Below are 144,179 nucleotides of genomic sequence, written 5' to 3'. Positions count from 1 at the left end.
GTGCTGGCTGTTTGTGCGATCCCTGTGGACTGTAACCCTGGGAATGCCTGATGAGCTTGTGAAAGCTGAGAGTGAGGAGAGTGGGCTGTGCGGATGAGATTGTTCATCCTTTTTCTGCATTGGATGGCGGAACTCTTGTGGCCAGCATTGGCACTGGCCGCGCTGGCCGCCCCCTCCCAAGCCGGAGTGGTGAGGCTGGTGAGGGCCACTGGCAGCCTCTCCCATCACTGGGGTAAAGGATGTCCCAATGTACCTCCACCGCATCCAGAAGTCGCGTCGGCGCAATGTCACTGAACCAGGGGGCACTTGGCCTCCTGCTTTTGGGGGACATCCCTTTTTAACTGGGCTGCAGACAGTGAAGGATGTGTGCAGTCATGGTTTAAATACGGCGTCTGGAAAGATGATCCGAAGAGGTGACAGTAGTGCGAATGAATCCAAGCCTGCCCTGCCATGAGATCCAATGTGCTACCTGTCCGTGCATATTCAATGAGCTGAAAAGCGGATGATCTGCTGTGAAAACCTGCCATTCCGGCTAGTTGGAAACGCACTGCTTTTAGTCTCTCGAGTGGAAAATCCCACCCAATGATTTTACATCATAATACAATGTATTTTACTTAACCTTGCTCAACTTGTAGAATGTGGCCAAATTAGGCAGTTTCCATGTGATGATGAGGCTTCAAGGCTTGTACTGCAGGTATTGACTTAAAAACAACTTCTATTGATATTAGGACATTGCCCAACAGGTGAAAAGTCCAGCTAGTCAAAGGAATATATGCAATACTTTATTCATTTCCACAACTCTGAGCTATTAATGGTAAGAACCATGCAAATAACAGTAAGGAAAGCATCATGTGATTTTAAGGTTCGTATTTAATCTAACAATATTAATGAATTTTAATTCATATAAAATAAAACAAAACAATTAAGAGATTTCATGGAAGGCTCAGCAATTTAACTGAGTGATGGAGGCCAGCAATTAAGGCTGCAGGTTCATTTGCAGCCTGTGCTGAGGAGCTGGTCTCAGCTGGGGGTAGTGGCAGGGGCACAACAATTGGCTTTAGTGAGTGAGGATGATGAAAGTCATGCAGGGTTTCCTGTTAGAAAATGCATGTGGGCGGATGCCAGGTGAGGACAGGCTCAAACATGGTGCCCTCTGTGGCAAATAACCTACTAGATCTCGCTGCAGACCAGCAATAATCATTTGGAATTGCAGGAGGAATACAGGAAGCGATTTTAATCTGATAGCAGCCAGTTCCTCATGCCCACCTTGACTACCCCATTGACATCCAAGGTCTGTCTTGGAAACGCGAGCCTGTAAGTAGGTGACCAACACGCTTGCCCCTTTCAGATGGGGCGCTGCTTAAATGTGCAAATCAGGATCCTACAAGTGTAATTGAACGGAACTTGAGGCACTCATGCTAATGCACACTTGTATGATTTGATAGGCCGAACTAGTGGTTCTTAAAGGACGTCATTGAAGAAAATGCCCCAAACTTTCATTTTGCTTATTTAGATGGGGGCTAGAAGTGCAAGGTCTAAGATCATACTCAAATTCCTGTACAGGTAGGTGATTCCTCATCAATATGACTAACTCTAAATTGCCCTCTGAACTGACGGACTACAGCAGTTCAAGAAGAAGGCCTTTCACCATCTGCTGAGGAAGTACAGGAAACAAGAAACAGCAAAACCCACACACTGAGAATTTTTACAAAAATATATAGTGAGTATTTTCTACAGGGACATCACAGCCCTACCTTGTCCTCACATCTATATACATGCACCTTCCAGCACACATCTCACTGATCCTTTGCCCCTGTTTATACACTTGACTTCAAGAACAACTACGTAAAAAGTGCAGGTCCCCCTAAGGCCCCAGCTGAGGTCAAGCAGCTCAGTACAGAATGGTGATCACTCATTCCTGGTTTGTGTGGTTCAATATCATATCAGATGGTGCATTTACCAACTGAGCCATTGCAGGCTCAATCAGTTAGTATCTTTGAGTGTTAACATTAACAAACAAAATTAAAACACAAATGTACTAGGAAAATCACCACCTACTGTAAACAGAACTACACTGATATCCAAGGAGAAGCCGTTGAAGAGCACATCAGGGGTCACGACCCTGAGTTCTGCAAGGCACTTTAGAGATTTATTATTGAAGTTCAAAAATTCAATTTAAATATTTTATCACTACACTATCACAATGATAGTGACGCATTACTGAACCCTGCTAATTTAGTTGCTTCTCTGACACACCCAGGAGGTAGCCCCAGAAATACATGTATCGCAAAATCTGCAGTTGTTATGTTCAAGCTGAGTAAGAGAATGTGGAGCAACTACAGCCTGACTAAGAACACCAAACTGTGAGTCTACTAAGCCTGCATCCTTAGTACACTCCTCTACAGTGGCGAGAGGTGGGCAACACATGCTAGGTAGGAGAAAAGTTTGCTGCAGTCTGAGACATATCCTTGGCATCTCTTGGCAGGTCAAGGTCACCAACTCCGAGGTCAGGGAGCATGCTAAATCCGTTAACGTGCAATCATTGTTAAGTCAACACCATTTGCGTTGGCTCGGCCACATTCATCATCGGATTGATGATGACCACATACTCAAAGACACTTCTTACAGTGAACTGGCCACTGTGTCACGGCTCCTAGGCGTCCACCACAAAAACGCTTGCAAACAAGGTATGGGGACGGCGGATGTTGACACTGACTACAGGGAGACAGTCGCTGATGGCCGTGACCTCTGGTGGCTGACTATTTGAAAGGGCATTGGAAGAGGTGAGCAGAAACGAAAAGCTCAGCAGGCCCAAAAGAGGGTCCAGAGAAAACAGAAGCCAATGAGTCGTGGAGCTTCTCAGCACAGTCTTCCTCTGCAGCAAAATGTGGCAGAGACAGCCATGCCAGGAGGGGGCTCCTGAGCCACACTAGGTGATGCTTCACACAGAGTTGACCACCACAGCGCAAAAACATCGTCTTACAAGAAGGAAGGCTGCCAACCATCACCAAAGCAATATATTTTGTTTTCTGTACGAATGATGCAAAAAGAGAGAAAACAAGTCCTGTCAAATTTATATTGACAAACTTGAAAAGGTTGGAAGGATAGAGCTGGCAGAACTTATAATTATTGAAACTCTTTGTTTTTTAGATATTCAAATATTTTTAGTAAGAAAATTAAAAGCAACCCTTTCTCACTTTTGCTCCTTGTACGTACATCTATTCAACAGAAAAGATAATGGTACAGCTCGAATCCCAGACGAGGTCTTAATTTAAAGAAGTACAAATTATATCTTCATATGATTTCTGATCCTTTTCACTCTGTCATACTGCCTTTGGAAGCTAATGGAGGCATTCCAAAGGAGGTTTTAATGAAGTCAAAAGGAATTGGCTGTGAACAATTTTTATGGCTTCCTTTAATCCAGCCTTAAGCCTGTTCAATAACGGTACGTGGAGCTCTAGAGGAAGCAGGTGATTTGTTAACGATAGGACATGGGCCAGGATATTTCAGACGGCAGGGTTTCCCATTCTGCCATTCTAAGAATATTCCCCGCTAACTCTGCCTGCCCCTCACCCATTTCACACTTGAATGAGCATCAATTGTCTGCAGGTGCGACTTCCGCCCCTCACTCGGAAGGAAGTCCCGCCTTAGAGAACTGCCGACCAATCTGATAGGCTGGCAGCTATCTGCAGTGACAGAAGCTGCAGTGGACAGAAGAGAAACTTTCTGAAGACGTCGGAGCCAAAGTCCCAGGACTGGACAGAAATGTGAGTTTTTCGGGGTCTTAGGTCAGGGAGGGCAGGGAAGGCGGATAGTGGGCGATTGGGGTGTCAGAGGAGAGGCCGAAGGGGGAAGGCAGCCCAATGGCTACAAGACCTTAAGGTGGGGGTGGGACACCCAAAATTGGAAGGGGACTTCTGATGGAGGCACCACCACCCCCTATCCCCCACCTCACTTCCCACCCGAGACCTAAGCCCGACCATTTTCAGACTTCCCCTACAACCGGGAAATCCTCCAGCCAGCCTAAAAATTGAAGCTGGGCGTGAAGCGGCCCTTAAGTGGCCAGCAAGTGGCCAGTAATAAAATATCACCACAATTTAATGGCAAGTTCTGTCTGCCACAGCCTCATCATAACTTCCATAACCCTCTTGACTGGAAAATATTATCTTTCAGGGATCATGCCAGATTTTCCAAATATTCAATAATTGGCCACTTAAGGGCCTCAATTGGGGCAAGGGCAGACTGCCCATCTGAGGCCTCGCCTGCCCCAGGGGTGTCGGGGCAGCTGGGAAACCTGCGGGAAGCCCATTTGTTCTATTTCATACTCTCCCCCGCCAGCCCCCCCCCCCCAACCTAAAAACCCCCCAGCGGGGGAGTGTGAAATTCAGGCCATGCAGGTCTATAGAAAACTAACAAGAAGAGAGGTGGTCTCTTCGCCTTTAAGTATCTTTGGCTGTAACCATTGGCACGTCTGACGTCTATTTCCATCATAAACAGCAACACTGTCCAAACAGAATATTTGGAAAATCTGACATGATCCATGAAAGATAATATTTTTCAGTTAAAAGGGTTATGGAAATTGTGATGAGCCTGTGGCAAAGAGAACTTGCCATTAAATTGTGGTAATATTTTATTTTGACTTGCACTGTCTTATTTAGCCAGTTTGATCTATGGCGATTTTTTTTTTAAAGTCATGTTAACAACACAACAAGCTTCATAGCATCTCTTTGCTAATGGCTCCTTGATTGACAGTTATGGTCTCAGGGCTTCATGTGAAATCTTACCCTGTAATGACCTGCTGTGTCAGTATCCCCTCAATTCTTGAGCTTCCCATTGGGAGTCCTGAAACAAGGACATCCCACAACTCCGGCTACATAAAAGCTTCATTCAGAGTGAGTTCTATGTAATGTTTATTGGTGAATTATTTCTCTGTGGTATAGTAACCACTGCTTGTAATTGGATCCCTACATTTCATTTTTCCTTTAAGTTAAAACATCCACCTTATTGCAGTCAGTTTTCAAATTTAAATTGGTCTTCTTGCGTTAAGTAATTGACCGAAACTGTGACAGGTCACAGTGCCTAAAAAAAGCAAAAGTATTTTTCTAAATGGTGCATAACTAGGAACTGTGGAGGAGAAAAGTGATTTGGGCTTCAATGTTTGTGAAAATGGCAGAAGGGGCCCGAATCCAGAGGTCCTGTCCCTGAATGCGATACCTACCATTTTCATGGGGTCGGGAATGGGCCTGGGTCAGAATTCACGCGCACACATTTCACGGAGGCAACTGCCCGTAGAAATCAGCAGCTGCCCCACTCATGTTATTTTGTTGTGAGAGGTGTCTGAAACCCGACGTACGCAGGCTAAACCTGGTAGGAGTGGGTCTGAGCTTTGTGGATTTATTTGGTTGATAGGGTACCCTTTTGGAGAGGCAAGGATTCAGAACTGACAAGAGAACTTGCCAAAAACAACTGCCAAAAGTGTCAAGATGAGCTGTCAAAGTGAGATGTCAAGGCATTTAAAAATCCTGCCCTTTAATTCTTTAAAAAACTGGAGTGCTTAAAAAAAAGTGATTGCTTGCTATTTCACTCTGTTGACATAAACCTTAGGACTACTGGATTAGTGCTGAATGACTGATTTCACAACTGCCACGATCACAATAGGGTGCCTGCCGTTTCACAGTTTGGTTGACAGCATCAAGTGTTTTTAGACTCTTTGAAGTGGGAATTCCAATGCTTACTTTTATATGGATTATGCAATTGAATGAAATGTTTGCTGTTATAAGGGACAATGTATTTGAAGGAATATAATGTAATAAATGAGTTTTTATGAATGAGAGGGTTTTAAAAAAATTGTGCAATAGACAATTATTTTATTCAAACTCTGCATGGTTCCTGAGGTCTGCCCATGGTGGATACTGGGTGAGTTGGCACGGTAGGTGTAGTAAGGGCAAAAGGTGGTGATGGTCATGAGTTAGCACTATGTTGGCACAGGGGTTATAAAGGGCCTTGGGGTTGGTCAGGTGCACAGGTTTGCATGGAGGGTATGAGGAGCCATGGGGGTAGGTAGGTATGAGGTGGCATAGGTTGACATGGATGGGGAATGGGAAGAGTTTGGGGGCGAGGGGGTATGAGAGGTAAGGCTGGAGGGCTGTTTTATGTTTTTCTGTGTTTTTTTAAAAACTTCAATACAGTGCCAGTGTGCCAAGGCAGGCCTCCCGCCCAGTCTGCCTCTGTACCTGGCATTGCCTGCACATGTTCTGGGTACTGCCTGGCCCAACTCTCAGGAGACCCTTCCACCCCAGAATGAAAATCCGTCTTTCTGGGCCACTTTCTCTTGGGCTGGATTTGCGGAGCCAAGAAATGCACTGACCCTGCGCTCCCAAATTGGGAGTGAAAGTCCAGGCCTTGCTGTACATGAGCACAAAACACTGAAAGCCCGTGGACAGATACAAAAGGCAATCCAAAAGACTAAGGGAACGTTGGCCTCGGGAAGTGGTGCTTTGGTATTTACAGCCCTCATCTGTAATCCCCTCCCACCATCAGCAGGATTTACGGCAGGCAGGGGCGGAAGATATGACGGAATGCAAAAACTCGGGGCGGAATTTTCCCATCCAGTGCCGGGTTTTGTGGCAGGCAGGAGCGCAAAAATTCAGAGAGAGGCCAAAAATCAGATTCCCATTGGCGGAAAAACAAGCTGGAATTTTCCCCTCACCACTTTCATGGCGGGTGGGCTTTCCTGCTGATCCATTTGTATTATTAGGTCATGAATGCTCATCAAAACGCAACTCACCTGAATCACATTCCCCCTCCCGATTACATGCTACGCAAGCGGGAAGTTAGACCTGTCTAAATCATGACTGGATATAAGTGGCGTGCAACTGTCCACCCTCACTTCACTCGTGACTTCGAGGTGAGTGCAACATTCAAAGCCCCATCTGCAGCAGCGTTGCTCGGGGTCATCAGCGACGCCAGTGTTTGGCCAGACTGGTGGGGCTGTCTGGCTGGGCTGCTCACCTTGGCTGCCTCAGGTGTTGAGCTGGGCTGCTCACGATGGCTTCCACGCTACTCTGGCAGGACAGGAGGGGCAAGGCCTGTGGGCTAAGGCACAGCAAGTCTCAGGCAGGGCTGCACTCTAAAGCAGAGACCAGCACGGTGACCAGGGGGTTGGGAGGCGGAGAAGATGACAGCGACATGAGGATGAAGGGGTTTTGATAGGCTTGGAGGGGGGAAGATGGTAAGGACATGAGGTGAAGGGGGTTTGGTAGGCTTGTTGTGGGGGGAGGGGGGGCGGGGAATAATGGCAGGCAGAGGGAAGATTGGGGGGGTGGTGGGGAAGCTGGAGACCAACATGGAACAGTAGAATGCAGACTCAGAAGAGGGTGGATCGGATTCACTTTGCCTGAAGAAGGGGGGGATGCATGCAGACTCTACAGTACAAAACGGGTGGGGAGGGCTAGTGTGGCACAAGCAGGAAGGGTTGCACCGAGGCTCACAATTGGTGATGGGTGGGGGGAAGGCTTCCAGCCTGGCACAAAAGGAATGGCTTGCACAGAATCTCATGGAGGAGTGGGAGGGAAATGGTCTCATGGTCATTCATTAAGGAGCTAGAAAGTTGAGTTAAAGACAGTCAGAGTCCCTGAAGTGGGACCAAGAGGATACGGTGAGAGATTAAAGGCAGTCCTGGGGCTCTGTGTGCCATGCTACAGGGTTATGCTTGCCACGCACATCGTGTTCCTGCTCCAGGAGGGCTCAATTGGGATCAGGCACAGCATGGCCATAGCCTCATACTCAGTGGTGATGGGCGTGTCTGGTTCGGTACTGGGCTGCAGATGGGATCGACATGGCCAGGGGAGGCATCTGCAGCCTCTAAATGGGGAAAATGTAATAAAGGGAGGGGTACGCGAGGGTCTCCTGGGGGCAGGGAGTCACCTCTGTATGTGACTGTGCACACAGTCTCAAATTGGGAGGGGGTGAGGTCCACATGTGGCATGGGACATCAACAGTGATGGGTTCAGTGGGCAAGGCAGGAATGTCCACCACAATGACAATGGGATCCAAAGTTACTGGGGGAGGTTAGAGAATCACCGGAGGGAGGTCTACCTGCACGTTGTGAGGCTCCAGGAAGATCAGAGGGACCCAAACCCTGAAAGGGGGAGGGCCAAAGCTGCTCTCGAAGTAGAAATGCAGCACCAACATGAGAGGAGCCCACGGCTGGACACAGGGGCCCTAACAGGGGGTAGTCTCACACTGCTTAAAGTAACAACATGGAATTGGAGTCTGAGTTGATAGAATTCAGGAAGAGTTTATTGAGAAGGTGCAATTGGAGCCATTGACATTTCGAGCGCTTTAATGTGAGACTGCGGGAGTCATTGGATTCGCAATGAAGTCGATCAATTTGAGCATTAACAGCGAGAAATGTGAGAATGGAAGATGCAGCCAACCATGAAGGGAGCACAGCTGCTGGATTTCTGCAAGATTGTCAATGAAAGCCTCTAAGGTGCTTTCTGCAATTGGCATGGCCAATGGACTGAAGGGCATCCCGTCATTCCAAAAGTGCAGGTCAGGCATAATCAGTATACCAGATCAGGCATAGTAGAGTGCCTTCGCTAAGTTTGAACATATCCTGTGTCAACACATGAACGTATCAAGGAGGTGACAGATGTCCTCTACAGTAAGCCCCATCATCCAGGATCTGTGAGGTAGCGCCTCAGCTAGAACACTGGATCAGGGAAAGGCGATTAATGCAGACACAGCTCTAGGTTATGACAGTGACTTTCTGGTAGTGATTGGGAGATCTAATATAGTTGCCAATTACTCATTAATCTGTCAGAACTATCTGTCCACTGGGAGAAGGGGGAATGAATAATGGAGCCTGCGCTCAATGCTGCCTTCTTGATTGCATTGATGCGATTGAGGAGGAGAAGAAATGCTCCCGAGAGGAGGCCCGGCCTGAGGACCATGATCCAAGAGAGTCCCAGAAAGACTTGGAAGACGAAGAGCTGAGACCCATCCCATGGAAGCGTCTCCCATGACAAAGGGTCTACCGAAAATGCTTTTCCTATCAGGAGATGAGCGAAAGACAATGCCGCGCACGTCTGCACTTGTCAAGAGATGTGATGGCTCATGTCTGCCACATTCCGTAGGAGGATCTAACATGGTGTGGACTGGGAGGACATCCCCTGCCAGCGCCCCTGAAGGTCACCGCCGGACTCTATTTTTTTGTGTGGGTTATTCCAGGGATCCACAGGGGACCTATGCAGCATCTCACAGTCCTCAACACGTAAATGTATCAAAGAGGTACAGTAAGGCTCATCGTTATGTGAAGTTCACACTCGATAAAGCTAGCAAGGCTGTTAGATTTCTGGGGATTGCAGCTATCTCAGGCTTCTCGAGAGTACAGGGTACACACGTGTGGCTTTGAGATCTCCATGGCAGCAACCGCTGGTGTTCAAAAACCGGAAAGGGTTCCACTTTCTGAACTTTCAACTGGTCTGCAATGATCAGAAGCACATCATTCATGTTTGTGCCAAGTACCTTGGGAGTTCCCATGACTCATACATCGTGAGGCACTCCCAGGTGTCTCTGATATTCAAAGGGCCGCAGTGCTTACAAGACTGGTTGCTTGGTGATAAGGGGTACCCATGGAAATGATGGCTCATGACATCTGTGCGTCATCCTCAAAGTGCCTTGGAGGAAAGATACAATGCGGCACATAGCTCGACACGATCCATCATAAAGCAAACCATTGGCATCTTGAAGGTGCGCTTCTGGTGTTTAGACCACTGAAGTGGGTTTCTGAAGCACACACCAGAGAGGGTGTCCTGCATCATCATGGTGTGTTGAGCCCTGCACAACCTGGCACTTCAAAGGGAAGATCCCTTGCCAGAAGGAGGCTGAGAACTCCTTGGAAGATGAAGAACTGGAAGAGCAGGAGCCTGAAGAGGACAATGATGGGGAGCTTCCACATGTGGATGCAACTGAAGCCGCAAGACATGGAAGACGTGCCCTTGACACACACAAAGCCAAAGGTTCCAGCAGGGCTAAAGTGCAGGGAAGGGTACTCAAGCACATTTCTCCTGTCCCTTAGTGACATGCCAGTAATCTGAAAGGCCTTTACAACCTCTAACATCAAGAGCAAGGTCAGCATCAGGCCTTGAACCTCCAACCCTCATGTTTCAGCAGGCCCTAATCTATAGAAAGGTCAGCAGCCAGATCTGTATGTAGCCGCTCTGGGAAGTAAAATGCAGCACACCAGCCCAAAATCTGCAGCAAGTGGACTTGATGCAGTTGTGGCCTCCTGAATGAGACACTTCTTGCTGCCTCAGAGATGCGCACATGGCTGGAGAGACCATAAGATAAAAGCAAAATAGTGCGGATGTTGGAAATCTGAAACAAAAACAGAAAATGCTGGAAAAACTCAGCAGATCTAATGGCATCTGTGGAGAGAAAGATAGAGTTAACGTTTCGAGTCTGTATGACTCTTCTTCGTATCTGAAGTTTACAATATGGGTTGACCGTTGATTATGGAAGGATGAGCACATAATAATCTGGGGGACCGGCATGCAAATTGACATTAACCTCTGTCTTTCTTTCCACAGATGCTGTCAGACTTGTTGAGCTTTTCCAGCATTTCCTATTTTTGCTGCTTGAGAGACCATCATGGCTGCAGGTCTTGTGCTTTGGCACAAACAATAAAGACAGCTCTTTAATGAAGAGACAACATGAGTGGTAATGCTGCAATGCAACTGAGCATGCATCACTCCATGGTGTATTTTAATGAAGATCACTTCCTGATGCAATTTGCAGTCACTTTCAATGAAGAGATTGACACATCTCTGACATTAGACAAGTGGCAAGTAACTAACATGAGTCAGCTAGACATCACATGAATGTGAGGCTCACAAAGTGAGGCAATCACGGGAGCTTTGTTCACCCTCGCCATAAGAGGTCACATAGATGCATATGCACAACGCATTCAAATGATGAGACCATTCTCATGAACAACAAATATACTTACAAAGGTGCATGATATATATAATGAGTGAACACCCATGGCCCAAAAGTGATGTCAAGGCTTCTTAATCTTTTGAACCCCACCACTACATCTGGGTGTATCCATGAGATCCACAGCAGAATGGAGGAAGCCTGTTGACTGCTACGCCCTGTTGTCTTTGATGACTTTGCTGAACCTTGGCGCTGCTTTCTCTTTGCTTGGAGCCATCTCAGCCTTGGTCATCCGCACAGGTGGACTGCAGAGACTAGTTTGTGTGCTCAGCTGGCATTTATAAATGACGCCAGGACCTTTGACCCCATTATGTTATGGCGGGGCGGATGAATCATTGGCCACCTCACCATGTGATTCGGAAGGCCCATAGATGCATAATTAATCAGCTTCCAAGTATTAAACCGGGCACAATTTCCCTACCCGCTGATCAGCAGCAAACTTGCCGCTAATCCCACCCACCACCGCAATTAGTCTCCGGAGCGGAAAATTCAGCCCTCGGTTTCCTGACGTTCGGAAATCAGGTGGGGTCTTCCCCTCCTGACGTTCATGGTGGATTGACGGTGGGTCAGGTTACCTTCTAAAGCTCGGTGGGAACACATCTTCCATCAGATCCATGCTCATTAAAGCCCCAGCAGAGGGGAATCATGTGCCCTCGTCAAATCTTCCGCCCCACCAGCGGGAATTTGTGCCCGCACATACATGGTGCGTACCCAGCGAGCGGGTGTTTTAGAGCACTTACCTTACAGTCAAAGCTGGCTGCACCACTGGAGCTGTCCACAGGTATGGTGCACGCGAAGACATGAAGTGTGGGAGGTCCGGAGGAGACAAAGGGAGGGGTAGGTGTAAGACGTGAAGTGGGGGCATCCCGAAAATAAGGAGGTGGGGAGGAGGCCAGATGAGAAGAAGAGGTGGGCGTGCTGATGAGAATAAGCAGGGGAGGAAGATGAGAAGAGGGGGGGAACGTGGATGAGAGGAAATGGAGGGTCAGGATGAGAAGGGGGGGCCTGTGGGTGGAGTAAAGGGAGAAAGAAGGCATGAAGAGGAAGGGGGAGGGAAGAGGATATGAGGAAGAAGGGGGAAGGGAGTGTGGGGATGAGCGGGTCGGTGGGGCCAGAGTGTTTCAGAGGGAGGGATCAGTCGAGTCAATGTTGGAAACCAGTGGGGTGAACTGGGGGTGCTGGTGATAGCGGGGGACAGTAACCGTGAGAGGGGGGAAGTGGGATGCAGTAGGGTGGTAGGGTCAGGGTCTGGGTATGGTGGGTATAGTTTTCATCTGGGGGGGTCATTGAGGGGAGAATGAAGATGACACTGGGGGGGTTGACACTGATTGGGGGAAGTGGGTGAGTGACAAGGGGAGGGTAAAAAGTGGTAGAGACAGTCTGATATGAGACGTGCACCATCCTGCGACAGAGCTGGCTCCAGACCAAGGCAACACCATCAATGTCCAACTGCAAAACATCAAGTTGGAGCAAGGATCTTCTCAGGTGGGTGGAGCTGAGGATCAGCACAACTGGACAACTAAAGGGAAACCTTAATAATCATGAGGAGACTATTTGAGAGCTTTGTGCTTTGCTAATCCTCACTGCCTGGTGAAGGCCACACTGCAGCAGGTCTGACACAGAGTGTTCTCACTACAACAAGATCCCAGTAAGATCTAGAGCTGCCATTCACTCTGAGCCATTTGCCATCAGGTCCAGTCAGAGTTAGGGAGGGAGGGAGGGGGATGCCTACAAGGGGCATGTGGGTGAATGGCAGCCAACTCTTGGCCGCAAGCCTCCATCCTCCCAGGGGAATGGACCTGCCTGACAGGGCTCATGTGACTAGTCTTTCCATTGTGCCAAGGTGCCTCCATAGAGTCTCGAGGGCAGTGGAGGCAAGCGGAATAGTGTGAGTGGGAGGCCTGCCGCACATGGCAGTCATCACACTTGCCAAAGAGCAATGCCTCCATGAGCAGCCAGGTATTTGGAGGAGGAAGACCCATCCTTGGTCTCCCCCTGGAAGGGCTGGAGTACAAGTGACCATTAAAAAAACTAGCAGCAAGAGTGAATCCAGGAGACTTCAGATCAGTGCAAGAGAACATACATTAAAAAATGCAAAAGCTAAATACAATGCCAAAAATGCTGGAAAATCTCAGCAAGTCTGACAGTACCTGCGGAGAGAAAGACAGAGTTAACATTTCGAGTCTGTATGCCTGAAGAAGAGTCATTCGGACTCGAAACATTAACTCTGTCTTTCTCTCCACAGATGCTGTCAGACCTGCTGAGTTTTTCCAGCATTTTTTGTTTTTGTTTCAGATTTCCAGTATCCGCAGTATTTTGCCTTTAGCTATATACAATGATTGTACAAGGGTGCCACCAGTGTTAACTCAAAGCTTCTTAATTTCCTAACTCTACCGCTACGTCTAGGTGCATCCCCGAAATCCACAGTAGAAATGGAAGCAGCCTGCATGCTACTACGCCCTGTTCCCTGTGATGCCTTCAGCAGGGGCTGTCTGGAGGTCCAAGGCTTGGTGGGCTACGGCCTCGTTTGAGTCTCCTCTTCAGGGGCAGATACACCCCTCTCGACCTGAGCAGCTGGAGCTGATGGGATCACAGGCAGAGGGAATTGGGAACGCCTGGACACACTTGGAGTGTCCTGGGTGGAAGCACTGGGGAATGTCTGCCTGATGCCCTTTGGGTGCCCGAGGGCCCCTCCCTGACTCCTTGCGGAGAAGGGGCGCCTGGAGGGAGGTCAAGGTGCCCTGTCCCCATCTTGGGCAGCCACTGCAGAAGCTCACTCATGGTTGGAGCGATGGAGTGCAGGTCCAAGCGCATCTCCGGCAAAAACTGGGCATTCTGCTGGAACAGGTCTCCATGGTGTCTGCCATCCTCCCCATGGAGACTTTGATATGCTTGCATGTCAGAGCCACAACATCAAAGAGCATGCCGACACGCTCCTCCATCACTCGTGCTACTCTTTTGAGGGCCTCTGCTACCACTGCCTGATGTTCCCTTGCGTCTCTTTGATACCCCAGCATCTTCTCCATGGCCACTTCCAGAGGCTCATCATCTGACTCAGATTTAATGGGGGCCTCTTCTCCAGCAGTCCTCCAAGTGCCTGACACTTTGGATGTCACTGCCTCCTCCTGCTGTGGACACGTGTCTGTGAGGTGACCACCAGAAGGTGAGCCTGAGCCTAAGCTAGATATAAATATATTTTATTCATTCAAGAGCTGTGGGCTTTGCTGGCTAGGCCAGCATTTATTGACCACCGAGGCGTGTATCTCTGGGACGATGGAGGGTACAGGTGAATGCTGTGACAGCTCTACAGGTGTGAAGTCATCCTCATCCTCCTCTGAGGTCTCCTGCGGACATCAGGCATGGGGTCTGGCCACATCTTCTTCCTGCTGGCACCTAGGGTGGAGAGAGGAGAGAATGAGTGACTGCCTAGGCAGGCTCAAGCATGGCACTCATCAATCGCCTTGATTTTCCAAGGTTATCTGGATTACACATGCTTCCTCACTCGATGTTAGGGGGAGGCCAACATCACTGTCGGCAAAGGCACGGTCATGATCCTCCCCTCCCAGCTCGGCAGCCTGTTGCTCGAATGCAGTGAGGGGCCTGAGCTCAGGCACCCCCTCCCCTCTTCTCTCTCTCCCTCCTGTTGTGGGCTGCCTTCTCCTGCACAAAGCCATATAGCTGGATTGTGAGCAGGCATGATGAAAGTGCAGGTCACAGGCTGCTAAGTCAGTAGTTAATAACTTACCTCGTGATCCCCCAAACCCAACCACCATGTTCATGACACAGGTGAGGAGTGGGATGGAATACTCTCCACTTGCCTGGATGAGTGCAGCTCCCACAACACTCAGGAAGCTGGACCACATCCAGGACAAAGCATCTGCTTGTTTGACACTCCATCCAGCACAACAGGAGCATCCACTCCCTCCACCACCAGGCAGAGTGGCAGCGGTGTGTACCAGGTACAAGATGCACTGCAGCAAGTCACCAAGGCTCCTTCAACAGCATCTTCTAACCCCAGGAGCTCTTCCAGATACAAGGACAAGGGCAGCAGAAGCATGGGAATAGCAGCACCTGCAAGTTGCCCTGCACTCCACCCCAAGGCTGTGCCTTCACTGTGGCTGGATGAATACCCTGCAGTTGCCTCACTAACAGCACAGCACATGGATTGCAGGGGTTCAATAAGGCAGCAGCCTACCACCTTCTCAAGGGCATTTAGAGATGAGCAACAGAAATGCTGGCCTTGCCAGCGATGCCCGTGTCCCATGACAGAAACACAAACGAATGGTGATGTGGGTAGGGGCAGTAGAAGGTTCACTTACCCTAGCGGCACGGATTAGACCATTGACCTGTTTCAGGTCAATGCAGGTCGCAATGCGGTCCACCTCTGCACCCCATGGGTGCTGAACACCTTGGCGATCCCCTCCCAGGCCAGAGCGGTCAGTCGGATGGGCTTCCTGTGACCATCCCTGGGGAAGAAGATGTCCCGCTTTTCCTGTGCTGCCTCAAAGAGGTGCTCTAGGGATGCATCGCTGAAGCAGGAAACCGCAGCTTGTTGCCTTCCCCTGCTTACCCTTCTTCCAGGGTCCCGGCACCGTTAGTGAAGGTCTGCCCGGGTGCCTTTTAAATATAGTGCCTGGACATGATGACGGGGCGCCCGATTTTTTGCCCGCCCCACCATGAGGCTCGATGCGAACCGCGGGCTGCATAACTAATGAGGCAGTTGTGGACAATTGTGTATAAAAGCCCGCACCACGGAAGAAATCACTCCCACTTTCTGATCCCGCCACGGAACTTCGGGCGGGAGGGGAAGATTCCGCCCATTGTGTTCAGTTTCCGACACTGCATTGATCTTAGAAAGGGGTGCAGGGCCGGCTCACCAGATACCGCAGGTCAAATGAGGACAGGTTGCAAAAAGGTGGCTTGTGTTCTTTAGAGTGTTGAAGGTTGACAGATGATCCAATTAATTTAACAAACTACAAAGTTTCAATAAAAAGCTAAAAGCTACTGCGGATGCTGGAAATCCAAAACAAAAACAGAATTACCTGGAAAAACTCAGCAGGTCTGGCAGCATCGGTGGAGAAGAAAACAGTTGACGTTTCGAGTCCTCACGACCCTTCGGCAGAACTCAGGTCTGGCAGCATTGGTGGAGAAGAAAACAGTTGACGTTTCGAGTCCTCACGACCCTTCGGCAGAACTCAGGTCTGGCAGCATTGGTGGAGAAGAAAACAGTTGACGTTTCGAGTCCTCACGACCCTTCGGCAGAAGCCGTTCTGCCGTATCTCGAACCAAAGGGTACAATCTTAAAAATAGAACTCACACATTTGGAAGTGAAATCAGGAAGCACTTTCATACTTCCGCAAAAGGTTGCAGTGGATGCAGGGTCGACTGAAATTTTTGAGACTGAAATCAATGGATTTTTGCTAGGTAAGAATATTAAGGGTTACAGAACAAACAGGGGTAAATGGGGTTGACATGCAGCCACGATCGAACTGAATGGCAGAACAGGCCTACTCTTGCTCCTATGCTCCCCAGCCAAAGCTAGCTGGCTAGTCCTGTACACCTTCTGGTGCAGCTTCTGTCATTTGCTAAGGGTGGGGGTTGCTGGATAAGGAATCTAGGTCAAAGGCAGGTAAATGGAATTAAGGTACGGATCAACCATTCCTATGTTCTTTGATGTGAGCAGAAATTATTCCCTTGAAAGAGATTTGTTTCGACCCTGGACCAAGGCATTTCAGCTATGCTAATGTTTCTTGAATGATGCTGGATTAAAGCTATGTGGATATATTGTTGCCCTATGAACTAAAATTGTACAATGTGCTTTATCAAAGCAGACACACATTCTGACACTTGAACCACTTTTGTCACATGTTACAAAGTAATAGTTCAATAAGAAATGGGGGCCATCTCCCAATCTAAATAATCTTCATGGGTCTACTTTATTAAACCATTCCCCTCAACATTTCACAAGATTGGATCACAACCTTCCAATTTAGAAACAAATCTAGTTCTGTGCTTAACTTCCAATTAGTCAGGGTATTCTGTCTAAGAAGGAATCTAAAAAAAAATCAAGGGAAATAGAATTAGAGGATATTGGTGTAAACCCAAATATGCATAAACACAGAAACTTCTTCCCTGCAAGTTATGGAACAGCAAAAGTTGTCAAATAGTCGATTTACAGATTACTCCAACTTTCTCAGAGCAGTTTTAACATGAGTTGCTATCAAACAAAAATTTAAACAGAAATTGAAATTTAAAGTTAAAACATTGCCACAGTGTAAAACATGTAAAACAGGCGAGTCAGTTTTGTCAAAATTTTAACCTATAATTTTGCTTCAAAGTACCTGTAATTAACTACATCTGAAGAAATTAAGAAGTTTTGCCATCTAAACATTTATTATTATTTGAACGCAAGCTTTGAAATAGACCAACAAAGTACACAATTCTATTGGCTTTTATCCATCCTCAGTAGATGGGCTTACTATTTCAAAAATACCATTTAAATGATTCATATCTTCCCAAAAGACTGTAGGTAAACTGGCTCAACTATTTTGCCATTTTGTATTACTTAGTAATTTAATGCATAAAATCACAAATCATTGGTGATTGAGGTGCTTTTCAGTGGTCTGGATTTTGCTGTCGGCAGTGAAAAAGCAGTGCTCGCTGTTGACCTTGCTGACAGCTGCTGAATAAAATTTTTCATAGTCTTGAGAGCACAGACTAGCTCTAATCCAGTATCTGATCCAACCTGGTACCCCTAGACCAGGACAATAACAGTGAAGCTCACCAGCCAGATGAAGGTCAGCTGTGGCTCAGTTGGTAGCAGTCTTGCCTCCAGCCCATGAGGTTCTGGGCTCATATCCCACTCCATTGCTTGAATAGAAAAATGTATGTTGACACTCCAGTATTCACAGAGTGCTGCACTGTTGGCGATTGACGTCAAACTAAGGGACCCATCTGTCTGCTTGGGTGGATGTAAAAGATCCCATGGCATTATTTTGAAGAAGAGCAAAGGAGTTATCCTTGGTGTCCTGACAGAATCACAAAATTCAGCCCATCGTGTCCGCACCAACTCTCTGAATGAGCATTATGACTCAGTGCCATTCTCCTGCCTTTTCCCCATAATCCTGAATATTGTTTCTATTCAAATAATCATCTAATGCCCCCTTGAATGGTTCGATTGAACCTGGCTCCACCACACTTCCGGACAGTGCATTCCACACCTAAACCACTCACTGTGTGGAAAAAGTTTTTTCACACATCACATTTGCTTCTAAATCTGTGCCCTCTCGTTCTCAATCCTTTTGTGAGCGGGAACATTTTCTCCCTATCGACTCTGTCCGCCCCCTCATGATTTTGAATACCTCTATCAAATCTCTTCTTAGCTTTCCCCTCTCCAAGCAGAACAGTCCCAACCTCTCCAACGTACCTTCATAACTGAAGTTTCTCATTCCTGGAACCAATTTTCTAAACCTCTTCTGGTCCAATCCTTCCCAGAGCTGTACACAATACTCCAGCTGAGGTCTAACTAGTGTGCTATACAATGTCAGGAAGATATAATAATGTTCATAATGTTATTGGAATTTATTGTAAAGTAGGGTAATAGAGGGGTCTGTGTCAATGGGTTTGTGTATGCGTGTGTGGGACTTAATTGAATTAAAGCCAGCTGGTCTGAAGGCTTTGATGTAACAGAAGATAAGCTAAGTTTGAAATGTTAAGTAGGTAAACATAGGTGTAAAGGGAACATTTGCATTTTTAAATAAACCAGGATAACTTAAATTCAAAGGAGGGGGTGAAATGTTTCACCTAGCCAGGAGAAGTTAAGAAACAGTATGTTTATTTTTTCCAAAGATTACTGGTAAAATTAGTACTAAGATAGATTTTATTATTAGAGAGGTAAAAGTCCAAAGACATAGTGAAACAATGGGAATTTGCATTCAAAGGGGAAAATATGTATAAAGGAGAGAAGGCTATGTGTAAAGACAGGTATTCCAAGATCTAACAAGTGTGAAAAGCCTCGAGCATCTAAACCTCAAGTTGCTGTCTACAAAGAACTGAAGTTAAGAAAACTCACTTTGAATTTGACTGTTTCAGGGTTCTGTGTGTTACTTTGCCTGGGTTTTAAAAAACCTATGTGTCTTACTCTCGCCTTAATGAAAGTATAACCGGGAGTTAGATTAAGGGGTTTAGAAGTTATCAAAGTAGTAATTTGTAGATCTATGTATGTACTTAAAATCATTTCTTCTATTAATAAAGGTTTAATTTAGTTTTGTAAGAAAACTATAAGACTCGGTGGCCTTATTACTACTGAATTCAAAGCACACATCTCGAAATTTATACAAATTGCAAAACAGTTGTAGCAGTTATTTCAAGTTTCCCTTTGGGATTTAAGCAGCTCAGCATTTACCATCAGCTGTGCCATAACAACAAGTTCAACTTGACCTCCTTGGTCTTGTACTCTATGCCCCTTTTAATAAAGCCTAGGCTACTGTATGCTTTATTAACTGCTCTCTCCACCTGTCCTGCCACCTTTAATGACTTATGCACATATTCTCCCAGGTCCCTTTGCTCCTGCACACCCTTTAAAGTTGTACCCCTTACTTTATTTTGTCTGTCCATGTTCTTCCTACTAAAGTGAATCACCTCATACCTCTCTGCATTGAACTTCATCTGTCAGCTATCTGCCTATTCCACAAACTGTTGATGTTCTTTTGAAGTTCTACACTGTCCCCCCTCACAGACTACAATGCTTCCAAGTTTTGTATCATCTGCAAACTTTGAAATTGTCCCCTGCACACCAAGATCTGGCTCATTAATATATATCAAGAACAACAAGGGTACCAATACAGGCCCCTAGGGAACTCTACTACAAACTTTTCTCTAGCCTGAAAAATATCCATTAACCATTATTTGCTGTTTCCTGTTACTGAGCCAATTTTGTGTCCACAAAATTGCTTTTATTCCATGAGCTATAACTTTTCTCACAAGGCTGTTGTGCGGCACTGTACCAAATGCCTTTTGGAAGTCCATGTACAACATATCAACCACATTACCCACATCAACCCTCTCTGTTACTTCTTCAAGAAACTCCAGCAAGTTAGCTAAACATGGAGCAGAATTTTACATCTCATGACAGGAGCACGCCCGACCCGATCAGGTGTAAAATTGTGTGAGATGACGTTTAGGAGATAGTTTGCTGCTAGCTGCTTTTTGGAACTTGACAACTTCATTTCAGTCCTGAGGCTCATTCTTAGCATTTCCAGGCTTCATTTCTGGACTCATTAATGTCTCCAAGGGGTGCAGGGCCAGCAGGAAGTCTAGGGTGGAAGAGGCCGCAGAAGACGGCACTGTCCTGCTGCCAGGGTATACAGGCAGTAATGCAGCTACCTCAACAAAAATAAAAACACCTGGAAAAACTCAGCAGGTCTGGCAGCATCTGCAGAGAGGAACACAGTTAACGTTTCGAGTCCGTATGACAGAACCTCAATATGTCCGAGGTGCAATGCCGAAGGAGGCTCCGTCTCTCAAGGGAGACAGTGACCTCCATTTGTCAGGTGATCGGCCCTGAGATCACCTCCAACTGTGTGGGTGGACACCCCATGCCAGTGGCTCTGAAGGTCACAGTGGCCCTCAACTTCAATGCCTCCTGCTCTTTCCAGGGATCAGTGGGGGATCTGTGTGTAGTGCCCCAATCAGCTGTCCATCGTTGTGTCAAGCTGGTGACAGTTGTGTAATAACATTTATTCATTTCCGAATAGATGAGGCCAGCCAGGCTGAGAGAGCCAGAGGGTTTGCAGTGGATGCTGGGTTCCCCTGCATCCAGGGTGCAGTCGATTGCACACATGTGGCCATCAAGGTGCCAGTGGGTCAGTCGGGCGCCTTCGTCAACAGGAAGGGATTCCACTTGATGAACATCCAAAGAGTTTGTGACTACAGGCCGCAGATTCTGCAAGTCTGTGCAAGGTACCCAGGCAGCTCCCACAATGCCTACATTCTCAGACACTCCCAGGTGCTGAGGCTCTTCAGTACTCCAGCCCGACTGGATGGATGGCTGCTGGTTGACAAGGGCTATCGGTTGAAAAGGTGGTTTATGAAGCCTCTCCGCCACCCAAGAACAGAGGCAGAGAAGTGTTATAATAGGAGTCATTCCTCCACAAGGGCAGTTGTAGAGAGGACCATAGGTCTTCAGAAGATGCGTTTCCGATGCCTGGACAGTTAAGGAGGTGCATTACAATACCCGCCAGAGCGGGTGTCACTGATAGTGGTTGCATGCTGCACTCTCCACAATCTGGCACTGGCAAAAGGGGACCCACTGGAGGAAGAGGGTCTTGAGGCAGCTCCACAGGTCAAGGGGATGAATCCAGTAGTGAATCAGAAGAGGAGCATGATGAGAATGCTGAGGGCATGGAGGAAGACCCCTGTACCCTTCAGGGAGGTAGGGGCACCAGGGATGATTTGATTCAACACTCCTTCAGCTAAACTGCCAAAAATCTGCTTCCATCTCATGCCAGGGCTGCTGCCTCCATCCCGGATGTCTGAGATGACCCTTTCATGTGAACCCAAAATCCACTCAGTGCCTGTGCAATAAAGTTTAGAGCCATTCACATCCAGCATTACATACTGGCATACACTGCACCAAAAAAAAAGGTGAAACATACTCAGGCCATTACGACAAAAACAAGAATTATGTAATTTTCACAATCAAAACAAATTAACATTACCATCTCTGGTGTCCATTTCCACACCAGTATACATAACAAAACATTACAGAACTGAGAGTCACCCATGCCCAGTCCCTCTTGTACTCATGGTGTCTTAAACTTACGTTTACACGTGCTACATCTTTGTGCCCTCCCATCGCTGGCAGCGGCATTGGAGACAGCCTGCTCACTCTGCTGTCCTGTTGGCCTTGATGACCTTGACAGTCGTCCTCTGGCTAGTGGAGCCTGTGCTGGCCCTGCCTTGGAGGGAGCGGCCAGTGCCATGGCTGGCATCTCCCCAGTCATCGCAGCCTCTTCAAATGCCACAGGCAGACGGATGGAGGAGCTGCTTCTGTCATCCAAAGCACCGTGAGAGGAGCCTGTAGAGACGACAAGCAGCTCGTGCGTCAACCTGAGGACGCTTTGGACCTCCCTGCTCGCCATTGATGGACAGGCACTTAGCTACGATACTGGATGCCTCACATCCATGTCCCACAGTGGCACTGACCACCTGAGGTCATTGCCTGTGCGAGGGCTTGCAGGTCCGAGTGCAACCCCAGGAACCCCTGATTCTGTCCCTGGAACTGCCTTTCCATGATAGTCACCACTCTCTCAATGGAGGAGGCAGCGGGTTCGGCCATGGGGGTCACCGCAATGCTTATGTTCCCCATGGACTCCTCCACAACAGAGACCATGGCAAGCACACTCTCATGGATCTCTGCCAGATCCTCCCGCACATCCCACTGGACTTCCAGCATCTACTGCCAAATGGACAACTCTAGAGGCTCATCATCCACCTTCGAATCAGCATCGTCCTGGTCTCCTACAGTCCTCCAGCTGCCGGCGCCCTGGGCACTCTCTGCCTCTGCCTGCACCTCAAGCGATTGTGAAGTGCCCTCACTGCTGTCACCGACATTCTAGCTGAAGATCAAAGCCCACCGAGGTGCTGGTATCTGCACTGGTGTCTCGTTCAGAGAGCAGGTGTGACACAGGTCCATGTGAAGCCTGGTGGTTCTCTGGCGTCAAGGGTGGCTCTTCGGGGTCCTGCGTTTGACTGCGTGCTGATGAATCTAAGGGAGAACAATGACATGTCATTAGTTAAAGCCATCACACTGTCGCTGTGCATGACAGACACCCTGGTGAAACAATGGTGATCTACATCATGGTGCCATCATCTTTCAATGACCGATGGGGACTCCAGTTTTGAGGCTCCCATCAATGATGAGACGGCACAAGAATGTTTGCAACATCCGAAACTCTCACCTCCGTGCGCTGCACCCTTAACTTCATCTGACACCCCAGTCTCTCCACGGCTGGCTGACCAAGAAGCGTGGTGCCTCTCCAGCTCCAAGGCATCCTGCTCAAATCTCCTCAGGATTAGGAGGTTTGGTGGGCCTCTGACTGCACGTGACCTCTCAATGTTTTTATGGGTTGTCTTCTCCTGAAAGGACAGAGGAGCATTGATTAGTCCACTCTCTACCTGCAGCGCCATTGCAGCCTGGCCACCCCCTCCTGAGGAACACCTTGCAGGGCACATCCAAGACGTGACCCTCGAGCTGCAAGGCACTCAGTCCAAGTAGCCAGGATTCACCCTCTTGGCCAGCTCGGGTGTCATTGACAGTTGGCATTGAGACTCCAACACCCCTCAGCTCCACGGGGGGGATGGCCAGACCTTAACACTTCTCCACACTGATCCATGCCAACACGGTACTCACCCTTCCCGAGCACAGCAGGTCATTGATCTTTTTGCAGCACTGCCCCCATGTGCGCCGCACAATGTCGTGGCTGCTGACCTGGGCTGCCACCTCCTCCCAAGCTCTTTTTGTCAGGTGTGGTAGCCTCCTCCTTCCATCTCTGGGGACAAGGGTGTCCTTCCTGGCAGCCACCTCCTCCAATAGCACCATGAAGCACTAATCCGAATACTGGGTGGCCGAGTGCCCACCTGATCCGCCCTCCTGCCTGGCATCTGTGGCAGCTGTTGAGGCCATAGCTTCAGTTTCCAAGGTGCATAAGATATGTTCTTCCCTGGCAGCCTTCAAGGAGCTGCTCGTGCCGGACCCGGTGCCAACAGGCCCCCATTGGGAAGCCGCGTTTCACGCTGGGCAGGCCGTTATTGGCCAGCCAGCGTGAAATCACAGTCATGGGCTGATTGCGGGCGGGGGCCTGTTTCCCGACCAGTCCCAGACCCACCGACCACGCGCGCTCACCAATGGTAAAATTCAGGCCCATAATTCCACATGGAAACTGCGCCTGTAACTCACCAATCTTATTTACTATACTCCATGCATTCACATACATGCAGTATAACCCTATTTCAGACTTCGTTACTTTCTCCCTTACTCCAACTCCACCTATGAGCTTACTGTTCTGCATTCTAGTGCTATCTGTCTCTCTCAGCATTATGTGCACCTTGGTATTACCCTCTAATATTCTCTCCTGATTCCCATACCCCTGCCAAGTTAGTTTAAAATCCTTCCGAACAGCACCAGCAAAACGCCCCGCACGGAAATTTGTCCTGGCTCTGTTCAGGTGCAGCCTGGCCGGCTTGTACAGGTGCCATCTCCCCCAGAGGCAGTCCCAGTGTCCCAGGAATCTAAAGCCCTCCCTCCTGCACCATATTTCCAGCCTTGCCTTCATCTGCCTTATCCTCTTCCTCTTTCTGTACTCACTTGCATGTGATTACTAGGGGATTACTACTTTTGAGGTCCCGCTTGCTAGTTTTCTGCCTAGCTCCCTAAATTCTGTCTGCAGGACCATATCCCCCTTCCTAGCTAAGTCATTGGTACCAGTGTGGACCATGACTTCTGGCTGTTCATCCTCTCCAGAAAAAGGCCCTGCAGTCGCTTGGTGACATCCTTGACCCTGGCACCAGGGAGGCAACATACCATTCTGGAGTCACGTATAAGACTGCAGAAACACCTGCCTGTTCCCCTAACTAATGAATCCCCTAGCATTATTGCTCTTCCTTTCTTCTTCCTCCCCTCCCGTACAGCTGAACTTCTTGTGGTCCCACAAAATTGGCTCTGACCGCACTCCTCTGAGGAACCAATGCCCTCACCAGTATCCAAAATGGAAAACCAATTGATGAGCAGGACTCCAGGAGACTCCTGCACTACCTGCCTGGTTATCTTGGACTCCCTGGTGGTCACCCATTTTCCTTTATGCCTTCATGTTCCTAACCTGAAATGTGAGCACCTCTCTGAATGTGATACCCATGTGGCTCACAGCCTCATGGATGCACTATAGTGATTCCAGCCACCGCTAGAGCTCAGGTTTCTGCAGCTGGCAGCACTTCCTCCATATGTCTTTATCTTGGTTACCAGTAGTATCCACAGCTTCCCACATATTACAGAACACGCATTCCACAGGACTAAGCTACTCTGCTATGTCTTAACTTTACTTCTCTTACATTAACTTTATTTTACTTTGGTTTACTTATATTACTTTACATTACTGATCCTGACTTATCCTTATTCCTTGTGTTTCTCACTCAAATCCAACTAGCAGCTTCTTTAAAAATTATACGCCTTTCTAATTTACAGCTATTTAATGACACTCCCTAACAGCAGTTTCCTACCAACCAATGAATTTACGGTTTTCCTGTGATGTCACTTTGTTTTTTTTCAAACTCAGCTCCGAAGGTGAGGTTTACACCCAGGTCCGTTTCTGCTTGGCTGCTCTTGTTCCCAACTTAGAATAATTCCTATGTATACCACACCTCTTTCCCCTGTGCACCGATTTCCCACGTGAGCCTAATTCGCTACTCACTCGGTCTCCGTCTCACTCCGGCATAGTCGCCTGCCTCCTCACGCGCCCTTTATTGACTCTCCTCACCAATATTTATCCCTCAATCGACACCATGAGAAATGATTATCTGGTCATTGTCACATTGCTGTTTGTGGGAGATTGCTAAATGCATAGTGGCTGCTATGTTTCCAACATTACAATGGTGACTACACTTCAAAAGTATTTCATTGACTGTGAAGTTCTTTGAGATGTCCGGCAGTTGTTAAAAGTGCTATATAAATTTAAATAATCACTTTTTTCCTTCAATTAGACTGGAGCATCCTGAATGAAGCATACATTCAAACCAGGAAACATGAAACAGGAAGCATAACTTAACCATAAATGATATGCAGAAAGCAAAATAAATTGGGAAATACAGATGGAATTAAAGGAGAGTGATAAAAGACATAGTTAGAAAAGGTAAGGAAAAACTTAATTTCTAAACAAATAAATCTCCAACACTAATTTTCTTCTGAGGGAATGAAAGTCTGTGTTTATAAAATTGGTTTTTCTGGCCAGAGAGATTGTTCATCAGTACTTATCAAGTATCACACCATTAAAAACTCATTTATACCTGAATGTGCCAGCTCTACTTTCTCAGCCATTTTTAGTACAGAGCAAATGGATAAACAAAGCAAGTTCATGCTACTGCAGTCAATTCAATGCCAAGTCTATCGGTGAGGAATGCAACAGCGGGCCCAACACGCCGACACGTAAAATGACACAAGATGACATCGGGCGTGCGTCCTGACATCATCGCGCGTTCATTTCAACATTGCGCTCGGTGGGCGCGCGCCGGAGGCAGGTGGACGCCCGGCGAACTGTCAACAGCCTATTAAAGCCATTAAAAAGCAATTTATCTCATTAGCAACGCTGCCCGCCCAGCCTTACGGTTGGGGGTCAGGCGAAGAGCACGAGCAGCCTTCGCGTTTTCCAGGAAACCTCATCCACGGGCGGGATGAGGTTTTCTGAAGGTTTTATAAAATTAATAAATAAACTTTGTAAACTTCACAAACATGTCGCAGCTTGTGTGACACTGTCACATGAGGGGACATGTTTAAATAATTTTTTACTTTATTATGTAAAAAATTTTATTACCTACTTAATCTCCCTGAGGCAGCTCTGTGCCTCAGGGGGATTGCTGCGCTCTTTCGCAGGCGGCGATCGGCTCCACGCTTGCCCCCGCCTGCCCCCACCCGCTCCTGCCCAGCCCGCCCAACAAAGGTAAGATTCTATCCAACCTACCCTGTTGAGGAGCCAGGCATTCCGAATAGCAATTTCTGTCGCCCCCGCTCCCTAAAATTCAGCCCAGAGAGTTTCTTGATGCAAGACCCCAGGATTAAAGGACAATAGAACCTGGAGAGTTCTGACACAAAGTGACTACTCTTAAGACGCTATAGACACCTTGAACTGGGAGTCTACAACCGTGGGATGGTTGGAGGAGATTTGAAAGGACAACCTTGCCAGAAGTAATCAGAAGGCCTGAGAAATCTCAGCCCTAATACGAATCTTTGAAACAGCAACTCAGACTAAGTGGTTAACCTTCCAATTTCTGATAAGTATTTGACTTGAGTCTTTGGGGGTGTCAGTCAAATGGGCGTCAAATAAAATTTGAGATAAGAAGCTTGGTTTAGAGAATAAGCAACATCTTTAATAGGTAATATCTTTAAGTTACGGACTATGTTAGATATTAGTATTCACGTTCTTTGATGTGTAGTAAAATTCTTAGGTTCAAACAGTGAAACTTGTGGCTTTGTTCTTTTAGTAAAGACCTGGGTTTTCAGATTTAAAAAAAAATCTAAAAAAATTTACTGGTTTCTAGTGAGACCATAAGATAGGTTACAACTGTATTGAGGAACATGAAGGCACAAGCCTATTCAAGAATGAACCATTGGCTTTCTCTAGACATTACATTAACTCACTTAGTCCTAAATGGTTCATTCAATTCCTTAATATATGACTAGAATCATTCTACCAAAATGCTTCTTGTGAGATCTTTTTTGCTGCATTCCTCTTTTCATCAGCCACTCTGGATTTAACTTGGTGAAGGTTACAAAATTTGAAAGTTAAGATGGGCCCGAGTAGAAATAAGTTCAGGATCTTTCAAAGGCAAACATATCTGAAAAATATCTTTTGGGTTCGAGATGAATATATCTGATCGTGATGCCGAGCTGCTTTATGGAGATAGGACAGCGTATGTCCAGTGGGGTAGTTTGTGATTTGCTGTAATAATGACAATGAATTTGGCCATAAAATGTTCATGTTTTGCATGATTTTATATCAAAAACATATTCGTTCATTGAACTTGTTGCTCTGTATTCCAGTATATCACTGGTAACCTTAAGTCAATCCTAATGCCTCGGTTGCTCCCTCAAGTCCTTGGGTGGATATGGCCTCCTACTGAGAGCCTTTTTACCTCTCTTCCTCCCTCTGTAGGCAGCTTGCGCTCCTCTACGTCATCTTTATTTATTCTCCCTGTCATGCAACAGGCCAATGGAAACTCCAGCATCCATGACTGGGAGCCAATAGCCTGAACTGAACCCCTGTAGTGAGGATCAATTGCTTCCCCCTATGCCCCTTCTATCCCTGCAGACTTCACCAACTGTCAGCCGTAGTGCAAACCTCCCAGAACTTATACTAACTTTACAACTGCCAATAGAAATTAATCAGCAACTAATCTGAAAGTGGTTGATGATTCCTTTAAGGTGGGTGTGAGGTAGCCTTTCCTGGTGCTGAATGTGCGTTCTTTTGTGTGATGCTAAAGGAGGGTGTTAGTTGAAGCATTGAGGTTGAAAATGACACTGCAAGAGTCAAATCAGTCTTACACATTGATTAATGTCGCAAACTGCCTACTCTACATAGTTCCACACCTACTCCCAGTATCCAGGCTAACAGCCTACTCAAAAAGGCATCCAGGGCAGCCTGCACCGGAAACGTTATTTGGGCCTAAAATGGCCATGTAACCAGATTTTGATGCCCTTGTTTTCTAGTGTCCCCACATCTCTCTTTTTGCAATCCTTTTACTCACACGCGGGCAGGAATCAAAGTCTTTTCACACAATGAATGTGAGTTGTTTCCAATAACCTGGGTAAGCTAATGAATTGCTTGCTGTTTAGTCTCTGGAGAAAACAGCCTCCATTTAGCGTATTAACCACCTTGCTAAACTTGTGAGCTTACACTTTTTTTTTAAATGAACATCGTTAAAAGTAATTTTTCTTCCAAATCCTTTCTGTGGAAAACTGGTCAAGAAGCCTTGAGGTATGAAAGAACGTACAATGGAAGAAGAATGACTTCAGTCAGCATGTGTAGCAACATTGCAGATATATTCAGAAAGAACAATTTTATGATTTCTCATGGCAACTAAATCAATTCAAACTCCATGATTGAGACCATTGATAATCACTGTAGTCATTTCCCTATTAATTACTTTCAGGCAGTTCTTAATAAGCCCGTGACATACTCACAATAGCACCTTCTGATATTTATTTCTTTTCCACCTCTGCACTCTGCCACAATTCTCATCAGATATTATAAATTATGTATATAAATGTGTTCTTGGCTGTGATGTGAGCATTCAACCAGAATGTGTGTTAATTCAGTGGTTCAGTGGTCACGCCTTCAAACTATTTTCCACGTAAACTGTCGGCTCCTTGAGCTGTTGGGAATATACATTAGAGTCTTCAAGGAAATGCATGAGCAAATAAGTAACTCTGTGACGACCAGAGTTTAGTTGAGGATTGAATGGTGGCTCATGTAGGCCCGATATTAAAATTTGTTTAAAGAAGTAACAGACCTACTTCTCTAATATCTATAATGGAGAAAATGTCTTTCCGGCCTCCCCTGAAGACCCTCATAAGACCATAAGAAATAGGAGCTGGCTGAAGCCATACGGTCCCTCGAGCCTGTTCACATTCAATACGATCATATATTTTTGGTCTCAACTCCACTTTCCCACCTGTTCCCCTTATCCCTCGATTCCCTGCAGAGACCAAAATGAACTACCTCATACTTCCCTACGGCCAGGATTTTTGGGTTGCTGGGCAGGCGCAGTGGGCGGCCCCGGGGAGCGGCAGGGGAGCAGGCCGCCGCCCGCGATTTCACACCGGCTGGCCAATTAGCAGTCAGCCAGTGTGAAAGGCTCAGCTCTGCCGGGGTGAGGGGCGGGAAGAGGGCGAGTGCTGAAGTCAGTGGGTGTGCAGTGGAGTGCGGAATGAAAGCTCCCTGAAGGCAGAGAGCTGCCTTAGCAAGCTGAAGAATTACAGAGCCAAAAATAAACATTGTGAAATTCTGAAAAAAATGTCCACATGTAAGAATCACTCACCCAAACATATTGATGATAAAAATTCTGCCCAAACAGTTTTTTAAAAAATTAATATCGGATACCTCATCCCACCCTTGGATGAGGTTCCCTCAAACGTCCAATTCGCCCGCCCACCAACCGTAACGTTGAGTAGTGAAAAATCCAGGTCAGTTACTACATTAATGGCCTTAATAGGCCTCTTAATTGTTGGCGGCTGTGCTACCAACTCTCGCACACACCCACTAACAGATATATCATGCGAGTGCGCAATGACGTTGGGACGCTTGCCCGATGTCATTGCACGCTATTTCATGCTCAAGCGTGTCAGGCACACACCTGCACACCGAGCAAAAAATCCTGCCCTACATTATACTCCATCTGCCACCTTGTGGCCACTCGTTAAACTGTCTATCTCTTTGCAGCCTCTTTGTGTCCTCCTCACAGCCTATTTCCTCACCTAGTTTTGTATCTTCATCTCATTCATGACTATATATTGTAAATAGCTGAGATCCCAGGACTGATCCTTGTGGTATTCCACTAGCCACAGCCAGCCAAATTGCAAATGCCCCATTATCCTGATTCTTTGCATCCTGTCCATTAACCCAATCCTTTATCCATGCTGATATATCAGCCCCAACTCCATGAGCCCTTATCTTGCATATTAACCTTTAGAGTGGCACCTTATCAAATGCCTTTTGGAAATCCAAGTATTTCACATCTCTGGTTCCCTTTTATCTACCCTACTAGTTACATCCTCAAAAAACTCTAATAAATTTGTCATACATGATTTCCATTTTGTAAAGTCATACTATGATTTTCTCATTACCAAGACTTCCTTAATATTAAATTAAAGCATTTTCCCAATGACTGATGTGAGGCTAACTGGCTTGTTGTACCCTATTTTTTCTCTCCCTCCTTTCTTAAGTAGCAGTGTTACTAACTCCCAATTTGCTGGGATCACTCTAGAATCTAGGGAATTTTGGAAAATCATAGTCTTTGCACCTACAATCTGTTTATAGAGTTGACCTTCCAGGCAAATTTTCTTGGTGGACACATTGAACTTTATTTACAAGACAACAGCAGTTACATGTGTGCATCAAACTCTATAACTAAAGAAGAACTCTCTCCTAGAGGTTCCCTGCATTGCTAACTCATTGGTTTACACAGATCTTGCAACACAGGATTATTCTTAAAGCTACAGTCCTACATTTATCAAAAATATAATTACTACATTCCTCCCCCTTTAACTTTTCTGTACATTTTGTATTTTCAAGGGTATTTATCTCATGGCTTCACTGTCGGTCAGACTTCTCTCAGACGCAGTCTCAACTTATCTTAGTTTAGTAGACGAGCTACCCGTGACTTCATTATCTACTCGCATCTTGGAAAGTTCTATGATTTTTGCTTTCAAAGTCTCTTTAGCTTCATTTAGCTGATTTTTCAGCTCTTCTGTCTCCTTCTTATATCTTTTGGCTTCCTCCTGGAAACGAGAATATTGCTGCACCTTCACTAACAACTTGTTCTTCAGTTTGTTCAGAGAGATGTTAAATTCTTCCTGTTTCTCTTCATAATTTTTTAGAGGTACAGACTTTGACCTGAGTGATCCTTGTAATGTGTGAAGGTCTTTCAACAGGTTTTCCTTTTCTTTGTGAAACTCACTCACTTCATCTATTCTATAATTCTATAATTCAGCAGATTCTCCTAGAGCTTCTTCTGCTGTTCTTCCATGTCATTGTTCAAGACAGTCTTCATTTCTTCAGGTTGCTGAATGCCTAAACACTCCTTTTTCATCCTTTCTCGGTCCTCGGACTCTCCAGGTTCTTTCTGAAGTATCCTGCCTTGTTCCTTTTCCAAAACAGGAACTCTTCCAGCTTCCTTTTGAAATCTCATTGGCTTATCAAGATTAATTTCCCTCAACCAATTTCAACCTAGAAGGTTTGCTCCTCTACCTTCTAATACCATCACATGTAGCTGTGCTGATTGGTGTCCATTTTGAACAGTTACTCTGGTGATACCTTTTGTCTGGATTTCTTCGCTTGTGTATGGTTTTCAGCTTAGCAGATGTTTGTTTCAAATTTAACTGTTGATCACCTTTATTTAACCATCTGAAAGTGTGTTTCCTATTATAGTGGTAGAAGTACCCATGTCTACTTCCATTTTTAAGGGTTTACCATTCACTTGCACTGTGACAGTAATTGGCTCTGTCTTCCCAACTTTCATGTTGAATAGTGAATAAATGTCAGCATTGGTTGTTTCTGGCTCTTCTACACTATAGACTTGACTTGACTTCAATTATTGTCTGGAAACCTGTTTAAATCTCGCTTTGCAATGTTTCAATATGTGTCCACTTCTGTGACAAAAATAACACTCTACTTTTTTAATTGCCAATCATTAGGAGTACGATTGTTTCCATGTTGATAAAAATTAGTTTTTGACTTTGTTGCTAAGCTGTTTCCTCTAAATTTTCGGTTAACGGGGGCTGTTTCCCACTTCGCAGCGAAGTACGGGCTTTTTGTGCCACTTTCGGCTAACCGTTCCTGCTCAACTAGGAAAACGGCGCCATTTTGTGCCCCTTGAATCGCTTGTGAATCCCTTACAGCGTTTTCCATCACAAGCACCATTTCTAACGCTTTCTTAAAATCAAGATCCTCTTCAGCCAGCAACCTTCACTGAATAGCATCCTCCCGCATGCCACAGACCAAACGATCCCTGAGCAAGTCATTCAGGGTTTCACTGAAGTCACAATTTTCTGTTAGTTACTTTAATTTTGCCGCGTAGGTAGCAATGGTCTCTCCTGGTTCTTTATTCCGTGAATTGAAGCTGGACCTCTGCATTGTGACTGAAGGTTTGGGTTGAAAATGTCCCTTAATGAGGTCTACTAATTCACTGAAAGTCTTCAAATCTGGAGCACTGGGGGCCATCAAGCCCCAAATTAAACTGTAGGCCTTGCTCCCACAAATACTCAGGAGAATTGCTCTCCTCTTTTCCTCCACCGTGATTTCATTGGCTTGAAAGTAGAACATAAGACTTTCTATATATTCAGACTAGTCTTCTGTGGTTGGGTCAAAGGGATCAATTCTGCCAAACTGTGGCATCTCGGATGAGGATATCTTCCTTTCTTCTTAATTATCTTAGATACTCACAATCACTGGGCAAGGTATAGCACTGGATCTGATTTATCTTCGTTGCTAGTTTATTATAGCATTGATCTTCCAGGCAGCTTATCTTGGTGGACACATTTAACTTTATTTACAAGACAGCAGCAGCAACTACATGTGTGCATCAAACTCTATAACTAAAGAAGAGCTGTCTTCTAGAGGTTCCCCACCCTGCTAACTCATTAGTTTACATAAATCATTGATCTTACAACACAGGATTATTCTTAAAGCTACAGTCCTACATTTATCTAAACTATAATTACTGCCCCATCTCTGCCGTTACACCTTGTAGAACCTTAGGATGTAGACCATCGAGTCCTGAGGATTTGTCGGCTTTTGTTCCCTTATGTTTCTCTACTAATTTTTCTCTGTTGATATTAATTACTTTCAGCTCCTCACACTTGGCTACTCTCTATTTCTGCTCTGCAATTTGCGTCTCCCCACTGTGAAGTCAGATAAATAAATATTTGTCCTGACTCTGCGTTTCCTCATTCTCCATGATAATTTTCCCTGTCTGCTTTGCAGGGAACCAATGTTTATTTTAGCCATTCTCTTCCTTTTTATGATACTCAGAAAATTTCTTAAAATCTAATTTTATATTCCTGGCTTGGTTACTTTCCTGTTCTATTTTTTTTCTTTTTTATCAACTTTTTGGTGGCTCTTTCCTGTTTCTAAAACAATTCCAATCCTCAGGCTTAGTATTATTCTTAGCAGCAGCATAACCCTTTTCTTTTAATCTAATACTATCTTTAACTTCCTTAGTAAGTGACAGATGGATCGTTCTTGCTGAGATTTTGGGCCTGAAGTTCCTTGGTGTGGCAATCAGGGTTGGATTGCCACTGCATTCCTATTTTTACCTTGGAATTTTTCTGATCCTTTCTCACCCGACCTTCCGACTCAGGCTGGGCAAGAACCGTGCGGGGCAACATGTTCAAAGGGCCTTCTATTGAATGAGAGGGCTTTAGAGTCGGACGCAAAGAGAATACGCACCCTATTTTGCAGCACTGCCGTTGGGCAGTCGAGGGTGGGGCGGTGGTCAGGCATCAGGGTGGGGTCAGGGTCAGCCAGTTGGGAAGGGGTCGGGCAGTTGAGGTAAGTGGGAGGGGCCACACACTCAGGCGATGGGGGTGGACAGTTGGAAGAGAGGGGTCAGCCAGTGGCGGGAGTTTGGGGCAGTCAGCAGTTCGGGGTCGGGCTGCAGTGGGGGGGGGCGGGGTGGTGGTTGGGGTCGAGCAGCAGGTGCAGGGGGTAGTGTCGGGCATTTGGGGGTGGAGAGTCAGGGTTGGGCAGCCGGGGGGGTGGGTGTGGGGGTTTGGCATCAGGGTCAGCGTTGGGCAGTCATGGGGGGGTTAGGCAATTGGTGGTGGTGGGGGTGTCAGGCCGTCGGTGGGGGGGAAGGGGCTGACAATTGGGGGAGGGGGGCAGCAGTCAGCTGGGTAGAAGGGGGTCAAATAGTCAGGGGGTGGAGCGCCGGGCAGTTGGCATGGGGAGAGGTTGGATTAGGTTGGGGCTAGGACGTTAGCTCGGTGGGAATTCCCGGGGGGGAGGGCAGACCAGTGGTGGGGTTGGTCAGGGAGAGGGGGAGTCCCCTGGTGGTTTGTGGGTTGAGGGTGTTCCATGGTGGGGTGTAGTTGGGGAGGGGTAAGAGCTTCTGGATACCGGTGTGATCCAGGGCAAAGACATCTGCAATAGTTGTTTGCGGCTGCAGAAACAATGGCTGTGTTATAGAGCTGGAGGCTGAGCTGCAAACACTGCGGCATATCAGGGAGGGGAAAAGTTACCTGGACACCTTATTCCAGGAGGCAGTCACACCCCTTAGCATAGAGTCTTCCGATTTGGTCAGCAGTCAGGGACAGGAGGGTGTGATTGCAAGTGAGGCAGGTAAGGGGACCCAAAGGGTAGTAGTGTGGGAGCCTGCACCCTTTCAATTGTCCAACAGGTTTAAGAATTTTTCAGCTTGTTTTGATGAGAGTGGGAGCTGCAGGGTGGATGAACTAACTGGACATGGCACAGTGGTACAGGAAGCCATTCAAGTTTTGGGGGGGTGGGGGGGGGGGTTCCAAGGAAAATAGTGGTAGTAGGGGACAGTATATTCAGAGGGATTGATTCTGTTCTCTGCAGAGTGTCAGTCCAGACAGCTGTGTTGCCTGCCTGCTGCCAGGGTTCAGGGTTGGAGAGGAACTTGCAGTGGGAAGGGGTGGACCCAGTCATTGTGGTCCATGTTGGTACCAACGACATATGCAGGACAAAGAAGGAGGTTCTGCATAGTCAGAATGAGGAGCTTGGCACCAAATTAAGAAGCAGAACCTCAAACGTAATAATCTCTGGATTATTACCTGAACCACATGCAATTTAGCATAGGACAAATCAGATTAGGGAGATGAATGCATGGGTCAAAGCTTGGTGTGAAAGAAGTGAGTTCCTGTTCGTGGGGCACTCGCACCAATACTGGGGAAAGTGGGGCTTGTACCATTGGGAGTGTCTACAGCTGAACCATGCTGGGACCGATATTCTTGTGGGCCGCATAACTGGGGAAGCAGAGAGAGTTTTAAACTAAGTGGTGAGAGCAAGAATACAAATTTGGGAAGATGTGGTAAATCAAAGAGTAAAGACAAGGCAAAAGAGAAAAGTGTTATTACAGGAAATGAAAAACAGAATGTGATAGAGAGTACAAATCTAACAGTAAATCAACAGAATAGACTAGAGGTTATAAAAGAATAAAAGGATCAAACCAACGGCTCTGTATCTGAATGCATGAAGCATTCAAAACAAAACAGATGAACTGAGGGCACACATAGAAATAAATATGTTCGATTTGTTAGTCATTACGGAGACATGGCTGCAGGAGGACATGGATTGGGACCTGAATATTAAACAATATAGGACATTTAGAAAGGAGAGGAAGTGAGGAAAAGGTGGAGGGGTGGCTCTGCTAGTTAATGATGGTATGAGCACAACAGAGATGGACGATCCAGTTCAGGAAACCGGGATGTGGAAACGGTTTTGGTAGAGATGGGAAATGGTAAAGGCAAAAAGTCATTGTGGGAGTCATGTACCCTAATAGTAACCACATGGTAGGATGGAGCATAAAGGAAGAAATAATGGAACGGTGATAATCATAGGAGATTTTAATCAACATTTAGGCTGGAAAAGTCAGATGGGCAAAGGTAGCCTAGATGAAAAGCTGAAACAAAAACAAAAAATGCTGGAAAAACTAACAGATCTGACAGCATCTGTGGAAAGACAGAGTTAACGTTTTGAGTCCATATGACTCTTCCTCAGAGCTAAAGGGCAGTGGAAATGTGGTGAAATATATACTGTTTAAGGAGGGGGGTGGAACAGGTGAAGCTGGATAGAAGGCCAGTGATAGGTGGAGGCAAAGGAGAGGTTGCGAAAGATGTCATAAACAAAAGGTCAAAGGGTTGTTAATCATGGTGGTACTGGCTAAAGGAGGTGCTAATGGTGACATTAAGAGTGGAAAGCAGAGTGTGATAATGGCAGGACCAGGGTGAGCACTCTGGAAAATGACAGCTGGCCCTTGTGGGGGTGGGGTGGGGGGAGGGGACGGTGGTGGGAAAAAAATCGAAAAGGCTAAAAGCTGGGGATAAAACAATGAATAAAAATGGAATAATGAAAAACTGGAGGAACAGCACCTCATCTTCCGATTAGGCACTTTACAGCCTTCCGGACTTAACATTAAGTTCAACAGCTTCAGATCATGAACTCTCTCCTCCATCCTCACTCCTTTTTGAAACCCCCTTTTCTCGTATTCATTTTTATTTTAAAACTTTTATTTATTTATTTTCCCCCCACCTGTTTTCGTTATTATTATTTTTAAAATTTATTTCCATTGCTATTCATTGTTTTATTTAGCCTTTGTTTAGCCTTTTCGATTTTTTTCTGTCGAGCGACAGTGCCGACATCACCGCGCACCATCGCGATTTTTAGGTGGGCGGGTGCCCGATGTTCTCCGATGCGTGCCCGCCATTAATTAATCATGTAGTTAAGGCCCTTGAGCCAGCAATTGGCGACAAGTTTTCGGGGCCCGTGCGATCTTCAGGACGTTGCACGGGCGCAACGGGCAAGCAGGTAGGAGACATTTGTATAAACCTCACCCACGGGCGGGATAAGAGGGGTGAGTGGGGTCGCGAATATTATCTGTCAGATATTTAATTGTGAAAGTTACTTATACTTGCCTGTGTGAGCAGGAATACTTCAAAACTCATACCAGCTACCTTGACAAGAGTAAAAGCCTTCAGGTCAGGACTCTACAGTAAAGATCATTTTTGGGGCCTGCAGCTTTCAAGAAGCCTTCCCTTAACCTGGGAATGGGAGTTGTGCTCTTCACTGGAGACACCTCCTCTGAGGAGGAAGGGAGGGCCAGAAGTGGGAGGAGGCCAGGAGTCCACATTCAGCCTCCAAGGGAGCCAACTTTGGGAAGAGAGACGCAGGCACAAGGGGCGCAGGACCAACAGAAAGTCCAAGGTGGAAGGGGCCGCAGAAGGCGCCAATATCCTGCTGCCAGGGTTTACAGGCGGCGAAGCAGCTACCTCAATATGCCTGAGGTGCAATGCCGAAGGAGGCCCTGTCTCTCAAGGGAGACAGTCACATCCATCTGTCAGATGATAGGCCCTAAGATCTGCATAAACTGTGTGCGTGGGTACCCCATGCCAGTGGCGTTGAAGGTCATGGCTGCCCTGAACTTCTATGCCTCCGGCTCTTTCCAAGGGTCAGTGGGTGATCTTTGCAGAGTCTCCCAATCAGTTGTCCACACTTGTGTCAAGCAGGTGACAGACGCTCTGTTCAGGTGTGCATTGACTTTCATCCACTACTGTTGGGACGAAGCCAGCCAGGCAGAGCGAGCCAGAGGCTTCGCAGCCATTGCTGGCTTCCCCCGTGTCCAGGGTGCAATAGGCTGCACACGTGGCCATCAAGGCGCCAGCAGGTGAGCCCGGTGCCTTTGTCAACAGGAAGGGCTTCCACTCCATGAACGTGCAGATAGTTTGTGATCACAGGATGCAGATTCTGCAAGTCTGTGCAAGGTATCCAGGCAGCTCCCACGACACCTACATCCTCAGACACTCCCAGGTACCGAGGCTCTTCAGTGCTCCAGCCCGGTTGGATGGATGGTTGCTGGGTGACAAGGGATATCCCCTCAGAAGGTGGCTCATGACGCCTCTCCGCCATCCAAGAACAGAGGCTGAGCAGCCATGCTCAGGAGCCATGACTCCACAAGGGCTGTGGCAGAGAGAACCATCGGTCTTCTCAAGATGCACTTCTGATGCCTGGACCATTCAGAGGGCGCACTCCAACATCCCGCAAATCGTGTGTCGCTGACAGTGGTTGCATGTTGCACTCTCCACAATCTGGCACTGGAAACAGGCGACGCAGTGGATGAGGAAGAAGCAGTTGCTCCGGATGCACACTATGAGTTGAGCAGTGAGTCTCAGGATGAGCATGCACAAGAGAACGCTGAGGGGGTTGATGCTGACTCGAGCACACTCTAGGGAGGCAGGGACACCCGGGAGGCTTTAATCCAAAGAACCTTCAGCTAGCACACCACAGATGGAAATTCAGCACACGCCAGGGCTGCAGGCTCCATACTTGATACCTGAGTGCTAAATCTGCCTGGATAGTAACATTAACTAAGGCCCTTGTCAATAAAGCTCAATGTCAAACAATTCACTCATAACATCATGGGTTCCTGTCCACCTGCAGAAGTAAGGAATCACCCTGAGGCATGGCAACATGTCAAAATTTATTGAGATTACAAATGTAACTTCAGAAAACAAAAAAAAGGTGTTGCACATCATACCAAGTCTTCAATAAACTACTATGGGGCAACATAAAAGCACCAGTGAGAAACCCGTGGTGTGCCTAAGGTACCTTAAATTTATGCTTACAGGTGCTACCTCTAGGTGCTGTCCCCTCGCTGGCACTGGTATCTGAGACAGCCTGCTCACTGTGCTGTCCTGTTGGCCTCAATGACCTTAGTGGCCGTCCTCTGGCCCGTGGAGCCTGGGAGGGAGCGGCCAGTTCCACAGCTGGCATCTCCCCAGTCGCCGCAGCCTCATCAGGTGCCATGATCACTGGCAGAGGGTTGGAGGACCTGCTGCCTCATCCGGAGGGCCCTGAGAGGAGCCCGCAGAGACAACAGACAGCTGCTGCACTGACGTGAGGTTGCTTCGGACCTCCCTGCTCCGAGCTGGGAAACTTGGTGCCAAAACCATCTCCCACATGGGCACTGACCAGCTGAGTCAATGCCACTGTGAGGGCTTGCAGGTCCGAGCACAACCCCAGGAAGCCCTGATTGTTCTCCTGGAGGAGCCTCTCCACAAGAGTCGCCACTCTCTCCATGGAGGAAGCATAGCACTCGGCCATGAGGCTCATTGTATCGGTGATGTTCCACGTGGACTCCTCCAGCATGGGCACCATGCCACGCATAGCCTCATGTGTATCTGCCAGATTCTCCCGCATACCCTGCTGCACTTCCAGCATTTGCTGCCTCATGGACGACTCCAGAGGCACATCATCAGCCACCGACTGAGCATGTTCCTGGTTCAAAGCAGTCCCCTGACTGCCGGCGTCCTGGGCACTCTCTGTCTCTGCCCACACCTCAAGCGAGTCTGGAGTGCCCTCACTGCTGTGCCCCGGGACACTAGCCGAATATCTAATTCCCACCGAGGTGCTAGTGTCTGCGCTGGTGCCTGCCTGGCAGAGATGGTGTGATGCTGGTGTGTTGATTTCCTCTGGGCCCTCAGGGGTGAGAGGTGGGCCCTCTGCCTCCTCCTCCCGGCCCTGCTCCAGTGATGCTGAAAGGAAGAACAAGGACATTTCATTAGTTACAGTGCAGACAATGTCAACTTGCATACCTGTCCCCCGGATCATCCTCCCATAATCAATGGTCAACCCATGTTGTTAACTTCAATCACTGAGCATTCAGCAATGCCATGGCTGCTGGGACACACATGGTGACCTCAGTGCTCGGCCAACATACCTCCCCGTGGCACCCCAGCCTCACCACCATCGCTGGACCTGGGGGCATGGCACCTCTCCAGATACATGGCCTGCTGTTCAAAAGGAGTCAAGTTGGCCAACTGGGCCTGGCCTCTGCCAGTCCGCATTCGCTTTGTGGAATGAATAGGAGAGAAGAGCATTGGTTAGTCCAGCCTGTACCTTGATTCCCATCGCATCCCTGCCAACCCAGCCAGAGCGGGACATTGCAGGGCTCCAGTTCTTCATCACCCCACAGCCGCCATACACTCACCCAAACAAGCCAGGGCTGACCCTCCACATTGCCCAAATGCTGCCTCCTTCACATGTGGCACCACAAGGTGTAACTTTGCTAAGCAAGGAGGCACAAGCACGTGGAACGCAAAGACCAGCAGATGGATTGGTGCCCCGCCAACTGGAAGCTCCCCTCCCAGCATGTTAGCACCCTGACTTTGACATGCTTCCCACTTCCAGCACTTGGCCTAGGTGCAGGTCCAAGAGCTTCAGCCTTGTTCTGTACTCTGGGTGTCAGTGTCACACATGCTGCGGATGCAGAACACATCCTAGCTCAACCCTCTCAGGGTAGACATGGGCAATATCTGCTGGCCCACCCAGTGAGGGATATATGCCGTGAAGGATTCACTGCCGTTACTGCACTCAGAGTTGCGGATGGGGGGTGGGGGTTAGGGGGAGAGGGTGACGGCTGCATTAAGTGACCTGAGGCAACATGGTACTCACCCTTCCCAAGCACAGGAGGTCATTCATTCTTTTATGGCCCTGGACCCATGTGCTTGGTACCACATCATTGGAGCTCACACTCTCGGCCACCTCCTCCCACGTACGTTTGGTCAGGTGGGGAGGCCTCCGCCTCCCGTCCCTCGAAAAAGAACCTCCCGCCGTGCTGCCACCTCCTCCAGGAGGGCAACTAGTCACTCATCTGAGAAACAAGGGACACACTGCCCCGCTGCCCTACCCTCCGGCCTGGCCTGCCCCGCTGGCCTACCCTCCGGCCTGGCCTGCCCCGCTGCCCTACCCTCCGGCCTGGCCTGCCCCGCTGCCCTACCCTCCGGCCTGGCCTGCCCCGCTGGCCTACCCTCCGGCCTGGCCTGCCCCGCTGCCCTACCCTCCGGCCTGGCCTGCCCCGCTGCCCTACCCTCCGGCCTGGCCTGCCCCGCTGCCCTACCCTCTGGCCTGGCCTGCCCTGCTGGCCTACCCTCCGGCCTGGCCTGCCCCGCTGCCCTACCCTCCGGCCTGGCCTGCCCCGTTGGCCTACCCTCCGGCCTGGCCTGCCCCGTTGGCCTACCCTCCGGCCTGGCCTGCCCCGCTGCCCTACCCTCCGGCCTGGCCTGCCCCACTGCCCTACCCTCCGGCCTGGCCTGCCCCGCTGCCCTACCCTCCGGCCAGGCCTGCCCCGCTGCCCTACCCTCCGTCCTGGCCTGCCCCGCTGGCCTACCCTCCGGCCTGGCCTGCCCCGCTGCCCTACCCTCCGGCCTGGCCTGCCCCGTTGGCCTACCCTCCGGCCTGGCCTGCCCCGTTGGCCTACCCTCCGGCCTGGCCTGCCCCGCTGCCCTACCCTCCGGCCTGGCCTGCCCCGCTGGCCTACCCTCCGGTCTGGCCTGCCCCGATGGCCTACCCTCCGGCCTGGCCTGCCCCGCTGGCCTACCCTCTGGACTTGTGTGATGCACAGTAGTCCTCTGCTGAGCTCTTTTGCCGACCATTGTGAGCAGCCTTGCAAAGGCTGCCAGGCCTTCATTTAAACAGGCTGCCTGATTGCCAATGGACCCGGCGGTCTGTGCACACCCGCCCACTCCCACTATCCTCGGGAGTTGAGAAATATGCTGGGCGGGCCTTAATTGGCTCGCCCGCGTAAAATAACGGTGCGGACCCAATCGCTGTGCGTCTGCCTGCGCCCGCTCCCGCTCGGCCCTCCCGACATGGGGAAAATCCTCTCCCTCATCCCACCAGTGGATGAGGTTTCCTAAAAAGTGCAAAGGCCGCTTGGTCTTTTCAACTGCCCGCCAATTGTAAGGTTGGACGGCAGCGAAAAATTTGTTTCAAGTACCTTGTTAATGGCCTTAACAGGCCTTTTAATTGTCGGCGGGCACACTGCCAATTCCTATGCATGCCTGCCATCCAAAATATCGCAAGACTGTGCGTTGATGTCGCGACGCTCGCCCGCCGAGGTAAAAATTCTGCCCATATTGAAGGCGCCCCTAGGTAGCAGCGACCATAATGTGATTGAATTTTACATTCAGTTTGAGGGAGAGTGGAGTGGGTCTGAGACCATGTTTTTAAACTTAAATAAGGACAATTATTAGGGCTTGGAAGCAGAGCTGGCTGAAGTGGATTGGCAAACTAGATTAAAAGTTAGGTCAATAGAGACAAACATTTAAGGGGATATTACAGAATACACAGAATAGATACATTCCAACGAGTAAGAAAAAGTCCAAGGGGTGTCCACACCATCCATAGTTAACTAGAAAGGTTAAAGATAGTATCAAACTTAAAGAAGTATATAATTGTGCAAAGATAGGTGGAAGGCCAGAAGATTGGACAGAATATAAGAAACAGCAAGGGATGACTAAAAGGTTAATAAGGAGGGGAAAATTAGAGTATGAGAGAAAGCTAGCTAGAAATATAAAAACAGATAGTAAGAGTTTCTATAAATTTTTAAAAAGAATCAAGTTAACAAAGTGAGCATATCGAAAGTGAGTCTGGAGAATTGATAATGGAAAACAAGGGAATGGCAGATGAATTGAACAGGTATTTTGCATCAGTCTTCACTATAGAGGATACGAGTAACATCCCAGAAGTAGCTTTAAATCAGAAGTGGAAGGAAGGGAGGAACTCAGGAAAATTCCAATTAGCAGAGAAGTGGTACTCAGTAAATTGTTGGAGCTGTGGGCTGACAAGTGCCCAGGTTATGATAGACTTCATCCTAGGGCCTTAAAAGAAGTGGCCAGTGAAATAGTTGATACATTGGTTTTAATTTCCTGGAACTCCCTAGGTTCGAGGAAGATCCCATTAGATTGGAAGATAGCTAATGTAACTCCTTTATTCAAAAAGGGATGGAGACAGAAAGCGGAAAATTAAAGGTCAGTTATCTCAGCATCTGTTATAGGGTAAATGTTGGAAGCTATTATTAAAGAAGATTTCACAGGCCACTTGGATAAGTTCAAGGTTATCAGGCAGAGTCAACATGGTTTTGTGGAAGGGAAATCATGTTTAACCAACTTACTGGAGTTCTTTGAGGAAGTAGCATGTGCTGTGGATAAAGGGGAACCGGTGGATGTACTGTACTTAGATTTCCAGAAGGCATTTGATAAAGTGCCACATCAAAGGTTATTGCAGAAAATGAAAGCTCATGGTGTAGCGGGTAACATATTGGCATGGATAGAAGATTGGCTGGCTAACAGGAAGCAGAGAGGAAGCATAAATGGGTTTTTTTCAAGTTGGCAAGTTGTAACGAGCGGTGAGCCACAGGGATCAGTGCTGGGACCTCAACTGTTTACAACTTATATATATGACTTGGATGGATGGGATGGTTTCCAAACTTGCTGATGATACAAAGATAGGTGGGAAAGTAAGTTGTGGCTACAAAAAGATATAGATAGCTTAAGTGAGTGGGCAAGGACCTAGCAAATGGAGTATACTGTGGGGGGGGGTGTCATGACAGGGTGGATGTGGAGAGGATGTTTCCTCTTCTGGGAGAACCTTGAACTAGGGGCCACTGTTTAAAAATAAGGGATCGCCCATTTAAAACGGAGATGAGGTGAAATTAATTCTCTCAGAGGGTCATGAGTCTTTGGAACTCTCTTCCTGAAAAGGTGGCAGAAGCAGAGTCTTTGGCCTGGATTTTACAGTTGTCGGGAGCGCGCGATCAGCTGGCCTGTGAGCAGACATGATAGGCCCCCGAACGCGATTTCACACTCGCTGGCCAATTAATGCGTGAGCGCTTCGAGTGAGCTCTCTGAAGGCAGACACCTGCCCCAAGGAGCTGCAGAACATGACAAAAATGCTGCTAAACATGTCCATGTTATATATAATACAATATAGCACCTGAAAGGATACCTCATGAAAAACCAGTACCTAGATATCTTTTTTTATTTTATTTCCCCACAGAGATTTCATCCCGCCCTGGATTGAGGTTTGAGCAAAAATGCGAATGCCGCCTGGGAGAATGGCCGGTCCGCCAACCGTAAATGTGGACGGGCCACGTGAAATCGCTGTTGATTGCATCGCTAATGGGTTTAATTGCCCACGTAATTGTTGGCGGACGCGCTTCCCACTGCCACGTGCTCCTGCAGAGTGAAATATTGCGCGATGATGTCGGGACACTCGCCCAACGTCATCTCGCGCTATTTCATGCCCGTTCGGGTCGGGCATGCCTGCCTGCGGGATGTAAAATTTTGGCCCTTGAATATTTTTAAAGGCAGAGCTGGGTAGGCAGGATTCAGATTTGAGGTTACTATCAGCTCAGCCGTGATTTTATTAAATGGTGGAGCAGGCTCGAGGGGGCGAATAGCCTACTCCTGCTCCTTGTTCGTATGTTCGCATTAGTCCCCTGGGGTTTCAAGGGGGATGTCCCGAGGGGAGGGAGTCCTATGGGGAGTGTGGAACCTCATGGAGGGCGGTAGTCATGGAGCGGGGAATCCTGTGCGGGTGCACGAAGTGCATGGTGGGGGGTGGCGGTGGGGGGGCAGTTCGAGGTTTGGGGGAGTCCTCTGGAGGTTCGGGGATGTGGGAGGTGTCCTGTGGGGGTGTCACTGTGGGTCTGTACAATAGTTACCCAGGAGTTAGAAGGTTTTAATTCTTCTAACTTTCTCTGGGTAACTACTGATGTAACACAGTCAGAACCATCTGAAGTTTACGATTTAAATCACATTTTAGGATGATTCCTAGTGCAGGGCAATTGCCCATTGGAAGTTTGCACTTCCCGAGTAATTGCCATGCAAACCTTAGCTGGGAAGTTCCAGGGGGTGGGGTAGGTGTTCCCCAGCACATCTTTGGGGTACCCCACCATTATACTGCCCTGGAGCTCGGAAGTTACGACCCTTCACTATTCTGCCCTATATGTTTGCCACAATAAAGCCTATAGTCAGGTCCTCACCTGTCCACATTTGCAGGCTTGGCAACAGGGATCACTGAGTAGTGATCAGGAATGGGAATCTGGTTGGACATGGAGAGTGAGAAAAAAATCAATCAGCATTCTTGTACTGCTTCTGTGCAGTGACCCCTGCTGGGTAGTTGCATGAACAGAATGGTCATGGCGTACTTCATGGTCAAATAACCTTCTGCCCAGTCTCAGGTAAAAAAAAAGCTCCTTGAGTGAGTGACCAAGGCCTCAAACCCCATTGGAAAGCAACACCTTTTAGGAAAAAACAGAAAACATGACAGAAAAACGAGCTACTGAGCTTTTTGTTAATTCATTCATGGGATGTGGGTGTCGCTGGCTAGGTCAGAATTTATTGCCTCTCCCTAACTGCCCTTGAGAAGGTGGTGGTGAGCTGCCTTCTTGAACTGCTGCAGTCCATGTGGTGTAGGTACACCCACAGTGCTGTTAGGAAGGGGGTTCCAGGGTTTTGACCTAGCGACAGTGAAGGAATGGCGATATATTTCCAAGTCAGGACAGTGGGTGACTTGGAGGGGAAGTTCCAGGTGGTGGTGTTCCCATATATCTGCTGCCCTTGTCCTTCTGGATGGTAGCAGTCGCAGCTTTGGAGGATGCCATCTATGGAGCCTTGGTGAGTTGCTACAGTGCATCTTGTAGATGGTACACACTGCTGCCACTGTGTGTCAGTAGTGGAGGGAGCGAATGTTTTGTGGATGGGGTGCCACGTGGATGGTATCGAGCCTCTTGAGTGTTGTGGGAGCTGCACTCAACCAGGCAAGTGGTGAGTATTCCATCACACTCCTGACTTGTGCCTTGTAGGTAGTGAACAGACAGGCCTTGGGGAGTCAGGAGATGAGTTATTCACCGCAGGACTCCTATGACCTGCTCTGGTAGCAATAGTATTTAGCTAGTCCTGTTCAGTTTCTGAACAATGGTAACCCCCCAGGATGTTGATAGTGATAAAGGCTGGACAGCATTATTTCAGCAGACAAAATGCACTGATGTTGGAAGATCGCAGCAAGTCATATTATGATCCTGCTTTAGATGTGTTAACACTTCTCTTTTCGCATTACAGATGTTGTCCATTTCCAACATTTATGCTTGATATTTTATTGTTGGAACAATGGTGGTATACTTTCTGAAACTGCAGGTATTCTGTGAGAAATTAACCAAAGGAGAGATTCTCCACTCTAGCACACATATCAGGAAACTGCACCACCGCCACCCCCCCACCCCCATCCTATGATTTTCCAGCCGCTTATTTTAACGGCATTGGCTATGAAATGGATATGGCACAATGGATTTTTGAAAGGCATTTGACAGAATTTTCATTTGAGGCCTCAGAGGAATATAAATGCATTTTGGAATAAATGACAAATTGACTGGAAAACTGACTTGACTTGAGAAAACAGGAAGGGGGTGATAAATGAACTGGGCTCTGTTGGGCAGTAACTATTAGAGTTCTGTGGTGATCGGTGCTGGATACCTCGACGCTTATGACATTTATAAATGATAGGGGGATGGATACTTCTGGCAATAAAGGCGGAAGGTTTCCTCTGTTCTTTTCTGTAACAAGATTATAAACACAAGAATGCAGAATTTTTTTTTAAAGTTTCATTACAAATTGCAAACTAAGGAAAACTCCCCCTCCCGCAGAATAACTGGAAGCATCCTCCACCATAGCATTTTTAAATACAATGGGCAGCATAGGATTCATTTTGTGTTTGCTAATGACATCAAAGTGGCCAGTTGATCAAGTGCAAAGATTGATAGTTTACAACAGAACCTCTGAGGAAGTAAAGTGGATGAGCTAAGAAATAGAAGGTGGATTTTAATAGGGAAGAATAAATAAAATCTGGCACACCCAGAGCAGTCTGGCTTCCATTGACAAAGGTGAAAAGGAAAACAATTTTATTGTAATTATTAACCATTCAATGAAAGCATTCAGTTAATCCAGGACTGCACAAACCCAGGATTGGTGTGCATACAAAGGCATGCAAGTAGAATTGAAAATATATGTTATACTAACTGCATTTCTTTTATAAAGTACATTTGAAATATTATGTGCAATTTTGGACATCTTGCCATTGAAAGAACATTTGATAAGCTGAAAGGGATGAAAAGAAAAATTGTAAATATAAAAAGTGCAGGCCCATCAGCATCTGAAAAGAAACAGAAGACAGGTTAATGGATCAGGCTGTGATTACAACCAAAAAAAAAGATTTATGTGACTGGAGGGGGAACAACCATCAAAGGTCATGAGTCAAAAAATGTAAATCACCTACTTTTTGCTACCAATTAGCACATTTGACAATGACTTTTAACTACTGTTCTCCCACTCCCTCTTTGGTTTGGTCAATGCCTAAACAGAACTGATCTGTATTCCTTATTCATGAATATTGGATGTTTGAATGAAAAATTCTACCTGAAATATTAAACGATAAATTGAAAGAGTAAAGAAAAGATTGACAAGAATGATTCTGAGACTAAGAACATTTGGTTCTGGGGATAGAATTAAAAGCTGTTTGGGGCTGCAGTGTTACATTTTACATTGGACAATGTGAAGTAAAAAGTTTATTTAATTACATTTTAGCGCAAAAGAAAATGAGTATAAAAAGCAAATATCAAATGACCAGAAGGCTTTTTTTATCTCCCATCTAGTAGAGTTAGGGCTGCCAAACATCCAGGAATTAAAGAATAATTTTCAGCACCTTGTTGTAGGCAACTCTGGAAAAACATCACTGGGGCATCAAAAATATCTGCCTTTTCTTCATTTTCTTTGAAAAGTTTTGCTTCTTCATGATAACAGTATTGAAAATGAGAGGAAAAGTATATTTTGACCAGTCAGAGTAGTTGGAGGCAGGAGGTCATGTGATGAAACCTGAAATTTGTCCAACTAGAGTTGGCAAAAGTAAGAAGTGTGGATAAGTGGATACTTGGAATATGCTTCTATCAATAATGCTTAACAGTTTGTTCATTGATTTCTCTAACAGATGACACTGTATGCTTCAAAAGTGATTGAAAGCTGCTGGGCACATGTAGCAGATAGTTTACAGAACATTATGGAGTTAATTTCTGCAGGCATTTTCCTGCTTATCCACTGTTAGTGTAGTGGAGGAGCTGTGGGAACTCTGGAAAAATTTCACAGAATTACAGAATCTTAATGGCACAGAAGGAGCCCATTCGGCCCATCATGTCTGCACTGGCTCTCCAAATGAACATTATGTGTGAATACTGCATTGCTCTGTCAAAGAAAGGCAATCAGATGAACCCTGAAAATTTAGCTTCCTTATGTATCGAGTCTTGGTATAATTCTATGCTATGTGATGATAGATTGGTACCCTAGAGTTCATGCTTCATCACTTTTGGAGGATCAAGGGGAAAGGTTCACAATTTTTAATCTTCTTAAAAGTTAACCCACCATTTGTCAGTTCTCTTGAGAAATTGAGTTCCTGATTTGACATGGGTTAGTTGATAGCACTCTTGGGTCAGAGATTTGAACACATAATTTAGATCGCTGTTACATAATGCTGCAATGTTTGAGGTGCTCTCCAGTGAATGAGGCATGAATGTTTAGCCTACTCCAGTAGATGTAAAAGATCCCATGGCATTACTTGAAGAACAGCGGAGAGTTCTCCAAGTGTCCTGCTCAATATTCATTCCACTAAACAGAAAGACTGTCATTTATTTCATTACTGTGTACAGGACCCTGTTAAATGTAAATGGCCTGTTGTGTTTGTCTACAAATCAGAAGTAATTACACTATTAAAAAATAATTATTAGTTTGAGATGGCCTGAGGATGAACAAGGCACTGTATGCATTATTTATCTCAACATGCGGGCCTGATTTGCCATATGCCCATTTACTATTCCACAATTTTGTATGTTCTAATCTAGGTTTCTTTGAAAAAGGTGGTGCTTTCGTGAATTAAAGAAGTTTTGGTTGATAATGAAATGGAATCTATTATTGTTGCCTGTGATTGATCTCCTTGCTTTGGAATACCAAATTTGAATTATTGTTGCATTATAGATAAGAATTGAAATATATGTTTAGGGAATCATGTAACTTTTCTTCTCCATTTAGATAATATTTGAATGGTAACTTTGTTATATGTTTATTGTGGTGCAAATTGACACCAAGGCCTGAACCTTCCATTTTTGGCAGGTGTCTTGCGTGCTGCCTGAAGAACCTGTGAGACACTCACACTGACTCTTCAGAAGAAGAAGCCCTTGCATAGCTTCTGTCCATCAGGCAGTTAAATGGGCAGCTGTGGGCCTTCCTCCAGACTGAGGACCCCAGGATATGGCGTCCTGCCTGCCAAGAGCTGCTGGCCAGTCAGAGGCCCAGTAGCTCTTCCACTCAGCAACATCACAGAGGAGGCCATGGCTGCTGCTGGAACAACATCCTCCCCATCCCCCCATCTGAGTCCCAGTGTTATGGAGCGACCCAGGAAGAAAGTAAGTAGAGGGGACCTTAGGTTTGGCAGCAAGGGCAGGGGTTAGCTGTCAGCGGTTATCCCCCTGCCCCATGTCCATGCACTCAATCTCGCTCATGCACAGGTTAGTGCAGATCAGGACCACCCCACCCCCCCTCCACTGACATATAGCCCGCACAGTTTTATCAGTCATGCAGGCTACAGGTTGGTAGGCCTGCCTGAAGCTGGAAAGATTGCAGTGGAGGTGGGAAGAGGCCCTTAAAGTAGTTAACTCGCTACTTAAGAAACTCAAGTGGAGGCGGGGAGGGAAGGTTGACCATGGGCCTTCCCGTCCAGCGCTTACTTGCAGTGGAGGCAAGAAGGTGTTGGGTATTGGTCCCAACACCAACCCACCTAATTTTTTGGCTTTCCTGCCTTCCTCCTCACCTCCTGTGGGGGCATAAGACTCCAGCCCAAGATACTCACAGCAATGTTTAGTATAATTTGACAGAATATCATTTTTGTATGGCATTGATTTTCCTCACTAGCTGCATTAGCAGAGCTTTAATGATATTTTTCAAGAGAAACATCTCACCAGAAAGCTGTTTATGCTGCTCGTGCACCTCAGCAAAGACTCCTCTATGTTCCTTTGTGCTTCTGGAGCCATTTTGCAGTCTGTCTCTGAGTTACCACAGGCCTCATTTACCTGTGCCTGTTTGCCAGCCAGTGTCATGTAGATGAATGTTCCCTGCATTCATCCCACTATTCTATTCAGGGTAAGTTACAATTCAAGTGGCTGCGAGGATCAGCTAATGTTACTGGAAGGGAAGAATTCCTGACAGCAGAAAGTTCACAGGTCCTTTGTTGATGACTTCTGATGGTAGTAAAATGCTTATTTCAAAGTTTACTGTTCATTCTGGATTCAAAAAATGGTGCTTGCCTCTGACTGCTTCTCAGAGGGTCAGACCAGCAGTAATTTTTCAGGCCTAACCCTCCCCCCACTTCCTCACCCCCTACCTACAGACAAGACTTCTCACAAGTCCCTATATGAATACTCTTGTATGCCATTATCATGGACTAACAGAGGCACCATAGTGTGCAACAAAGGAGGCCCTGGCAGTAGCTGCAAGAGACATAACAACACACCTCATCAGTGAAGTCTTCTCTTTCATTGAACAAAGCCTACCTTTAACACTACAGCCTTATCTAAATCTCTGCCCATCCTTGCAACTGAAGTGATATTTCTTAAAACCATTAACTATTCTACCACTTAGCAATATGACAACCCTCTTTGCCCTACATGACAGCGCCAATCATCATCACATTAGTGAAGGCACCAGCATCTGCCTCCATCAGGAGCAAATTGTTATGTAAGTGTGCATTCTACTTTCCTTTAGTAAATTCCACCCAATCAACCTTCCCCTAAGTGCCTACACATTTTTCTTGTGCTTTTATTTGATGCCATTTGAGGAGTAGGATGGTTAGAGGCGTTTGGCAGCTCATGTCCTTCAAGAGGCTCATGGGGCTGAAATGAACCAATCTCAAGGCACTTGCTCCGCTCCTGATAGTTTGACATCACCTCCAATGAGGAGGAGGGATGGGAGGGGGATATGTGCTGCTATCCTGAGAGATGGTGATCATGCAGCTGCAAACTTTAAATGGCTTTGTCCTCATCATCCTCGTCAACATTGTCTCTCTCCACCAGCGCCACTTGTTGATGTGATGGATTCACAGGGATAAGGGTTCCTGCTGTCATCTATGTCTTGAACAGGCAGAAAGTTTTTACTTCTGAGCTATCAGAGTCCTTCATTAAATATACAAATAAGAATCTGACAGTGTCATCAGATCACAACTATTGTGACATTACCACAAGGTGAAGATAGCAGGAAGAGGATTAAGGACACTGGAGACACAGTAGGTAAATTTTTTCTATAAACTTTCATTGAAGTGCCAGGAGTAGGGATGTCAACAGTACTTAGAGTCCTGGCCAGAGGCTTCCTGCCCATCCTCACTCCGTGCCCCAAGGTCGCACTTCCACTTGCTGGCCAGCTGCCACTTCATGCCCATTTTGGCAGGGAAGCTGAGCAGGGTCATGAAATTGAGGTCCAAGTCAAATCATCCATGCTTCACATTGCTGATGTCAGGGGATGTAGAGCTCACCCTGGACCCCATCCATCTGATTCCCGTAACCATGCACTTACTCAATGAACCATGAGGTAGAGGATCTGTGAATGACAATGCTGGTCAATTGGAAACTATTTTTCAGTGTCTGAGTCTTAGATTGGTCAGCACCATAACCACAGAATAAGGCAAAGGGAAGTGCAAACAGTAACTCATATTTTTATCATGTTATTAAAAATCAGACAAAGGACACCATCTAATAACAGCAATGAAGGAAGCTACTGTCCAATGCCTGTTTTGTTTTGTATTAAAATATTGCACTGACAATCTTTCCCATCTACACCTTTTTGCTGAATACTTCCCAAACTTTCTTTACTCCAGTAGCACTTTGTCAGAAGCAATCCCTATAACAGTGCAATTCAGAATCATCATTATTGCATAGCCTGCAAGGGATATCACTTGTCTAGTTTGTGACTAAAAGGTCCACATTTTGATTGGTCTGTCATGATGTTTCAAAAATATAGACCAGACACCAATTAGAATTCCAAGATTCCCACTTACCCCCAAGCCCAATGATATGATGGCATTTGTTATCATAATGCTATTCAGATTTTCAATGAATTCTCATCACTAGCAAATCAAACATCACAACTCAAGCCATGACACCACTCCACTGCTTCCTGTCTTTGAACTTGAAGTAAGTTTTACCTGCATTTGTTATTGGTATTGTGCATTGTGCTGTAGATCAGACGCTGACCGAGTTCATTCACAACAGAGGGCCATTATTAAGATTTTGCTCATACATCACTGGAACATTGTGCGCTGAGCATTAACTTAGCCATGACCAATCATCCAATTAGGTAACTTGCCATGAAATAGGGAAGTAGTCGAACATCCCTTGCACCGCAATTCGGGATGGTGTGGAAAGTACCACTAGGTGGTGCTATGCAGGTATGAGAAGCCGAGTCACAGCTCTTCAGATGTTACATATACATCAATTTATCATCACTTTTGCCATCTATCTTCGGGCCCAGATTGAGGGCAAGAGGCTGTCATCCAAGACCATCATTTACCTTCATGGAAAGAATGTCAGCTCTCATCTTAAGAAATGTTTCATGTGGGTGAGTAATAAGCATGCCAGACAGCGCAGTTTAAAGAGGTCTGATAAACCCACTAAAAGCTGCTCCGTGCACCCTTCTCAGAGCAGCCCAGGTCAGTGGGTGTTGGCAGGGAAGCCTGTTTCCTAAAGGCTGTTTGGACTTGCCCGGTGGAGATTATAACTTCAATGAGTAGTACGATGATTACATTTGTTTTTTCAGGCTGGTTCCATAATATCACAGCACACTGCTTGATGGATTGGGGTTACATTTCTATATCGGGAAACAAGCTACTTAAATCATATGCATTTCATCCTGATTTATCTCTCTCCCTCCTTCTCTCCAAACATAAAATAATAAATTTAATTATTTCCTTATTTCTGAGAAATTCAGAAGACATTATAGTGATCTATATTACCAGGATGCTGTCACCTCAGTAGAGTGGTTTTTCAGGAAAGGAGTGATTCTGAAAAGCTTAGAATGGATGATATCCAGCAACATAAACTTAAACTTTGTGATTGAAAGAAAATCCCTGTCACTGACAGAAATCAGATAAAGACAGTGCAGCAGAATTTCCATGGATTGCTCCTTCTTTCTGCCCTCTCCACAGACTTGTAAATTCAGAAGTGTTGTAAATAACTTACATTTTTATAGCTCCTATATCATCCCAAGGCGCCTCCAAGGGAGCACTAGCAAACAAAATTTGACACTGGGCCACATAAAGATATTAGCTGAAGGGGTGACCAGTGAAGATTTTACGGAGCATCTTGAAGGAAGAGAGGGAGGTGGAGAGGCAGAAATGTTCTTATGCCATTTCTGCAGGGCTTGTGCCCATCTTCCACCAAGGTGAGGTCAGGAGAGGAGGCGAACCAAACCCTGAATTTTCACAGGGGTTCGCCTCATTCCCCCATCACAATGTCAGCAACAGATTGGCAGAAGCCTGAAATTCATGGCCAGGTCATATATATATTTTATAACTTCATTCTTTTGCTGAAAGCGCCACTGACTCTTGCTGGAGCAGCAGTTTCACAGGTGCTGCTATTAACAAATGGGCTGTCTAAAGGTGTGAGCCGACAGTAAGTGTCAGCAGGCTATCTGAATATCGAGAGTGTCAAATTGATCCTGTTCTCACTTGTCATCCACATATACACTCTCTCACACCCACACAGGCTTTACAGCAGGCACTATCAGACAATGGGCAGGTGTAGGAAAACTAGTTGCTTTTTTTCCCGTTCTAGTCCAGGGTCATTAAGGCCAAGATGGCTGGTTGAGATAGGCTAACCCGACTTTGAGGGATGAATCATAGGACCTTCCTCACCTGGATAACTCATCTAATTATTGTAATAAATCAACCTTTATATTTTTCTAATTGTTTCTGTTGACTTTTTTATTGTCCATGCAGTGAGTCTATAGCTTCCTAAAACTCTGATGTGTAAGTATATATCCAGAGTTGTACTCATCCACCAGAAAGGCATTATGCTGAGTTAGCTGATCTCAGCCTATTTGTCAATGCTCCTCATCTAGGTAAGAGAAAAATTAGGCCAGATATCCATTTTTGACTGCTTCAGGTTACCAATGCTGGAAAATGTGTGTGCGTGTGTGTGCATACGTACATGTGTTTTAGACTGGAGTTGCATATTAGTAATCCAGTTAGAGTGGTTTTGTGCATCATAATTTGTGAAATGGAATAGTAGTGATTGTGAACAAAAACTGGGGTTAATCCCACTTTTATTGCTTTTTTATATATTTCACATAACGATGCATAGCCTATTTATAGCATGAGTCGTTCAGTTTTACTTTTCTTATCAATAACTAAGTGTTCTGAGATTATATGGAGAAGGTGAAAGGGTGAGATATTGCAATGATATAGATCATGAAGGTGCATGGTATCAAGGGATTGGTACAATAGTGTTCTATAGTTCTTTATATAGAGTCCATTAAGCAATATATAGAGGATATTGTAGCAGATTATTTTTGACGTAAAACTAACCAATCAGGAGACCATGTTATATTTTATTATACATATGTTATTGTATAAATGTATAAAAAGGTGAAAGAAAGCCATTTCTTTTCATTTAAATGTATACTTTTTTCACAAAACAAGGACTGTGCATTCACAAATATACAGCACAAGGATGCAAATTGAACGATGGTACCTTCATGCCAAAAGTGATCGGAATTTGTGCTCTTCTCCCATGTCACAAACGAAGAAGGGTTTTTTTAATATAATGACTACGTTTCCTTAAATTGAATTGAGCTAATTTCATAAAGTGCTGACATTTGCTCTTCAGCCATTTGTGTCCTGTCATCATTTGTCATTTTGAATTTCTGTCATGTACTGAGACTTGCTTCATTTCTGCTCTGCCATGGGTGATTTTGTGTTTTAATTGCTTGAGTTTGCCTTATTGCGCTGTCGTATAGTTTGGAGATGAGGAAACCTCGTTTGACATAGCTCAGGGACTCTCATAATGTTACAAAGCACTTTTAGAAACAATAGTGAACCATATGGAAATCAATGTATGGTAGAAACAGATATTGGCTGATATTTTCAGCCAATTTTAGTACAATTAAGGTGATTCATTTTGGTAGGAAGAACAGGGAGAGGTAATACAAAATAAAGGGTACAATTCTAAAGGAGATTCAGGAGTAGAGGGACCTGAGGGCAAATGTGCACATATTGTTGAAAGTGGCAGGGCAGATTGACAGGGCAGTTAATAAAGCATCTGGAATCCTGGGCCTTATAAATTGAGGCATAAAAGGCAAGGAATTTGTGATAAACAACTAGAACAACTTACATTTATATAGCAACTTTAATATAATGAAACACCCCAAGGTGCTTCACAGCAGCATTGTAAAACAAAGTGTGACACTAAGCCACATAAGGAGGTATTAGGGCAGATAACCAAAAGCTTGGTCAAAGAGGTAGCTTTTAACAAGTGCCTTAAAGGAAGGAAGCGAGGTAGAGAGGCAGAGAGGTGTAGGAAAAGAATTCCAGAGGTTAGGGCCTAGTCAACTGAAGGCATGGCCACCAATGGTGGAGGAATTATAATTGGGAACGCACATGAACCTGTATATTTAAAAATGGTTCAGCCTCAACAGGAGCATCGCATCCAGTTCTGGACACCACAGTTTAAGTAGGATGTGAAGGCATTAGAAAGGGTGCAGAAAAATATCACGAGAATGGTTCCAGGGATGAGGAACTTCAGTTACATAGGTAGAATGGAGAAGCTGCGGGGTGCTCTCCTTGGAGAAGAGAAAGTCGAGAGTAAATTTGGTAGGTGTGTTCAAAATGGTGATGGATCTAGACAGAGTAGATAGAAAGTGTTCCCATTGGTGGAAGGATTGAAAACCAGAGGGTACCGATTTAAGGTGATTTGCAAATGGAGCAACGGCGACATAAGGAAAGTCTTTTTCATGCAGCGAGTGGTTAAGATCTGGAATGCACTGCCTTAGAGTGTAGTGGAAGAAGATGCAATTCAGGCTTTCAAAAGAGAATTGGATCATTATCTGAAAAGGAAAACATTGTAGGGATGAGAGGAAAAGATGGGAAGTGGCACTTCTCTTGCAGAGGGATGGCACAGATAAAACAGCTGAATGGCCTCCTTCTGAGCTATGAGCATTCTATACTTTTATAATTCAATTCACTGCAGGATAGCATCACAAATAGCAATTGGAACAGCAATGGGGTGAATAAGAAAGTATTTAACTAAATTCTGAAATAACAAGGAACTTTCAAAAATATATTGAGCGTCACGTTAAAAACACAATAATAAAACCAATGGCTCTCAATTCAGGCCCCAGTAGTCCTGTTATTATTAGGTTTGGCCTCTTAACAAATACACATTTTTAGTCCAGCTTATCCTGGGCAGAATGGATTGGAAAAAACTGTTTCTTCCAATACAGATATGACAAACCTTATAACAATGCATAGTTGACTCAGTTGCATATAATAATTGTTCACCTGTCTATTTATTTATTTTTATTAAGAACAAGACAAAATTAAACAAATAAAAAAATAATTTTCTTTCAAGTTTGTTGATTCCTTTTGAATTATCAAAAAATATTAAACATTGGGTCATATATATTGGGTCCACCATTATTACTACATGCAACCATAAATATTGGGGTGCTTAACTTATTTTATTATTTCACCTTATAACTTAATTTATTCCTCAATAATTTTCTTGAAAACACTCGCCCTCCAATGTTGTAGGGTGTTGGATACAGTTCGGTAGGTGTGAAGAAATCTTCATACACCCAGGTTAACTGTAAGGCTTTATTGATTCTTAGAACTATTTAAAAATATACAATAAAGGGTATAAGTTAGGAGCTGTCTCCACGCTTGCTGGTATAGATGGCTCTGTCCAATACTCGACTGTTCCTGGGTGATGTGATCCCTTACATCACTATGTGGGCGGTACTGTACTCAGTCCCACATTAACCTTATATGAGCCAGACCCTTACACTACATCCAGTTCCTCCTTTCAGTTTTTCTTTCTCATTTTCCCCTTCCCTCCTGAAGGTTGCCTCCCTGGCAGGCAATTCCACAGCAACCCCGCAGAACCACATCTAGGTGTAATATTCTAACTATTAGCCTAACTGAGAATGATTCATTCAGAAGGTTTCAAATCCAACCAGGATCTCCAGCCTGAATGACTTTAATGATTCATCGATTTACCCCCTTATAAAGTGAGGGAATTTTCCCTCTAATCTTTTCTTCTTCCTCTTCCCCTTTGGGGAACAGTGATTTGTACTGAGGCATCCCACATATAATCATCTACAATCTCATCCAAGTGGCCGTGTGTGAATCTGGTCAGTGTTGTAAATTTTCATCCCTGTGCCATCCTGAAAGCTTTGCCCATGTGTACACTTCAACGAATAGAAAATATGTAAGTGGCACATGCCCAAATTCCTGATGTGCACTCCTAAGGTGCAAATCTCTGTGCCAGGAATACCGCCGATGAAAACTCACTGTGACATTGTGTGACTATGTAGGGATCATAGCTAAACCTAATCTTACACTCACCTGATTTCATATTCCCCAATTTTGCAAGACCAGCAGAATGCATGCTGGGAATGGCTGCCCACATTAGCCCACAGTGCAGTGAGGTGACCATACCCAATGTGGAATGTTCAGCTCATTTGAGTAATAAAGCTAATCTTCTAGCCCAACTTTACCCTCGTTCCAGTAGCTATCCTACTGGGAGATGCACAAACCTTAGCCAGTAACTGAAATATAAGGGATAATTACTTAGGGGCAAATATTGTTTCTGTATGTATGATGCCTCAAAATATTTATCAGCTTTTGCCAACAGCAGGAGAAGGGGCCTGTAAAGTAGAGACCTTATAACAAATGAAACCTTGAGCTTGAAATTTTGCTTTTGATTGTTCATTTTGTAACATGACTTGAGTGTTTGGGATGATAGAATTTCTTTTATTTGTTTATGTCTGTGTGCATCAAAACAGCAATTTATCATGGAAGGGTCTAATGAAAGGAAGGAACTTAAAGTAGTTAATATTAATAGAGATAAAGAATTGCAGAAATTAAAGGGACTAAAAGCCAACAAACCCTTGGATTTAATCGCCTGCACGCTAGGGTTTTAAAAGAGGTTTTGAGCTTCCAGAGATCCCTAGATTCTAGCACATGGAGTTCAATTCCAGACTCTGCGGTCCTGCAGGAGCTGGACAGCGAGACCACCATAGTAGAGCTCAACAAGGCCACTGGCCGTCTTGCCAGTGGTAAAGCTCCAGGAAACAATGGCATTCCACCTGAAATCATGGAAAATGGAAAACCAGCACTGCTGCAGCATCTCCAGAAACTTTTGTGCCTCTGCTGGAAGGAAGGATTTACGCCTCAAGATATGCGTGATGCAAACATAGTCATCTTGTACAAAAACAAAGGGAGATCGCACTGAGTGGAACAATTACTGAGGCATCTCCTTGCTGAGTATTGTGGGAAGTCTTTGCTCACGTTGCTCGGACCAGGTTGCCGACCCTGGCATCATGAATCTGCCCTGAGACTCAGTGCCGTCTCAGAGCTGGCAGATTGACAGTAGACAGCGGAAGTGCCACAAACAACGCAGACCACCATACGTTGCCTTTGTAGACCTCACCAAGGCCTTCGACCTTGTCAGTAGAGACAGATTCATTAAACCACTGAAAAGAATAGGCTGCCTGCCTGGACTCCTGGACGTCATTTCTTCTTTCCATGACAACATGCGGCTTCATCAGTTACAAAGGAGCATCATTGGAGGCTTTCAAGATCAGCAGTGGGGTAAAGCAGGGCCGTGTCCTGGTGCTAACTCTCTCTAGCATACTTTTCTTGATGCTGCTATTGTATGCTTTTGGTGACGCAACTGAGGGTGTCTAACTGCATGCCAGAGCTGATGGCAAGCTGTTCAGCTTGGCGAGACTGCACACCAAGACCAATTGCGCATTGTCCTAGTCCACGAGTTGCTGTTTGCTGATGACACTGCACTGACATCCCAGTTTGTAGATGGGTTTCCCAGGCCTGCAAGGAGTTTAGACTGACAATCAGCGACAGGGAGAATAAAGTTACGAGCTAGGACGTAGAAACTTCACCTTCCATCAAGATCGACAACCTCACTCTGGAGGTCATTGACAGTTTCACATACCTCGGATCAACAATTAGCGGCAACCTGTCCCTCGATGTCAAAATCAGGATTGCTAGGGCTGCAGTTGTCATGTCAAAGTTGAGAAGCCAAGTGTGGACCAATAGCAAACTAACTGAAAATACACAGCTCCGTGTGCACCAGGCTTGTGTTCTCAACACCCTCTTTCACAGCAGCGAAGCATGGACAACTTATCCAAACCAAGAAAAGCGGCTGCACAGCTTCCACCTCCGCCACCTTAGACAAATATTGGGCATCTCCTGGTAGGACAGAGTGCCGAATATGGAAGTACACCACTGTGTAGGAATCATCAGCTTGTTTACCCCGTTGAGTCAGTGGTAGCTCCATTGGCTGGGTCATGTGAACTGAATGGATGACGGCTGCATCCCCAAAGACATGCTCTATGACGAGCTTGCTATCGGCACAAGACCAACAGGTTTCCCACGTCTGTGATACCAGGATGTCTGCAGGTGAGACCTTCAAGTTGACCGGGACCCGGAGTCGATGCATGGGAAGTCCTCGCTGCTGACCGCAGTGCCTGGAGACGAGCTGTCAGGAGGGGCTTGGAAAAAGCAGACAACAAAAGAGAGGATCAGTTGGTGGAAAACAGAGCTCACCGGAAGGAAAAATCATCAGTCGGCCTCGGACCAGTGCTATTCATCTGGTCCAGATGTTGCAAGGACTGTCACTCATGAATTGGCCTCTACAGTCACAAAAGAAAATGTTCAGTCCAGATGTACCCCAGGCGCATTCCATCTTCTCCCGAGATGACCAGATACTAATAATATGTTACTGGACTTGTGAGACAAAGGATGGAAATGTAGGTCATGCATGAGGGACACTGGCACCTGCCCTTTCTGCAATAACTGCTCTTCTCGAAATCTAGGGCTGCCAGTAGAATCTTCAAAGAAATTATTCATCTCACCAAGGCTCCTTCGACAGCAACTTTCAAACCTGCAACCTCTACCACCTAGAAGGACAAAGGTAACAGATGCATGGGAACACCACCACCTGCAAGTTCCCCTACAAGACACACACCATCCTGACTTGGAAATATATCACCGTTCCTTCACTGTCACTGGGTCAAAATCCTGGAACTTCCCTTCCTAACAGCACTGTGGGTGCACCTACACCACATGGACTGCAGCGGTTCAAGAAGGGAGCTCACCACCACCCCCTCAAGGGTAACTAGGAATGGGCAATAAATAGCCAGCAATGCCACATCCAGTGAAAGAATAAAAAGAAGTCTTGGTCTTTCTGATTAATGTAAATTTGGCACCATGCAGAAGCATGATGGTGTGAAAATAAATTATTGCATTAAAAACCTTGCAAATAGTCATGCCTTAAACAGCAACAAAAATTAATGCACCAGTAAAATGCAAGTAAAACCAAAAAATAATCAAAACACTATTTGTCAAGTAAAAATGATCTACACTGTTTAGAAATTCTGCAGGCACACTGCTGTGCCTGTTTCAAATGGATGTGCACTGCTACCAATAGGAAAGTGAGACGAAGGTTGCAAGATGCAGCATCAGACCTGTAGACATAGTTTCAAGCCTTGTGACAAAGCTTGCACTGGGCATCAGCTCAGTCTCCAGTGGACCCACATTTTGCCTCTGTAATATGAACCCACTGTGTATTCGGAAGACTGGGCTGGAAGCCCAATTTCACAGCTTGCGTTCATAACAAGTGAGATTCCAAGCTGTCAGTGAAGACTCAGAAAATTGGATCTCGTGTGCACACTTGCCAGCAGGACTCTTTAGATAGCAATTGTAAGTGGGAACTCTTGCTGTGATTCCACACCTCCCCCCTTCCACCTCTCCCTCCACATAGTGCTGTTGTTGAAGCCATTGTCAGGCTCCCTTTGGTTTCCCATTAATGATATGCTTGTCAAAGTATATAATTGCAGATAGGCCATTGATATATATTGCAGTCAATGGAAAAATAAATGGAAGACATTTCAAGTTTAGAAAATTTCAAGAGAATAAGGTAGCAAAGTGACATTCAAACTACTTCAACTGTAGTGAATAAATGCACAAGTATCAGATAACTACTAGCATTTACAATAATGAGAAAGAGGTGTAAAATGGAGATCTATAAGAATTACATTTATCAATGCATACTGGACAAAATTGCTTTGCAAGAAAAACACAAGCAACCTTTTAAATCTAATTTTAAAAAAAATTAATATGTTCTGTGTATATGTTTTTAATTTTGTAGTCTGTTGACAGAATAATAAGTATACTGTAGCACCTGCCTCACTGTACTCTTTTCCTTCAGGCCAACATCATTATAAATGACTATAAGCTCCTACGACGTAAGTCAAATGTTATTGTGTATTATATGTGATGTATCTCTGTAGGAATGCTGTCTTCTGCCTTTCTGTGCACAAGTCATAGTTTCTATCTACATAATTATTGTTTATAGGGGTGGATGGGTGTGTGCGTGTGTGTATGCATGCTATGCGTATGCCTCACTGGCGCAAATGGCCAGGGACACGTGTATGCTGTGCGCACGCAAGCATGCCCCTATAAACAATTATAGTGTATGACCTGAGGATAATAATATTATGAAGCAGGTGCTACAATTCAAATATAAGCAGAAAATTCTGGAATTACTCAGCAGGTCTGGTGGCATTTGTGGATTTCATCAGTGCAATCTCAGTTCTGATGAAAGGCTATTGAACTGAAATGTTAACTCTATTTCTCTTTCCACAGACACTGCCAGAATATTTCCAGCATTTTCTGTTTTTATATGCAGACTTCCAGCATTTGCAATATTTTGATTTTGGGCTACGGCATAAATATTATTTTTCCAGCTTTCCTTGAACTAAAGCCAAAGCGCTGAGTTTGTTTAAATTGACCTTGGTATAATGATAAAACATCTTTTGAGACGCTATACATCATTTAAAAATTGGAGACTTGCACCACACTGAAGAGCCATGGGAAAATGTGACTTGAACCTAAATGTGTGATATCTACTTTAACCGTTGTGGTAAAGTGAGGTACCCTGTCCCTTTAAGAGAATGCACGTGTACTGATCATGTGACAGCATTGACGAATCACTGTACAGCGCGGGCAACTGGGAACTGTAAGTCTAGTCCTAGAGGTTTCTGAGTGAGCACGTATGATCTGGTGCTCTGCCCTAAGTCTCAATAAACCATCACTGTTTATTCTAACATCAGCCTCTCCCCATTATTGATTGGAAGCAGCAATTGAGGAGAACATAGGAAAGCGTACAGTCAGAGTTCAGTTGGCCAACGAACTCATTTACCCAAGACATAAAATCCACATTAAAGATTAAATTACACAACAATGTGTCCACACCTCTGCGTAATAAACATGTTAGCAAGGGATGGGCTGGGGGTTAGAATGTTTGGACACCTCCAAGTTTGTTGCTGCATTTCTACGGAATGTTTCACTTGGAAAGTTATGATTTGTTTGGACTTCTACAGGTTATTTTTGAAAGAGATCAATTCAGTTTGAGGAAATTCAAGCGTTATACAATCAGATAAACCCCAGCTCCAGTCCGAGGCCTGTTTGATTCCATCCTCGTAATGACAGTGTTTTGGCAATGACATCTTAAAAGCTTCGTGAATGAAACCTGGTGCAATCACACTTGCTAAAAGTTGAACTTTATTAAAGTGTCAGTTTAATGTTTGCTGGCAATACAGTGAAGAAACATCATCGGCCGTAACTTCCGATGGAGTGGCAATTGAGTCGGATTGCCACTCCGCTCGAAAGTTCTTGCCTTGAAATCCAAGTGATCCAATCTCGCCTGACCTTCCAGTTCAGGCCGGGCAAAACCTGTGCAGTGCAGCGCATCCCCGGGGCATGGCGTCGAGGGCTGTACAGTCACAGGTGATGAAGCCATGCCTCCTTTTTTACGGCACCAGCTGATATAAACCAGGTAAGTTTAAAGGTCCAGCCAGGTTTATAAGATAAGTGGTGGGGGGAGGGGGGGTGCGGGTGGATTTTGGGTCGGGTCTTGTTGGTGGTGGAGGGGTGGTCAGGCCATGGGTGGTCAGGCCTTGTGAGGGTATGTCGGGTTGGGTCTAGGGTGGTGGTGGGTCACATCGGGCCTTAGTGTTGGGGGTATCAGGCCTTTGGGAGGTGTCGGTCAGGTCTTGGGAGGGGTGTTGGGTCGGGTCAGGCCTTGGGGGAGGGTGAGTGTCAGGTAGGGTCGAGTTGGGCCTTGAGGGGGGGCGCTTGTTGGGTCATGTTGGGCCTTGTGGGTGGAGGTATCGGGTTGGGTCGGATCAGGTCCGGCCATGACGGGGGGAGGGCATGGGGGGGGGGTGCGGTGGGGGAGTTGTCAGGTCGGGTCAGGCCTTGGAGGGGATGGGGGGTAGGGTTGGGGTGAGAGTTGGGGCAGGTCAGGCCAGGCAGGGGGGGTCCTGTTGGGGGAAGTAATCGGGGGGTAGGGGGAATCCCTTGGGGGGTCAGTGTGGCTCTGCACAGCAGTTACCCTGAAGCTAGAATTGGTTTTAATTCTTCTAACTTTTCCTGGTTTACTATTGATGTGAAACAGTCGGAACCATCCAAAGTTTGCAATTTAAATCGCATTTTCAGATGGTTCCCTGTTGCAAGGCAAATTTCCATGGGTAGTTTGAACTTCCGGGCAATTGCCGTGCATACTTACCTGGGAATTCCCGGGTTGGGTTCCCCAGCGCATCTTTGGGGAACCCTCAAGTGAGATACCCTGGAGCTGGGACGTTATGGCCCACCATCTCACTGTCCCTTCATCTGCTTTTCACTCAGTTATATTCATCATTGAACCTGTGATCAATACTTCCACTTCGCTTTTGTAGAAAGGCCTTTTCTACAATCTCAATATTTAAGAAAGGATTGCAAGGAGCATGCAATGCTTTGAAGATAGAGCAGATAGCCAGATGATATAGGCCTGCTACCTGTCATTTGGTGACTTTCCAAAGTCATTAGAGCTGTCAGATTGAGGCACCAATTAGAAGAAGCAAATCGATGTGACACCATTCTCCATCTCCCTGTGGGTGGTGAAAGAGCAGAGCGGGCAGAAGCCTGGCAGCAGGACATCTGTCTGCCCTGTCAGTCAACAAATGGCACGTGGCACCACAAAGAATGAGACCCATAGAGAATATGTTTTTTCTTTTAAAATGTCAGGTTAACACATCATTACAGCTACATTTGTAACTCAGTATGATTCCCTTTAACTTGATGTTTTAAGAATCAGTGATTTAAGAACATGTTATTTTATTAAGATGCCCATAAACTTTCTCCATATTATACTGTTCCCTTTGATGCTTTTCACCATTGCAATCAACTTCAAGTAGAACTTAGAACTTTGACTTTTGGTTTAAATTCTGTACTCCAAAATGGACGGCAAGGATAATGCTAAGGTTTAACGATGGATATGAGAACTCGTCTGGTGGTACAGCATTGGTGTAGTGATAAATATACCTACTCTCTGTAAATAAAATTATTCATGACGTTTATGAAGCTAAAGTCAATCTTGTTACATTTTTGAATGTTTTTCTATTCTTCCTGCACCCACATTTTCAGTTTCCTAATTTTAGATCACTCTCATTGATGAGGCCAACTCTCTGTGGGTAATTGTTTACTTGACTAATTGGCATTAATAGGGCAGGAGGAGCATGCCGATGGGGTTGATAGCTTTACTGCTAATTAACATATGCTAATTACGCAACCAGAATGCTTTTCCAGTTTAACTGTGTTTGCATGGGTTTCCCACACTTCCTTGAACTTGCCTTTGAAAGCAAGGTAAGTACTCAATGGCAGTAGAGGGAGCTGAAACAATATCAGGGAAATATACCAATGCTCAGTACTCACAACTGCTTTCTTACCTGCTTGTGTGAAAGCATTTGTTCCAGTACTTGTGCTGAGAGGTAACTTTACACACTTCACTGGACTGATCTCCAATTTGGACCTCTGGAATACCAGATCAACAGGGGGTAACATAGGAGAACATTACAGTGCTGGAGAAAGATAATGCCCACAAGGAGTCAAAAAGAGAACCTATTTGGCTAAGAAACAATAGAGGTATCATCACATCACACAGTGTATTCTACTGGCCACCAACTATTGGGAAAGATATAGAGGAGCAAATTTGCTGCAAAATTGCAGACAAGTGCAAAAACGATAGAGCAGTAATAATGTGGTTTATTCAGTACTTTGGAGTACTTCAGTACTCCAATCTGGAGTTTGGAGGTCTGACCGATCAGACCACGATGGGTGCTGCTTCTGCTGCCCTAGGTTGGATCTCAGATGCGAAGCAAGTTGACCATCACAATACCAGCAACAGTAGTAGCAGCAGGGACAGCCACAGCCTGGTGATCACAAACCTGTGGCTCCACAGGAGAGAGGGGTGTAAGAGCAAGGTGCAGCTTGCAAAGAGCAAGACCTAGCACTCAAGAATCTACAGGCAGTGGATAATCTTCATCGATGTGCCTGAGCACCAATGTCTCAGGAGGCTCAGGATGTCGTGTCAGGTCATGGCAGACATTTGCAGCCTGCTGGAACAAGACCTGCTGCCAACTGCCAAAGTGACCACCAGCCTTACCTCCAACATAGGGCGCTGGTGAGAAGTAAATGAAGCATTCTGGGAGAAGTCATCACAGCCATGGCGACTCAGGAGGGAATCGAGGAGAAGGACTCTTGCATTCAACAGGAGGAAGGGCATCCAACAGAGGGCGCTGATGAGAAGTGACTGAAGAATTCTGGGAGAAGTCATTGCAGCCACCGCGACTCAGGAGGGAATCGAGGAGGACCCACTGTCAAAGAACAGAATAGCCCCAAACATTACATTGCTGCAGTGTTTCCATCCCTCCCTCCTCCTCAAACCTAAAAAAAAAGGAGAGAGAGGAAGAGGCAGTGCCTTCAGGAGTGCACCAGACCTACAAGGGTCACTCTTCTGAAAGTGGATTTTAAAGAAAAAGCAGCTGATTGGTGAGTAAATCCTGGGAGCAGACTCGGAGGGAGGAGCACCGGAGCGGTGTGTATAAATCTAGCTTACCTCGGGGATTCGCAGCCTTGTCTCTAGGGAGCAGACTTGGAGGGAGGAGCACCGGAGCGGTAACCTCGGGGCACAGAGTAACTGAAGCCAAAACTGAAAAAGTGATGTCACAGGAAAGCTGTGACCTGATTGGTTGGTAGGAAATCTGCACGAAATTTGAAAAAAAAACACTGCAAAGCTAATTAATAAATTAATTATCTAAGTCGAGATGGCTGGGCAGGTGATGTGCTGTAGCTGTATGATGTGGGAGCTGGCAGATCCCATTGCAAGCTGCAGTGACCACATCTGCAGCAAGTGTTGGTTGCTGGAGGAACTCTAGCTCAGAATTGATGAGCTGGAGTCTGAGCTCCGGACGCTGCGGCACATCCAGGAAGGGGAGAGTTACCTGGATGCTTTGTATCAGGAGGCGATCACACCCGGTAGATTAAGTACCTCAAGTTGGGTCAGTGGTCAGGGTCAGCAGGGTGTGACTGCAAGTGAGGCAGGTAGAGGGATCCTGTGTTCAAGAACAGAGGAGCCTCAGCTCTTGACCTTGTCCAACAAGTACGAGGTACTTTCTCCCTGTGTGGATGAGGAACAGGGCTGTAGGGAGGATGAGCCAGCTGACCATGGCACCGTGGCACAGGAGGCCATTCAAGAGGGGGGGGCAAAAAGACAAGTGGTAGTTGTAGGGGATTCTATAATTAGGGGAACTGAAAGCTTCCTTTGTAAGCAGGATCGAGAGTGCCGCATGGTATGTTGCCTGCCCGGTGCCAGGGTGAGGGACATCTCTGACCGGCTTGAAAGGATATTGGAGAGGGAGGGGGAGGATCCAGTTGTTGTGGTCCACGTTGGGATAAATAACATTGGTAAGACTAGGAAAGAGGACCTGTTTGGGGATTATCAGGAACTAGGAACTAAATTAAAGAACAGATCCTCAAGGGTTATAATCTCCGGATTACTACCCGAGCCACGTGCAAATTGGCATAGGAACGCGAGAATAAGGGAAGTAAACATGTGGCTAAAGGAGTGGTGCGGGAAAGAGGGGTTCCATTTCGTGGGGCACTGGCATCAGTGTTGGAACAGGAGGGATCTGTACCGTTGGGACGGTCTCCACCTGAACCGATCTGGGACCAATGTTCCAGCGAAAAGGGTAAATAGGGTGGTCAACAGGACTTTAAACTAGAAAGTGGGGCGGAAGGGAAGGGTAAAACTCCAAGAAGTATGACTAATGGGAAACAAAGCAGCAGGTTAGCGTGTGGGGGGGTGGATTCAACTTCATGGAAAATTATGAAAAAACTGAAAAGAAAAGAGTGCCCAGGAGAGGCTATTAAAGTCTCCAGAACACAAAATAGGACAGAGTGTTTGGAAAGGGCTAGGAATCTAACTTCAAGCACATCAGATAAAGGGACAACAATGAGAAGGGGATGGGAAATACAGGACTGAGGGTGTTGTATCTGAATGCACGCAGTATACGAAATAAGGCAAATGAGCTTGTGGCGCAGATTGAAATTGGCAGGTATGATGTGGTGGGCAACACGGAGACATGGCTGCAAGGGGATCAGGACTGGGAGCTAAATATCCAAGGGTATACATCCTATCGTAAAGATAAGCAGGTTGGCAGAGGGGGTGGGGTTGCTTTGTTAGTAAGAAATGAAATTAAATCAATAGCAAGAAATGATGTAGGGTTAGATGATGTAGAATCTGTGTGGGTAGAGTTGAGGAACCGCAAAGGTTAAAAAACCATAATGGGAGTTATGTACAGGCCTCCGAACAGTAGTCAGGATGTGGGGCACAAGATACACCAGGAGATAGAAAAGGTGTGTAAGAAAGGCAAGGTTACAGTGATCATGGGGGATTTCAATATGCAGGCAGACTGGGAAAATCAGGTTGGTAGTGGATCCCAAGAAAAGGAATTTGTGGAATGTCTACGAGATGGCTTTTTGGAGCAGCTTGTGGTGGATCCCACTAGGGAACAGGCAATTCTAGATTTAGTGATGTGTAATGAGGCAGATTTGATAAGGGAGCTTAAGGTGAAGGAACCCTTAGGAAGAAGTGACCATAATATGATAGAATTTACCCTGCAATTTGAGAGGAAAAAGCTGGAATCAGATGTAACGGTATTACAGTTGAATAAAAGCAACTACAGAGGTATGTGGGAGGAACTGGCCAGAATTGACTGGGAGATGAGCCTAGCAGGAAAGACAGTGGAACAGCAATGGCAGGAGTTTCTGGGAGTAATTTGGGAGACGCAGCAAAAATTCATCCTTGGGAAGAAGAAGCATACTAAAGGGAGGACGAGGCAACCATGGCTGACAAGGGAAGTCAGTGACAGCATAAAAGCTAAAGAGAAAGCATACAATGCGGCAAAGAGCAGTGGGAAACCAGGGGATTGGGAAGCCTACAAAGATCAACAGAGGACAACTAAAAAAGAAATAAGGAGGGAGATGATTAAATATGAGGGTAAACTAGCCAGTAATATAAAAGAAGATTGCAAGAGTTTTTTAGATATATAAAGGGTAAGAGAGAGGCAAAAGTAGACATTGGGCCACTGGAAAATGACGCTGGTGAAGTAGTAGTGGGGAACAAAGAAATGGCGGAGGAACTGAATAGGTACTTTGTGTCAGTCTTCACAGTGGAAGACACGAGTGACATCCCCAAAGTTCAAGAGAGTCGGGGGGCAGAGGTCAGTATGGTGGCCATTACCAAGGAGAAGGTGCTAGGCAAACTGAAAGGCCTGAAGGTGGATAAATCACCTGGACCAGATGGATTACACCCCAGAGTTCTGAAGGAGATAGCTGAAGAGATAGTAGAGGCATTAGTGGTGATCTTTCAGGAATCACTGGAGTCAGGGAGGGTCCCAGAGGACTGGAAAATCACTAATGTAACCCCCCTGTTTAAGAAGGGAGTGAGGCAAAAGACGGGAAATTACAGGCCGATTAGCCTGACCTCGGTCGTTGGTAAGATTTTAGAGTCCATTATTAAGGATGAGATTTCAGAATACTTGGAAGTGCATGGTAAAATCGGGCAAAGTCAGCATGGTTTCATCAAGGGGAGGTCATGCCTGACAAATCTGTTAGAATTCTTTGAGGAGGAAAAGAGTAGGTTAGACAAAGGAGAGCCAATGGATGTTATCTACTTGGACTTCCAGAAGGCCCTTGACAAGGTGCCGCACAGGAGGCTGCTCAGTAAGATAAGAGCCCATGGTGTTAGAGGCAAGGTACTAGCATGGATAGAAGATTGGCTGTCTGGCAGGAGGCAGAGAGTGGGGATAAGGGGTCCTTCTCAGGATGGTGGCCGGTGACTAGTGGAGTTCCGCAGGGGTCAGTGTTGGGACCACAACTTTTCACTTTATACGTTAATGATCTAGATGAAGGAACTGAGGGCATCCTGGCTAAGTTTGCAGATGATACAAAGATAGGTGGAGGGACAGGTATTATTGAGGAGGCGGGGAGGCTGCAGAAGGATTTGGACAGGTTAGGAGAATGGGCAAAGAAATGGCAGATGGAATACAATGTGGGGAAGTGTGAGGTCATGCACTTTGGTAGGAAGAATAGAGACATAGACTATTTTCTAAATGGGGAGAGAATTCAGAAATCTGGACTTGGGAGTCCTGGTCCAGGATTCTCTTAAGGTTAACTTGCAGGTTGAGTCGGTAGTTAGAAAGGCAAATGCAATGTTGGCATTTATTTCGAGAGGACTAGAATATAAAAGCAGGGATGTGCTGCTTAGGCTTTATAAGGCTCTGGTCAGACCACATTTAGAATATTGTGAGCAATTTTGGGCCCCGTATCTCAGGAAGGATGTGCTGGCCCTGGAGAGGGTCCAGAGGAGATTCACGAGAACGATCCCAGGAATGAAAGGCGTAACATATGAGGAACGTTTGAGGACTCTGGGTCTATACTCGATGGAGCTTAGCAGGATGAGGGGGGATCTGATTGAAACTTACAGAATACTGAAAGGCCTGGATAGAGTGGACGTGGGGAAGATGTTTCCATTAGTAGGAGAGACTAGGACCCGAGGGCACAGCCTCAGAGTAAAGGGAAGACTTTTTAGAACAGAGGTGAGGAGAAACTTCTTTAGCCAGGGAGTGGTGAATCTATGGAATTCATTGCCACAGAAGGCTGTGGAGGAATGTCATTGAGTGTATTTAAGACTGAGATAGATAGGTTCTTGATTGGTAAGGGGATCAAAGGTTACGGGGAGAAGGCGGGAGAATGGGGTTGAGAAACTTATCAGCCATGACTGAATGGCGGAGCAGACTTGATGGGCCGAATGGCCTAATTTCTGCTCCTGTGTCCTATGGTCTTTTTTGTCCTGGATCCTTCTGAGGCTCTGCCAGAGACACTCGCAGGATCTCACAGTCAGTGGCTCACAAGTGCATAAGCCAGGTGACTCTTTTAGAGAGAGGTGTTCAAATCATGTGGGATCTGGATAGAGTAATTAGGGAGAAACTGCTCCCATTGCTGGAGGGGTCAAGAACCAAAGGACATTGATGTGATTGGCAAAAGAACCAAAGGCAACATGAAGTAAAATGTTTTTAAGCAGCGAGAGGTTGTGATCTGGAATGCACTGACTAAGAATGTGGTGGAGGCAGATTCAATTGTGGTTTTTAAAAGGGAATTGGATAAGCGTCTGAAGATAAGAAATTTGTAGGGTTTTGGGGAAGGACAGTAGAGTGGGACTAGCTGAATTGCTCTTGGAGTGAACTGGCGTGAACTTATCTGGCAAGTGGCCTCCTTTGTGCTGTAACTATTCTATAAATCTATCCTATGAAGACTATTAGCACTAAAATACATGTAAGACAGCCATGTGCATACCATTTGGCAGCTACAAGTTTTAACTCTAACTTTTTCTGGTGCCTCTACATGGCACAATCCCTGTGACTTCAGCAGACCTAGAGGCAGGCTGCTCAGATCCCTACTCTGACTGTTGAAACCCTCTTAGCCAATGTCCTCTGGGTTTTGGAACCAATGGGAGTTCCACCTGCTTTACTGGGTTCCCTCGTGGACCTGCACCTGCACAGAGTAGACTTGGCCTTCTGGGCATGAGGTAGCATTTCACATAGGTAAAAATGCAAACATTAACAAAAGGTTTAAAATGTACAAAATGCCCAACTACCTACTAATACACAAATAACATATGCATATCCACAAGCATGCTAAAAGGAAATAAAACTCTGTGGAGTGTCAGATGTTAAAACTTGGCCAATTAAAAAGTAAAGTCAGAATAAAATTATTTCATGGGTTGTCCAGATGTTTGTTTACAGCTGAAGGATCACTTTCCACAGTACCTGCTGGTACTTGGGTTTCTCACTGGAGCAGTTGGTCTGCAGTCATGGTTGGTCTTTTCAATTGGAGAATGGTGTTAATTTGGAATCCTCCTCTAAGAACTCATGGTTTACAGCAATAAGCATATCGGGTACTGAGGGTTGTGGGGGGCAGCAGCGCCTGTGCAAAGTGGAAGTGTATTTAACAGAGTTTCCACTTCTGCATCTCCTACGCCATCATCTCTCTCATTGCCAAGCCACACTTCACTCCTAGCACTGTGCTGGAGAACACTTTGCTGCAGATTAGTGCAGCAAGTGTGATGGTCATGTCATGCTCATAAAGATAATTGGGCAGTCGACACTGTACTTTTGAAAAGAAAGCAACATGGAATAATGGACACTGTGCCCTTACAAAATGGATTCCGGAAAGTTAGGTGACTTCTGCTTGTGGCTTCATATGTCTGGGAAGTTAAAAATGCAAATGGGTTTCCTGGGTGCAAATTGACTACCCCTCCCTATTTCAATGAAGGAGCTTTAAAGGACAATGGCTACTAGACCTGTTGGCCCCTTGAAGGTGGGAATTCAAATAAAGCCATGCAGTCGATGGTTATAACTGGAATGTTAATGGAATATCAATCATCCCTATTGTGTTTCAATTACATTTTCTCCAACCATGTTTGGATAATTGAATACTTAGATACTGCCACTTGCTGGAGAGAGAGTTAACATCTTATTAATCCACAAGGGAACCCAGCAAGGCAGTCTGGGACTAGCAGCACAGCGGGAACACACCCAGCTAGAAGTAAAAAACCCTGCCTAAAACAGTCAACCTGGGCAGTGAAAAGTGGTTAATTTGTTTTGCCTGCAAGATTACATTTTTCTACACAGGGAATCAGCCACAATTTCATCTGAGAAAGCCAGAAACTTCCAACCTCCATTTGTCTTCAAATGGCAAAGAGGGAATTCTTAAGGCTTGCAATGATTTTCAACCTCCACCTTAAAGGACTGGTTAAAAATAAGTGACTTGTTACTTTGTTAGTAATCTAAGTGCATGTTACATCTTTAGAACTCATCCTTTCTTGTGTGCATGTGTGTCTACATGTTTGGAGAATGGGTGTTTGGTTGCATCCATTTTGGATGTTGTGATAATGAATGTTTATCCTTTCTTTTGATTCATGTCTGTTCTCTAATGTCAAAGCACTAAAAGAGGTTAAGACATTCCTTCTAAAAAAATAAATCTTATTGCGGTCAGCTGAGAGATGGGGAGAAAAAAAGGGGAAAACTTATCCCACTACTTCCCGCTGTCTGTAACACAAGGCAAAGTCTCAGGCATTGTTCACCCTATTTAAGGTGGAATCCAGAGTCTGCACCATAGTGGTCAAGGTCTTCATGGACTCCTTTGATTGTCCCATTTATGTTCCATGTAGTTGGTCTCTTTATCCATGAAAGAAGACATCTTCCCAATGACCAGCATCCTACTCATGTTTGAGGTGGGCTCCTCAATCTCTCTACAATTGTGGGCAGTTGGTCTGTCAGTACATTGTATAATCACTGTTGCTGGTCAATGATAATCATTTTCATCAATGGCGCCTGGGGCATAGCAGCTGTATCCAGCTAAACAGAGCTGGGACCATCCAGCAGGCAAACAATGTTCACTGTTATTTATGTGCAGTTCACACGGCGATTCTGGGATGGGGCAGTTGCGCAGTTAAACACAAAAAATCCAAAGGTTGCTGTCTGAGATGCAGCTCTCCACCGCTAGATTTGTAAAAATGACATCTCACTGCTGCCTCACCATTCAAATGCACTGAACAACATAGAGTTCCTGTGCTGACCCCGTAGATATGGGGTATAGCCACCAGAGAAAGTCAAGTCTTATCCACTTCAGTTTAATTGTGGAGTCTCAGTCTTCCAACTTTTAATCGTAGATTTTATTTTTAATAGTTACGTTTTGTTTTGCTTTTTCTTTCTATCATTTTTTTCTCTCTCTTTGGATCCAATCTTTCAATCCCTCTCTTTATTTTACTTTCTGAAGCTGATTTGAATTAACTATTCTCACTCACACTGTGCCAGATTTGCTTATGTTCATGTCACAATCATTCAATCTGCTTCATGAGATACACAGGTCCCAGATGCTTTGTAAAGGGTGTTGCACCATTTCAATCTCACACATCCAGCAACTTGCCATGCAAAAACCCCTGGAAATTAAACAAGCAAGGACAAGTCTAATGAATGGCAGGGTCCATTTGTTCATTGGCTATAGTAAATTCTGGCTCATATTTAAGATCAACTCAAATTAACCTACAAATCCTCTTAGGCTTGTCAATTTTTCCTCCGCCCATTTACCTCTGAAGGTATTAACTCCTTACTGAGTTACCTATCCATCCTTTGATGCTGTAATGAGTTTATTGTACTGGACAGGTTTCTTACTCGAAGCAGTTAACTTTATTTACAGAGCTCATTTGGAAGCTACATGATTGAACCAGATCCACAACTAGAAAGCTCCGCCCTTAAGATTATCCGCACTTAGGACTCATTCGGCAATACAATCACGTGACCCCCTAAAGGAAGTAGTAAAGGTTTTAACACACAATCACTACATTCCTCCCCCTTTCATTTTTTTTACATTTCTTATTTACAAGAATATCTTAATCCACAACATATTCATATATACACAGGTCATATAATTAAAGATTAAGTCTCTAAAGTGGTTTTCTAATTCATCTCTCATTCACCCGTCACACCTTTTGGATGCTGTGGAGGCTGGCTTTGATGTCCTCTACCCCCACTCTGGCCGCAGGATGGGCAGCAGTGTGACCAACCTGACTTGAGAGGCAATGGCAGCTGTAGTCACTGCCAATGTGCTTCAAAAGGGGACAACAACCCAATGCCGCAAGAGGATGATTGATCTCTTCTATTCCACCAGGGTAAGTCAATCTTTTCACACTCTCAACTCACCCACTCACAAACCCGTCACGCATCCACAGGGCCCTCACTCACTGCCGGTTCAAGGGACATCACCATTCACTCTCTCACACACACCTTCATTGTCCTCATCCTGTCCATGGGACCACTCACCACCCTCACAGGCCAGGCATACTTATCACCTGGCCTGGCAGGCATCCTGCGTACACTCTCTCCTTCTCTATTCATGTAGGACAAGCTGGCACACAACAAGAGGGAGAGGTCACAGACCGGTGGAGAGATCAAGGTCCTCACAGACATTGAAAACAAAGCCATCCAGCTGGCCGGTGACGATCTGGACCGGTACTGTGCTGATGGTGAGGTCGGCGCTGCTCTACCAAGTGATGGTCCAGCAGTGCAACATCCATCAGACAATCATGCCGTGAGTGATGTGTCCTGTTTCACATGCCACTACCATGCATCAAATATTACCCTTTGCTTCCACTGGCACACCTGGGAAACAGCTGACAGAGCCCATGAATCAGGGTCTACAAGCAAGCCCTGAAGAAACCTCTGATGAGGAATCTGGAGGCACTCTCCTTAAAGTCCCATCACAGCGCTCACCCACACCCTCCACCAGTGAGAGACACACACCTCTGTGGGACCTAGTTTTAGAATAGCCTCGGGATCACAATCTGGTGAGCACATCACACTGTCTGATCCACAGCAGGTGGAGGCAGGGACTTCCCATGTCCCGGCCCTCGGGGGACTACTGGAGTCTAGATATTTGCTGAGACCGAGTCAGATGATGAACCGCTGGACTCTGTCATGTCACAGTTGCTGGAGCTGCAAAGGCAAGCTCAGGAACTTCAGGAAGGGATGTCCGCTGCACTCCTCAGGTTGCAAGGCATGATGGAGGAGTCCATCTGCCTTTAGGCTGAGGTGATAGTGCCAGCATGCCAATGCACCAAGGTCAACACTGGTAGGATGGCAGCCTTAGACCAGGACGTCGCTCCTGCACTGCTGCGTGGGCTCAACTCCATCGCCGATGCCATAGTTGGCCTCCAACGGTGTGTACGTGAGGGGGTTGCTGGGAAGCTCAATCTCACTCCAGCTAACCCTTGTCCTCAAGGAGTCAACCAGGGGCCCTTGGGCACCCATAGGGAGGAGGATCAGCAGGTGTCGCCCTGCCCAGGGCCATCCACCCGGTGACTCGGAGGAGACGTGCAGCCCCTCCATCTCATTCTCAGCCAGCTCATCTCCCTGTTGCAGCGCCAGGTTGTAAAGGGCGCAGCAGACGACGACGATGCATGACACCCTCTGTGGACTATATTGCAGGGCTCCACCAGACCGGTCCAGGCACTGGAACCTCATTTTCAGCATCCCGATGGTTTGCTCCACCAAGTTGCGAGTTGCAGCATGAGCCTCATTATACCTTCACTCTGCGTGCATTAGTTTTGAAGCTAACAGTTTCATATCAGGGGGTCCATGGTGAAAAATGTTGGGGTAGAAAAACCTATCAAGTCGACATCAGACTGCAGGACTCACAGCCTTATTCACGCTCTGCGTGAAACTACGTGCAGACCTGCAGGATGCATTTGTGGTGGTCGCACACCAGCTGCACATTCAACGAATTGCGGTTTGATTTGGTTAACTATGTGTTGTGATGGAGATCTGAGTGCCATGTGAGTGCAGTTGATGACATCATGCAACTATGAGAAACCCAAGACCTTGACAAATCCAATCACTCTTGCATCCTGACTCTCCTGGTCCCAAGCGAAATGCACAAAGTTGTGTACCCTCGTGAAGATGACACCTGTGACCTCATAGATGCAGTTGTGGGTGTCGGATTGTGAAATCCCACAGAGGTTACCTGTGGAGCCCTGAAAGGAGCCACTGGTGTAGAAATTGAGTGCCACGGTCACTTTCACAGCCACCGGCAGTGGATGCCCTCCATGTCCCCATGATGCCAAATCCTGCAGCAGGTGGCAGATGTGACCGACCAGTTCCCTAGATATGCACAGTCTTTGGAGACGCTGGCTCCTGGTCATCTGCAGGAATAAAATACATTCTCTATAGACCCTGAGTGTTGCTAAGCGACGACCAGCGATGGCTCACTGTGGCTCTTAGTAATCGAATGCAGAAGCCCCAGTCATCTCTTCTTCCTGAGGTTGCTGCTCCTCCCTCTGCACAGCCAGGAGCCTCTGTCACCTTCTCCTTCATTGTGTTTACTCTCTGTACACCACGAGGCAAACAGCTAGTTCACCAGGCTCCGTGATCCTGGATGTACCCCTCCTGCATGATGAAAGGGAGAGACACGTGGGTTAGCATGAATGTATTAAGAATCTGTGCTGGTTAAATGCAAAGGCCCCTTAACATATCACAGAGAGTGCTGGCCACCACTTGGATGGCCAGAAATTAGTGCACTGCATCGCTGCCCGAAACCCCACTCCGTCCCACTCCACCTGTCCGATGGCCAGCAGCTTTGCCCATTGGACTGCAGGCTGTGCTCTCAGCTCAGGCACAGGCATTCTCCTAAGGCTGCACTCTTAGCTTGAACCATGGGGGAGACTGGTCCAAACCAGGATGATGATGTTGCAAGAGGCTGTGAACACCTCCACCAGTGACTGCTCCATGGCCAGGTTTAGCAAGGAGATTGTACAACTTGCCCAGTCGTCCAACTGTTCTGCAGTCCACTAAAATGCTCATTAGTTTGCAGTCTGTGCCCGAGGGGTGAAAAGCTCTGGAGCACTTGGTGGCACTTTCATGCCTCTGCGTTGCTTGAGTGGGCAGAGAAGCTAGAGGCCTGACTCCAATCATATCAATGTGGCCGTGCATGAACTGTCTCGTTGCAGGGGAATTGTCACTTGATATCAGGTGTCCCTAATACATGGCTGCTTCCCTCACCCACCCTACCCCCCACCCTGAATGCTTGTGTGCTACATTCAACTGCAGGGCAACCCTAGCCACCCCCCAAAGTCACCTCAACCACAGGGCTGCCCTTGTTCCTCCCATCAACAACGCGCCTCAAGCTCGACATCCAACAGGTGACCCGGGCGAGCACTGCACAACGTTAGTTTATACTCACCTCCCAGTTCCCCTCAAAGTGCAGCCCGCCAAGTGCACGCCTTTTATATGCTGTTGTGAAACACGTCAGCAGTTGGGCAGATGATCCAGCAGGGGGTGGGGGGTGGGTGTGGGTGGTGGGGGGGGACGATGCCGGCGGGCTCGCCTAATAGCAAAATGCAGATATATTACAACAGACATCCGATGGCGGGATACGTGGCCCTCCATCGGCAGGCTGAGTGGACAGTTGCAAACTGATTTCACGCTGTTGTGAAACTGATCGCGCCATATTGTCTGCTCACGCCACCGAACACACCCAAAGCTGGCGAGCACGGTAAATCCCGGCCCTCGTTTAATGTCCATGCAAGGGCATTTCCAACAAAGGTCACTGGATAATGACCGGGACTGGGAACCTTTCCCTCTGCAGCCCAGAGACACTTGTAACCCTCCCCTGCCATTGCCTGCCCCACCCCCACCTTCCAACGCCACCACCACCAGCTATGAGGAAAGATTGGATAGGCTGGGGTTGTTTTCCTTGGAGCTGAGGAGGCTGAGGGGTGACCTGATTGAGTTGTACAAGATTATGAGAGGCCTAGACAGAGTAGACAGGGATGTCCTTTTTCCCCTAGCAGAGAGGTCAATTACCAGGGGGCACCAATTTAAGGTGATTGGTAGAAGGATTAGAGGGGACATGAGGAAAAACTTCTTCACCCAGAGGTTCACTGCCTGATTTGGTGGTAGAAAACCAAAGGCAGAAACCCTCAACTCATTTAAAAGGCACCTGGATCTGCACCTAAAATTCTGAAACCTGTTAGGCTATGGACCAGGTGCTGGAAGGAGGGATTTAAATGGGCAACTAATTTTTAAATATTTTTTCTTTTTCGGCTTGCTTGCACGGATACGGTGGGCTGAATGGCCTCTTTCTGTGCTGTAACTTTTCTATAATTCTATGGTTCTATCACCAGAGTGCTTTATGTTGTAGAATGTACTAAGCTAGGATTCTAGCAAGGAAGTGCTGTAGGCATATCAGGGTATTTACATTAAAAACTAGTTTATTTACGCTATTTATGGTATTTACATAATGAGTTACAGGGAAGGTACATCTCCCCTCAGGGCTACCTGTCTGCTGCCTACAGTACCTAGCACATAACTGCCTGATGTCAGTGTGACATCATCATGCGCCCCATAGATTTGTAAATACATTCTGTTAACCCTTTATACTGCACTTTATCGTTCAGTTATCTTATGAGTTTTTCTTCATTGTTTATGAGTTTTAATTTTTTGAGTCTCTCTAGCTCATATACCACTCCTTGGTTAAAAGCATGGCAAGTGGTTTGTTCTGAAGCCTGTGCCAAAGCTGCTCTGTAATCTGTCATTAAAAAGTTGTACACGAACTTGTGCAAGAGGCTGGAGCCATACTCTTCCCCATGGGCTTCACCAGAAGGATAATGCCCACACAAGATTAGGAACACACTTTGTAGAGAATTGTAGATGTGAGCACAGATCCTGACAATTTTGAGTTATCATTGGAAACACATATACTTGATTCTTTCACTGTACCACCACCGCAACCATTATGTAGTAGCTGCACCTTTAAATCAGATGCAATGTACGTGACACCAGTACCTTCAAACTTATTTTGTTATGTGTTTTTGTAAATTTGTTATTATAGTCTCCCTGGCAGGAGGCCTGAGAGGTAGTCTATTATATGATTTTCAAATATATGCAGACTTCACGACTGGCTCAGGTTTGAATATGACCACCTGTTTTTTTTTAATGCGGCTGGTGGTCAGCAATTTAGGATAAACGTTGGCCACAGGTCAAAAGTAATGAAAGGAGCAGATGGACAACAGTGCTGTGAATATAGCTGGATTGAGCACAGTCCTTTGAGAGGGGCCAGTAGATTTCAGCAAGCTGTCACAGTTCTTAAGGAGGCAAGTGGTACCGTGTATATAACAGTTAATCATAGTAATACAGGTTAGGATTAAAATTGCTACCTTTTGGTAGATAGGTGGTAGAAGTTCTTCTCCAAGTATATAAAAATGCAAACATGCCATATATAGGCATGATTAGTTGCATTGTGCTATTGGATGAAGAATTGTTACGGCAATTAGCTTTAATCCACGAATGACCATGGGCATGTCTCTCTGTTAGAGAGAGAGAGAGAGAGAGACACATGCTTGGTTAAAAAGCTTGAGGGGCTCCACTCCGCAGCAAGCATGGGGCAAGGCAGCCAGTACAGGGATTGAACTCATCATTCATCACACACTAGTCATCTAGCCAACCAATCTAACTGGCCCCCACAAGGATTGCAGTAGGGGCTTAACATCAAGTGGTTGCATTGGTCAGCTTTGTCACTAAATATGTGTGTTTGTGTCTGTGTGTGTTACAAGCTTAAAGGTTACGAGCTCAAAAGTACAGCGCTTCTAGTACAATGGCCTGACTTTTTCGGACGGCGGGGTCTCACTTCCCGCCATCCAAACAGTCGATCCCTGCCAACTCCCAGTGCCCCACAGCCATTGCACGCTCGAATGAGCGTTAAGTGGCTGCAGACGGGACTTCTGCCTCTCACTCAGGATGAAGTCCCGCCTTAGAGAGCTGCCAGCCAATCGGATTGTCCGGCAGCCCTCCAGTCCCTGCAGTAATGGCGTTGCAGTGGACAGAAGAAGAAATGGAGAAGGACGTCGAAGCCTAAATCCGGGCATCAGAGATCCAGGTAAGTTCAAGGGATCCCAGGGCAGGGAGGGTAGGGAAGGTCTGGGGTGGGGGGTAGGGGAAGCGCGAAGGGGGCGATTTGGGTCTGTGGGGAAAGGCCTGTGGGGAGGAGAGGTCTGGAGGCCACCATAACTTTATGGGGGGGCACCGCCAGTCAGAAGGCGCTTCTGATGGAGGTGCCACCCGGCGCCCCCCCACTTCCCGATTGGAATCTAACTCTGTTCTATTTTGGGCTTCTGTCACAGATGTTCAATCCTCCCGCCAGCTTAAAAATTGAGGCTGGGCAGGAAATGGCACTTAAGCGACCAATAATTGGCCACTTAAGGGCCTCAACTGGGGTAAGGGTAGGCTTCCCATCCAAGACCTTACCCGCCCCAGCGTAAAATCGCTATGTGGTCGGGGCTGGCGGGAACCCGGTGGGAATCCCGACCCTTCAATCTTATGCTCCCCAATCTGCCTAAAACCTCGCCAGTGGGAGAGTGTAAAATTCTGGCCAATGCCTTTATTGAACTGAATGCAAGATGACTCTGCCCAGCTCTGTGCCTCATGGCAGTGGTCACATGACTACAGTAAGCCAGAGAGGACCTTTCTTACATGATTGCATTTTAAAACCCAAACACCCCCTTTTTCAGAACGAACAAAAGACAAATTTGCATTCACTATCATGTGCGACAGTAAGTTACCAAGGTATTCACTATACCGCAACTATTCTCATGCATCAACAAGCTGTTCGTTATTCTAGTCAGTCTCTGTGCATGCATTGCATACATAGTCCTTAAATCATGCAGATCACTTAATGATATGCAGCACGTTGTCATTGGCTGTTTTTCTGGGTGATGCTCTCTCTCCAGACAATGTCATTCGCGTGGCGCATGTTGTTACCATGGTAACCTGTTGTTGTTCCATTCCCGTTGTTGGGGGCTGGTGGGCCTCTGGGAGTGATTGTCATTCTGTGCTCTGTGCAGCTAGTGAGACCCCATCTTTCTGATCGGCCGCCTGCAGTGAAGGAACAACTTCTCTAGTTGTGCATATATGCCTGCGGTTGTGTGGTATATTTAGTCGTTCACTTCCACCGTGTACAATCGAGATGACAACTGGTCTATGCATGACCCAGGTTGCCACATGGTCTGACTCCTGTTGAGAGCGTTAAAGTTTTGTACCCTGACTGGCTCTCCAATGCTCAACTCTGACAATGGTTTCGCCATCTTGTCAAAATAGAATTTGGCTTTCTGCCATTTCAGCTTGATTTTTTTTTCACTCACGCCTGTTATTAATTCTGGCTTCAGGAGCTTTTTTACTATTGGCAAAGTAGTTTGGGTGCGGTGTGACATTAGCCTTTGGATTGGACTACTTTCCATGCCTTTAATAGATGTATTTCTCCTCTCAAAAGAGATCGGTTTGTATACATCTGTGCTAGATTTGTTTGATTTCTTGATAATTCCGTTGGCGTTTTTCACTGCCCCCTCAGCCTTTCCATTCGACTGAGGATAGTGGGGGCATGGTGTATAGTGTTGAATTTCCCAATTCTTTGTGAAGCAGCTGAATTCTTCACTCATGAACTGAGGGCCATTGCCACTCATCACAATGTCTGGAATGCCGTAACGAATGAATTGTGCTCTCAGGCATTCTACAATCTCACCGGTAGTCATTGAAGTCAGCTGGTCTAACTCCCAGTAGTCAGAATAGTAGTTTACAGTGACAAGATAATTAGTACCTACTTTAGTGATGAGGTCTACTCCCAGCTTCATCTATGGTCAGTCTGGGATGTCATGCGTTATCAATGGTTCCCTAGCTTGTTTAGTTTGGTACTTGTTACAAGCTCCGCACTAGCCAATGTGGTCTTTAATTTCATTGCTCATGTTTGGCCAGTAGGGCATTTCTCTTGCCTTCCTCAAATATGATTCAATTCCTTGAAGGCTTGCATGGATGCTCTTCAGCATCTCTCCTCTCATCTCCTTAGGGTTGATGATTCTATTTCCTGTGTACAAGATGCCATGTCGGGCTGTCAATTCATCTTGGTATGCCCAGTATGCTCTTGTGACCACAGCTGTGTCCTTTATGCTCTCAGGCCACCCTTTCATCATTACTTCTCGCAGCACTTGGAGAGCTGCTTCTTGTTGGGTAGTTCGCTTGATTTGAGCAAGGTGCTTATCTGTCAGATTCAATAAATGTCTCTGCAGGGTTAACAACTTCCAGAGCATGTCGAGCTGCTGCTTCTCATTGAGTATGGAAGATTTCACATTCTGTTGTAGCATCCTCAAATATCTTCATTGGGAGTGCTGCTCTCAACAGCATGTCAGCGATGTATATCAGCTTCCCTTGCTCGTGTGCCACGTCCAGATGATATCTTTGTAAACAAAGTAAGCCTGTTTGCAGTCGTTTTGTAACAGATAGTAATGGTTTGAGAAGGATGCTTTGAAGTGACTACTGGTCGGACTCCCCTGTTGCTTTGTCTCTCCCAAGCAGGTATTGATGAAAATACTCGCAAGCAAAAACAATAGCCAAGCACTCTTTCCTGATCTGAGTGTAGCATTGTTCAGTTTGTGTTAATACCCTGAAGACAAATGCGGTTGGTTGTCCTTGCTGCATTAGGGTTGCTCCAACACCTGTCTCATTGGCGTCACACTGCAAGGTGACTTCACCGTTGATTTCAGAGTACTTCAGCACTGGTGCTGTGGTCACTAGTTCTGTACCCCAATACCAATACCACTGCATATCCATAGTTGTGAACTTGCGTAATGGTTTACATTCCAACGACAAATTAAACAAAAGTTTTGCTAGGTCATTCACAAATTCAACAAATTGTTGCACAGCTTTCACATCTATTGGCCACTACATCGCTGCTACAGCTCTCACCTTGTCAGGATCCGGGAAAAGACCTTTTGCTGTTAGCACGTGACCTATGTACTTGACTTCAGGCATTTTCAGTTGCAATTTTTTCTTGTTCATCTTCAGGTTTATCTGGCAAGTTCCCTCTAGCAGTCGCACTAGAGTCTGATCATGATCAGCTATGGCTTCTTCCATTGTGCCTCCACATCCATAGACCAGCAGATCATCTACAATGGCTTCCACTCTGGGAGCATCAGCGACTATCTCATGCTGCTCATGCTGTCTGCTTTGATACTTTTCTGGAGCCGTGGAAATGCCAAATGGCATGCACAACCATCTGTATCTCCTGAACGATGTCCAGAATGTAGTTAGAGAGCTCCTGCTTTCATCCAGCTTCACTTGCCTTTAACCATCCTTCGCAAGATGATTAGTTGCCCAACTTTACAGGGTTCTGTGAGCTGTGTTACTGCAGTCACATACTGATCAATGGACTCTTTTTCATCTTGAGCCTTAGTGTTGAATACATTAACTTACGTTTGTAAATTACGTTCACTTGGGGCAGAATTTTGCCCTTGGCAGGGGTGCTCGGCAGGGGCAGGCGGGGGTGGTCAGGCCGCCAGCTGCCGCCCATGATCGTCTTCGCTCCGCGATTTCACACGGTCGGGCCAATTAAGGCCCACCCTGCGTGGATCAAAAGCAGCAGTGCTGAGCGCTGCCTGTGGGGCTGGGGGAGGAGGGAGAGCTGGGCCTAGCGCGCAGTTTGTGCATGTGGGCGAAAGAGCACTTCAATCTTCCTGAGACACGGAGCTGCCTCAGGGAGATTGAAGCACTTCTATAAAAAATTAAGAAAGACAGTAAAAATGTCCCTCATGGGATGTGTTTTTAATTCCGAAATAAAATTTTTATTTAATGTTTATTTGCTTTAGGAAACCTCATCCTGCTCGTGGATGAGGATTCCTAAAAAATGCAAACGCCGCTTGGCCTTTTCAGCTGTCCGCCAACTGTAAGGTTGGACGTGCAGCGTAAATTTGAACTTAATTAGCTTGTTAATGGCCTTAATAGGCCTTTTAATTATCGGCGGCCATGCAGCTGACTCTGGCACATGCCCGCCAAACGAAATATCACACAAGTGTGCGATGATGTCGGGCATGCGTCATTTTACACTCAGGCGTGTCGAGCGTGCGCCCCCACACTGAGCGTAAAACTCTGCCCTTGGGGTTGAAAGCGTGCCTTAAAGGCTTCCAAAATCTCTGCCGTCTGTTTTTCCTGTTCTTCAGAGAGATTTAGGGTGGAATACAATTCATAGGAGTCCCTCATTAGCAGTGTTAAAAGTGTTGCTACTCGTATTGGCTCTGGCTTGTTAATTAAATCTATTGCAATCTCAGTTTTACCATTGCAAGTGGAAAAAGTGTCAGTTCTGCTGCACATTACCCTTCATTTCGGCAGGAGCTGGGAGAGGAAAAATTACAGCCATTTTTGACTTGCCCAATGATTTTCCAGCAGACTTCAGCTTGTCTTTGCTTTTCCTTGTCAGTGGCTTTTTTCATCAGCTTTTTGTAGCTCTGAAATTTCTATGATCCTCTTTCAGTGGCTGTGGCTTCTTCATAGATTTTCAAAACTCAATCTCAGCTCCACTTCTGACACCATTTTATGAGTTCAAAGAAGTGCAGTGCTTTTAGTACAAAGTCTTTATTGAACTGAATGTATGACGGCCTCCCCAGCCCTGTGTGTCATGGCAAAGGTCACATGACTACAGCAAGCCAGCTAGGGCTTTCCTTACAGGATTGCATTTCAAAACCCAAGCAGTGTGTGTGTTTGTGCATATTCATTACTTATTTCATAAATTTGATATTTTAGAACTGATATGATGTTCTATTATTTAGCAAGAACTAGACCTGTTCTGACTATAGGATAATTCTGGTAAATTAACAAAATAATTGGCAAACCAGAATTGTCCCAGCTACTTGACCAACTGTGTAGTAAAGCATTGACAACTAGTACTGAACTAAGAGAGTAAGTTATATAGGAGAGCAAAGATGTCTAGGGTCAAAAAGACAGAAAATTCTCAGGTTTTGGTCAATTATAAGTTCCAGACAATACTATGCACGATGAGCTCAACAGTGTTATGTCACAGATATAAGAAGCAGAAAGGATGAAGTCAGATTTGAAATTAGCTCAGTGACAGGGAATCTTGAAAGCAGCTTAGTAACATATTAGTAATAGGGTATTGAGATCAAGAGACTGAACCTTCCTGGAAGTAGTTGTGTGCAGACATCAGGTGTAAAGAGGATTGGAATTCAATTTTTTTTATTATTCATTGACGGCATGTGGGCTTTGCTGGCTAGGCCAGCATTTATTGCCCATCCCTAGTTGCCCTTGAGAAGGTGGTGGTGAGCTGCGCAAGCGGTAGGGAAAGTATTGGAGAAATTTCTGAAGGAGAGAATCTATCTCCATTTGGAGGGGCAAGGTTTGAGCAGGGATAGTCTGCATGGCTTTGTCAGAGGGAGGTCATGCCGAACAAATTTGATTGAATTTTTTGAGGAGGTGACCAGGTATGTAGATGAGGGTAGTGCAGTTGATGTAGTTTATATGGATTTCAGCAAAGCCGTTGACAAGTTCCCACATGGGAGACTTATAAAGAAGGCAAATACACATGGGATACAGCGTAATTTGATGAGGTGGATTCAAATTTGGCTTAGTTGTAGGAGACAGAGGGTGATGACAGAAGGATGCTTTAGTGACTGGAAGCCAGTGTCCAGTGGCGTACCACAGGGATCTGTGCTGGGTCCCATATTATTTGTCATTTATATAAACAACATAGATGACTATGTGGGGGATGGGATTAGTAAGTTTGCAGATGACACAAAGATTGGCTGGGTGGTTAACAGTGAGGTTGAGTGTCTTGGGATGCAGGAAGAAATAGGCGGGATGGTCAGATGGGCAGATAAGTGGCAGATGGAATTTAACCCTGAAAAGTGTGAGGTGGTACACTTTGGAAGGAGTAATTTGAAAAGGAAGTATTCAATGAATGACATGACACTAGGGAGTTCTGAGGAACAAAGGGACCTTGGCGTGTGTGTGTCCATAGATCTCTGAAGGCGGAGGGGCATGTTAGTGGGGTTGTGAAAAAGGCATATGGGACACTTGCCTTTATTAATCGAGGCATAGATTACAAAAGTAGGGAGGTCATGTTGGAGTTGTATAGAACCATGGTGAGGCCACAGCTGGAGTACTGTGTGCAGTTCTGGTCACCACATTATAGAAAGGATGTGATTGCACTGGAGGGGGTGCAGAGGAGATCCACCAGGATGTTGCCTGGGATGAAACATTTAAGTTATGAATAGAGGTTGGATAGACTTGGGTTGTTTTCGTTAGAGCAGAGAAGACTGAGGGGCGACCTGATCAAGGTGTACAAGATTATAAGGGACATGGACAGAGTGGATAGGGAGCAGCTGTTCCCCTTAGTTGAAGGGTCAATCACGAGGGGACATAAGTTCAAGGTGAGGGGCAGGAGGTTTAGGGGGGATGAGGAAAAACTTTTTTACCCAGAGGGTGGTGACGGTCTGGAATGCACTGCCTGGGAGGGTGGTGGAGGCGGGTTGCCTCACATCCTTTAAAAAGTACCTGGATGCGCACTTGGCACGTCATAACATTCAAGGCTATGGGCCAAGTGCTGGTAAATGGGATTAGGTAGGTAGGTCAGGTGTTTCTCACGTGTCGGTGCAGACTCAATGGGCCGAAGGACCTCTTCTGCACTGTGTGATTCTGTGATTCTTGAACCTCTGCAGCCCATGTGGTGTAGGTACACCCACAGTGCTGTTAGGGAGGGAATTCCAGGATGTTGACCGTGCGACAGTGAAGAAAAGGCGATATCAGGATGCTGAGTGACTTGGAAAGGGACTTCCAGGTGGTGGTGTCCTTCTAGATGATAGTGGCCGTGGATTTGGAAAGTGCTGTTGAAGGAGCTTTGGTGAATTCCTGCAGTGCATCTTGTAGATGGTACATATTGCTGCTACTGTGCATTGGTGGCGGAGGGAGTGAATGTTTGTGGATGTGGTGCCAAGCAAGCGGGCTGCTTTGTCCTGGATGGTGTCAAGCCTCTTGACTGTTGTGGGAGCTGCACTCATCCAGGCAAGTGGGGAGTTTTCCATCACACTCCTGACTTGTGCCTTGTAGATGGTGGGTGGGCTTTGGGGAGTCAGGAGGTGAGTTATTCGTCGCAAGATTCCTAGCCTCTGACCTGCTCTTGTAGCCATAGTATTTACATGGCGAATCTGGTTCTGTTTCTGGTCAATGGTAACATCCAGGATGTTGATAGTGTGGGACTCAGTGATGGTAATGCCATTGAACATCAAGGGGAGATGGTCAGATTCTCTCTTGTTGGATATGGTCATTGCCTGACACTTGTGTGGCATGAATGTTACTTGCCGCTTGTCAGCCCATGCCTGGATATTGTCCAGGTCTTGCTGCATTTGGACATGGACTGCTTCTGTATCTGAGGTGTTGCGAATAGTGCTGAACATTATGCAATCATCAGTGAACATCCCCACTTCTGACCTTATGATGGAAGGGAGGTCATTGATGAAGGAGCTGAAGATAGTTGGGCTAAGAATACTACCCTGAGGAACTCCTGCAGTGATGTCCTGGAGCTAAGATGACTGACCTCCAACAACCACAACTATCTTCCTTTGTGTGAGGTATGATTGCAACCAACGGAGAGTTTTCCCCCCGATTCCCATTGACTCCAGGGCTAAGACTCTTTGATGCCACACTCAGTCAAATGCTGCTTTGATGTCAAAGGTAGTCACTCTCACCTCACCTCGGGAGTTCAGCTCCTTTGTCCATGTTTGAACCAAGGCTGTAATGAGGTCAGGAGCTAAGTGGCCCTGGAGGAACCCTAACTGGGCATCAGTCAGCAGGTTATTGCTAAGCAAGTGCCACTTGATAGCACTATTGATGACTCCTTCCATTACTTTACTGATGATGGAGATTAGACTGATGGGGCGGTTCTCACACTTCCCCACGTTGTATTCCATTTGCCACTTCTTTGCCCATTCTCCTAACCTGTCTAAATCCTTCTGCAGCCTCCCCGCCTCCTCAATACTACCCGTCCCTCCACCCATCTTTGTATCATCTGCAAACTTAGCCAGAATGCCCTCAGTTCCTTCATCTAGATCATTAATGTATAAAGTGAAAAGTTGTGGTCCCAACACTGACGCTTGCGAAACTCCTTGCAGGTTGAGTCTGTAGTTAGGAAGGCAAATGCAATGTTGGCATTTATTTCGAGAGGACTAGAATATAAAAGCAGGGATGTGCTGCTGAGGCTTTATAAGGCTCTGGTCAGACCACATTTAGAATATTGTGAGCAATTTTGGGCCCCGTATCTCAGGAAGGATGTGCTGGCCCTGGAGAGAGTCCAGAGGAGGTTCACGAGAATGATCCCAGGAATGAAAGGCTTAACATTGAGGACTCTGGGTCTATACTCGATGGAGTTTAGAAGGATGAGGGGGGATCTGATTGAAACTTACAGGATACTGAAAGGCCTGGATAGAGTGGACGTGGGGAAGATGTTTCCATTAGTAGGAGAGACTAGGACCCGAGGGCACAGCCTCAGAGTAAAAGGAAGACCTTTTAGAACAGAGATGAGGAGAAACTTCTTTAGCTAGAGAGTGGTGAATCTATGGAATTCATTGCCACAGAAGGCTGTGGAGGCCAGGTCATTGAGCATATTTAAGACCGAGATAGATAGGTTCTTGATTGGTAAGGGGATCAAAGGTTACGGGGAGAAGGCGGGAGAATGGGGTTGAGAAACTTATCAGCCATGATTGAATGGCGGAGCAGACTCGATGGCCTAATTTCTACTCCTATGTCTTGCGGTCTTATGGTAATTGGCTAGGTTGGATTTGTCCCGCTTTTTGTATACAAGGCACACCTGGGCAATTTTCCACATAGCCGGGTAGATGCCAGTGTTGAAGCTATATTGGAGCAGCTTAGCTAGGAGTGCGGCAAGTTCTGGATCATATGTCTTCAGTACTCTTACTGGAATATTGTCAGGGCCCATAGCCTTTACAGTATCCAGTGCCTTCAGCTGTTTCTTAATATCACGTGGAGTGAATTGAATTGGCTGAAGACTGGCACCTGTGATGCTGGGGACCTCCGGAGAAGGCTGACTTGGATCATCCACTCGGCACTTCTGGCTGAAGATTGTAGCAAATGCTTCAGCCTTATCTTTTGAACTGTTGTGCTGGGCTCCCCATCATTGAAGGTGGGGATATTTGTGGAGCCTCCTCTTCCAGTGAGTTGTTTAATTGTCCACCACCATTCACAACTTGATGTGGCAGGACTGCAGAGCTTAGATCTGATCCATCAGTTGTAGGATCGCCTAGCCCTGTCTGTCACTTGCTACTTATGCTGTTTGGCATGCAAGTAGTCCTGTGTTATAGCTTCACCAGCTTGACACTTCATTTTAGGTATACCTGGTGCTGCTCCTGGCATGTCCTCCTGAACTCTTCATTGAACCAGGGTTGATCCTCTGGCTTTATGGTAATGGTAGAGTGGGGGATATGCCGGGCCATGAGGTTACAGATTGTGTTTGAGTACAATCCTGCTGCTGCTGATGGCCCACAGCACCACATGGATGACCAGTCTTGAGTTTCTAGATCTGTTTGAAATCTAACCCATTTAGCATGGTGGTAGTGCCACACAATACAATGGAGGGTATCCTCAATGTGAAGGCAGCATTCATCTCCACAGCGACCTGGCAAGGTGGTCACTCTTGACGATACTGTCATGGACAGATGCATCTGAGGCAGGCAGGTTGGTGAAGATGAGGTCAAGCATGTTTTTCCCTCTTGTTGGTTCCCTCACCACCTGCCACAGACCCAGTCTAGCAGCTATGTCGTTTAAGTCTCGGCCAGTAGTGGTGCTACTGAGCCACACTTGGTGATGGACATTGAAGTCCCCAACCCAGGGTACATTCTGCATCCTTAACACCCTCAGTGCTTCCTCCAAGTGATGTTCAACATGGAGGAGCACTGATTCATCAGCTGAGGGAGAGCTGTACGTGGTAATCAGCAGGAGGTTTCCTTGCCCATGTTTGACCTGATGCCATGAGACTTCATGGGGCCTGGCATCCGGGAGCATGTAGGACTCCCAGGGCAACTCCTTCCTGACTGTATACCACTGTGCCAGCACCTCTGCTGGGCCTGTCCTGCCAGTGGAACAGGACATACCCAGGGATGGTGATGACGGTGTCTGGGACATTATCTGTAAGGTACGATTCCATGAGGATGACTATGTCAGACTGTTGCTTGACTAGTCTGTGAGACAGCTGTTCCAATTTTGGCACTAGCCCCCAGATGTTAATAAGGAGGACTTTGCAGGGTCGACAGGGCTGAGTTTGCCGTTGTCGTTTCCGGTGCTTAGGTTGATGTCGGGTGGTCCGTCCGGTTTCATTCCTTTTTTGTGATTTGTTGCGGTTTGATACTTCTGAGTGACTTGCTCGGCCATTTCAGAGGGCACTTAAGAGTCAACCAGGCTGTGGGCCTGGAGTCACTTGTAGGCCAAACCAGGTAAGGACAACAGATTTCCTTCCCGAAAGGGGCATTAGTGAACCAGATGGGTTTTTACAACAATCAACAATGGTTCCATGGTCATCATTAGACTTTTAATTCCAGGTTTTTATTGAATTCAATTGGCGGGTTTTGAACCCGAGCCCTCAGAGCTTTACCTTGGGTCTTTGGATTACTAGTCCAGCGGCAACACCACTACACCATTGCCTCCCCTTAATGTGATGCAATCCATAATCACTTGGGCAAGGTATTGATGAGCTGGCAACAGATATACCGTAAGATGCCAGTATTTAACTCCAATAATGGGCATCCAGAGACTTCTGGAACGCTGCTCCTCACCTTGAAGAGGATCTACCATCTCACAGGTACTTGGCCTTCTCCTTATCGTGCTCCTCCTTGTTACGTACATCTTCTATTCATACTCCCATTGAATAATGGCTGCTTCAACCACATAGCAAACAATGGAGTGAATGTTACAACTTGAACCCCCGGCTCAGAGCTTCAGCCGCAGGGTCAGGATATTGGAAAATTAGACAACAGTTTCCCCAGGTTCCCAATGACTTCTGTGCTCCAGTTCTGAAGGCACTCCCAGAGGACCAAGCTTCATAGAAGTTTAACTCAACACTTTTGCCTCTGAGTCAAAAGGTTGTGGGTTTAAATCCCACTCCAAAGGTTTGACAATAATGGTAGAGTAGCATTTCAACTCAGTACTGAAGGAGTGCTGCACTGCTAACGGTGCCATCTTTTGGCTGAGGTATTAAACCAAGGCCCTGTCTGCCCTCTCAGGTGGACATAAACAATCCCATGGCACCACTACAAAAAAAGAGCATAAGAGGTCAACACAGTGCCCTGGCCAATCTTTATCCCTCAACAGGTACGTGGGCGGAATCTTGTTCTGCTCCCAGGAAGCAAGGTGGGCTAGGAAACTTAATTGAGCAGGAGGTCAAAAATCAGCTTCCCAACAGCGGAATGAACCTTTACAATTAAGCTCAGGGAAGTTTGAAGGCGCACTGACCTTCCCGAAGGCAAGTGTCGGGAAGCGCATTTACATGAACCTGCATGTCATGCATGCACATTAAAAAGTCAGCTCACCAGAGTTAAGTTCTCCTTCACAATTAAGTTATCCGTGAGTGAGCAATGCGTGTTTCAGATTTCCATTTGCATATAAGTGGTGCGCAGCAAATGAGGTAATCAATTTGCTGTGGTTGGAGTGAGTAGCCACTGTTTTTTTCTTGTTTGGGTTGTTCAATGAGGTGATGATTGGCTGACCGAAGTCTAAGGGGCATGGGGCAGGGAGGTTGGCTGAGAGAAGGAGGGAATCCAGGGCAGGGAGGGAGCCAGGGAGGGGGAGGCGTGGGCGCAATGACATGGGAGAGAGGGAAGGGCTTTCATGTTGGGTGTGGGGGTTCTGTGAATGGGTGGGTGGGGGGCGGTGGTGCATTCCGGGCAGGGATGTTGTGGGAGAGATGGTCGTAAAGGTTGGGGTCGGTGCTGTCTACAGTGGGGTCCTAGGAGTTGAACAAAAGTACCAAGGGGAGCAGAGAGAATAGTAACAGTGAAGAGGTCGTGGGATAGAGTAGGGTGGCAGGTCAAAGGTCATGGTTGAGTAGCAGATGGTCTCCTGATTGGGGGGGGGGCGGGGGTGGCGCTTACAGAAATGGACACAACATGTGGGTGCAAATAAAAGAAGGGGTCATGGTCATGGTGGATAGGGGGAGGGTAATTACTGTAAGCTCAGAGGGGAGAGAAGGCATGTGGAGGGTGATGGTTAGAGGCTCAAGGGTAATGGGGAGAGTTCAAGGGTAACAGAGGGGAGAGGAATGACTATGTAGGGTGGCTCAAGGGTGATATGAAAGTTGGTGGGTACAAGGTGGTGGAGTGAGTCTGGAAATTTACACGCACCATTTTCTCAAGGGTCTTCTTCACAAGACAGTTGCTCTGTAGGTGTGAATCCTCAAAGTGGGAAGAGTCTTATCGGGTGGGTGGAATTAGAGATGGGTACAGTTGGAGGACTAAAGAGACACCCCAATTAGCATAAGTCAACTGCATGAGAGCCATGCTCAGGTGTGTTCTCCTCTCTATGGTGAAGCACACGGCAGCGGGATTGCTCCCTTACTCATGGGTCTCATTACACCGAGATCCCAGCAAGGTCAGGAGTGCAGTAAATTCTGCCTTGAAGGGCAACTCAAGTTGACCATGGTGGGGGTTGGGGGTTGGAGGAAATGGAGGGAGGGAGGGAGGCAGGGGTTAGCCCCCCAGGGCCTGGGGACAATGGGGAGGCCGATAACAATGTGCTGGATTAGAAGCATGAGGATCTTGGGTAGATGGCCATGGTTGATAAGGGGGTGTCTTGTATGTCTATGATGGCAAGACAAGGGTCTCTCAAATGTGTATTGAGGGTGATGGAAGGAAGCCAAATATTTTTTGAGGGAGAGTATGTCGGTCATGGATTTCATTACCCCAGACAATGCAGCAGTCTATGTGCACATGGATGTATGAACAAGAGGAGAACTCATCTATGGTCCTCCATGATGGGTTTCACCAAGGTGAGGCAGGGAGAGGCCGGGGTAGACCAAGGCTAGCCACAGAACTTCCCATTGGCTGAAATACTCAGGGCCAGAGGGACAGCTTCAAATAATTCGCTGACTAGACGGATCACTGCAATTTGTTCACAGATCACCTCAGGCATACATATTGCTGGCTCCAGGCAACCCTGCACACCTATATCTATGTTCCAGCTGAGCAGGGAGCAGCAGGGGCTGCTGACATTCTGCCGGTCCCCGTGCAAGACTCGCCATTCTCCTCATGCATGCATAACTAATGAGCTGACCAGCGTGAGATTGCGTGTAGCCAGCTACCCCTCCCCGAAGTGGAAATCACTCCCACCTTCTGCTCCCACCTCCCCAATTTATACTCCAGACCGGAAGGTTCTGCCCATAGAGACAGATTATCTGATCATTTAGCTCATTGCTGGTTGTGGGACCTTGCTGTGCATAAATTGCCGACTACATTACAATAGTGGATAGATTGTGAAACACGGGGAAAAGGGTGAACACAAAGCGAAGCTTAGCTGCAGAGGACATGAGAAATGACAGTTCTTTGTCATTGAACATTAGTGGTTTACTGCAGTGAAGGAGGCAATTCGGCCTATTATTTTTGTGCTAGCCCTTACTAGAGCAATCCAAACCTAATCCCATTGGTCCAATCTCTACCTATATGTTCCCCTTCTTCAACTATGCAATCATTTTCCCTGAAAAAATTCAATGCCCCACCAATTTCAACCACTCCCTGTAGCGAAACATTTCATGCTCCAAAATTCTTCTGTGCAAAAGATCTCTGGTAACTTCTCTCCTCACGACATAATAATTTTCATTGCTGATGTCTTGTCACTGACGCCTGAACCGGAGGAAATAACCTTTCCCTATTAAATCTACCAAGCCCCTTAAAATATTAAAATCCTTGATCAGTTTGCCTCAGATTCTCCCCATTGCAGTGGGAATGACCTTAGTATCTCGTGACTGGGAGTCAAAAGTTCTGATACAGAAAAAGAACTAGAGACTGAGAGAGAAAATGCTAAGACTCACAAAGGAAAGGAGGACAGATATGTAGAGAGGCAGAGAGAATTGTCCAGGCACTGGAAGATAGGAGCATAGAGACAGAAGGCGACGGAGACGTAGGGCAGAATTTTCCGTTCGTCGGGCGGGCAGGCCTGACCCAATCGCTGGCGGGTGTGGAGCCAAACGCCGCCGGTAAAAGAGGCCTCACCACCATTTTGCGCAGGCAGGCCAATCAAGGCCCGCCAAGCGCGTTTCACACTCCCATGGAGAGCGGGATTTTCAAATTTGCAGCGGGCGTGCACAGACCGGTTCCAATGGCGACCCGGCAGTCTGTATAAAGAAAGGCCAGGCAGCCTCCCTTAGGCTGATCACCATGGCCAGCGACAGGTGCAGGGGGTCTGCACAGCAGGCTCCGGAGGAGAGCAGGCCAGAGGGGATGGCGGGCCGGAGGAGGAGGGCAGGCCAGAGGAGGAGGGCAGGCCAGAGGAGGAGGGCGGGCCGGAGGAGGAGAGCGGGCCGGAGGAGGAGGGCAGGCCGCAGGGTAGGCCTGCGGGGAGGCCAATGTGCCCCTTGCTTCTCTGATGCCTGCCTTGCTGCCCTTCTCAAGAAGGTGGCAGAACGTCGAGAGGTCCTGTCTCCCGAGGATGGGAGGAGGAGGGTCCCCCATGTCACGAAGTGGGCCTGGCAGGAGGTGGCGGAGGTGGTCAGCTGCCAAGATGCTGTCCGGCGCACAGGGACCCAGTGCCGCAAGCGCTTCAATGATTTGTTGCGCTCTGGAAGGGTGAGTACCATGTCGGCCTTGGCCATTTGACCCAGCAGGTAGCCTTAGCCTGAGGTCCCCCCCCAAGCCACGTCTTAGTGTTATTACTGCATTGGGCATTTGCACACGCTGGGTGGGCAAACAGATAGTGACCATGCTTACATCAGCCTTAGTGGTTGATGAGAAGATGAGTTCTCCCCGCAGCATATGTTGGTGTTTGTCACATATGAGTAGTCTGGGGGCAGCCTGCAAGAGAGGCAGCTAGACACATACTCAGAACTCCAACACATGTCTTATTGAAGGTGATGAGATGGTGGAAGGGGAGCCTCAAGGTGTCGTGGCCAAGAGCCATCTGCTGGCCTCGGCGCCGCACTTAGTTGCGCCTCCTTGCCATGGGCGCGAAGACTCGTGTGTTATTGAAAGTGATGGATGTCGAATGTGTCCATAGTGTCGGTTGGGGGAGGGGGTTGGGACCAGCCGTACTATCTTCTGGGGACTGATCACCAGTAGTGTGGACAAGAGCCGCTGGAGGCCTCAGATGGGCCACTGTGGTTGGGGTGTGACGTGCGTGTGCAGAGTACATGAGCGATCAGCCCCAATAAATGGTCTTCTCTGTTCTGCAGGCAAAACTGCGCACAACAGCCATGAGCGTTTGCGGACTGGTGGTGGCCAGGCCATGCTGCACACACTGACCCGATTCGAAGAACAGGCCATGGAGCTGGAAAGGAGCCAAGAGGCCAGCTCGGCAGGTGTTGGTGAGGCTGGGGTGCAGCGGCCAGGTATTTGAGGTCCACAGTCCCATCCACTCTGTCTTCCCACTATCCAAAGCACTGATGGTTGCTGCAATCGTTAATGCAGCAACACTGCTCATTCACAGACTGATACAGTCAGACGTGTGGGTCATACGCAAAGGTCCCTCGGCCCCTTGAGGATGTGCATCTCTAGCACCTTCCAAAGTCGCCTTATCGCATTTGTGACCACTATCCCCATGGCCTAACATGCCATGGCATCGCTGCTGCACATCCAGATACTTATTGCATCTTAGGAGGGTTTGTACCTCCACCACCCTTTCGGCCAGTGCGTCCCACATTACTCTGTCCAAAAGGTCCTCAGCACCTCACCTGTCAACCTCATGGCACTCAACTTAAATAAATGCCACCACCTTAGTCATCCCTGTGTCAAGGGGAAATGTTGCCTTCTGTCCACCCGGTCTATGCCCCTCATAATGTTATGAAGGTCAATAATGTGACCTGTCAATCTCCTGTGCTCCACGGAAAATGTCACAGGTGTTTGCAATGTTTCCTCATAACTCCAACCCTCCAGGCCAGCATGCATCCAGGTCAGGAACCTCTGCACTCTCCCCACTCCAATGCCATCCCTCCCATGAAGCGCAGGTCACAACTGAACGCAGAAGTGTAGCTGTGGCCTCGACTGCGTTTTCTGCACTTGCAACATGACCTCCCTTTTCCTACATTCTATTCCTCGGCTAATAAAGGCAAGTCTGGCTTCGACCTTGTTAAACGCCTTATGTTCCTGTTCTGCTACCTTAACGGGTCTGCCCAGCAAGGTCCCTGTAATCGTCCTTACTTTCCACGGTCCTACCATTTCTCCGGTATTCCCGTACCATATTTGTCTTGCCCAAGTGCTTAACCGCACACTTATCCACATAACACTCCATATGGCATTCCTTAGGCCATCTGAACAGCCTGTCTGTATGCGCGTGTAATGTTTGGGCCTCCTCTTGACTATTTACCACCCCACCAATGTTCGTCTTCTTAGGTTCTTGAAGGTTGAGCACATTATGAGCCTGGGGGGGAAAGGGATGAATTGTGTTACTGACTGAACGCTAGCTGAAGCACTGTCCTTGTTGTTAATTTCAGCATCACCACCGCATGGTCACCAGGAGGATGTCCAGAGCCCTCCCTCCACACCTGAGGGGCGTCAATTGGCACGAGTGTCACATCATTTCAGTGAGCCAGGCACCAGCGCAGCGACTACCACATCGGTGGGGATTATAATGTCGGCTAGTGTCCTGGGGCACAGTGGAGAGGGCACTTCACAATCGCTGGAGGAGATGGCATGGACAAAGAGTGCCGATGGCACCAGCAGCTGGAGGACTGCAGGGGACCAGGCACATGCTGAGTCAGGCAGTGATGATGTGCCTCTGGAGATGTCAGCCATGCAGCAGCTGCAGGACAAGCGGCCGGGTGCGCGGGAGCATCTGGCAGGGTTGCATGAGGGTGTGCTTCACTTGGTCTCTGTGGTAGAGGAATCCAGGCAGAGTGTCAGTAATGGCATGAACCTCAGGACAGAGCATCAGGCTTCCTCCATTGAGAGATTGGCGACTCTCATGGAGAGGGGCTTCCAACAGATTGAGAATCTTCTGATGGGGTTACGCTCTGACCTGCAAGCCCTCACAGCGCTAATGGCCACAGGTGGTCATTCCCAATGTGGGAGATGTTCTGGGCACCAAGTGTCCCAGCTCAGTGCCCATCCATCTGCGGTGAGCAGGGAGGTCCAATGTGACCTCACGTTGGCGCAGCAGCTGCCTGTCGTCGCTGTGAGCTCCTCTCAGGGTGCTCCAGATGAGGGCAGCAGCTTCTCCGCCCCTCTGCCAGTGACCGTTGCATCTGTTGAGGCTGCGACAGCTGGGGAGGTGCCAGTTCTGGAACTGGCCACTCCCTCCCAGGTGGGGCCAGCACAGGCTCCACGGGCCAGAGGACGGCCGCCAAGGTCATCGAGGCCAACAGGACAGCAGAGAGTCAGCAGGCTGTCTCACAAGCCACTCCGAACGATGGGGCGGCACCAAGACGTAGCACCCGTAAACGCAAGCATAAGGCACATTAGGCACTCCACGGGTTTGTCACTGGTGCTTTTCTGTTGCCCCCAGATTAGGGAATTTATTTTTGTGAACGTCAGAGCAACGTTTTGTTATGTTTTTGGTGGCTCCATCTGATGGATGGGAATAAAGTCCACATTTGTGACCATGGCTGAGGGTGTCTCCTTTGTGCTGCATTTGTCTGTTTCACAGACATCTCATGAGTGTTTGAGTGGATATTGATGTTTATTTACTAAGCCCTTAGTTGCAGCTGATGAATGAAAGATGTAGCACTTAATGCCACGTGTGGATGCGCCAGGCAATGCTGGTCCTGCAGATCCATGTGTGTGGAGCTAGCTGAAAGTTCATTGGATTAAAGTGTCCCGGGTGTCCCTACCTCCTTGGTGTAGTAGCGGGTCGGCGTGCTGCCCCTCATCATTGCCCTGTGCTTCCTCATCCTCTGAGCCACTGCTGGATTCATCATGTGCAGCCTCATCCACTGCGTCAAGGTCTTCATCATCAACTGCATCCCCCCTTTCCAGCGCAAGATTGTGCAGAGCGCAGCATGCTACCACTATCACAGAGACGCGATCTGGGGGGGTACTGGAGTGCGCCCCCTGAGCGGTCCAGGCAACGGAAGTGCAGCTTGAGAAACCGATGGCTCTCTGCACCACAGCCCTTGTGGAGCCGTGGCTCCTATTGTAGTGTTCCTCAGCTTCTGTTCTTGGATGGCGGAGAGGTGTCATGAGCCACCTTCTGAGGGGATAGCCCTTGTCACCCACCAGTCAAACATCCAGCCGAGCCGGAGCACTGAAGAGCCCCGGCACCTGGGAGTGTCTGAGGGTGCAGACGTCGTGGGAACTGCCTGGGTACCTTGCACAGACTTGCAGAATCTGCATCCTGTGATCACACACTATCTGCACGTTCATGGAGTGGAAGTCCTTCCTGTTGACAAAGGCACCGGGCTCACCTGCTGGCGCCTTGATGGCCACATGTGTGCAGTCTATTGCACCCTGGACATGGGGGAGAATCCAGCAATGGCCGCAAAGCCTCTGGCTGGCTGTGCCTGACTTGCCTGGTTGCAGCGGAAGTGGATGAAGATCAATGCATGTCTGAACAGAGCGTCTGTAACCTGCATGATACAAGTGTGGACAGCTGACTGGGAGACACCACAAAGATCACCCATCGAGCCCTGGAAGGAGCCAGATGCATAGAAGTGGAGGGTAACTGTGACCTTCAGAGCTGCTGGCATGGGGTGTCCACCCACACAGTTAGAAGATATCCCAGGCCCAATCATCTGACAGATGTAGTTGACTGTTTCCCTTAACAGTCGGAGCCTCCTTCGACACTGCGCCTCAGTCATATTGGCTTCGCCGCCTGTATAACCTGACAGCAGGATAGTCATGTCTCTGCAGCCCCTTCCACCTTGGACAACCTCTTGGCCCTGCGCCCCTTGTGCCTGCGCCTGGCCTCCTGAAGGTGGCTCCCCTGGAGGCTGATTGTCCACTCCTGGCCTCCTCCTTATTCTAGCCCTCCCTTCCTCCTCAGAGGAGCTGCCTCCAGTGGAGATGTCAGAACATCTAAATGGAGACCTCCGGAAAGCTGCAGGCCCGATAAAGATTACTGACTGCAGAGTGCTGAGCTGAAGTTTCAAAGTACAGAGAAAGCTGCTGGAAATCGATCTGAACTGCTACCGATCATACAGGCAAGTATAAAACACTTGCTGCAATAAATACTTCACATGAAACATTAACAACCCCATTGAGCCCACATAACCCACCCGTGGATGAGTTTTGTTAAAAAGTCACTTACCCGCCTGCCCGTTGCGCCCGTGCGCCGAGCCAAAGATCACACGGGCGCCTCAAAATCAGCGTAGATTGCCGAGTTAAGGGCCTTAACATGCCCTTTAATTAATGGCGGCAGCGCGTCACACTTCATCGCGCGCCCGCCCAGCTAAATATCGTGATGGCGCGCGGTGATGTCGGGATGCTTGCCCAATGTCAGCGCGTGCCATTTTTAACCGCCACATGCACGTCATCCAGAAAATTCAGCACACAGAGAGAGAACATCACACATAAGGACAGAGAGAGACAGGATGGGAGACAGGATGACAAGGAAGCACACAGGGAGAGGGTGAAAAAGTGGTGAAGAGAGATTTGAGAGACTTCCCGCCATAGGCATAAATGCAGAACACAGGCACACAGGTATAGAGAGGAAGAATAGAACACATCCTGGGTTAGAGAGAAGAGAACCACAGATGCTCAGAGGGTTATAGAAAGGCAAAGAGAACCATAGCCACACACAAAGATACAAGGAATTGGCTTTGGTCATTTAGCACAATGGAGGAACCTGTTGCACGAGTAGAGCTGCCCATGAGGATGAGCTTATTAAACATGGAAATACAATGGCTCTAACAGAATAAGAAAAATCATAAATAGGGCACTAATAATGAGCTGTAGAGTAAGTCTACAGAGCCCGTGCCAAAGGACAGAAGGCACATTGCCACAATACACAATTAGACATCAAAATATCCTTATTTATCAAATTATTTGCATTACTGTTACTCAAATAGATGTTTTAATAATGATGCAAAATAATTAGTTGCTACAGTTGTCAGCATAACCATCCTATACAACTCGATTTTTTTTTATTCAAGAAAAAAATAATTTATAGTAATATTACAGCCACGGGAGGAGAGAGAAACTGAAAACCCCCAATTCCCTTCCCTTACTGTCCGTAATTAGCGTGGTTTTGGAAAGGAAGATTTGTGTGGTTCTTAGTCCCTTGGGTGTGAGGTCAATTTAGAAAATAACAGCAACATGCTTCATAGTTCACATGTTGGGTTGGTAGTAGAAGAACAGTCACTGCGGGCCCAATGAAGAAAGGAGTCTTTTTCCATTCTTGAATTGTAGTTCAGATGGGTTCAAATAGCTGAAGTCAGATATCCAGATTGTTGCAGGATTTCTACAAAGAGATGAATGTTCAGCAGGTCACCAAGTTGGGCACTTGTGGTTTTCATATCAGGAGGTCAAATTTCTTCACCGATGGACTTTGCAATCAGGCTGGGAGGCTCTTTTAAGATGTATTGCCTCCAGGTCCTCCAAGGCAAAGATGACACAGCTTTTTGCTGTAGCGTCTGTCTCTTTCAGTGTTTTCTGCAGACTGCTCAGGTCTTTTTGGGTCTTCAGATAAAAACTTGTTATTTTCTGCCAGTTTTGGTCTCCGCCCAGATGGCTTAGCTGAAAGCCATTGCTATACAATTGAGATAATAGATGAGTTCTTCATGCTCAGGATGAATTGGTTTCTGCCCAGCTCTCATTGTTCAGGTTCCAATTCAGAGACATGAGGCAGAATTTTACGTCCCTGGAGGCAGGCGCACACCCGACCCGATTGGGCGTAAAATAGCGCGCGATGACGTCGGGTGAGCGTTCTGATGTCATCGCACACTCGCGTGATATTTGATCGGCAGGCCCACGCGAGAGTCGGCAATATGCCCGCTGACAACTAAGAGCCCTATTAAGGCCATTGAAGTATTAATTAACAGGGATTTTTCGCTGCCTGCCCAACCTTACGGCTGGCGGATGGGCAAATCGGCCAGGCGGCCTTTGCATTTTTACAGGAAACCTCATCCACGGGCGGGATGAGACTTCCGGAATTAAATAAAAGAAAATAAAAATCTATGCGCAAAATTTTTATAACGTCCACGCGCAGGTGACTCATTCTGACGTGTGGACATTTTTTCCAGATTTTAAATTCTACCTTTATCGATTTTAAATTTGTCAGCTGCCTGAGGCAGCCCTCTGCCTTTGGGGAGCTTTCCTTCTCGCTCCGCCACGCCTGTGCTGACTTCAGCGCTCGCCCCTTCCCACCCCCGCCCCGGCAGCGCCGAGCTTCTCGGCGCGCCTTTCACACCGGCTGGATGTTAACTGGCCAGCCAGCGTGAAATCGTGGTCTGGGCCCGGTCACGGGCGGCGGCCTGTTCCCCGGCCACTTCCGTGCCCGCCCATCATGGCCGCCCGCCAACCTGAAAATTCTACCCATGGAGTCTGAACTTGCGTTTTGGGTAAATCCCCAAACAATAGCAAGTATGAATTCCACAGATCGTATACAACTTGATCCGTCGATTCCAGGAGGAGGCCCCTACCCAGGGTGATGCGATTAGGAATTTTCCGGAAGCTTTATATAGTCTGTGCTGACGTTGCAAAGGTCGCCTGACCTTTGGCAGCCATCTTAACAGTTCATCAGTGTCCATTTTAAATAAAAGACAGTTCCAGAAACTTCTATATCAGCACAGAGTTCATATTTATAGTCATGAATATGACATGCCTTTACTGGGCATAACAATGACATGACTTTCTGGACCTCAGGGAGTCCCAAAGTACCTTGGAATTGTAATGTCGAAATCACTGTAGCTGAACCGGGTTTTCTTTAACTCTTTCATGAGACGTGGATGCTGCTGCCAAGGGCAGGATTGGTTGCCAATCCCTGAACTGAGTGGCTTGCTAGGCCATTTCAGATGGCAGTTAAGAATCAACCACATTGGGCTGTGGTTAGGGCCAGAGGTATATAAGAAGGCGTTGAGATAATAATTTTAAATGGCAGCGAAAGTGTTGATTAATATATTACAAATCTCAGGCAACACAAACCACTTCAGACTGAGAAAGGACTGACATGGAATGGGAAGAAGATTATTTCCATTCTCTCCCCCTCCATCCCCCACCCTTCCTGTGTCAAGAATGGAATAAATAAAGGTGCATATTCACAAATTAGCACAGGACACAGGAACATTTCTAAAAAAAAGGGATGGTCTACGCATGGATAAAATCTCTGCGTATTTCACCCTTCTGAACTTTGATCAGTGAGTAAGTAATAATGTGTTTTTTTTAAATTTCATTTATCGTTGTTTCCTATATAAGGCCCTATAACGATAGAGTCAAATCGATAGTGGGATCATGTTATCATTAATTCAATCAATTTGCAAATCATTTATCTGCTCTCTTACAGTTTTAAGTGGCTCTTTTAAGATTTTCAGATTGATAGATTCCCTGTGTTGGGCATTTCTGAGAAGTGACTGGAGCCCTGTTTGCCAGGATGAAAGAGACAAATTTGCTGATTGTGAAGCACTCTACAGGACTAGATTTGGGCAGTAAGGAGCTATTTAGTTCAACTAGATTTTGCTCAAAATCCTCTCCTGCAGTCTCTGTGTTACTGTTAGGAACTTCCTGTGAGTCAGATTTACAGTCTATTAGGTAGAGATGAGCTTTTGAATAAGCGTTTGGATTCAGAGGTGGCAAATTTGGATGCACTGAATTGGAATTTGATATTTTAATTTTGAAAAGCTCGGCTGCCCAGCAGAGAAGCATGAACGAAATTTCTAGGGATTCATGATACACATTATTGTTGAGCTGTTTGAATCTCATGCATAAATATCAGTAGACTTGTTGGGATCAGACACATATTTCCCTTTCCTACCTAAAGGAAAGAACTTGCCTTTACCTCTCAGAACATCAGGGCATCGCAAAATGCTTTATATCCAGTTAAGTACTATGAAGTTTGTGCGGCAGACAATCTGCGCATAGCAAGATTCCACAAGAAATGAACAAATAATTTGTTTTTAAACATTGGTTGATGGATAAACATTAGCCAAGACACCTGGAGAGCTCTCCAGCTCTTCAAATGTCAGCACAAGTTGTTCTTTGCCCACTTGAGTGAGCAGGCGTAATCTCGGTTAAACAGTCTCGTGAAAGGCTGCACCTCCAACAGGGCTGTAATCCTTTAGTCCTGTACTGCAGTCTCAGCCTTATATGTGCTCAAATCACTGGACTGGCACTTAAACCCACAATCTTCTGACTCAGAGGTGAGCCATGGCGAACATCTACTGCTTGAGAAAACAGTCAGACATGCTAATCCAATCTGCAGAAGTTAGAACCTGTTTTCTTTGACCCTTCAGTTCACCTGTAAGGCCACAAGGTGAATTCTATCCGCTCACAGCTTCCGAAGCACTACAGTCTGTTTCTCCCCATGTAGGAGAGGTGAATTTCCCTGTGGGGTCTCTTGTTCATCCAGCCTATCTTCAGCTGAAGAGCACAGAAACCTGCCAAAAAAAATGGAACAAGCACCTTTAACTCGCAGTGCAAATTCACCCTTGAGAACATTTGAGTGGGGATCATATCGTCCTGTGCATACCCAGTAGACAGAGCCTAATTACGACTTGGTAAACTCCTTGATGAGAAACAGCTAATCAACAATTTATGACATAGGCTGCTGGTGGGATAAACAGCGAGACAGCAATCTTGTCAATGAAATAGTTGTCCCCAGTTTGACTTAAGCACAAGCACAGCAATTACCCCGTACAGTGGCTAGTGCAAACTATTCAGCAAATGCATAATGCTTTTCCATTGACAAGAGTGACAGCAGCTCACATTAGCTTTTTACGCCACCCTGACATAAATTGTATTGATTTATATCTCACTTACTGCCATGGAGAGGCACAGATTTGCTGTGACCTTAGGTCAAAATAAATAATTCACATATTTACACTCATTCAGATATGCAAGCTAACTGCGAGTTCTCATCCGTGTGCGCGACTGCAGTCAAATGAGGAATTAAGTATTTTTAAGCCTTTATGTACAATTTCAACCCTAATTGATTTTAATTAGGGGAAGATTGAGAAACAGAGGGTTTGCAATGGGTCATTGCAAACAACACAAAATGCTTGTGGACCTGTCTGTTATCTCAACTGCCCATTATTGCAATCATATAACTAGGATTTAATGAGAGGGCAATCTGAATTTACCCGCTTTACACTACCCCACAAGACCCATTTCACCTCCAGAATCATTCATTTATCATGAGTGGGACCGTCCACGTTAATCACCAGTGACCAGGCTGCCTGAGACTAAATGTAACAAAGTCTAGTCCAACATCAAGGTGTATTTCAGGAGCAAAGCTTATATAGCACATTTAACGTAGAAAACTTCCCAAGCTGCTTAATAAGGGGGGCATTAATAAAACAAAGACCTTATTTTACATTTTTTGACTTTGAGCCATGGATAGAGAAATCAGGAAAAGTGACCAAAAGTTTGATGGAAGAGTAGGTTTTTAGAACCATCTTAAATGAGGAGAGAGAGATAGAGAGGCAGGTACAAGAAGAGAATTGCAGTGGTTAGGGTTAAGACAACTGAAAGCATTGCTGCTAATGGCAGAGCAATTAAAATCACGCCTCTTACTTAAAATCCTTTTTCTGTAACACCAATCCAATATTGCTCAAAATCTGGGCAGGAAGCCAGAGTTGGAGGAGCGCAGAGATCTCCAGGGGTTGTAAGGTTGAATGAGGTTACAGAGATAGGGAAGGGTGAGGCCCTTGGGTGGAGAGATTGGGAGAAAGAGGATAACCATTGTAAAATTGAGGCATTGTCCAAAGGGGAGTCAGTGAAGGTCAGCAATCACGGGGGTGATTGATGAATGAGATTTGGTGTGAGTTAAGATAAGAACAGTAGAGTTTTAGATAATCACAAGTTTACACAGGGAGGAAGATGGGAGGGCCACAGGGTGGCTTTGGAATGGTCAAGTCTAGACATAATAAAAGCATGGATGAAGGTTTCAGCAGCAGGGGAGCTGAGAGAAGAATGAATGGATGGATGATTGGCTATTTGAAAGTGCAGTGGTAAGTGACTTGATGGAGATTTTCTTGGGAGTACATTGCCAGAAAGGAAGAGGGAAAGGGGAATGGGGCCAGGGAGCAGTAAAAGGCAATGATCAGAGATTGCCTCATCAGTAATGGTAACAGTTAGGATAGCAAAGCCGCATGAGATGATATGATCAAGAGGGTGGTCGTTTCTGCAGCTAGGAGAGTTTATATGGTGGGAGAGATTTAAGGAGAAAAGGAAGATGGTAAACTCAGAGGAGCAAGAAAACAAAGAGTTGAGATGGAGATTTAAATTACCAAGGATGAGAAGTCGCTCAGAATAAAGACTGAAGGAGGAAAGCAGAGAAGATATCTCAGTGAGAAATTTGGAGCATGATTGGACTGGCATTATAAAGCAGGGATTTCAAGTAAGAGGCTTGGAAGGTAGAACAAGAAGAAAGGCTCAAAGAAGGAGAAGTTGCCACAGGAATAGGGAGATAAGCCAAGGTGTGATTTAATGATAAGGGCTATACCGCCACCGTCACCATGGTTTGAGAAGGGTAAGCGATGGAAAGTATAGCCAGGCCAGAGAGCTTCACCAAGGGGAAAGGTAGCATTATCCCTCAGCTATATCGCCTTCAAGACCGTGGGCTGGATTTTATGTTGGGGTGGTGGTTCTGCCCCCACATGTAAAATCTGGGATTGAGCGCGCCTCTGGAGTGTGGGGGAGGGGTCACCCTGCAGCCATTTAAACAGCCAACTGGCCGTTAATTGGCTTGAGGTAGGATTTCCACTCCTTAGCAACAGAAAGTTGCCAGCCAAGCAGAGGCCAGTGGCTCCAGTACAGCAGCACCACCATTAGAGAGATGTCAGAGAGATTTATCTTTAAACAAACAGCTTATCCTTCATTCTAACAAGGTAAAAGATTCAACCACAAGACTCTAACCCTTAAAAGCACAGACACATGCATAAATGCACATGCACACTAACACATACACATACAAATACATGCACACAGACGTACATGCACATCCAGCCGCATACAGACACAAGTAGAAACAAAGGCATACGCACATACACAGGCACATGCACACGCAGAGACGTAAGAGGCGCACATAGAGACACAAGCACATAGCAGCACTCACACACAAATCCACAGATACGTATGCACACATATACATATACTCCTACCCATTCACTTGACCGGAGGGACAGTCATGGTCTGGAAAGCACAGAAGCAGAATTTCCATCTGTCTCCTTTTCATTAGTTCTCTCTGTCTCAGGTACACCAGCTGTGTGCAGGTATCCGTGCACACATCCCGATACGCATATAGAGACTGCAGGAAATGCACAACTGAGTTTGGGTTTTCCCCACAGGTACTAGTTTCCCTAAGAGGTCCTGATAGTAATGTTTTCAATGACTACTGTGTGTGACTGCACAAATCACTGACGATGAGACATACTGCTACCCACCACACTGCTTGAAAAGAGAGTCAGAACACCTAGGCCTATCTCCACAGCGACTTGCAAAGCCGTTCATTTTTTTTTTGCAAGTTATTGTAATCCTATTCAGCTATGGAGAATTTAAAATAACCAACAACATCAGCAAGAACAAACATTCACATTGCACAACAAAAACAGAATTACCCGGAAAAACTCAGCAGGTCTGGCAGCATCGGTGGAGAAGAAAAGAGTCAACGTTTCGGGTCCACACAACCCTTCAACAGAACTGAAGTATAGTTAGGAGAGGGGTGCAATATAAGCTGGTTTAAGGTGGAGGGGGGTGGGGGGGCGGGGGGGAGAGAAGTTGAGGGTGGGGTGATTGTGGAGATAAGCAAGCAGTGATAGGAGCAGATAATCAAAAGATGTCACAGACAAAAGGATCAAAGAGGTGTTGAAGGTGGTGATATTATCTAAGAAAAGTGCTAATTAAGAATGAATGGCAGGATACTCAAGGTACAGCTCTAGTGGGGGTGGGGTGGAAAGACTAACAAGGTATTAGTTGTAGATTTAAAAATAATGGAAATAGGTGGGAAAAGAAAAATCTATATAAATTATTGAAAAAAAACAAAAGGGAGGGGGAGGAAACGGGGTGGGGATGGGGGGAGGGGGAGATTAAGATCTAAAGTTGTTGAATTCAATATTCAGCCCGGAAGGCTGTAAAGTGCCTAGTCGGAAGATGAGGTGCTGTTCCTCCAATTTGCGTTGGGCTTCACTGGAACAATGCAGCAAGCCACGGACAGACATGTGGGCAAGAGAGCAGGGTGGAGTGTTAAAATGGCAAGTGACAGGGAGGTTTGGGTCTTTCTTGCGGACAGACCGCAGGTGTTCTGCAAAGCGGTCGCCCAGTTTGCGTTTGGTCTCTCCAATGTAGAGGAGACCGCATTGGGAGCAACGAATGCAGTAGACTAAGTTAGGGGAAATGCAAGTGAAATGCTGCTTCACTTGAAAGGAGTGTTTGGGCCCTTGGACGGTGAGGAGAGAGGAAGTGAAGGGGCAGGTGTTGCATCTTCTGCGTGGGCATGGGGAGGTGCCATAGGTGGGGGTTGAGGAGTAGGGGGTGATGGAGAAGTGGACCAGGGTGTCCCGGAGGGAACGATCCCTACGGAATGCCGCCAGCGGGGGTGAAGGGAAGATGTGCTTGGTGGTGGCATCATGCTGGAGTTGGCGGAAATGGCGGAGGATGATCTTTTGAATGCGGAGGCTGGTGGAGTGATAAGTGAGGACAAGGGGGACCCTATCATGTTTCTGGGAGGGAGGAGAAGGCGTGAGGGTGGATGCACGGGAGATGGGCCGGACACGGTTGAGGGCCCTGTCAACGACCGTGGGTGGAAAACCTCGGTTAAGGAAGAAGGAGGACATGTCAGAGGAACTGTTTTTGAAGGTAGCGTCATCAGAATAGATGCGACATGCAACAGATTCACATTGCACCTTTGGTGTGCATACAAAGTCCCGAGGTGTTGCACACAAGGGTAATCAGACAAGAAATGAACGCCAGGCCAAAGAAGGAAGGAGGGGTGACGAAAAACAATTGGTCAAAGTAGTAGATCTTGTGTTTGGGTGGGAAGAAACCATAAATCTGAAATACATACTCACCAAACTAAACCGCCCAACCCCACCATTTCCTTTAAATGTTGGTGTCAGTCTCTTTAAGATTAAATGGCACAAGATTTTAGTTTTATTTTGTTTACAGTGGGGTGGGACAGGGGGCAGGGAAATGACTGAGGGTGGGTATCTAGTGTGGGCAGGGTCTGAAACCATATAGCAAAGTCCTTAACCTCTAAGCTCAGACGAAGTATTGTCAACAGGACTTTGACACACTGAAATGACCTTACATGAACCAGCTTGCATGCCTCAACTTCAAATAAGTTGCTTGGTTCTGAAACTTGGAACGTGTATAATAAGAACACCACAGCTTGCACAAGTTGCTTAGCAGTAATTAGGATTAATGTATTATATCATGGTTGCTTGTTGCTTTTGCTAAGTATGAAAATTATGAAGTGCAGAAAGAGGGCAAATGTCCACATTTTACTCTTGGTCTTTCAGGAGATTGAAAGGGTTTTGGAAGCGCACAGAGCCATATATGGCTGTGATGATATTGTGGCGAGGAGGAGTAATGTGTAAATATATCAGCATCTGCAGTAATATATAAACATAATCGCAATTAATGAAACATCATGATAGCATATGCATTTACAGAGGGTGTGGGAAAGTGAAATTGCTATTCAGCTGAAATACAAATTTATTAAAAGAGTAATTGATACATGTGCAAACAATTTGAAAACCACTATAAGCTTGAGAAGGACATGTGGTACAGCCAGAATGTTGAACAAGTTATAGTTAGATCTTTAGATGTGTGTTATGAATTCTCAGGCAACTTATGATCATTCCCTTCTCTTCTTTACCATCTATAGCTTCTTGTCCTTCTACAAACTTCTATTTTCATCTTTTGCTCCTAGAGAAAGGAACCATTCTCAACTTTCTTACAAGCACTCTCTTGAAATCCTAATGCTCCTGCCTCTGCTCCAACAGCCGCCATGACAGCACCACCTACAATGACTTGCTCAACAACAGCCTTACCTCCACTTTCAACACCTTCAACCACACCAAGTCTCAGATAGAATTCTATTCCAATCATAATAGCGCCTCGCGTTTTTACTTCTTAAATGGATCACTTCACACTTCTCTGCATTAAATTTCATCTTCCCTGTATCTGTCCATTTCAACGGTCTATCCATATCCTCCTGTAGTTTGTTACTATCTTTCTTGTTGTCGGATGACTGGATGTTGGCTTTCTTATTGTAAAATACTGGAGTTGATACATGGCCACCTTGGTTGTTAATCCTTAAAACAACAAAAAGTAAATATGGATTGTTAACGTTACAATTTTTCATGTTCCCGGCAGACTTATTGTAAATAGACTACCCACTGTGTGGGGCAGAGAGACTGTGGAAGTCTGGGCTGGGACAAGGCGGTTGATCTCAGCATTGTGCCATGACTGCCTTCAGTCTCCCTGGAGGGGAAAGCTTGGCCAAGATCCTTACTCCTGTTCAGTACGCACTCACCCTGCTGGGTCAATACAGGATTGAGCTTGCTGGTGATGCTGCAGTCGGTACAGGGTGAATTTCGACTCCAGCAGGGCTGCAGAACGGTTGGTGGCAGATTGGTCAGCCATTCGATTTTCCTCTCCACAACTTTTATTGATTTGCCAGCCCCCGTTTTGAACCCCATGCAGAAATAGAATTCTAGGAACATATAGGGACAGGTATAGCCCCTTATGCAAGTTCCACCAGCCACTGAAGTCATGGCTGGCCTGCGACCTAACTCTATATACACTCCTTTACCCCCATCCTTTAATACTACTGGTCAACAAAAATCTACCAATCCCAGTTTGAAATTTCAAAATTAATCCAGCAGCATCAAGTGTCATTTGTAGAAGACAGTTGCAAATTTCTACCACCATTGCATGAAGAAGTGTTTCCTAGTTTCACTCCTGAAAGGCCTGGCTCTAATTTTTAGGCAATGCGCTTTAGGCCTGCACTCACCAACTAGCGGAAATAATTTTGCCCTATCTGTTCCCCTTAATAACTTGGCAACTTTGATCAAATCAACCCTTAACCTGCTAAATTCAAGATAATATAACCCCGGTTTTCTTAATTTCTCCTTGTAGCTTAACCCTTAGAGTTTAAGGCCATAATTTTCCAGCCCCGTTGGCGTCAGGCGTCATGCACCTGACGGGCTGCACTTCACTCAGGACTTCGAGGTTTGTTTGCCTACCTTGCTTCGGGCAGCACTCACAGTCAACAGAGCCAGGTTTCGCAGGTAGCACCACGTCATTTTTAGGGGGAGCTGACAGGCAGGTCGCTGCCTACCAGACCGAACATAAGGCGGGGGTGGCTTTTCAATGGCTGCAGGGCTAGAGCTTGCTTGGGGAAAGGGGAGGGATGGCCTCAGGCAAGGGGAGAGGCTGCAGGGCGAGGACTGTACTGGGGGAAGGGTGTAACCCAGGGCATGTGTGGGGCACATGTTGATCTGTGTAAGTGGCCTCAAGAGGTTGAGGGCTGAGGATGCAGTCTCCAGAGGAGATGAGACCAGATGGAGATGTGATGGTGTGTGTGAGAGAGTGAGTGGTGATGCCCCTTGAGCTGGCAGTGAGTGAGATGCCGATGAATGTGTGATAGGCTTGTGAGTGTGTGAGTTTAGAATGATGAGATGGTCACCTTACCCTGGCGGCATGGATGAGATCATTCATCCTCTTTCTGCACTGGATGGCCAAACTCTTCTGTGCGGCTTTGGCCCTGACCACCTCCGCCACCACCTCCCAAGCCGGAGTGGTGAGGCTGATGGGCCTCCTGCGGCCAGGGTGGGGGTAGAAGACATTGTGGCGGGCCTCCACCATGCCCAGAAGGAGTCCGAGGGTTGAATCACTGAATCGGGGTGGGGGGGGGTGGGGGGGGGGGGCTGTACTCTTCTTGGCTTTTGGGGCCATGTCTTCACCAGAGCAGTCCTGGGCTGCAAGTATCAAGAAGTCTGCGTGTGGCTGCAGTTTAACAATGGTGCCCTGCATGAGGAAGTGGCAAGGCAATGATGTGGCAGGCAAATTGGAGGACACCCGCCAGCTAGATCTGGTTCTTCTGTTCCTGTGGCTGCACAATTAATGAAGAGGGAATAGGGTGATATGGTGTGAAATCCCACCATTGCAGCCGGCAGGTAAAACAACCTTTTTCCTGCCTGCTACCTCACTTTGTGCAAATCTGGGATGATTCTGCCCTAGATATCATTCTAATGAATCTACGCCATACTCCCTCCAAGGCCAATATATCATTGTGGTGCCCAGAACTGGTCACAGTACTCTAGGTCTGGTCGAACCAGGGCTTTATATAGCTGCAGCATGAAATCTTCACCCTTACCATCTCTAAGCTCATGCATAAAATTGAGAGATTTTCAGGTCATACATCAAGCCCTGAGGGTGATGAGATGTGCCTTACTACTCATTCCTGCCTATGCTATCTCCTCACTAGAAGACCAGTGTGCATGCCTCAATTAGGTGAAAGTTCCTTCAAATATACAGATTGGAGTCTCATGATATCACATGGCCATTTTAGAAATCAGATGTACACACTCTGCATAGTTTCAGCTGGTGGCTCACAAGAGGAGCTGAAATAAGTTTTATTTTACTTTTGCGATGCTGAGAGTAGCAGGAATCCTCCTCTGGACTCTACAAAAACAACCTAGTCCACTGATGCATCCAGTACCCACCTCCAAGAATGGACTCACCTTTTCTTGGGCCAGTTGGGGCGCCTATAGTGTTCCCAAAATTGTGCCAGTCTGAAGCAGACTGTATGCTAAGGATGCATCTACCACTATTGGGGAATCAGCCGGTTCACTTTAGCACAAAGTCCCTAGAGGGGGAATCTACCACAAAGGGTGGTGACGGATGCACTGGTTGGGAAACTGATGGCAAAACCCTGCTTTGGCCATTTTCGGGTGGCCCGATGCAATTTAATCCCAATTGAGCACCTACCTGCCTGACATCGGGCTTCTCAGTTCGTGTGAAGGGAATTTCCTTCCCTGGAAATCCTGGTGCAGACCAGATGTCCTGCCTCTGAAAGCTTGCTGATGAATCAGAGGCCCGCAGTTCTCCAGTTTCGGCTGCGCCATCAGGAGCGGTGGCCACTGCCGGGACTACAATGCAGCCTACATCATGAATGGCGGCTGAAGCTTCAGAGAGAGGATTTTCTTCATGTTGGGCAGAAGAATGCCCCGTTCAGGAGCGGGCGCGGAGCCGATCGCTGCCTGCGATTGGCTCCATGCCGACATTTTACATGGGCGGGCCAATTAAGGCCCGCCCAGTGTGGTGCATGGCCGGTAGCGCTCAGTGCTACCTGTGCGGGTAGGGGAAGGAGGGAGAGTCGGGGAAAGAACGCAAAAATCTCCCTGAGGCAGCTCCATGTCTCAGGGGGATTAAGTACATATTGAGATTTTTTAATGAAGAAAGATAAAAATTATTTGCATATGTCCCCTCATGTGACAGTGTCATATGAGCTGGGACATGCTTGTCAATTTAGCAAAATTTATTTATTGATTTTATTAAACCTTCAGGAAACCTCATCCCACCCGTGGATGAGGTTTCCTGAAAAACGCGAAGGCTGCTTGGGCTCTTCACCTGCCCGCCAACCTTAAGGTTGGACGGGCAACCCTGTTAATTATCTGAATTAGTTTCGTAATGGCCTTAATAAGCCTTTGACAGTTCGGCTCTGGCACGCGCCCACCGAATGAAAGATCTAAATGATGCGCGATGACGTCGGGACACACGCCCGATGCCATCGCGCGTCGGCATGCTGGGCCCGACCCCGCCTGCCGACATCAAAATTCTGGCCCAGGGGAAGATGAGTGGGGCGGGTTTGCCAGGGCCTTCCTGTCTGGCCGTGGTAAGGAGGGATGTTGGGAGGGTTGCTTCAAAGGGCAAAGGGAAGTCTTACCCTTGGTATTATGTTCCTGTCGGCGGGTATCTCCATTGGGTACAGAGTGTCCGACAAGAAGGCACGCATCCACCAGTTCCCAGGCCTACCCACCCAGCACCTCGTGGCCCCCTCCACCCACCACCCCCCACCCCCCAATCACTGGTTAAGTACCAACGACAATGGGATGAAGCTGAGTTTTTGGTCTTCAATGAAATGTATTTTTGTTGAGCATTTTGGATTGTTTCTTTAAATGTTTCCAACTGTTCATTGGGGAAACATTTAAAGAAACAGTTCAAAATGTTCAGGAAAAATGCATTCCCTTGAAAAACAAAAGCTCAGCAAGAAGAACCCATCTGTGGCTCACTCAGGAAGTTAAGGGTAGTATTCGATTAAAAGAAGGGGCTTACACACATTTGCACGCCTGAGGATTGGGATTTAGGATTTAGAAACCAGCAAAGGACAACCAAAAAGATAAAAAGGGAAAAAATAGAACATGAGTGTAAATTAGCCAGAAATATGAAAACAGATTGTAACAGCTTTTATAAGTATATAAAAAGGAATATAAAAAGCAGAGACAGGAGAAATTATCATGGGGAATGAGGGAGTGGTGGAGTCATCGAACAAATATTTCATGAATGTCTTCACAGTCGAAGGCACAAGTTCCATATCAGAAATAGACGATAACCTAGGGGCAAAAAAGAGTGAGGAAATTAGGGAAATTAATATCAGCAGAGATAAAATATTGGAGAAGCGGAAGGGACTAAAATCTGACAAAGCCCCAGGACCTGATGGCCTACACCCTAGGGTTCTAAAAGAGATAGCTGCAGAAATAGAGAATGTGCTAGCTATGATTTTCCAAAATTTCTTAGATTTGGAAACAGTTAGATTGGAAGTTGGCAAATGTTACACCTTTTTTCAAGAAAGGAGAGAGAGAAAGCAGTGAACTATAGGCCAGATAGCCTAACATCGGTTGTTGGGAAAATGCTGGAATCTATTATTAAGGAAGTCTCAACAATGCACTTAGAAAAGCATTGTATGATTAGAACAAGTCAACATGGTTTTACTGAAGGGAAATCCTGTTTCATAAATTTTTAAGAGTTGTTTGAGGATGTAATTTAGTAGAGTAAATAAAGGGGGACCAGATACCTGGATTTCCAAAAGACATTTGATAAGGTGCCACATAAAAGGTTAATATGCAAAAATTGGCTCATGGAGTGGGGGGCAATATATTAGTATGGACAGAGGATTGGTTAATGGATAAAAAACAAAGAGTGTGCTTAAATGGGGCTTTTTCAAATAGGTGGGCGAGAGTGAATAGTGGAGTGCTGCAAAGATCAGTTCTGGGGCCTCAGCTGTTTATAATCTGTATTAATGACTTAGATGAAGAGACAGAGAGTAATATATCTAAGTTTGCTGATGATAACAAGCTAGATGGAAAGGTGAGCTGTGGGGAGGACACAGAGGGGCTGCAAAGAGATATATAGACAGGTTAGAAGAGTGGGCAACAAGATGGCAAATGGAGCATAATGTAGGGAAATTGGAAGTTATTCACTTTGATTGTAAGAACAAAAACGCAAAATATTTTTTACAAGTTGAGAAACTTGTTTAAGTGTTGGTGTTCGAAGAGACTTGGGTGTGCTTGTACAGGGAACACAGAAAGTTGGCATGCAGGTGCAGCAAGCAGTTAGGAAGGCAAATGGCATGTGGCCTTTATTGCAAGGGGACTGGAGTACAAGAATGAAGAAGTCTTGCTCAGTTGTGCAGGGTTTTGGTGAGACCACATCTGGAGTACTGTGTGCAGATACGGTAAAGGTTCACTAAATTGGTCCCTGGGATGAGAGTGTTGTCCTATGAAGAGAGGCTGAGTAAATTGGGCTTATATTCTCTGGTGTTTAGAAGAATGAGAGGTGATCTCATTGAAATCTACAAAATTCTGATAGGGCTTGACAGGGTGGACGTTGAGAGATTGTTTCTGCTGGCTGGGGAATCTAAAATACGGGGCACAGTCTCAGGATAAGGAGCCGATCATATAGGACCGAGATGAGGAGAAACTACTTCACTCAAAGGGTTGTGAATCTTTGGAATTCTCTACCCCAGAGGGCTGTGGATACTCCATTGCTAAGTACATTCTAGGCTGGGATAAACAGACTTTTGGTCTCTCAGGGAATTAAGGAATATGGGAAGCGGTCAGGAAAATGGATTTGAATCACAGAATCACAGAATCTCACAGTGCAGAAGAGGCCCTTTGGCCCATCGAGTCTGCACTGACATGTGAGAAACACCTGATTTACCTACCTAATCCCATTTACCAACACTTGGCCCATAGCCTTGAATGTTATGACGTGCCAAGTGCTCATCCAGGTATTTTTTAACGGATGTGAGGCAACCTGCCTCCACCACCCTCCCAGGCAGCACATTCCAGACTGTCACCACCCTCTGGGTAAAAATGTTTTCCCCCACATCCCCCCTAAGCTTCCTGCCCCTCACCTTGAACTTATGTCCCCTTGTGACTGACCCTTCAACTAAGGGGAACAGCTGCTACCTATCCACCCTGTCCATGCCTCTCATAATCTTGTACACCTCGATCAGGTCGCCCCTCAGTCTTCTCTGCTCCAACGAAAACAACCCAAGTCTATCCAACCTCTCTTCATAACTTAAATGTTTCATCTCAGGCAACATCCTGGTGAATCTCCTCTGCACCCCCTCCAGTGCAATCACATCCTTCCTATAATGTGGCGACCAGAAGTGCACACAGTACTCCAGCTGTGGCCTCACCAAGGTTCTATGCAACTCCAACATGACCTCCCTACTTTTGTAATCTAAGCCTCGATTGATAAAGGCAAGTGTCCCATATGCCTTTTTCACCACCCCACTAACATGCCCCTCCGCCATCAGAAGATCAGCCGTGATCGTATTGAATGGTGGAGCATGGCTCGATGAGGCCTACTCCTGCTCCTGTTTCTTATGTTCTTATGAGGCCACTAAATAGAACGGAGGTTACAGGAAGGTGACAGAATCACTACTTTCCCATCAATCACATGGCCCACCCCACCAACTCAAACTTTGATCCCTGTCAAAGAATTTCCATACCCTTTGCCATCAATTAACTTTCGCTCTCTAGCCATTTACTTAAGTTGAACCAGTTTGTACGTAACTTCATCATCCTACTCAATTCTGATCTGTGCTGCCAACGCCCCATGCTTTGTATTATAAAGGCTGCCTACTTCCACCACTGAAACACCACCTGCTGTGGCCAATCTACTGCCTATGTTCTCATCCAGGCCTTTTCACCTCCAAACCCAACTATCCCAAAGCTCTCCTGGTCATCCTCCACCCTCCATAAACTTCAGCTCATCCAAAACTCCACCCTTTCATTGATCATCCCTACCCTTGAGTGACTTCCATTTTCCCAACTTTTTCAAAATTCTGATCTCAACTATCCATCGCTCTCCTCTAACACGATCACCCAACATCTACCCCAGCACTCTGCAACATCTCTACAATATCTCTGGCTCCACGCTTTAGAATTTATTTCACTAACCTCCTCATTCCCCTCTCTTCATCTAAGACCCTCTTTAAAACCCACACTTATGAACAATATTTCACCCTACCTAGCATCTCCTTCTTTGACTCATTCCCATCTTTGCCTGATGACACTGTTGTGAAGTGCTTTGGGAGATAGAAAACTGCAAGTCATTGTTGTTGTTGCCATGAGCCAACACTTTGTGGAAGAAAGTTAATGGCAGCAAATTGGAAAGCTTATAGCACAGAAAAAAAATGACATACTGATATTCCTTTATGACCTTCTTAAAACTCTTATAAGAGAGCTGACGCAAGACCACAAAGATTTAAATATATCACAATTCTCCTGTAGTCTTGGCCTGAAAGTAGTTCCACAGCCCCAAGGTCTAAGAATGATCTTTAGCTCAGAAATTATGCCAGAGATCATTTGTGCAATCCAATACCCTTTGAAATTTGTTACTAAACTCATTTATTCCTCCCCCAGTGTATTGGTGCTGATCAGACTAAATTCAGCAAATTGGTTTACTCTGAGTGAGAATGAAGCCCTCAAAGCCAATGGAAATCTGACTGAACTCAATTACAAAATAAAAATAAATGTGCTGTCATATGTATAACTAACACAGAAAACATATGACCTCACCTTCTGGAAAATGTCTGATCGGCACACCCTGTTTGGATCATATAACGTTGCCACATCTTAACTAATTCTCAAGTCTTTATAGCTGACATATACTTCCCTAGTGAATTCATGCTAGTCTGTGTCAAAATGCATACAAAACAGCAAAGATGTCGGAACGGTTCACTGTTTAACCTGGGAACAGGTACACATGGCAAGAGAATAAACAGCTAACATGAGATAAATCCACCCATGAACATAACAACTTGTATTTATATAAGTCTCAATATTAAACCCCTTACACCCCATCCCCATAGTGGCAGTGCTAAAATCCCCTCAGAGCAAGTAATTTTTAAATTAATTCTTCCATGGGATGTGCACACCACTGGCAAGGCCAGCATTTGTTGCCTATCTGTAATTGTCCTTGAACTGAGTGGCTTGCTCGGCCATTTCAGAGGCCGGTTGATAATCAGCCAGAAAAGCCATTGGTCTTGCTGATGTTGAGTTAGAGAAAGTTCTGTCTCATCCATAAGCAATTTCAGACATGGAGATGAAATTTTCATCCCCAGCACTCCCAAGTTCGGATATGCTGTTTTGGAATGTGATGCTCCACTCCAACAGTGCTAAAGATGAAACTTTTCATAGTACTTACTTTGGATCCTATTGTCACATCAGAGCACTTTGATAGTATCTTGCGTTCACAGGTGACTCAGTAAGAAAACTGAAGGGAAGACTACGCAGAGAGCAAATACTGAACTTTCTGCAACAACAACTTGCATTCATCTTCCCTTCAGCCCCCCCTGTCGGAATTCCGTAGGGACAGTTCCCTCTGGGACACCCTGGTCCACTCCTCCATCACCCCCTACACCTCAACCCCCTCCCACAACACCTTCCCATGCAATCGCAGAAGGTGCAACACCTGCCCCTTTACTTCCCCCCTCCTCACCGTCCAAGGGCCCAAACACACCTTTCAAGTGAAGCAGCATTTCAATTGCACTTCCCTCAATTTAGTCTACTGCATTCGCTGCTCCCAATGCGGTCTCCTCTACGTTGGAGAGACCAAACGCATACTGGGTGACTGCTTTGCGGAACACCTTCAGTCTGTCCTCAAGCATGACCCAGACCTCCCTGTCGCTTGCCATTTCAACAACCCACCCTGCTCTCATGACCACATGTCCATCCTTGGCCTGCTGCAATGTTCCAGTGAAGCTCAACGCAAACTGGAGGAACAGCACCTCATCTTCTGATTAGGCACTTTACAGCCTTCCGGACTTAATATTGAGTTCAACAACTTCAGATCATGAACTTTCTCCTCCATCCTCACCCACTTTTTGATCCCCTTTTTTCTAATATTTATTTTTTAATTTTTATATATACATTTTTACCCCACCTATTTCTATTATTATTTTTTAAATTTATTTCCATTCATTGTTTTATCCCCACCTTTTAGCCCATTTTGATCCTTGCTCCCACACCCTCCACCCCCCCTCACCACACCCCCACTAGGGCCATCTGTCACTTGCTCATCCTGCTTTCTACTCTTAATGTCACCATTAGCACCCCCTTTAGCCAGTATCACCATCATCAACATCCCTTTGACCTTTTGTTTATGATATCTTTTGCAATCCTTCCTTTGCCTCCGCCTATCACTGGTTTTCTATCCAGCTTCACCTGTCCCACCCCCTTTAAACAGTATATATTTCATCACATTTCTACTTGTTTTTAGTTCCAAAGAAGAGTCATCTGGACTTGAAACGTTAACTCTTTCTCTCCACAGATGCTGTCAGACCTGTTGTGTTTTTCCAGCAATTTTCATTTTTGTTTCAGATTTCCAGCATCCACAGTATTTTGCTTTTATCTTTGCATTCATATAGCAATTTTAATATAGTAAAATGTCCCAAGACGCTTTAGAGAGCGTAATCAAACGAAATTGGCACTGAGCCATGTAAAGAGGAATTAGGACAGGTAGCCAAAATCTTTGCCAAAGGGTTATGTTTTAAGAAACGCCTTAAAGGAGGATAGAGAGACCGAGAGGTTTAGGGATTGAATTCCAGTGCTTAGGGTTTAGGCAGCCAACGCCACAGTCACCAATGGTGGGGTGATGAAAATATGCAAGAGGTCAGAAATGGAGGAACAGAGAGATTTTGCAGAGTTGTGAGGTTACAGAGATAGGCGTGCCAAGGCCATGGAGGAATTTGAAAACGAGGATGAGAATTTTAACTTTGAGGCATTGCTGAACGAGACGCCATGTAGGTCAGCAAGCACAGAGGTGATGGGTGAATGCAACTAGGTGCAAGATAGGATATGGCAGCGGAGGTTGAGATGAGCTGAAGTTTACGAAGGGTTGTAGCATGACAAAATATTCATTTTGAGTCTCACGTCTAGGAACAAGGTAATAAAATGGTTAATAGAAGTCTTCCAGCACTTATTTTACTTTTGTAGGAGAGCTCCATGTGCTTTAAACTTAAGATACTAAACTGATGATGAGCGGTGCCATTAGTGCAACTGAATATACAAAATCAGTTAAAGAGCTCACCTGGTGTCAAATGTTATGTAATGAGGAACAGAATGACTGCGGAGAAAATAAGTCTACAGTAAAAGAGAAGCTGTTGAGGAAAAAGGAAAATATTAAGATATATTTTCCAATATGCATGGCCAGTGAAGGAAGGGTGAAGCGGTTAGAAGGCAGACGAGAGAAGGGAGGAGAATTCCACTAGATGGATTACTCATTTGGAGAACTGGTGCAGACACAATGGGCTGAATGGCCTCGTTCTGCACTGTAACAATTCTGTGATTCTATGATTCAGTGGAACTGGCAAATAAGGACAGCAATTTGGGTGGATATACATGACACCATCTCCTCATCCCCTTATTTTAACAACACTTGACCTATTAACTTCACTCTGCTACAGCATAATTTAAATATGCAGATAAATGGCAACAGAAATATAACATGTGCAAGCATAGTTTCCCCATTCTCTCAGGGGTTAATGTACTTTGCACTCAGCTCTTCCTCATGAAAGGTGGAGATGGTCTGGTGAATTCAGGGTGAGTGGCAACTGACTATTTAAAAAACAGCCCAGCTGGGATCATTTCTAAGCCTGTTGCTAAATGCTGTGTTTCCTTCTGACCAACTGTTGCCATTTTTCCCAACCCTCCCTTTTGTAAAAGTTCAACACCAGCTTCTTTTCTCTGCTCTGAAATGTCTTAGGCTTCTTCTTTGATTAAGTCACTATATAAATGCAAGTTACTGTTTTTCCTTGCTTGGATTTTGGTTACAGTATATTTGATTTTCAGTTATGCGAATCCTATAGCATATTCGTCTTATTTTTTTGATAGTTGGAGGAGGAAGAAAGATGAAAGGCAAAATGTTTAATTTACGTTCGAGAATAACACGTATAGCAAAGATGAATCTTCTCAGGAAGTGCAATTTTGCCCTGACCCAGGCAGCCATAGGTACAGACCCAGTCACGCCTTCCTGGGGGTGTCTGAATAAAATCTGTGATCACAGAGTCTGCTTCTCCAGGGAGGCAGTGTCAGAGTTGTGCTGCTTGCTGGAATACGTACACAACTTTCCTCACAGTCTGTGGCAGTCAAAGTCGCTAAAGCCCTGAGCTTTTATGCCTTGGCCCTGTTCCAAGCAACCACAGGAGATATCAGTCAACTTGCACTACAACCATTTGAGGTTGTGCTGATCTTGTTGCTAGTGCATTCCTTATGCAGTAGGTGTCTCTGATGGCATAGCTCTGCCCTATTAGCCCAGCTCAAATTAAAACAGTTGTCCTCTGTCATTGGCAGGTAGGTGAGCCACGTTCTGCAGACAGCGTCTGGTAGCTGCTGATCTCCTTGGTATGCCTTACTTCATCTTGTGTCACCTCAACCGTAAAATACTGTATTTTAGGTGTTTTCAAAACTCACTTGGCTCAAATTTTTAAAGAAAAAGCACCCAAAATATTTTTGCAAAAATGATTATTCATGAAAATTTTAGAAATAAAGTTTTAAAATAAATCTTGAATAAAAAAGAAACTGTAAATGTTGCAAAAAAAAAAGCCCCATAGAAAATCATGTGGCATTAAAAGAACTCCTGTGGCTCTGGAGCTTCCAGCATTCCCATTCCAAATGATGCACAAAGAAACAGGAGAGAACCTGGTGCAAGTACTGCAGCGTGACCATTTGAACATTTTTTTGTGTGTGCAATCTGAGATTTTAATGAGGTTTACTACATGAAGAAGACCACTAATTGTAGGCCAGTCGGAAATTGGTGCAGGACCTGATTTTGCAATCCTGTGCTCCTTCTATTCCAGATGAGCTTACTTTCCAGGCGCATTGGATAATGAATCTGCCTCATAGTGTGCGTCATGGTGGTGCGCTAGAGTGAGAGTAAGTGAATGAACGAATGAATGAAAGAAGAAGAATGAGCTAGGACGAGGATGGTACTAGTAGTAGCTGTGGGAGGTGCCTTCACCCAAACATAATCCCTCATATTTTCCAGCACCAGAATATCAAGCACAACTTGTTCAAAGGCTTTAATATTACTGAATCCGCCATTCATTTGGGTTGTTTTTTTTCTCATCTATTGTGCACTACTTTAACCTGCAAATTTTGCTGTTGACCTTTTGGGAGTTTGAAAAGCCCGCAGTGTGATTTCCAAAATCTGCATCTAGCTGATGCCTGAGTAAATTAAAGCACAAAGGCTGTTTTACAGCAGATTTGTTGGGTCACTTTTCCATACACTCATGTGATTTTTATTTGCAGTAATGACATGTGCTACAGTATCGGTAGAACCTTCGAATGATCAGGAATATTTTCTGAGGACACACCTTGCAGCCTCAGTGTAACAGGTTGAAAGGAAAATGTTTGAGGCATACTTCACCCAACTATTAAATAGGGATAAACTAGCGAGACTTACTCTGAAGATACTTTTTACTTCCTTGTCCTTTGGTGTTAGATATGTCACTAACATTTCAGGTCACCTCTTCCCAGCAGAGTCCCATATTTCTCTTGGGAGATGGGGATCCAAATGAAGCAATCTCATCCTCACTACCCCCACCCCCACCATCCCCCTGACCTCACTTCCCCATCCCCTATTCCAACAGCTTCTGGAGAATGCCTGAGACATTATATTACATTAAAGGCACAATATAAATGCAAGTATTTGTTGTTGTATTTAAGCACCTGGAAAGGGAGGTGCTCTGCTCTGCACTATTCTCTGAGAACCTGTCATTTTTTCTCCAGCAAACATTGGCTGATCAGTGATTTCTTCAGTGGCCAGGAAGGCATATACCCCTTTAGGTAATTTCTACATCTGCACAAAATCTCCCAGTCCAGCCAAGAGCTCTTGAAGGCAGGTCTCACGCAAACCAGGCACTCACTATCAATATTTACTTAGTCAGGACCAAAAGATATCCTGTCCTGTTTATGCTGAGTGCAGTGAACTGAACAATATTAGATCAGTTTTTACAGGTGGTTGGGGATATGTGGAACTAAAACTTTGATTTTTGCTTTTTCAAAAAATAGGTGGCTATTTCACTGCTGCCATACAATTCAAATACAGGTTTAGGATAAAAGACTCTTCAGGCTTCTACATCCCCACCATGTTGTTCCAGAAATAACTTTAATTTATTAATTCCCAATATGATCCCTCTCTGATGCAAGTTCTTGTAGTTACAACAGGTCAAACGACTGAAAAATTTCCATTCCATGGTCAATCAAGAAGAGAAATACAGAAAAAAGAGAAGAAAATGGAAAACAGGCAAAGCAGAAGCATATTTCAGTTGATAAATAACTTTGCAGAGTGGAACTAAGCTCAGTTAGTAGCATTCTGACCTCTAGGTTAGAGTTTGTGGCTATGATGTTCTGCTTGGAACAAAATCTGATGAACTGGTACAGTGTGAGTGCTGCATTGTTGGTGTTTTTATCATCATGTGTTATAGGGTTGATCGTCAGACAACTTTTCTTAGTGGAAACATTTGGCTTTATTTACAAGACAGCAGCAGCAACTACACGTACGCATCAAACTCCATAACTAAAGAAGTACTCTCCTCTGTAGAGGTTCCCTGCACTGCTAACACATTGGTTTACACAGATCATGTGATCTTACAGCACAGGATTATTCTTAAAGTTACAGTCCAACATTTTCCAAAACTATAATTACTACATTCCTCCCCTTTTAACTTTTTGTATTTACAAGGATATTTACCTCATGACATTACAATATTTACACAGGTCATGAAATTACAAGTTCAGTCTTTCAGGTGGCTTCCTGACCCATGTGGAATGTCGCAGCTCCACGACTTCCGATTCTTTTGTAGGAAACATATTCTCTGGAACCTTTAACATTAATGTTATTTCTGTCACAGGAGTGGACACATAATGAGACAGTGCAAAGCAAGATTTAAACAGGCTTCCAAACAACAAACAAAGTCTAATGAAGTCTATAGTGTGGAAGAGTCAGAAACAACCAATTCTGACATTTATTCATTATTCAACATGAAAGTTGGGAAGACAGAGCCAATTATTGTCACAGTGCAAGTGAATGGTAAACCCTTAAAAATGGAAATAGGTACAGGTGCTTCTACCACTGTAATAGGAGAACATACTTTCAGATATCTAAATAAAGACCTTTCAGGTACATCAGGTACCTTATTAGGCACAGGCAGTTCCGTGTCTTCCATTCCGATAGAGACATCAGGCATGTCTGTCCTTGGTTGAGCATCTTCAACAGGAAACACTTGTTCAGTAATGGTTACAGGTGGAACAGTATCTTATTGTGGTGTCTCTCTTTATCTTAAATGATCCACATGCTTATGGGTGATCCGGCCCTCCCCTTCCACATGGTATGACGATGATCCGGTCACTGAACTTACTTTACCAGTAACTACTTTGGTCTTCCACTGAAATTCTTCACATATACTGCTTCTCCAAAGGTAAATTGTCTCTCACGGCTATGCAAATCATGTGTCGCTTTTTTTGACTTTCCTTTGTCGCTCCTTTGACTTTTCTCCACCTTCCGCTCCAAATTGAGAAGTATTAGGCTCAGTCTTGTCCAAAGATGACATCCCATCAGTAATTCTGCAACTTCTTTCTACGTGTTTTCTTCTTTTTACCACATAATTTAGCCTCGGCCTTCTTTTTGACTTCACAGTCGGCCAGACTTCTCTCAGATGCAATCTCAATTTGTCTAAGTCGCAAACGGCTTCATTATCTGCTCGCCTCTTGGAAAGTTGTACGGCTTTTGTTTTCAAAGCCTCTTTACCTTCCCTTGGCTGATTCTTCAACTTTTCTGTCTTTTTCTTCTTTCTGTTGGCTTCCTCCTGGAAACTTGAACATTGATGTGTCTTCTCTGCCATCTGGTTCTTCAGTTTGTTCAGAGAGGTGTCAAATTCTTCCTGTTTTTCTTCATTCTTATCCAGAGGCACAGACTTTGATCTGAGGGAATCTTGTAGTGTGTGAAGGTCTTTCAACAGGTTTTCCTTTTCTTTGCTAAGGTTACTCACTTCGTCTTGTACCCTGTCATTCAGCAGGATCTCCTTGAGTTTCTTCTGCTGTTCTTCCATGTTGTTGTTTAGGATAAACTTCATTTCTTCAGGTTGTTGAATCCTTACATGCTCCTTTTTCATCCTGTTGCAGTCCTTGGACTCTCCAGGCTCTTTCTGCCATACTTTGCCTTGTCCTTTTCCAACTCAGGAACTCTTCCAGCTTCCTTTGAATCTCACTGGCCAATCAGGGTTGATTTCCCTTAACCAATTTTGCCCTAGAAGGCTTGGTCCTCTGCTTTTCAATACCATCACCAATTGGTTCCTATAATGAACAGTTGCTCTGGTGATACCTTTTACTTGGATTTCTTCACCTGTGTATGTTTTCAAGTTGGCAGATGTTTGTTCCAAATGTAATTATTGATCACCTTTATTTAGATACCTGAAAGTATGTTCTCCTATTACAGTGGTAGAAGCACCTGTATCTACTTCCATTTTTAAGGGTTTACCATTCACTTGCACTGTGACAATAATTGGCTCTGTCTTCCCAACTTTCATGTTGAATAATGAATAAATGTCAGAATTGGTTGTTTCTGACTCTTCCACACTATAGACTTCATTAGACTTTGTTTGTTGTTTGGAAACCTGTTTAAATCTTGCTTTGCACTGTCTCATTATGAGTCCACTCTTGTGACAGAAATAACATTCTACTTTTTATATTGCCAACCGCTAGAAGAATGATTGTTTCCACATTGTTGAAAGTTATTTTTCAATTTCGTTGCTAAGCCGTTTCCTGTCATTTTTCAGTTAGCAGAGACTGTTTCCCGCTTCGTGGTGGAGTCCCAGCTTTTCACACCACTTTCAGCTGATTGTTCCTGCCCAACTAGGAGAAAGGCGCCATTTTGCACCCCTTGAATTGCTTGCGAATCCCTTACAGCACTTTCCATCACCAGGGCTAATTCTAACGCTTTCTTACAATCAAAATTCACTTCAACGGGCAACTTTCGCTGTATAGTATGTTCCTGCATGCCACATACTAGATGACCTCCGAGCATGACATTCAGGGTTTCACCGAAATCACAATAAACCAATTTAGTTGGTTTAATTTTGCCACGTAGGTAGCAATTGTCTCACTCGGGTCTTTATTTTGTGAATTGAACCTCAATCTCTGCATTGTGATTGAAAATGTCCCTTAACAAAATCCACTAATTCACTGAAAGTCTCCAAATATGGAACACTGGGAGCCATAAATCTGTGAATCAAACTGTAGGTTTTGCTCCCACATGTACTCAGGAGGATCGCTCTCCTCTTTTCTTCCCCTGTGATTTTGTTTGCTTGAAAGAAGAATGCAAGACGTTCTATATACTGAGACCAATCATCTGTGGCTCGCTCAAAGGGATTGATTCTGCCATACTGTGGCATTTCGGATGAGTATATCTTCTGTTATGTTAAACGAACTTAGATATTCATAATCGCTGGGCGAGCTACAGCACCGATTCTGATTTATTCTCGTCGCCAGTTTGTTATAGAGTTGATCTTCAGACATCTTTTCTTAGTGGAAACATTTGGCTTTATTTGCAAGACAGCAGTAGCAACTACAGGTATCTATCAAACTCCATAACTAAAGAAGAACTCTCCTTTGTCGAGGTTCCCTGTGCTGCTAACACATTTGTTTACACAGATCATGTGATCTTACAGCACAGGATTATTCTTAAAGCTACAGTCCAACATTTTCCAATATTATAATTACTACACCATGCTTTTCCTTGATTTTAGCATGTAAAATGTAAACTCTTCAACCTAACAAAGTGTCAACTGTGGCTCTGTTTAGCACCCTCCCTGTAATTCAGAGTGTTTTTGTTCAATTCCCACTCCAGGGACTTGAGCACATCACCTCGCCTGACAATTCCATCCAGCACTGAGGGAGTATGAGCTACGCTGTTGGAAGTGCTGTCTTTCGGAAGAGACACTAAGCCAAGTCCAGGTCCCCCCTCTCAGCTGGATGTAAAAGATCTCCAAGACGCTATTTGAAGAACAGGGGCATTCTGCCCAATATTAATCCATCATTAAAATAGGTTAACTGGTCATTTGCTATATCACTGTTTGTGGGGGGATGTTGTGCAAAATTAGCTTTGGCATTTACTACATTACAACAGTGCAGATACATGAAAAAACTAGGTCCCACCTGCCCTGTCAGGCGATGCAAAAGATGACACTATTTCAAAAAACAAAGGAGTCCTCCCTGGTATCCAATACTTATCTCTCAACCGATGTCACCAAAAGCAGGGTATTAGCACATTTCTGCTTGTGGAACTTCAGCTGTAAAGTGTTTTTGGACATCTTGAGATGATGAAAGGCACTGTATAAAAGCAAGTTTATTTTCTCTTCTTCAAGTGCTCCTTGTAGGTATTTCTTGAGTGGCAGGGTAAGCACATGAGACAGCTGGCTGTTGAGTGCCAATAATATAGCCTCCTGAATTGAGGTGACCTTTGTCATGTGGCAGCTAAATCTTGAGATGAGTGTTTTGGCCTGTATCTTGATTGCTGCTGCATGCACAAAGATGCTGCTAGACCTGCTGAGTTTTTCCAGCATTTTCTGTTTTTGTACCCAGCTTCCCTTCTGCCACACATGCAACTCTTTGAGCAGGCAGACGGATGAACACGCCCACACTGCTGATCCTCAAACACTTGGGAGAACATTCATGCCGTGACACTAGTACTGTGTGCTGGCTCAATGATCTAACAGAGCCACTGAGGACAATCCAAATTTTTGGGCGAAATCGTCCCAGATTTTCACTAAGTGCGGTAGCGGGTGGGAAAAACATTGTTTTACCCGCTGGCTGCAGTGGAGGCATCTCACACCGTATTGTCCCAGTCCTGTCGCATTAATTATGCATTCCTGGGAAACACGCCGTTTCAATGGCAGGAAGGCTGTCATTCGCTCGCCACACCATCACCTCGTCGCTTCCTCACACCGGGCGCCATGTTCAAAGTGCAGCCACACACACGCCTCTCAGTGCTTCCAGCCCAGGACTGCTGCATGGGAGACATGCTCCGAAAGGCAAAAAGACTGCAGCACCCCCCCCGGGTTAAAGATATGTCCCTCGAGCACCTTTTGGAGGCAGTGGAGGCCCACTGTGATGTCCTCTAATCCCACTCTGGCCGCAGGAGGGGCAGCAACATCACTAATGCAGCATGGGAGGTGGTGTTAGTGGCGGTCAGCGCCAACGCCCTGCAAAAGCAGATTGTCAGCCAGTGCGCAAGAGGATGAATGATCTCCTCCGTTCCGCCAGGGTAAGTCACTCTCCTCATCAATCTCAACCCATAGAATCAGAAACCCATCACACATCCACAGGGCCCTCACTCACTGCCAGTGCAAGAGACATCACCATTCACTCTCTCACATTCACCATCATTGCCCTCATCCCGTCCATGGGACCACACACCACCCACAGGCCAGGCATACTTATCATCTGGCCTGGCAGGTGCTTTGCTTACACTCTCTCCATCTCTATTCATGCAGGACAAGCTGGCAAACAACAAGAGGGAGAGGTCGCAGACTGGTGGAGGAATGCCTGAAATCAAGGTCCTCACGGACTTTGAAAACAGAGCCATCCAGCTGGCCGGCGATGACCGGGACCATTCCTGTGCTGATGGTGAGGTCGGCGCTGCTCTACCAAATAAGGATCCAGCGGTGCAACATCCATCAGACAACCATGCCCTGAGTGATGTGTCCTCTTTCACAGGCCACTGCCATGTGCTAATTATCTCCCCTTGCTTTCACAGGCACATCTACCAAACAGCCGAGGGGGTCCACCACCCAGGGCCTTAAAAACCTGAAAACACCTTGGAAGTGGAATCTGGAGGCACCTTCATTGAAGTCCCGTCACAGCGCTCACCCACACCCTCCACCAGCACAGCCATACACCTCGGTGGGATGTAGCTTTAGAGTAGTCCTGGCATCACAATCTGGTGAGCACATCACACTGTCTGAACCACAGCAGGCGCTGGCAGGGAATTCCCAGGTTCCGGGAACTGCTGGAGGACTTGGAGGACTGCTGGAGGCCAGGAATTTACTGTGTCTGAGTCAGATGATGAGCCTCTGGACTCAGTCATGTCACAGTTGCTGGAGCTGTAAAGGCAAGCTTGGGAACATCAGGAAGGGATGTCCACTGCTCTCCTCAGATTACAAGGCATGATGGAGGAGTCTGTCATCCTTCAGGCTGAGATGATAGCTCCAGCAAGCCAACACACCGAGATCAACACTGGTAGGATGGCAGCTACCATGGAGACCTTGGTCCAAGACATCGCTCCTGCACTGCTGCATGGGATGAACTCCATCACAGATGCCATAGATGGCCTCCAATAGTGTGTACATGAGAGGGGTGCAGGGCAGCTCAGTCTCACTCCAGCTTTTCTTCTCCCTGGGGTACCCACAGGGAGGAGGATCAGCAGATGCACGCTCTGGACCCATCCATCCAGGTAATTGCGGGAGTGTCTGGCCCATCCGAATCCCCTCTTCCTGTGACCTCAGCAGCTCCAGCTCCAAAGGCCAAGGAGGGTTCCATTGCCACACAGCAGGACCCCCAAAGCAGGCCAAGGCCCTCCAGGTCTCAGCCCTCCAAAGGATGCCCGTCAAGGTTAGGCAGGGCGTAGCAGTCAGGAGGCTGCCTCCACTTCAGCTGTGGATATCCGGGGAGCACCATGATGTAGTGGCAGGGTTAGGAAGGTTAAGAAGATGTACTGGACAGCCTGGGCATGGGTGTTAATCACTTGTACATAATGTTCACTATTGTAAATAAACTCCCAAGAATGTCTCCCTGCCTATGACTCCTTGTTCTGATAAGCAGTGTTCGTGTCACTCAGATGTGAAACCTTTTTGCACAAGATAAAGGCAGGTGTCTCAGTCCAGGACCTCTTCCCTGTGCCTTGTGCAGCATTCAGGCCAAATTGATGGCCCTGCCTCGCATTCACTGGAAACATTACTGATGCCTGCACCTCGACGGTGATTGTCTTTGCTGCCAGAATGTCGTGGGCAGGCTTCACAGAGTTCCATCATTCTCTCAGCACTTTGAAATGAGGCTGGCCCCCATCTCTTCAGCATCTGTGACCAATGCCTCTGCTCCTGAAGGGGTCAGGTGCTGAAGGCTGACAAAGGATCATGCGCATTTAAAGTTTCACAGTTGCATCTCCATGATATGACCCTGATCACAAAGTGCAAGCGAGCTTCCCTCAGCCACACAGGAGTCAGACATTCTCAGAGACTATGTGAAGATCTATGGAGTGTCCTCGCTGCATGTCATCATCATCCTCCTGCAATCGAGCGACTATTAGGGCCTCTGCTATACTCCATGACAGGAGCATTATCATAGAGGGATTCGCGCTTCCATCAGCCAGACTGGAGTCAAACATTCAAAAATGCGATGTGAGGATCTATGGTGTCTCCTCCCTGCATTTCGTCATTTTCCTCCACAAATCTAGCAGCTATGAGGGCCTCCCGGGCCTTGTCTGACCAGTGCGATGGCCTCATTGCCTTCTTCGTTGCTTTCGAGGAACTCCTCACCCTCAACCCCATTGATGTCCTCCTTGTCAGAGGAGACCTCCAGCTCCTCCACCTCTCCCTCAGCCAGCTCCTCTCCCCGTTGCAGTGCCAGGTTGTAAAGGGCGCAGCAGACGACGATGATGCATACACCCTCTGTGGACGGTATTGCAGGGCTCCACTAGACCAGTCCAGACACCAGAGACTCATTTTCAGCATCTCAATGGTTTAATCCACCAAGGTGTGAGTTGCAGCATGAGCCTCATTATACGGGGAGGCGGTGGCATAGTGGTACTGTCACTGGACTAGTGTTCCAGAGACCAGGGTAATGTTCTGTATACTCAGGTTTGAATCCCACCACAGCAGATGGTGAAATTTGAATTCAATAAAATTCTGGAATCAAAAGTCCGATGATGACCATAAAACCATTACCCTCAATGTGTCTCTTCCCCCCCCCCACCCACCTTAAACCAATTTATATTTCTCCCTTCTAACTATGCTCCAGTTCTGCCGAAGGGCCATGAAGGCTCGAAACGTTAACTGATTTCTTCTCCGCCGATGCTGCCAGACTTGTTGAGTTTTTCCAGGTAATTCTGTTTTTGTTTTGGATTTCCAGCATCCGCAGTAGCTTTTAGCTTTTTGTTTTTATCTTTGTGTTTGATTGACTGCCACCTCTCTTCAAAAAATGCCCTCTTTGAAGAAGTATGGTTCTGTCCTCCGACAGGATTTCCGACTGTCTCTTCTGCCCTGCTCACCTTCATTGCTTTCCATTTCTCTCCTGGTGTTTGACAAGGTGTTTACTAAAACCCGCTTTCACAGCCATATCTCCTTTCTCAGTGACTGTCTCCGTCTCCGACTCACCCCACGTGGATTTCAACTGAAATTCCATCCCTCTTGTTTCGAACCCACCCAGGATTACAGGTATCTCCGGGACATAAAACGTTTCTCGGACTGCTGTTCCCGTCGCATTCTGAGATCCACACTCAGTGCCAGGCGCCACCATATGAACACACTCGACCTCTCCCTCCAGCAGCACCGCCGCACCCTTTTTCAAAGCTGCGCGTGCCCCCAGTTTCATTTTATTCTTCGCCTCATCCGTCGCCTCAACAAGAAACTTTTTCTCTTTCTCTCAAGTGCTAAGGAACGCAAGCTCCAACAACTCATCGACTCCAACACCCATCTGGGACCCTCCACCCCTGCTTGTCCCTCCGTCCTCACCCCATCTTCCAATCCCAGCCCCAGCCGCGTATTCACTATACCCCCTGACCTTCCCCTCTCCGATGCTGAACGTTCAGTGCTCAGCAAAGGACTTAGTTTCATACCCTTACGCCCTCATCTCAATGAATTTCGGGCTCAGCATGATGCTGAACTCTTCTTCCGCCGTCTTCGTCTCCGTGCTCACTTCTTTGGGCAAGAGTCCTCTCCCCGTTCAACGGATCCTTTTACCCACCTCCAATATTCTCCCTCCACTTGGACCCCTCCCTCTGGATTCTTACCTTCTCTTGATCTTTTCATTGAGAACTGTCGGCGTGTCATAAGCCGTCTCAATTTCTCTGCTCCTCTCACCCATTCTAATCTGTCTCTCTCTGAACTCACTGCACTCCATTCTCTCAGGTCCAACCCCAACATTGTCATCAAACCCGCTGACAAGGGTGGTACTGTTGTTGTCTGGCGCATTGACCTCTACCTCGCGGAGGTTGAGCGTCAACTCGCAGACGTTTCCTCCTACCTCTCCCTGGACCATGACCCCACCACAGAACATCAAGCCATTGTTTCCAGGACTGTCACTGACCTCATCTCCTCTGGAGATCTTCCTCCCACAGCTTCCAACTTGATAGTCGCCCAACCTCGGACGGCCCGCTTCTACCTCCTACTCAAAATCCACAAACAGAACTGTCCTGGCAGACCGATCGTGTCAGCCTGTTCCTGCCCCACGGAACTCATTTCTCGTTATCTTGACTCCCTTCTCTCTCCCCTTGTCCAGTCCCTTCCCACCTACATCCGTGATTCCTCTGACACCTTACGTCACATCAACAATTTCCAGTTCCCTGGCCCCAACCGCTTCCTCTTCACCATGGATGTCCAATCCCTCTACACCTCCATCCCCCACCAGGATGGTCTGAGGGCCCTTAGCTTCTTCCTTGAACAGAGGCCCCAACAATCCCCATCCACCACTACTCTCCTCCGTCTGGCTGAACTTGTTCTCACACTGAACAATTTCTCCTTTAACTCCTCTCACTTCCTCCAAATAAAAGGTGTGGCTATGGGTACCCGCATGGGCCCCAGCTATGCCTGTCTCTTTATGGGGTATGTGGAACATTCCTTGTTCCAGTCCTACTCCGGCCCCCTCCCACAACTCTTTCTCCGGTACATCGATGATTACTTCGGTGCTGCTTCATGCTCTCGTCGGGACCTGGAAAAATTTATTAATTTTGCTTCCAATCTCCACCCCTCCATCATCTTCACATGGTCCATCTCTGACACTTCTCTTCCCTTCCTTGACCTCTCTGTCTCAATTTCTGATGATAGACTGTCCACCAATATCCATTACAAGCCTACCGACTCCCACAGCTACCTCGACTACAGCTCCTCACATCCCGCTTCCTGTAAAGACTCCATCCCATTCTCTCAGTTCCTTCGCCTCCGTCGCATCTGTTCTGATGACGCTACCTTCAAAAACAGCTCCTCTGACATGTCCTCCTTCTTCCTTAACCGAGGTTTTCCATCCACGGTCGTTGACAGGGCCCTCAACCGTGTCCGGCCCATATCCCGCGCATCCTCCCTCACGCCTTCTCCTCCTTCCCAGAAACATGATAGGGTCCCCCTTGTCCTCACTTATCACCCCACCAGCCTCCGCATTCAAAGGATCATCCTCCGCCATTTCCGCCAACTCCAGCATGATGCCACCACCAAACACATCTTCCCTTCACCCCCCTTGACGGCATTCCGTAGGGATCGTTCCCTCCGGGACACCCTGGTCCACTCCTCCATCACCCCCTACTCCTCAACCCCCACTTATGGCACCTCCCCATGCCCATGCAGAAGATGCAACACCTGCCCCTTCACTTCCTCTCTCCTCACCGTCCAAGGGCCCAAACACTCCTTTCAAGTGAAGCAGCATTTCACTTGCATTTCCCCTAACTTAGTCTACTGCATTCGTTGCTCCCAATGCGGTCTCCTCTACATTGGAGAGACCAAACGCAAACTGGGCGACCGTTTTGCGGAACACCTGCGGTCTGTCCGCAAGAAAGACCCAAACCTCCCTGTCGCTTGCCATTTTAACACTCCACCCTGTTCTCTTGCCAACATGTCTGTCCTTGGCTTGCTGCATTGTTCCAGTGAAGCCCAACGCAAACTGGAGGAACAGCACCTCATCTTCCGACTAGGCACTTTACAGCCCTCCAGGCTGAATATTGAATTCAACAACTTTAGATCTTAAACTCCCCCTCCCCCCATCCCCACCCCGTTTCTTCCCCCCCCCCCCGCTTTTTTTTCAATAATTTATATAGATTCTTCTTTCCCCACCTATTTCCATTATTTTTAAATCTAAAACTAAAACCTTTAGTCTTTCCACCCCACCCCCACTAGAGCTGTACTTTGAATATCCTGTCTTCCATTCTTAATTAGCACTTTTCTCAGACAAAGACCACCACCTTCAACACCTCTTTGACCCTTTTGTCTGTGACATCTTTTGATTATCTGCTCATCTCCACAATCACCACACCCTCAATGTCTCTCTTCCCCCCCCCCCCCCCACCCACCTTAAACCAATTTATATTTCTCCTTTCTTCTAACTATGCTCCAGTTCTGCCGAAGGGCCATGAAGGCTCGAAACGTTAACTGATTTCTTCTCCGCCGATGCTGCCAGACTTGCTGAGTTTTTCCAGGTAATTCTGTTTTTGTTTTGGATTTCCAGCATCTGCAGTAGCTTTTAGCTTTTTGTTTTTATAAAACCATTGCTGTTTGTTGTAAAAACCCATCTGGTTCACTAATGCCCTTTAGGGAAGGCAATCTTCCATCCTTACCTGGTCTGACCTACACATGACTCCAGACCCACAGCAATGTGGTTGATTCTTAAATGCCCTCTGAACAAGGGCAATTATGGATGGGCAATAAATGCTGACCAAGCCAGCGACGCCCACATCCCACGAACGAATAAAACATACCTGCAGTCTGAGGCCACTGCACGGGTGTCATCAGCCACATCTTCTGTGGGTAGCACCTGTCCCCAAGGAGCCATCCCTGCAGCTTCTGTGGACCCTGGAAGACATCAGGGGTCTGTGACCGACTGAGAATGAGGAGTCGTGGACACTCCCTGAAAACCGTGCGCAGTCCTGGTGTGGTGGTCGCAGTGTTTGTGGTGGTCGCACACCAGCTGCACATTCAGCAAGTGGAAGCCCTTGCGGTTGACATAGTTGACCACTTGTTGCCATGGAGATTTAAGCGCCACATGAGTGCAGTCGATTGCAACTTGCACCTGTGGGAAACCCGAGATCTGGGCAAATCCAACTGCTCTTGCATCCTGGCTTTCCTGGTACCGAGCGAAATGCACATAGTTGTGTACCCTCTCGAAGATGGCGTCCATGACCTCGTGGATGCATTTGTGGATGGAGGTTTGTGATATCCCACAGATGTCACCTGTGGAGCCCGAAAAAGAGCCACTGGCATAAAAATTGAGAGCCGCAGTCACTTTCACAGCCACTGGCAGTGGATGCCCTCCATGTCCCCGTGGCACCAAATCCTGCAGCAGGTGGCAGATGTGATTGATTAGTTCTGTATACGTGCACAGTCTTCGGTGACACTGGTTCTTGGTCACCTGCAGGAATGAGAGGCAGCGTAAATAGACCCTGGGTCTAGCTAGACACCGAACAGCGATAGCTCACTGTGGCTCTTCAGCAGCATGTGCAGGAGTCCCAGCCGACCTTACTTCCTGAGGGTGCTGCTTCTCTCTCTGTGCAGCCAGGCGTCTCCGTCAATCTCTTCTCATTCATCTCTGCTCCCTGTAGGTCACAAGGCATACAGCTAGTTCGCCAGGCACCATGAGTCCTGACGTGCTCCTCCTGTGGGATGAAAAAGAGAGATGCGTGGGTTAGCTTAGAACCTCTCTTGGTTAAGTCTATAGGCCCCTTAATGCATCCCAGAGAGTGACAGCCACCACTTGGATGGCCAGAGTTAAATGCGCTGCATGGCTGCCCAACAGCCCACCCACTTCCGCCCCACTCCACCTGACCGATTGGCAGCAGCTTTGCCCATTGGACTGCATGCTGTACTCTCAGCTCAGGCACAGGCATTCTCCTAACCCACACTGCAAGGCTGCACTGTTAGCTTGAACCATGGGGGAGACTGGTCCAAACCAGGATGATGACATTGCAAAGGGGCTGTGAGCACTTCCACCAGTGACTGCTCCATGGCCAGGTTTAGTGAGGAGATCGTACAACATGCACAGTTGCCCAATTATTCTACAATTCATTAAAATACTCATTGGTTTGCACTCTGTGCCCAAGGGGTGAAAAGCCCTGGAGGATTTCATGGCACTTTCATGCCTCTGTGTTCCTTGAGTGGGCAGATAACCTAGAGACCCAACTCCAAGCGTGTCAATGTGGCTGCGCCTGATCTGTCTCAGCTGCATTGGAATGGTCACTTTATACAAGGTTTCCCTGATGTGTGGCCACTTTCTTCCCCACCACCCAGCACGTGCTTGTGCGCCACCATCAACCACGGGGCAGCTCTTGACCCCCCAACCCCCCACAACTTGCTTCAACCTTGAAGTTCAACAGGTATCCCTCGTGGATGCTGTGCAATGTTACTGTGCACTCACCTCCAATTTCCCCTCAAAGTACAGCCTGCCAAGTGCACACCTTATACATGCTGTTGTGAAACATGTCGGGGTGTTTTCCTGCCGACGTGGGCAGACGGTCCAGTGTGGGGTGATGATTCTGGTGGGCTGACCTTGTCATGGTATACAGGCATATCACAATGTGGTTCCCAACGTCTGACAGCGGGAAACGCTGCCCACCATTGACGAGCAGAGCGGGCGATTGGAAACTGGTTTCACGACATCATGAATCTGATTTTTGGCCATCTCGCTTATTGTCCGCTTACGCTGCCAAACACGTCCGACGGCAGCGGGTATGGAAAATTCCACCCTTTTTGTCTAGGTCCGAACATAATGCATGGGATAGACAGAGGAGAATGACGACAAACTGGACAACCATTATCCCGCACCAGTCACTGGCTTCAGGAAGGGCAGCAGGGAGAAGGGGGTAAAATTGGAAATGAACACAGGGATCAGGATTTTGCCCTTGGCGGGGGTGCTCAGCAGCAGTGGGCCGGGGCGGTTGGGACGCCGACAGCTGCCCGCAATCGGCATCGCACTGCGATTTCACGCTGGTGGGCCAAATAACGCCCACCCAGCGGGAAAAGTGAGCGGAAGCGCTCAGTGCTCAGCGCTGCCTGCGCGGCGGGGGGGAGGGAGGGCGAGCATGAACTTCGCGCATGTGCGCAGGTGAGCGCTTCATAATCTCCCTGAGGCATGGAGCTGCCTCAGGGAGGTAAAGAGATATAAAAATGTAATGAAACATGCCCTTCATGCGACTCTGTCACATGAACAGTGACATGTTATTAATGAAAAATTAAAGTTTTTATTTTATTTTTATTTGCTTTTGGAAACCCCAAACGTTAAGTTGGACAGGCAGTGAAAATTTTGATTTAACTGTTAACTTAATAGCCTTAACAGGCCTTTTAATTGGCGGTGGGCGCGCTGCTGGCTCTGGCGCGCGCCCACCAACTGAATTGTCGTGCGACTGCGCGTTGATGTCAGCATGCTTGGACGATGTCAATGCGCATCATTTCACGTTCGAGTGGGTCACGCACCATCCCGCCCACCGAGCGAAAATGTCTGCCCAGGAGAAAGACACAATGCTTTGAATTTTCTCAGGATAAAAGAAAGACTTGAATATATAAACCACTGTTCATGACCTCTGGATGTCCCAAAGTGCTTTAAAGCCAATGATGTACTTTTGAAGTGTAGTCACCTGCTGTAATGTAGGAAATGTGGCAACCAATTTGTGCACAGAAAGGCCCCTGAAACAGTAATATGAGCTGATGTTTTAGTGAGGTTGTTAAAGGACACTGGGTGAAACTACTCTAGTATTCCTTGAAAAGCACCATGGGATGTTTTGCATCTACAGTACCAGAGAGGGCAAGTGCACTCTCAGTTTAACATTTCATTCAAAAGATGGCACCTCTGACAATACAGTATTCCCTCAGCACTGTACTGGGTGTATCAGCCTAGATTTTAGACTTTAATTGTTTTGGTGGATAGAGAGGGTGAAAGTGGTGTGGGGTGGAGCGTTCAAAGGGACAAAGCAGAGATCGGAGCGGAGTGATCAGAGGGTGAGACTGAGAGTGGAGTGGTCAGAGAGGGTGAGGTCGAGAGTAGAGTGAAGTGGTCAGAGAGGGTGAGGTGGAGACCAGAGAGGAGCGGTTGAAGAGGGTGAGGCTAAGAGTGGAGAGGACTGGTCAGAGAGGGTGAGGCGGAGAGGGGCAGTCAGAGAGAGTGAGGCTGAGAGCACAGAGGGGCGGTTAGAGAGGGTGAGGCCAGGAGCGGAGCAGAGCAGTCAGAGAGGATGAGGCCTAAAGCGGAAAGGAGCAGTCAGGAGGGTGAGGTTGAAAGTAGTACTGAACAGGAGGAAAAATCATATAGTGATATCTTAGCACAAGGAGGCATACACGGTGAGTCTACAGGTAAGCATTTAACTTAATTTAGTTTAATGTAATATAATTTAATTGACCTATAAAGTAAGATAGATCAATTAATTAGTACAAAAAAGAATAGTAAGCCAATTTGATAAAATACGTAAACTTTAACTTACCATATTTTATATATTGCATTTGGATAATTTGTCATATAATTGCAATTAGTGTTTAATTAATTAATCAGATCTAGGAAGATAATGTTAAAATTAAATAAAGACAGATAATAACATTAAAGGCTTTGAAATTTTTCAGTAAATTTAAAACTGAGACACATAGATAATAAGAGTTAAATAAAAACATTTTAAGTTAATTTTCATATAAAATAAAATGATGCAATCACAAGAGAAGGACCTGATTGGTGATTGGCTAGTGAGTGTTTACTTAAGCATTAAGTTTATTTCTCTTCGCTTAGGACGCAGTTTAATAAATAGTACCATGCCAGAGTACTTCAGTCCCATGGAATGCACATCCTGTATGAAATAGGAGCTCCAGGATACTTCCCATGTCTTGGACAATCACATTTGGAGGAAGTGTCATCAGCGGCTGGAGCTCAGGCTCTGGGTTTTGGAGCTTTAGCAGTCGCTGGTGTCACAGAGGTGCATCCGCGAGGCTGAGAGTTCCGTGAGTAGCACGTTTATATATGTGCTCGCCCCGCAGCTTAAGGATGTGCAGGCAGAGAGAAAATAGGCAATGGTGAGGCAGGCAAGGACTCCCCTAAATGCATCTCACTTGAACGCTATTCGGTTCTTCAATACTGGTGAGAGCGATGGTTCCTCTGGCAAGTGCAGCAGTAGCCATGACTGTGGCACCATGAGTGACTCAGCTTTACAGGGGAGCAGGAAGAAAATTGGCAAAGCAACAGTGATAGGGGATTCCATAGTTAGGGGAACAGGTAGGTGTTTCTGCGGCCAGCATTCCAGGGTGGTATGTTGTCCTCCTATCATCCTAGTGCCATGATCCAGGTCACTGAGCGGCTGCAGAGCACTCTGAGAGAGGAGGGCGAACAGCTAGAGGTTGTGGTCCAGTAAGAACAATGTAGAAAGAAAGAGGGATGAGGTCCTATAGGTCAATTTTAGGGAGCTAGAAAGAAAAGCGTAAGAAGCAGAACCTCAAAGTAGTAATTTCCAGGTTACTCCTAGTGCCATGCACTGGTGAGTCACGAAATCAGGAGGATAGAGCAGATGAATGCATGGCTGGACAGATGGTGCAGGAGGAAGGATCCCTGGGACATTGCAATCAGTTCTGGGGGAGGTGGGACCTGTACAGACCTGACAAGTTGTACCTCCACAGGACTAGGACAAATGTCCTCGTGGGATGGTTTGCTAGTGCTGTGTGAGAGAGTTTACACTAATCTGGCAAGGAGTTGGGAACTAGGAGATAGCATTAGAAAGGAGAAAGAAGGTGCACAAAGGATTGGGAGAGACAGATAGCACTAGAGTAAGAAATAGTAATGTATTACATGAGACTAAGATGAAATGCAGTAAGGTCTAATTTAGTTCTGCTGAAGGGTCATGAGGACTCGAAACGTCAACTCTTTTCTTCTACGCCGATGCTGCCAGACCTGCTGAGTTTTTCCATGTAATTCTGTTTTTGTTTTGGATTACCAGCATTCGCAGTAATTTTTTGTTGCTAAGGTCTAATTTAGGTTTACTATGCATATAACTGTGCATGTATGTAAACACATGAAGCATGGCAAATGAGGTCAGTGTGCTGCAGGCACAAATAGGAATATGTGAATGTGATATTGTGGAGATAATGGAAACCTGGCTCTAAAAGGGCAGGACCAAGTGCTAAATATTTCTGCATGCAAGGTGTTCCGGAAAGATAGGGAAGGAGAAAAAGGAGGAGGTGTGACAGTATTGATTGAGGAGGATATTACAGTGTTGGGGAAAGAGGATGTCCTGGAATGGTCAAGGACAGAATATATTCGGTTAGAGTCAAGAAACAATAGAGGTGCCATTACATTATTAGGTGTATTCTATAGGTCAACAACTCATGGGAATGATAAGAGGAGCAAATTTTCTGGAAAATTACAAAAGGGTACAAAAGTTACAGCATAGTTATAATGGTGAACTTTAATTACCCTAATATAGATTGGGATAGTAATAGTGAAAGGGCAGAAAGGGAGTAGAGTTTTTGAAATGTGTTCAGGAGCATCTTTTACATCTGTGTTTCCAGACCAATGAGGAAGGAGCCATTGCTGGACCTAGTTTTAGGGAATGAGGTGGATCAAGTGGATTGGGTGTCGTTAGCAGAACATTTAAGGAACAGCAATCCTAGTATCATTACAGTAAAGGGCAATGAGAAATCTGGAACATAAATACTTAATTGGAGAAAGGTCGATTTCAGTGGATAGAGAATTAACCTGCCCCAGGTAAGTTACAATCAAAGATTGGCAGGCAAAATTGTATTGCAACAGTGGACTGCCTTTAAAGAGGAGATGGTTCAGGTACAGTCAAGGTACATTCCCACAAGAGGGAGAGGGTGACCAAAAATGATGATCCTTGGATTGGTGAAAGAGACAGAATAGAAGATGAAGCAGAAAATGGATGTGTAGGACAGGGGTCAGGTCAATAATACTTGTGAGAACCAGACAGAGTATAGAAGGAGCAGAAATAATGAAGGAAGTAAGAGATGCACAGAGGGAGCATGGGAAGAGAACAGTAGCTAACACAAAATGGAACTCAAAGTCTCCTACAGGCACATAAATAGTACAAGTGTAGTAAAAGGAGGAGTGGGGCCGATTAGGGGCCAAAAAGCGAATATATGCATGGAGAAAGGGGGTGTGGCCAAGGTGCTAAATGAACTCTTTGCACCTACCTTTACTAAGGAAGAAGATGCTGCCAAAATTAAAGTGAAAGGAGGTTCTTGAGAATGCGGATGGATTAAAATTTGATGATAGGAGGTATTAGAAAGGCTGGCTATACTCAGTGTCATGCTTTAAGGCAACAGGACTGGATGGGAAGCATTTGAGGATGCTGAGGGAAGGGTGGAAGTTGTGGAGACATTGGCCATAATCTTCCAAATCTCCTTAGATGCCAGGGTGGTGCCAGAGGCCTGGAGATATGCAGATTTTTTTTATGCATTCACGGGATGTGTGCCTTGTTGGCTTGGCCAGCATTTATTGCCCATCCCTAGTTGCCCATAAGAAGGTGGGCGAGCTGCCTTCTTGAACCGCTGCAGTCCATGTGGTGTAGGTACACCCACAGTGCTGTTAGGGAGGGACTTCCAGGATTTTGACTCAGCAACAGTGAAGGCACAGCGATATATTTCCAAGTCAGGATGGTGAGTGGCTTGGAGGAGAACTTCCAGGTGATGGTGTTCCCATGTGTCTGCTACCCTTGTCCTTCTGGATGGTAGCGGTTATGGGCTTGGAAGGTGCTAGCTAAGGAGCCTTAGTGAATTTCTGTTACGCCCTTGTTCAAAAAAGGGTGTAAAGATAAACCCAGCAACTAGAGGCCTTCGGTTTAACCTCAGTTGTACGAAAACACTTTGAAATAATGTAGTAGTGATCTGCCTAAGGGCAGATCCTTAGCTCACTTCTCCATGCCTTGCGGTGTTGCAACTTTCCTCTTCAGTTGTTCATAGGAGCCTCACATTTTCAATTTCAATGAGCAATAAGACGAGGGAAAAGAATACATGAGGTGGTTTTCTGTTGCCTTCCTCGTGTGTGCTGAAAGGAAATACAATCCTCTTCCACTGCCTGTAGCAGTCATTGTCCCTCGAGGTTTTAACTCTTCCACTATCACCACTGGAAATTTGCTGGTTCTGCCATTGACCATAGCTCATAACACTGAGCATGGGACCCTTACCTGGACCTGGGGAAACTCTCAAAAGGGCAGGGGCAACCACCCCCTGAGGTCTCCAATGATCCTGCTACCTCACAAAATGATAATCTGGGGCCAAATTAACAGTCCCTTGGGCAAGTGTGGATTCATTAAGGAAAGTCAGCGTGGATTAGTTAAGGACAAATCATGTCTAAATAACTTGTTTTTTGATGAGGTAACAGAAAGGACCAGTAAGGGTAATGAGGTTGATATGACCTATGTTCATATGTCTAGATTGGATAAACTAGGACTGTTCTCAAAGGAGAAGAGAAGGTTAAGAGGAGATTTGATAGAGGTGTTCAAAATCATGAAAGGTCTGAACAGAGTAGATAGGGAGAAACTGTTAGCAGAAGGATCAAGAGACAAAGGACAGTGATCTTACATGAGTGGCAAAAGAAGCAATGGGAACATGAGGAAAAACCTTTTACGCAGTTAGTAGTTAGGATCTAGAAATTGAGAGTGTGGTGGCGGCAGATTAAATCATGGCTTTTAAAAGAGAATTGGACAATTACCTGAAAAGAAATAAAAAATTGCAAGGCTACAGGGAAAGGGCGGGGAGTGGGACTAGGTGAGCTGCACTTGCAGATTGCTGCATGGACTCGATGGGCCAAATGGCCTCCTTCTGTGCTGTAACCATTCTATGATTCTCTGGTTCTATGATCTTTTTGTGCAGTCAGTAGTTGGAATCTGGAATACGCTACTTAAGTGTGTGGCGGAGCCAGATTCAATCATGGCCTTCAAAATAAAATTGAAGAGAAAAATATTGCAGGACTGCAAGAAAAGTGCTATAGCCATCCTATGATTCTAACCTATGGAAGGGACTTGAACTCACAACCTGCTGACTCAGAAGCAAATGCACTACCACTGAGTTACAGCTAACACTTTTGGTAGAATGTGAGTCCTTACAACTGACTCTTCACATGATGAGATCACAATATTATCCCAACCTTCTGGGAGAACTGGCTAGTGGAGGTTAGATGCTTGAGTGGAATGGACCTATATTCTCTACAGTTCAGGAGAATGAGAGGTGATCTTATTGAAGTCTATAAAATTCTTAGATGGTTTGGCACAGTAGATGCTGAGAGGCTGTTTTCCTTGGATGGAGAGCTAAAATTAGAGGTCATGGTCCCAGGATAGTCAGCTGGCCCAACATGGCTACTATCTAGCAGCATCTGCGGATAGGAATACAGTTAACGTTTCGAGTCTGTATGACTCTTCACCAGAACTATCCTGGTGAAGAGTCATACAGACTGGAAACGTTAACTGTATTCCTCTCCGCAGATGCTGTCAGACCTGCTGAGTTTTTCCAGGTAATTTTGTTTTTGTTTCGGATTTCCAGCATCCGCAGTTTCTTGCTTTTATCTTATGGCTACTATCTGCCTTTGCTGTTAGCATCAGGCAGGCAATTCCCTATTCCTGGAGGCACACAGTGCCACGATTTGGCTCCTGAGCTTGTCTCCTGCCCAATTAGGGCATTTCCATTTAAAAATCATTTTGCAAGAGCAATGCAGTTGAGACCCATGATCAGACCCCAGAATTGATCCAGGCATTGGGTTCCTGACCCTGCGTTCAAAATCTGGCCTTCTGTGTTGCATTCCGTCCTCTGCAGTAGAGAAAATTGTATGTGTTTCAAATGCACATGCAATATGTGCGGACTTTTACTGAATTACATCATTAATTGGTATAATGGGATGAACTATTTTTACACAGTGGGGGCATTCCATTATGAATGCCAGAGATGTCCGAGGCTGGTATTACATTTACCAGACAAGTAGTGACAGCACAGGGGGGTTGTTGGATCAAGTGCTCTTTAAATGCTGCTGTTGTACTAATTTAGAAATACCACTTAAATATATTTTCATTCCAGTTGTCCCTTCCCGTCAATCATTAACTTTTTCTGTAGTGCAGAATTTCTGGGGGACAATACTGCTGGGTTTGAAATCATGAAATGTTTTCATGCACTTGCTTTTCTTCTGCTGCCACTTTAAAACAAAGGTCCCTTTCTCAAAGAATTTGTTAAAATGTATTTCACCTTATTTCAAGTGTAAGAGCCTTTTCCATTT

This window comes from Cetorhinus maximus, chromosome 5, assembly GCF_964194155.1.
Source record: "Cetorhinus maximus chromosome 5, sCetMax3.hap1.1, whole genome shotgun sequence".
In the NCBI taxonomy this organism is placed as follows: domain Eukaryota; kingdom Metazoa; phylum Chordata; class Chondrichthyes; order Lamniformes; family Cetorhinidae; genus Cetorhinus; species Cetorhinus maximus.
Note: the sequence above shows the minus strand (reverse complement) of the source record.